The sequence below is a fragment of the Pistacia vera genome, unplaced genomic scaffold (assembly GCF_008641045.1).
Source record: "Pistacia vera cultivar Batoury unplaced genomic scaffold, PisVer_v2 Contig743, whole genome shotgun sequence".
NCBI classification, from domain to species: Eukaryota; Viridiplantae; Streptophyta; class Magnoliopsida; order Sapindales; family Anacardiaceae; genus Pistacia; species Pistacia vera.
This window is the reverse complement of record NW_022196605.1, coordinates 1-140,239: the sequence shown is the minus strand read 5'-3', so window position 1 is coordinate 140,239 and position 140,239 is coordinate 1. Positions and strand designations below refer to the sequence as shown.

The 140,239-nt window shown below is 35.5% G+C and overlaps 10 protein-coding genes, 2 long non-coding RNA genes and 2 pseudogenes across 14 annotated transcripts; 9 read left to right on the top strand and 5 right to left on the bottom strand.

Moving 5' to 3' along the window:
- Window positions 1-3,839: 3,839 nt before the first annotated feature.
- Window positions 3,840-5,138, bottom strand: LOC116115493 (RING-H2 finger protein ATL54-like). Its single transcript, XM_031401643.1, has one exon. It carries the CDS (start codon window positions 4,995-4,997, stop codon window positions 3,840-3,842), a length of 1,158 nt encoding a protein of 385 aa, XP_031257503.1. The 5' UTR covers window positions 4,998-5,138.
- Window positions 5,139-35,045: 29,907 nt separating this feature from the next.
- Window positions 35,046-37,454, top strand: LOC116115499. Its single transcript, XM_031401648.1, has 6 exons — window positions 35,046-35,307; window positions 35,393-35,665; window positions 36,322-36,479; window positions 36,656-36,761; window positions 36,844-36,969; window positions 37,065-37,454. The coding sequence occupies exons 1-6, from the start codon at window positions 35,116-35,118 to the stop codon at window positions 37,200-37,202; spliced, it is 993 nt and encodes a 330-aa protein (XP_031257508.1). The 5' UTR covers window positions 35,046-35,115; the 3' UTR covers window positions 37,203-37,454.
- A 437-nt stretch (window positions 37,455-37,891) lies between these two features.
- LOC116115486 (28 kDa ribonucleoprotein, chloroplastic) lies at window positions 37,892-42,546 on the top strand. Of its 3 annotated transcripts, none has more exons than XM_031401638.1 (5): window positions 37,892-38,404; window positions 38,501-38,599; window positions 38,960-39,244; window positions 39,396-39,557; window positions 41,701-42,546. In XM_031401638.1, exons 1-4 carry the CDS (start codon window positions 38,012-38,014, stop codon window positions 39,513-39,515), a joined length of 897 nt encoding a protein of 298 aa, XP_031257498.1. In that variant the 5' UTR covers window positions 37,892-38,011; the 3' UTR covers window positions 39,516-39,557; window positions 41,701-42,546. The 3 variants fall into 3 exon arrangements, with proteins under 3 accessions (XP_031257498.1, XP_031257497.1, XP_031257496.1); XM_031401637.1 differs by lacking the exon at window positions 41,701-42,546 and adding an exon at window positions 40,755-41,075 and having other exon boundaries at window positions 39,396-39,558; XM_031401636.1 differs by lacking the exon at window positions 41,701-42,546 and having other exon boundaries at window positions 39,396-40,742.
- A 1,155-nt stretch (window positions 42,547-43,701) lies between these two features.
- On the top strand, window positions 43,702-44,532 carry LOC116115487 (blue copper protein-like). The gene is made up of 2 exons (XM_031401639.1): window positions 43,702-43,957; window positions 44,049-44,532. Exons 1-2 carry the CDS (start codon window positions 43,786-43,788, stop codon window positions 44,429-44,431), a joined length of 555 nt encoding a protein of 184 aa, XP_031257499.1. The 5' UTR covers window positions 43,702-43,785; the 3' UTR covers window positions 44,432-44,532.
- Window positions 44,533-46,946: 2,414 nt separating this feature from the next.
- Window positions 46,947-47,632, bottom strand: LOC116115489 (classical arabinogalactan protein 5). The gene has a single exon (XM_031401640.1). The coding sequence runs from the start codon at window positions 47,551-47,553 to the stop codon at window positions 47,134-47,136; it is 420 nt and encodes a 139-aa protein (XP_031257500.1). The 5' UTR covers window positions 47,554-47,632; the 3' UTR covers window positions 46,947-47,133.
- A 1,984-nt stretch (window positions 47,633-49,616) lies between these two features.
- LOC116115494 (isoamylase 3, chloroplastic) lies at window positions 49,617-61,770 on the bottom strand. Its single transcript, XM_031401644.1, has 24 exons — window positions 61,444-61,770; window positions 61,220-61,274; window positions 61,065-61,133; window positions 60,742-60,899; window positions 60,215-60,302; window positions 59,623-59,859; window positions 59,342-59,446; window positions 58,524-58,628; window positions 57,648-57,782; window positions 57,433-57,519; window positions 56,681-56,732; window positions 55,885-55,948; window positions 55,184-55,283; window positions 54,528-54,628; window positions 54,370-54,421; window positions 53,867-53,929; window positions 53,527-53,616; window positions 53,367-53,439; window positions 53,065-53,144; window positions 52,500-52,604; window positions 52,324-52,422; window positions 52,154-52,215; window positions 51,940-52,048; window positions 49,617-50,915 (listed from the first exon to the last, which is right to left on the bottom strand). The coding sequence occupies exons 1-24, from the start codon at window positions 61,581-61,583 to the stop codon at window positions 50,802-50,804; spliced, it is 2,343 nt and encodes a 780-aa protein (XP_031257504.1). The 5' UTR covers window positions 61,584-61,770; the 3' UTR covers window positions 49,617-50,801.
- A 1,050-nt stretch (window positions 61,771-62,820) lies between these two features.
- LOC116115492 (protein FAM91A1) lies at window positions 62,821-73,350 on the bottom strand. The gene is made up of 6 exons (XM_031401642.1): window positions 73,339-73,350; window positions 73,187-73,278; window positions 72,706-73,088; window positions 64,651-66,265; window positions 63,572-63,981; window positions 62,821-63,210 (listed from the first exon to the last, which is right to left on the bottom strand). The coding sequence occupies exons 1-5, from the start codon at window positions 73,348-73,350 to the stop codon at window positions 63,735-63,737; spliced, it is 2,349 nt and encodes a 782-aa protein (XP_031257502.1). The 3' UTR covers window positions 62,821-63,210; window positions 63,572-63,734.
- A 937-nt stretch (window positions 73,351-74,287) lies between these two features.
- On the top strand, window positions 74,288-76,210 carry LOC116115484. Its single transcript, XR_004125670.1, has 3 exons — window positions 74,288-74,422; window positions 74,721-75,149; window positions 76,122-76,210. It is a non-coding gene; the product is annotated as an uncharacterized LOC116115484 (long non-coding RNA).
- Window positions 76,211-79,035: 2,825 nt separating this feature from the next.
- LOC116115491 lies at window positions 79,036-86,731 on the top strand (annotated as a pseudogene).
- A 4,883-nt stretch (window positions 86,732-91,614) lies between these two features.
- LOC116115485 lies at window positions 91,615-92,938 on the top strand. The gene is made up of 2 exons (XR_004125671.1): window positions 91,615-91,680; window positions 92,655-92,938. It is a non-coding gene; the product is annotated as an uncharacterized LOC116115485 (long non-coding RNA).
- A 2,890-nt stretch (window positions 92,939-95,828) lies between these two features.
- On the bottom strand, window positions 95,829-96,749 carry LOC116115490 (annotated as a pseudogene).
- A 3,622-nt stretch (window positions 96,750-100,371) lies between these two features.
- LOC116115496 lies at window positions 100,372-101,354 on the top strand. The gene has a single exon (XM_031401646.1). It carries the CDS (start codon window positions 100,440-100,442, stop codon window positions 100,944-100,946), a length of 507 nt encoding a protein of 168 aa, XP_031257506.1. The 5' UTR covers window positions 100,372-100,439; the 3' UTR covers window positions 100,947-101,354.
- Window positions 101,355-106,648: 5,294 nt separating this feature from the next.
- Window positions 106,649-108,011, top strand: LOC116115497 (mitochondrial import inner membrane translocase subunit TIM14-1). Its single transcript, XM_031401647.1, has 3 exons — window positions 106,649-107,105; window positions 107,199-107,377; window positions 107,595-108,011. The coding sequence occupies exons 1-3, from the start codon at window positions 107,103-107,105 to the stop codon at window positions 107,749-107,751; spliced, it is 339 nt and encodes a 112-aa protein (XP_031257507.1). The 5' UTR covers window positions 106,649-107,102; the 3' UTR covers window positions 107,752-108,011.
- Window positions 108,012-110,802: 2,791 nt separating this feature from the next.
- LOC116115495 lies at window positions 110,803-115,714 on the top strand. The gene is made up of 6 exons (XM_031401645.1): window positions 110,803-112,502; window positions 112,831-113,248; window positions 113,620-113,764; window positions 114,454-114,569; window positions 114,665-114,743; window positions 115,223-115,714. The coding sequence occupies exons 1-6, from the start codon at window positions 111,299-111,301 to the stop codon at window positions 115,631-115,633; spliced, it is 2,373 nt and encodes a 790-aa protein (XP_031257505.1). The 5' UTR covers window positions 110,803-111,298; the 3' UTR covers window positions 115,634-115,714.
- Window positions 115,715-140,239: the final 24,525 nt, after the last annotated feature.

Below are 140,239 nucleotides of genomic sequence, written 5' to 3'. Positions count from 1 at the left end.
AACAAATATGATAATTTAACATTATTCAACAAATTCACATAACATTTTAGAATATTTTTTAACTTGAAATACTCAATCATTTAAGCAAAAATAATCTACCATTATAATTGTATAGTTTACAATCCTATTTTTATTACACAACTTAGTATAGGACTTAAAAACAGTTAAAGAGTATGTATATAAAATCTTTTTTTGGTGGAGTTATTAGGATTATTTATACATCCCGTGAAACCGACTAATATTAAATGCATCAATAATTATGATAAAATATCAAATATCTCTTATTAGAAGGTTTCTTTATAATACTTTATAGAGGCTTAATGAATTAATTTCCTCCATCTAATAAAGGTCGATAAATATTAAACGCTCAAACAATTTTAAAACATTAATAGTATATAAAATAGTTAATGACTTTTTTCAACCAAAATAATAGTTTAAAGACACTTTCCTACTCATAAACTTTTAAAATATCACTTTATTAATTAAATTTATATTCTGACGACGAACAGAGAGCAAACTCAGTCTAGGTTGTTGGGGTTTTTGAAGAGGGGAGACCGATGAGTCTTTTGGTGGTGAAAGATTGATTATAGTGGTTGGGATTGATTGAAATTTGACTTGAGAGGGACGGCTATATAAATCATAATCGTTCGATTACCTTCGATTGATGGGGTCGATAGGAGTAGGGTTTGAGGGGTTTTGATGAATGATGATCGGGGAAGAGAATTGTGGTGGTATGGGGTCACAATAATGCAGGAATTGAAAACGAAATATAAATATGAGCAATAAAATAGCAGTGTTCTGAAAACCGGACCGGACCGCCCGGTCAGACCGGTTCGACCGGCAATCGGCGGCAAATCTGGTTCGGTATATATAAAAAACCGCTATTTGAAGTTAAACTAGATTGGACCGCTAGAATAGTGCCGAATCACGGTCCAATCGCCACCGGATTCCGGCATCTTTCGACGAAGAAAACACCCTCATTCGACAGACGACATCTCCATGACCAAACCCATCCATTTTCAGTCGTCGTCGTCCAGCCTTCGTCGATCGCCGTCCACCTAAAGTTTACAGCTTTACGCGACGTCGGATTTCTTTCATTGATTCCGGCGAGTTTCGACGCCGATGAAACTCCGTCGCACCACCATTTGAGTCGCCGTCACCTGCACATCAAAAGCCCCAAGATTCCAGCTTCGATTGGCCGTCGATCGTCGCTGCCGCCACACTCACCAGAATCTTCGCGCAACATGGGTGTTTTAGATATATTTCAAACCTTAAGGGAGTATTATAGGGGTGTTTTTGATGAATTTTAAACCTTTAGGGACTAAATATAATTTTATAAATTATGGTCCAACCGACCGATCCAACTGGTCAAACCGGTCAAACCAAAAACCGGATCTTTGAACGGGTCATTGTTCGGTCCGGTTCTCAGAACATTGTAAAATAGTATTTTAAAAATTTATTGATGAAAAAAAAAAATTAGGTCATTATTTAGGTAGAAAAAAGTCGTTTACTCTATATAAAAACCATCCCTATGACTAACCTCATAGGGTATAAAATAAACCTGATTTTAAAAATCGAAAATGATTTTTTTTTAAATAATTATAGGAATAAACAATATTTTTCGATAAATAAATCAGAATTATAAAGAATATCCTATTATGTACCAATTTTTACGGACATGTAAGAACATTACAATAATGTAATTGTACCAAATCCATTAAATTGTTAACAATGATTAATGAAAGTCAATTAAATTTAACCGTAGGGGAAAAGATCAAAAGAGCAAAGGAGCCACGTGGATGAGATCATGACCGTTACTTGGGTAGAAGTTGAGCTGTAAGCATCGTGCTTAAACGTGGGAAGCGAATATAATAAGAGGGTTATGAACAATTTATTAAAGGTTAAAAAAATAAAAGAAAATCAGTAAAATAAAAAATAAAAATAAAAAGCACAATTCCCAAAGAGAAAAAAATTATTAAGAGCAGAGGAATCCGGCTGTAAACTTGGACACTAATGTACGAATCACAGAGACAAAACCTGCTCTTGTAGATCGATTCTTTTTGGGGTTGAATTTTCAATTTTCTTAATTTATTTCTTCATTTATTATTTAATTCTCAATAGTGCGATGCCGTTTGACCTTTTTATTTGCACCCTCTTCCATTTTTTTACCTGGTTCTGATTTGTGAATAATCATATAAATTTTATTAAATAATACCATATATACTAAGTTTTTAAACAAAGTAACTGTTGTGCAGACACTTCCATGTAGTTCAAAGCCTCACAGGCTACTGCAAAACTTACAAACAAAATTTGGAAATCAGGTGAGTCATGGATGAATTAGCTTTCCTCCTGGCGTAGCAAATTGTATCATCAGTCCTGACAAGTCCTTAACCACTCAGATCTTGCAAGTCATGGTGTGGTGAAAAAAAAAAAAAAAAAAAAAATTCCTACACCTGGGCAAAATTTAGGTAATATATCTGGTCTATGACCAGGAAGTGTATAATTAAATTGCATGCTAACTTGGTTTTCAATTTTCGGCCACTATTTTGAGGAAATGAAATCATTGTTGCCACTTAATAGAAGGTTAGCCATCAAATCAAATAGGTGGGCGTGCACAATCATCTTTAGAGTGAAGAAGAAGAGAAATAGTTGATTGGTTGGACTCCAAATAAAGAAGCTAGCAAGGGATGAAAACCAAACCAATAGAATTAGCTAACAAAGGTTTGGCTTGTTACAGAGCCTGATGCTTTGGTTGGTGCCACTAATTAAGAAATTAACCCTGCATTTGAAGCTCAACCAAACAATAGGAACTTATACAATTCTTTAAATAAAAGGATGTTACGTTTTGCTAAAAATGAGCCAGAGTTATGAACAGCTTAATTGCTCTCTATTATACGGATCTGCAATTAAAATCGAAATGAAAACATTATCTACCTGAAGAAAAAATCCTGAATACCAGAGGGTTGTCACATAATCCTAAAATGATATTTAATCTGGGGCGTCAAAAGCCCTGCTTATTAACCTCCAAAAGAAAGGATATTATACATCCTGGAAAGAAGAACGGCTGCATTACTACAATTCACTTGTTCCGACTAGCTATAAAGTTTGCGACAGAAATGTCAATGTTTTCCATTGTGCAAAGAAAACGTTAGTATCTGGTAAATATCTAGAAAGTAGAGAACTTGAAAGATGCAGTTCCAAACCAGTGTAAGGGCTGGAACATATGCAAAGATTGATTTTCACGATTTTTAAGTAAAAAATTGAACACCTATAGGTGATATTACCAAATGCATGAAAGGTTTGGAGAAAAAGAAACAGTCTTAGTCGAACCAATTGTTTCACCCGTGTAGAAACATTTCTTACATACACTACAAATTAATTAGGTTTTCTCTTTTAACCATTTGCTTACATAATCTGAGACACACCAAAAAAAAAAAAAAAAAAGGCATAAACCTGAAAAACAAAAATAAAGCATATTGATATGGTAGGTATCCGTAAGTGGAAATGTTACCTTTTCCTCAAAGGCAGTGGCTTATCTCCTCCTCTATATCACACATTCACACCAGTAAACAGAACTTATTCTAGTTCTACTTCAGAACTTATGTTGGAGCTTTTGTTTGAAATTTATTCTTCTGAAGTAGCTTCACCTTCTAAACGATCCACTACTATCCCCTAGCTCATTCTCTCAATACTTGGGTTATGTACTTGGTACAAAAAGCAGACTTAACTGGACTGCTTACACATAGATTGTGTATGAATCATCTTTGCCTTGCAAAAATAATGCCTCTATAACCAAATATACACCAGAGTGAGGTCGTTATATGGCAAGTAAACAATCTTCACAAGGGAAGAATTGCATTCAAGTTCCTATTTCGTCTAGATGACAGAAACCTTCCGCTACAAGAGAAAGATCTCTTCATAGACACGGGGCCTTTATGCAGACATTGCCCAATTGAAGAACTACCCGTCAGTCTAGACATGTTTGAATACGCACCATCTTGCTTCAAAACAATAGCTGAATAAGATTTCTCAGCATCGTTTGTTTGATCAAACGAACAATCTCCTGATTCAGCTGGGCAGAAATCAGACAAACCAAGACATATGATCTCAGCCAATGAAGAATCCAATGAAACAGACCTCCTAAATGCTTGTACATCATTCTTCACAACCTTAATATCGCCTCCTGAATTATCAACTGCTTCTAAAACACCATTCCCATTAAAATTCTCACCATCCTTCAATACTCCTTCAGCACCAAGGTGCAGTATCTCATCCTCCTCTGTTCCTGTCCTGTTTTCACGAACACCCTCACCGTTTCTCTCCCGATTCTCCCCCAACTCACAATCAATTTCTGAACTCTCAGCATGTGTAGACTCAATTAAATTAGAGTCACCCGAATTTTGGTCCACGGTAACCAAAGGAGAAGCACCAGTTTCAGAGACTATATAGGCACGACACATGGGACAATTAATATGAGAACTTAACCAAGTATCAATACAAGAAACATGGAAAGCATGATTGCACTTAGGCAATAGCCTAACAGTCTCATCTTCTTCAAACTCATTCAAGCAAACGGAGCACTCAGTTCCTTCAATCAACCCCTCACCTTTCTTGTACTTACAGACGGTAATCGAATTTATAATAGACTGTTGCAACCCCGCGGTGGTGATGAGCCATATGGGGTGATCAACTCTGTTTTCATCAAGAAACTCTTCATCTCCACCTGGCTGCTGAGTCCCATTATTTGCACGCTCACGACTCTTAACTATGACAGCATAGAAAAACATAAAAATGAAGAAGGTGGCCACTAAACAAATAAATATGATCAAATAAGGTGAAATTGTGAGTCTATGATGATGAGAAGGAGGTGGCGGCGGGGGATAGTAAATATCTGGAAAAGGTTCACAGTTATAACCGCAAGCAGGATCACAATAATATGTGCAATCTATAGAACTATTTGATGTTTCTGGGAAGAGTTTTCTGTGTTTCATTGCCATTAAAGTGGTTAAAGAGACTATGCAGGAAAGTGAGAGAGAAATGCAGGAAGATGATTGTGAGAAATGAGTTGTCTTGTTTGAATTGCAAGAGAAGAAATGAAGGAACTTAAGAAATGCTTTGAGTCAATTTCAAAGGTTAGTAAAAAGTAGAGACTGAAAATGTGTTTTTTCTGTTAGGCTTTGGCTTTAAATCTAGAAACTCCATTTCCATGTGGTCCTACGGTGACTGGGGGGATCCGCTTAATCACGTAATTATGTCATTTAAAGTACGTTTATTGGAGGGTGAGAGCGTTTACGTAAGAAGAATTTTTTAACATATACAAACAAGTACACCAAGGAATAGTTGTATTAAAAAAATAAAAATATGCTACATAAAATCTGTGCGTAGTGATAATCTATATAAAAATATAGTCTACATAATCATAAAAAATTTAATTCCCAATGAGACAGTTATAAATAGGAAAAACTTTACATTATAATAAGTTATAATTTTTCTAATTCTCGTCTTAAGAAAAATTATCTCCACATAGTAATAATTATCTGTATGTTGCAAAAAAATATATGATATGTTACATTAAAGGTTTAAGATAAAATAAAATCTTTATCTAAAGTTGTTTGAGATAATAATTTATGTTTTAGAATTGTTATTATATTTTTTAACTTGTAAGTAATTATTCGTTAGCATGAACATCTTCTTGTTGAAGCTAAATATTTCTAGTTCTCAAGTATGTTTAGAGCTTCTTAGTACAAAACTTTTTGTATTTCTGTACTATCATCCTCATGATTATTTCTTTTATCTTCTTGTCTAATTATAGTAATGAGTTCTTCTTTAGTTAAAGCATACATGACTTATTGCTTATTTGAATGATTAAGAAAGACATTAATATCCATTCAATTAGTGTGTGAAGTTATCGAATTTGATCACTAAATTCTACAATGACTCTCTGATTCTTCTCATCCATTTTATTTGTAACTTACAATTCACCGACATCATGGATCATAATTTGGTAATGATTAAAACAATTGGCAATAGTATGTGGCTTCACATCAATTTGCTGCATAATTTTGTAATGATCAAAACAATTGGCATTAATATGTGGCTTCACATCAATTTGCTGCATAATTTTGTAATGATTAAAACAATTGACAATAGTTTGTGACTTCACATCAATTTGGTCATGCAGCAGCTGCATTTACAATTTTATCAAGAATACTTATCTTTGTTGGTTTCAAGACACGATATTTTATCTATTTCAAAAGTAAACAATTGAAGCGTTGAATTGAAATCTTAATAATATTAAAATATAAATTAAAATCCTAATACTATATTACTAAAATATAAATTATAAAAAAAAATTTGTTATCATACCTCTATTAAATTATAACCTCTTTATAGTAATAAAATTAATTAATTCTACCATTATAACTATAAACACTGTTTTACCAATGTTACTCCATAAAGGCAGAGCCGATAAATAAAAAAGGCATTATCATGTAAACTTTGGTGAATTGTCGCTATCAGGATGTCTATCTCATACCTTAAAAGTTGGTGGGTTCAACATTGTCTCTTACGAGTTGCCGTGGAGTCAGAGTCTGGGTTGGTAATAGATTAATCTAACTGAAACAGACTTATTGCAATGATTCATCAGCGGTGGACCAAACCTAAATTATTATCTACTTATTCATTCATTTTGGGTGTGAACCTAATTGTATTTTCTTATACTATAATATTTGCCTACGCGACATTGACAAGATGAATTTTCATTGAAGCTGCAGTATAGCTGTACTGTATCTTGGAGTCACATCCAAATGCAATAAATTTACAATATGATTTGGATTGTGCATATATGCTGAGTGTCATCTTTTCTGCATAAACATACTACAAACAATTGTTTTAAAATGCATCTAATCCTTTTTTTTTTTCTTATAGAAATCACTAAAAATCTTCGTTTAAGTTAACTAAATAGTTCAACTAGGAACAGTCTATATTTTGTCAAAATACATTCAAACAGTCTATATTTTTCATGTTTTAATAATATTGAGTTATTGACCATTGTTGGAATTGGGAGTCGATAAATTGAAAAACACAGCATAAAAAACGTGATGAACTTTGAAGAAAACTAATTTTATTTCTTTTAATCTGAATGACTCAAAAATAAACATAAACTTTCCACCCTTTTTATAGTAAAAGAAAATAATTCTAAACCTATTTCAACTCAAAGAGAAATTCTTCCTAAATAAAAAATCTCCTAAAACAAATGTTCTAAAACAAGAATTTAAGAAAATCTAAACTTCCTAATTCATCTCACAATAACCGGAAAACAAATATTCCCAATCTCAAACTCCTACAACAGGACTTTCCTTAAAACTCAACTTCTGGAGTCAAAGCCGCGTTTGTGCCAGGGCATGCCACTTTCCTGTGCCATGTGTAACGAATCCCACATTGAAAGCGTATTGGAGAAGTCCTGAGCTTATAAATGGGTTGAGTCTCTCCACCTAATAGGTTAGTCTTTTGGGTGTGAAACTTCCGTGGTATCAGAACAGACTTGATCCGTCTTTCGATGTCTCACCAAGCACCCACACAGGGGTGTCCACGTGTGATTGTGAGTCTACAAGAGAGTGAGGTGGATGGGTAGACAAGGGGGCCCCACCTATAACGAGGGCGTCACAAGATTGGGTGGGGGAAAATGTAACCAATCCCACATCGAAAGTGTATTGGGGATGTCTTAGGCTTATAAATGGGAGAGTCCCTTCACTTAATAGGTTAACATTTTGGGTGTCAAACTCCCAGCCCGTGACACATGACATAGCGTGCTCTAGAGTTTTTCTAGAAATCGACACCCTTCTGTGCCGCGGCAAACTCTTCTTTGGCCACAAATCTGAAATCTTTCTCTTAACGCTGCATCCTTTGTTTCTTCAACTTGAGTCATGTTTGCATATGCACCAAAATAGGTTCAACTCTTAACAACCTTTCTAATTCTTGGACCCTGTTTTGGACATTTTTTTTAAATAGGTAACAGTGCTTTACAATATTCAATTGAAAGAAAAAAAAAAAAAAACATACCATGTTTAATCACGATATAAAGTACTAATTAAAAGTAGAGGGAATCAAATGTTAGACTTCGAGTTCACTTTGGATGCTTAATTCAACAATGAAGACGGCTTAGGAAAGAAGCTTAACATACAGTCCAATAATCATTATGTGAGGTACGACTTTCCCCAACAATTCCAAATCAAATTCTCTTTATCCATACCATAACCTTATAACCAATATTATAAACACATTTTTTTTGGTAGTGCTGTTTAAGCCAAGCTAATGAACTGGAACTGGCTTACCCCACCTCTTTTCTGGGGTTAGATACTTAGATCCTTATTTGAACTTTGTACTGTATTTATCTGAAAAGATAAAAGGATATATATATATGTAGAATTATAAAGAAAAACACTGTGCTTTCTGTCAAATTTTGTTTAGTATGAATAGATTTGAATTCAAGTGACCTACGAGGCATGGGATGGAGTTTAGAGAGAGGGAGCGTCGGTGTTGTATGGATTTGTTAAACGTAAATGAGGTATAAACGATTCAGGGAAGGAAACATCTGAGCTACCATTGAATTGCAGTAATTCATTAAAGCAAAGGGGTGAGAAAATGAAGAAAACAAGTGCTAAATGACTCACAAAATTTTTATTAACTAATCACTCTTTTATCTTTAAATTATAAATGGAGCCCTTAAGTGGGGTTTTGAAACTAAAAGCATTTTAGTTTTTTTAAAGGTTTTATGGATAGCAGACACAACCCCAGTCAAACATGACGATGAACATTTCCAGTCTTGAGTCCCTAATAAAAACCTGGCCCAGTGTTGAAATTAAAGGTCTGTTAAGCCTGTGCTAATATACCTCTAAAGGGGCCTGTTCTGTATCAGAAACCAAATATCATGAAAATGGGATGATTTAAAGTTGTGTAAATGACACACGTAACCCCATTTGAGAAATTTTATTGGACAAGCATATACCCCAAGGTCGGCCCCTAGCTGATCAGAAGATGTTGTATCATACCTATACCTAGATCATTTTCGATGTAATTTCCATCATTTGCATATTACAAGCAAGCTCATTGTGAGTTGCTTCTGACCTTAGGCACATATCCCAGCCAGCCACCTTTATATAGGTCAAAACCCAAGCTTCAAGCTTTTGAATACAAGTTAATGCTCCTATTTTCAAACTTTCCTTTGAATACTTTATAGCGTCTGCGTGTCTACTCAATCCACCCCTCTCAGGCCACTTTTTTTCCAATCCATTATCACAAAAGTTGAATTTGCAAGTTTTGGCCACCTAACACATCCGTGGCATGGCATTCTATATGTATCCAAGAACTTGTTTTTCCTCATAATTCATCCTAAGAAGGGAAGAGTGTTCACTCAACGAAGATAAAAGTGTGCACATATATAGGAAATTATATGACCATAACTATGTTTCTCACCTGACAATAATTCAGTTTCTTTCCAATCAAGTGCTTATTTCTGTTCATATACATAACACCTAACCATTTAGTTTAATGGAAACAATAAATTATTGCAATGAATTGTGCATACATTCAAAATCAGCAATGTACATTATTGTTTATATATAAATGGGAAATCTTTACTTCTGCCTGCTTAATTGGAAGGTCATATATAAATATGGTTGAAATATCAACCATGTGCGAGTTAACGACATGTTCCCACCCAAAAAATGTCTCATTAACAAATTCATACCCACCCACTTTTTAAATACCCTTTTTATACCCAAAGCATAATTTTATTAGTAATTTTCGCTGTGAGGAAGGGCAAAATGGTCAAAAGGCTATTATTAATAAGAGTAGACTGGTCAACAAACATTGGTAGTCGGAGAAGAAGAAAAGAACAAAGGGACAGTGCACGTTAGCAACATTCACAGCCGACGGTTTTTACCTTTTTTTGGTTGATCTCGGCGTTCAAAATCACTTCCGAGACCACCCATAGAATCCCCATCACCTCCTCTACAAAGCCCAAGCCTCCATTTGCCGTCATCACTCACCATTTCCCACCACCACTTCCATTCGGCACTGCCAACTCTTCAAGTCGGATTTCTGATCGATTTCTTTGCCATAAATTCCCCTAGACACTATCATCACACTCCCCACAACCCATTCTACAAAACACTTGTCTCTATCACTGTCCCTTGCTCGCCGATCGCCGGCCATGCACTGCACGACCTTTCAACTTCCAAGTCAATTTTCGGTCATTTTTGGTATCAAAAATTGTCCTTGCCACCACCAATCCACTCCCTGGATCTTTCTCGTCAAAAGCCCCAACATTCCCGATCTCATTTGCTCACCAATCGTCGGTGATTGAAGCTTCCCCACCTTAGGGTTTTTCAAGTTTTAATTGGATTAATTGGGTTTTATTTGTTCAATTTTTGTGTTTGTTGGGTTGAAATACAATTGAGGAATATTCGTTTGCAGTATTTTCTGGTCATCGACACTCCCCAATGCCGGTGGCAATTGCCGACAATAGAAGAGACTAAGAAGAGGGGTTTTTTTTTGTAAATCACTATTTTCCCACCCAAATAAGAGGGAAACATATTATTTGGGTAGTAAAAGAATGTTTTAAAAGTCTAAGGGTGGGAAAGTGTCAATGGACCATTTTTGAGTGGGAACATGTCGTTAAGTCACCATGTGCAAAGACTATTTATAACTATTTTTAATTGAGTTAACGACATGTTACCACCCAAAAAATGGCCCAGTGACATTTTCCCACCCTCAAACTTTTAAAACACCCTTTCACTACCCAAATATTCGGTTATCCTCTTATTTGGGTGGGAAACAAAGTGATTTACTAAAAAAAAACCCCACTCTTCTTTCTTCTCTTCTCAACCTTTTCCATTGCCGGCAATGGCCACCGGCATTGGAGAGTGTTGACGACCAGAAAATCAATAAACAAACATTCCTCAATTGTATTTCAACCCAATAAACACAAAAATGGTACGGATCAAACCCAATTAATCCAATTAAAACTAAAAAAACCCTAAGGTGGGGAACCTTTAATCGCTGATGATTGGTGAGCAAATAGGATCGAGAATGTTGGGGCTTTTGGAGAGGAAGATTCAGGAAGTCAATTGGTGGTGGCAGGAACGATTTTCGACACCAGAAATCAGCTTGGAAGTTGAAAGGTTGTGCGGTTTACGACTGACGATCAACATGCAAAGGACGGTGATGGAGGTAAGGGTTTTGTAGAGTGGGTTGTGGGGAGTGTGATGGTGGTGTCTGGGTGAATTTCTGGCAAAGAAATCATCTGAAAATCTGACTTGAAGAGTCAGCCATGCGAATGGAGGTGGTGGTGGGAAATGGTGAGTGATGACGGCAAATAGAGGCTTGTGCTTTGTAAAGGAGGTGATGGGGATTATCTGGGTGGTGTCGGAAGTGATTTTAAATGTCGAGATCAGGTGAAAAATGGCAAAAACTTGTCGAATTTGACGTTGCTAACGTGCATCGTTCTTCTTCTCCAATAGCCACTGTTTGGTGACTATTTTGCCCTCATTAATTATGAGTTTTTGACCATTTTACCCTTCATGACAATAAAAATTACTAATAAAATTATGTTTTGGGTATTAAAATGGCATTTAAAATGTGGGTGGGTATGAATCTGTTGGTGGGCTATTTTTTTGGTGGGAACATGTCGTTAACTCATTTTTAATTACCTATTCATGATCCGGTAATAATTATAACTTGATCAAGACATATGATGATTTTAAAGGCGAAAACGTCCAGCCCACTCAAGGAGACCCAGTCTCATTAAAATATTCCATCCAAAGAAAAGTGAAGACAAAGTACATAAATTGATGCGAAGAACAGTCGATATTTTGATTTTATGAGATTTCCGTGGTCAACTACCCACGTAGATGCATCATAAGCAGAGCCAATGCTCGTTATTACGACGTAATTTGTAATGTTTGTTTCGCAAGACAAAAGGAAAGAAATGGCATGAACATGAAGGAAACCGCAAGAATATTGGTGAAAAGTCAATAATTGAGATATGTAAGAGCAATAGACATTCATATTATTTATAAGATCTTATATTGAGATTAGATATAATTTGGAGCTAGTGACATCGGAATTTATGAAGGTAGGGTTATTAGTATTAGAATCTATTATGAGAAGGCCGATTATCTATTTTGGCGGAGGTGAACTGGACATGTGCATTACTATTCTATTTATTCTCGTTCTTCGAGTATATAGTTTATTTTCTCTGCACAATATTCATTTTAGACTGGTAAAATCTCCATGTGGTCAAATACACAGCAAACATTTGTTAATGATATATATATAAATATTAATTAATTTCATAGGTCTAATTCGTTAGTTCAAATCCTCTTCTGAAATTTCTACGAAACACTAAAATATATTGATAATTAAGGATTAAGTAACGTGTAGCACTAAATACAAGGATGGAAATATAAGAAAATTGACTTCAATAATTCTATAATATATCCACTTGATTCCTAATCCACTAATTAAACGTGTTCGGGAATTAAAAAAATATTTTGGTTCGACCTGTTCTCCAGGACTATCATCAGAATATATATATATTTTTTCAACAGGCACTTCTTTCTATAAGCAATTCATCAACATCAGAATACCATCTTATTGCAAGATTTCATTGATTTACAGCAAAAAAGGAGATTCAGAGGGTACAACACAAGCCATGTCAAGCATAGGATCAACTGCTCGTATCAAGTACTATACAGAAGGGCATATTCGGTCCTGCCAAGATTTTCGAACGTCTATCGTTTCCCATCCTGCTCATGTATCGGTCATCTCAAGATACAAGAATAAATATGATTTCCAGAGAAAGCAGAGCTTGCGATCTTTCAGTACTGTCAGGACTATGGTTGTCTACAGCAGTGTTCAACCAGGATCCTCGCCTCCTGATTCTTCTCCTGGTTCATGGTATGTAAAATCTACTATGCCATCAAATTAAATTTTGTGGTATGTTCTAGTTTGTTTTTCTTTTCGCAGATAGTTCAGTTTGATACTTATATATATATAGTTTGGGCAGGAAAATGTGGCTTCTAGGAATAGCAATATCAACGATTCTTCCCTTTTGGACAAACAAATGGGGGCCATTCAAAATATTCGAAAGTAAGCATTAAAAATCTAAATAATCTATAATTATGATCATCACATAGAAAATGATTCTATATCATATATGGTTAATGAATTGTATTTCTGGTTAATTATAATTTATTTTATAGAGCGAATAGAAGCAGTTGTGGAGAAAGTAGAAGATGTTGCAGAGTTTGTAGAAAAGGTTGCTGAGGAAGTAGAGAAGGTAGCGGAGGATATTTCCGATGATATGCCTGCAGGAAAACTCAAGGATGCTGTTGATTGTATTGAAAAAGTGGCCGAAACAACAGCAAAGGATGCTCATCTAGTTGATGAATTCATCGATAAGGTTTTTACCAAATACCTTGTTTGTTTCCTTGTCTTTACTTTATGGATATATAATTAACGTTAATATTTTTTTTAAACATAAATTTTAGTAGGATCTGTTGACCGACGGTTCTGCTTGTTTCTTGATTATTGCCATGCATATGACTTATAGTTTTTGCTAATTCTTGATTATTTCCGTGGCTTTGACTTACAGTTTAGATCTCCATCGTTGTAATTTGTGAAGAACATGTTGTTAGGTGGTGCGTCCAATTGGTTTCGTCTCACATGTTAATTACTATTATATAAACGAATTGGTTAAAACTAAACTTACTTTGTTATTAAATAAACAAATAGGTTGTTTTTAATCACCAGGTACAGAGCATCAAACTACAAACTTGCTCGTCTGTGGCATTTAACTATCTAGAGTGTTATTAACATTTGAGATGATATAAAGCAATTAATATTAAAATTCTGGATTTTTAAATGCAGGTGCAAGATGTAGAAAAACAGGTGGAAACAGCGATAGATGAGGCCATCGATGAAGCAGATGAAAAAACCAAAAAATGAAGTCAACAACACCACTTCCAATGCTTTCTATTTCTTTTGCAATTAGTGGATGAAGCTTGCTGAACTGTTGTTTATAATTTTGATTTAAATTAATATTTTAATTTTTTGGCTATTCTTCTTCTGGATAGAATGCTGATAGTTGTTTATTAACATTGAATGTGATAATAACAATATTCTTATTTAATTTAAATTTTGATAGCAAAATCTTTGTCATTTATCTATTATAATCCATCACTATCAGAGAGAAGCTAAAAGGTAAAACTGTTGAATAGTAATGGATGTATAACTATTAATCAGTATAACAATTTAAATTGAAATTACTTAACAAAACTAGTATGATACTAAAAGTTAAATGAATTAACAATTATATTACATAAACTAAATAAAAAATAAATGAAACCCCTCTGTTTGAAGAACAATATTTTGAACTAATTATCACGGATAACTGAAGTGGGATGGGCCTGTTGGGCCAGTGAGACCCAACATAAAGCCTAATGGACAACGATCCATCTGAACCAACTAAAAATTACATATGTAAAAGGCGTTATAACGGCTAGCGTATAGGCATAGGCCGCATAGCCCCTCCGTTTTCTTTCAAATTGAATTCAAACAATACACAGAAAATATTCACTTCCATTTGGCGTAATTGAACTGGACATGTGCATTACTAATCTATTTATTTCTGTTCTTCGAGTATATCGTTAATTTTCAGAGCAATATTCATGTTAGAATAATAAAACATTTGTTAATGATATGAATTCTTATTAATTTCATAGCTCTAATTCACTACTTCAAATCCTCTTCTGAAATTTCTGCCAAATATTAAATTACATGGATAAATCATTACGTAAAGTGTAGCACTGAATACAATATATGAGAATATTAGAAAATTGACTTGAGTAATTCTATAATACCCTCTGGATTCCTAACCCCCAACATATTTGGCTTCCATGAGGTTTGGCCGTTTGGACTTTGGCTTACGTAATTTTTGGTCTTGTAAAAATATTTTAGTAACATTTTGGTCCCTGTCATTAGTCATTAATAATTCTCAGGGTCCAAAAGAGGCTGAACGACTTATACATACCCAAGGTTTGGCGAAACGATAGATTGGTACCCAAAAGGTTTCAAAATAACAAACAGGTACCTTCCTTTAGTGAAAAGACTAGAATGCCCTTTGAGAAATATCAGTCTATTTTTTTAATTACTTTTAGACCCCTTAAGTTTATTAATTCCATCAAATACCCCCATAAAAAAGTTTAAAAATTAACAAAAACACCCCCACCCACCCATACTTGTCAGATTCCGATGGCCACCACCGTAAATGGCCAGTAATTCACCGATCTGACCTTTTTCGGCCAGATCTACAGTTGATCTGGCCGGAAAAGGCCAGATCTGACGTGAAAATGCCAGATCTGGCCGGAAAGTGACGGCTAAAGAAATGGCCATCGTTGACAGACAACGACGGCCACATCTTTGGTCATCGCTGATGGCCAAAGATGGAGTGTTGCGGCCGTTGACGACCAGATCTGGCCTTTTCCGGCCATATCCGTGGTGGATCTGGCCGGAAAAGGCCATATCGGTGAACTACCGGCCATTTTTGGTGGTGGCGTAGACCGTTGTGACAGATTCCGGCTACCACCAGCGATGGCCGCCGGAATTTGGCAAGTATGGGTGGGTGGGGGTGTTTTTATTAATTTTTAAACTTTTTTCTGGGGGTATTTGATGGAATTAATAAACCTAAGGGGTCTAAAAGTAATTAAAAAAATAGACTAATATTTCTCAAAGGGCATTCTAGTCTTTTCACTAACAGAAGTTACCTGTTTGTCTTTTTGAAACCTTTTGGGTACCAATCTGTCGTTTCGCCCAACCTTGGGTAGGTGTAAGTCGTTTCCCCTCCAAAAGATTATTAAAAAATTATATAAGACTAAAATATTTAAGCCAAACATCAAGGATGATATTGTTATATTTCCAAAATATTTTGGTTCCAGTAGTTCTACAAGGAGAGAAATACATGCTCACCCTTGTGGTTACCGTCAATTCTTTCTAGGTCCAACTAGTACAAATACTAGGATAGACCCCCCGAATTTAACGGTAGCTGAGGGCTCTATTAACCTATAGGATAAATTTCATGTAAATACCATAACACCCTTTGATCATTTGTTTGAATAAAATAATAATTAGTTAAAATATGGTACAATGGAATTCCACACTTCCAAGGCCCCTTTGGTTCATTATTTTTACCCTATCCTATTCCACTATCCTATCAAATCCTATCTAAATACACATTTGTTTCAATATTCAAAATTCTCTTCAAAATACAATACCATTTTATTCAACTCAAAATATTTATATTATTTTAACCCCCTAAGTTTTTTAATTTAACTAAACACCCCCAACAATAAAAGTTTATAAATTAAAAAAAAAAAACATCCCCACCCACCCACATTTGCTAGATTCCGGCCACCTTCCAGCAGTGGTGGCCGAAATCTGGCAAATGTGGGTGGGTGGGGGTGTTTTTATCATTTTATAAACTTTTATTGTTGGGAGTGTTTAGTTAAATTAACAAACCTAGGGGGTTACAAATAATCTAAATATTTTCAGAAAATGCTATTAAAAAATGTTCAAAAAAACTTCTCATAATACTACTAAACTTAACTTTTTTTCAAACAATAATGCTACAGACACCGATGCTTTGCACCAAAATGTTAAATCGAACTACGTGTCACTTGAGTCAGATGAGCCACATAGCACGTTAAGAAATATTTTGCTAATGAACGGTTGTCCAAAATGGACTCTCGTCCATGCGAAAATGACAATGGACTCCTGTCCATATTATATGGATGGGAGTCCATTTACTATGGATGGGAGTCCACCTATAACAACACCCATCCATAGTTTAAATTAAAAAAAAAAATTGATATAAAAAATTATGGACACCCGTCCCTACTTAATGGATGGGCATCCATATTAGATGGACGTCCGTCTATTGTTTAAATTAAAAAAATATTTAAAAACAAAAGTAATGGATGCCTGTCCATATATTATGGACGGGCGTCCCTATTTAATGGATGAAAATTTGATAATAAAATCATGGACGCTCATCCATATATTAAGGACAGACATCCCTATTAGATGGACGCTCGTCCATTGTTTAAATTTAAAAAAAAAAAATTAAACTCAAAAGTAATGGACGCTCGTCCATATATTATGGACGGGCATCCCTATTACCAAAAAAAAAAAAATATCTTCTCTTCAAACTCTTATTCCTCATCCAGCTCTTCAATGTCATCCATGCTTTCAGTTTGGTTATTGTTTTTAGTAATCCAAACAGCAAAAAAAAAAAAAAAAAAAAAAGAGATGAGCTACCCGGATGAAGCCTTTGAAGCGAGTTGGGTTGGTCCAACTAAGAAAGTTAGGGGAGAAAGGTGAAGATGCACAAACGCGAAAGGAAAAAGGCTGTTCAATTGAGTTTGGAGTTGTTGCTGTCTGGTTCATAAACTTTTTGTAATATAATAATGGACGCCCATCCATATAATACGGACAGGCGTCCATACACAATTTTTTTTTTTTTTTAATTTATATACTTTTTTTCTATTTGTAAAAACGATTAGCTTGTCTAATACGCTTCTCCAAAATAAGCGCCAAAATTTTTACACAAAAAAAAAAAAAAAAAAAATTCATTGTTAAACCCATTACCTTTTGCTTCATCGTTCTCATGTTTTCTTCTCGTCTGCGTGTTCTAGTCTTCTACCAATTTCTTCCTCAATAGCCATAACCGGTTTCTTCCTTAACAGCCAACAAGCAGCTACCGTGACAAGAAAGAAAGCCACCAATTTTTCATGAAACAATCGTTTAGGGTGGAAAGGGAGTTATGGAGATCAATATTTTTTGAGATTAGAAAGATTTGTTGAGGTAATTAAAAGAGTTTTTTTTTATTTAATTTAGCATTTATTTAGTTTTGTATTCTATTTTGGATTGAATATATGTTACAATAGAAAATAACTGATAACAATATTTGTTGGTGATTGTTGTAAACCAGATTCTTGAATGCGAAAACTAGTATTGGTTTTGCATGAAATTACGAAATATGGAAGAGTCCAGTTTGCCTCATTTTAATGATGTTGAGGTAAATTGTGTTCGAAATCTTAGCTTTTTTATTAACATGATTTTAAATTTGTTGTATCGTATTGTTTCTTATGATGTGTTGTATTAGTACATTCTAATTTTTTCCATTATAAAACTATTAAATTATCAGGAAAATGAACGTGATGAATTAGAAGACATGAGATGTGCGGAGGAAGAAGTGGAGTCTCATATTGGAATGGTGTTTGATTTAGTTGATAGTCTGGTGAAGTATTTACAAATGGTATGGTAACAAAATGGGTTTTGAAGCAATGATACATACGTCAAAGAAAGGCGATGATGGGGAGATTAGATATGTGACAATGATATGTTCTTGTTCTAGGAAGGAGAGATGTAAATCCAGAATTACCTTAAAAAAGAAACCTGTTGCTAAAATAGATTGTAAGAGTCAGATTAGTGCAACTTTGAATGGTGAATTGATAAGAGCTTGAATGTTTATATTTTGTTAGTGATTTAATTGGTTTATTTATGGAAAAATATGTTTAAAGTGTGGAATTTGAATTATTTCTTTCATAAATACCATTTATGGGATCACGGGTGCATGTTGAGTGTTTTCAGGCTTAAACAGGTTGTTGAAGGGAAAAGAATGATGTCGATAGGATTCACGACGCGTAGGAACAAACGGTACAAGAATCAGGGTCGAAATGAGGGAGTTGTGGCACGTCGAAGATGTTACGGAAAATCTGAAAATTCTTCATCATGAGTATGCCTCGATGTTTCTGTCATAACTTGAGCTGTAGAAGTTGGAATTTGACGATTCTAGCGGCGTTGGAAAGCTTGTTCAGAGAGCTACAATGTTCATGTTGATGACTTCATCTAATTCTTGGGGCACCTTTAGGGACCTAGTACGCACGACTTGCCGTTATTGAGTGAGATGCCCCTACCGTCGTAGCTTCAGATTGCCAACCTAACTTGAGCCCTTAGACAGTAAAAATGCGCTGCCCCACCGAGGCTTCTTCAGTGGATTCGACAGATTCAGATTGGGATTGCACTTCCACTTCCAATGTCCCAACTACTGGTGTCAATTGTCCAACCACTGACACAGGCTCATTAGAAGTAGATCTTCCTCATCGATCCCCTCTTCTGCCCTTACCTGATGAGTGAGGCCTTGTCGCAGGGACTATTCACCCAGAAGTTCCACCACTCACTCTGAAGCAACCACTGTGAGTGGCACCACTTGCTACTCTCCACCACCGAGTGCTTCACGGGAATCAGTGCATGAAGGGACTGTCAGAGCAGAGGCGTGAATTTTACAGATACTTTGGATAAAAGGAACGATCGCCGCTACAACCATTCTTACCGCCACGGTGATGGGTCACGGGTTTGTGTTAATTCATTACCCTAATCCAAATCTGAATGGGCTAAGTTTTCTAATCTTTTTCCTAAGCATGACCAAGAACCCCAGGGATATAAAAGAGAGTTTTTAAGAAATTAAAAAGGACTTTTGGAGGAGGAAGAAGATGGCCATCAAGTTGGAGATCGGGATCCTGAGAGCTCTCGTTCACCGATTAGAGAAGTTTTTATTTTTTCCTTTCTTGAACTGATGTCATTGAATAGAATGATGGATTGTGTTACTTTCATTATGAACTAATTTTCTTTTCTAGGGCTAAGATGTAGCCCAATTTATGAATATGTGTTGACTTGGATTGTTGTTAATTCTTATTGAGCTTTTAATTCTAAGTTTTATTATTGTGCATAATGCTTTCAATTCTCAAGGGCTCGAGAGTTGAATGATGTCATGGGTTAGGTTGAGATCGAGAGATGAAACCTGATTTGTCTTAGGTAATAAAACTATAGATTGAGCGAACGCTAGAGATAGGTTACCGCGATCTGTGAGGCTCCGGTAAATTCCATAGAGCTTAATGATCTCTTAGCTCCTAAATCCAACTTAGAGATATCTTGGGTTGTTGCTTAAGGGTTAATTTGTTAATTGCTCGAGAGAGAGTTAGTGGAATAATAGGGGATTTGACTTTTAGAATACGCTTGATTAGGTTAACAATAGATGTCAATGCATAGGATTAAATTGGTGTGAAATCTATGCCTTAGGTTTAGTCATATTGATTTTTACTGCAAAGTGTTTACAAATTCTGCCTTTGTTTAGTGCTTAGTTTTTAGTTTATTATTTTATTTCATTAAAGTCAGTCTTAAGGTTCTGTTTTATCAAATAGCAATAGAATATACTAGTTTGGTACTTGGTAGGTAATTCCCTTGGGATTCAACACTCGTTTACTCGAGCTTTATTACTTACACGATTTCATACACTTGCGAATAGCCTGTCATGAATGCAAATGGGAAATTAAATCAGTTGTACTTGAACATAACCATGATCTTACAAGTCCAACGAAAAGAAGATATTTCAAGGTTAACCGAACGATACAACTTTATGTGAAAAGAAGGCTTGAAGCTAATGATGTGGCGGGGATTAGACCGTGTAAAAATTTTCAATCATGTTCAGTTGAGGCAGGAGGTGTAGAGAATTTGACGTTTCTACAAAAAGATTGTAGTAACTAAATTGAAAAAGTGAGAAGGCTATGACTTGGATTTGGAGATGCTTCGGCAGTACTCAAGTATTTTATGAAAATGCAAAAGGAAAAGAAAAATTTCTGGTATATAATTGATGTAGATTAAGAGAATCGATTACAAAAATGTGTTATTGGTTGATGCTAGATGTAGGGCTGCATATAAAGAATTCAGTGATGTTATGACCTTCGACACAACGTATTTGACGAAAAAGTATAATATGCCATTTACTGCTTTTGTGGGGGTTGATCATCATGGACATATGACATTGTTAAGTTGTGGGTTAATTTCCCATAAGGATACTGAGACATTTGTATGACTATTTCGTTCTTGGCTTGAATGCATGGATTTTGCTCCTAATGGAATTATCACTGATCAAGATAAGGCCATGCAAAATGCAATTGAGATTGTCTTCCCTGGTACAAGACATAGGTGGTGTTTGTGGCATATAATGAAGAAATTGCTTGAAAATTTAAGAGGGTATAAGGAATATGAAACTATAAAGTTTAAGTTACACATTTTCTTGTATGATTCCTTTACACGTGAAGAGATCAAAGAACAGTGGAGCCAATTTGTTGATGTACACAACCTTCACGAGAATGAATGGTTATGTGGATTGTACAAAGAAAGAGTACGGTGGGTGCCTGCATTTCTTAAATATACTTTCTGAGCAGGTATGTCTACAACCTAACGTAGTAAAAGTATGCATGCATTTTTTTATGGATATGTAAATTCCAAAACTACATTGAAACAATTTGTGAAACAATATGATAATGCATTGCGAGATAAAGTGGAAAAAAAAAAAATGGAGGCTGATTTTAGATCTTTTAAATCTTGGATACCATGCATAACTAATTACCCCATTGAGAAACAATTTCAAAGTGCATACACAACTGCAAAGTTTAAAGAGTTTCAAGAAGAGATTGTGGGGAATATTTATTGTGAATTATCTTTTCTGAAAAAGTGTGATTCATACAAGGAGTATCAAGTTTTAAAAGATGTTTGGTTTGAAGATAGTAATCGACGTGTTCCCTTTGTGGTATACTTTGAAGAAGGTTCGTGTGATATTTGTTGTACTTGTCATTTGTTTGAGTTCAAAGGGATTTTATGCAGACATGTCATTATTGTGTTGATTCATAAAAGGGTTTCACACGTTCCGGAAAAGTACATTTTACGGCGTTGGAGGAAAAATATAAACAGATGTCATACGAAAATTAACGTAAGTTATAATAGGTGAAGCACCAACATTGAAGGACAACGTTTTGATAAGTTGTCTAATATAATGCTGACAGTTGCCAATATGGCATCAAACAATGAGGAAGATTGTAATATATTGATGGAATTTATGATTGACTGAGAAAAAAGTTGGAGCAAAAGGAAAGTGAGGGAAGGCTTTGTTGAAAAGTAAACATCTCTTCCATAACTGATTTGAGTAGTAAAGATGGGGATAGTCCTCCGAAAGAGGGGAATAGTCTAATTATTAGTCCACAGGTGGTTCGTAGCAAAGGTCGTCCTCCATGCAGAAGAAAGCAATCGAAGATTGAAGAAATTGTACGTAGCATTAAAAATAAAAAATTACGATTGATATGAGTTATACACCTATTCTTACATGATATTTATTTTCGAAACATTATTTACTTATTTAAAGTTATAATAATATCGACTTGATTATTAATGTGTCATGCTACTTTTTAAGAAAATGATCATCAACAGAGCGAGAAAAGGAATAGTTTCTTTCATCTACTTCTGTGGTCGTTGCCCTTCCATATGATTACGTCAACATTGTTGAAAGTATACCAGAAACTCAAGTGTTGTCAAATGATGTTATTGCTACCCAAATATGTGTTATGTATGTTGTATAATTGTAACTGGCTTAAGTTTTCTATAACATGTGCTAAATTGTGGTTGTTAAACATTGACAGTTGTCCACTGGTTCGGTTCAGAATCTCACAGGAAAAAGTAATTTATGTACTGGGCAAGAGTCTGTAAATGATGAATATGTTTCGTTGGGAGAGATTTGATGTTGTTGACAGGTTGAAGCATATAGAATTGTATTTGGTAGAAATTATTCGTGCTTTGGTTAATTTCTGATGAATGTAGTTGAGTTGTATGCTGATTCAGTTGTTTTGTTTTTATTATTTCGGTCATTGGCTTTATATGAGTAGGTTGTCTGCTATAGGGTTGTGAATTCATGATAATGACCTTAATGTAACTTATTATGAATGTTTTTAGTATATATTATTGTCACATTGCATGCTATTTGTTAACTAGTTGTAGATGAAATTTTGTATATGCATTTCATTTGAGATTTGAATTTTGATATCTTTTGGTATGTTTAGTATTACATATACATATACATTCAAAAGAGTAGTTAAGATATGTATAAATAAAAGACAAATATATTTATAAACAAAAGGCAATCTTTATCAAGAACATCTTGTGAAATCAATCTTTAACCATTATTATATTTATAAACAAAAGGCAACAGGGCGGATCCAGAGTTGCCCACCCTCAATTTAAAAAAAAAAAAATTAAATATGTTATTCTATTTGGTTTGACTTTGGCCCACCCCTAATTTTTATTTTCAAATATTAAAAAATGTGGCCCACTCTCAATTTTAGTACTAAAAGTCTTGGCCCACTCTCCATTTTAATACTAAAAAACTTAGCCCACCGCCCACCTTCAATTTTTTATTAAGACTTGTAAAAGTAAACCTTCCTCTGCAGTTACAATTTGCAAACCCTCAGTCCATAGTCGCTCACATCTTCCACAACTCCTCTACTGCTCTCCCTAATTCTTCATAGTTTACACTTCAACAAAATTCTATCAGCTATTTTCTCTGTGGTTAGTACTTTTTTTTTCTTTTTTTTGTGTATAATGCTTTTCTTTTATTTGTGTGTATTAGCATAATAGCATTGTGCATTGAATTTTTTTATTGAGAAAACTTTTAGGAAAAAAGGGGAAATTTTTAGGCTCCGTTTGGTTGGTTTTTGGGAATACTATTATTAGTATTCCCAAAAAAGTTAAACAGTAAAATGCCCAAAAACTCACAATAGTATCCAATATTATTCAACTTTTTTTAAACCCCTTAAATTTGTTAATTTAATTAAATACCCCTAAATATTTTTTTTTTAAATTGCAAAAACACCCCTAAACCCACATTATACCAGATTCCGACCACCATTGCTGAAAGTTGGCCGGAATCTGATATAATGTCAGTAGTGCGCCGGTCTAGCCTTTTCCGGCCAGATCTTTGGTCGTAATCAGACGTCAACGACGACCGTATCTTTGACTGTCATTGACGAGCAAATATGGCCAGATCTGGCCGTCAATGGCTAGATCTAACCGTAGATCTGACCTTTGCAGGCCAGATCCACCGTGGATCTGGTCGGCAAAGGCCATATTGGCGCACGACCGGCAAGATCCAGCCTGTCATGCGTCGATACGACGACTCTGGCCACCCTCCGACTGTGGTGGCCGGCTGTGATTATTCAATGGGTGGGTTGGGGGTATTTTTGTTAACTTTCAAAGTTTTATTATAGGGGTGTTTAGTAAATAAACAAATATAGGGGGTATTTTTATTAATTTCTAAATCCTACATCATAATACCCGCCCAATTCAACTTTTTTTAACTTTTTTCAAAAAACTTTTCTAAAAAATGCAAAAATGTGAACCAAACGGAGCCTTAGAGTCCAATATTTTGTGATAGGTAAATGATTGTTTTGTGGTCCCAAAATTTGGAAGAAAAATAATATATAGATAATAGAAATAGAAATATAGATAGAATCAAGGCGGCTTTTATTTATATGTATTGTTTAAGACTTTAAGTTGATGATTAAAAGACTTTAAGTTGGAAAAATTAGAATTTCTATAGTTATTATAGAATTCAATTCGTGAGTTAATTTATTTCTTTGTATTTATATAATTTTATTTCTTTGTATTTAGATATGGAAAAATATTTTAAAAGAAAGTCAATTGCTGAGACATCTCAACTTTGTTCTGGTGTCAATGATAATGAAAACCAACATTCTTCAAAGAAAAATTGCTTCGAAGTTGACTTGGAAAATCTTCCTTTTGATCCTAGATGTTAACGAAGAATTACGTTTTATCATCCTAATGTTCGAGACCAAGTCAGAATGCGTTATCTACAAAAGGGTCATTGTCAACCTCATAACCATAAGTTTCCCAAATCAAAATCTGGTGATCATGAATGGAGTTTCCAACGTTCTTGGTTTGACAAATATCCTTACTGGTTGGAATATAGTGTTGAGAATGATGCTGCATATTGTTTATGTTGTTATCTTTTCAAACCAGATAAAGGTGAGCAAAGTGGCGGTTATTCTTTTGTTCTTGATGGGTTTCGCAATTGGAAGAGACTTGAAAATTTTAAATATCATATTGAAGGTCTTAACAGCTATCATAACCAAGCTTTGAAAAATTGTCAAGTTTTGATGAACCAAAAGTAGCATGTGAGTACAATTATTAATAAGAAATCTGACCAATAGCGAGAAGATTATCGTATTCGGTTGAAAGGATCAATTTCTGCTAGTTGGCTTCTTCTTCGGCAAGGATTGCCTTTTCGTGGCCATGATGAGTCTAATAATTCAATGAATCGGGGAAACTTTCTTGAACTTTTACGCTATACAGCTGAGTAAAATGAAGAATATAAATTAGTAGCATTGGAGAATGCTCCTGTACATGATAAATTGATTACTTCTAGTATCCAAAAAGACATAATCAATGCATTTGTAGTTGAAACCATCAACAAACTAATTAGTGATCTTGGAGATGTTTTTTTTCTATATTAGTTGATGAAGCTCGTGATGGATCCAATAAATAGCAGATGACAATTATCTTACATTATGTAAATAAAAGAGGATGTGTTGTTGAGTGTCTATTGAGCATTATGCATGTCACGGATATGACTGCTTTGTCACTAAAGATAAGAATCGAAACATTGTTCTCTAAATACAATTTGAGCATATCAAGATTACGTGGAGAAAGTTATGATGGCGCGAGTAATATGTGAGGTCAGTTTAATGCGTTAAAAGCACTTGTATTGAAAGATAATGAATATGTCTTCTATGTTTATTGTTTTGCTCACCAACTTCAACTAGCACTTGTAGCTGTGGCAAAAAATGATACAAATATTGAGAGACTTTTTTTGAAAGTTTCTTGTGTGACAAATATTGTTGGATGGTCACCATAGGGATCTTCTTAATGAGAAACAAGCTTTGAAGGTGAAAAAAACTATTGAAAGTGGTGAGCTTTCAATAGTGCAAGGCCTTAATCAAGATACTAGTCTTAAGCGGCCGGGACGGTGGGGTTCACATTATGGGACTTTATTGAGCTTGATTAATTTGTTTTCATCTGTTATTGAAGTGCTTGAGGATCTTACTGAAAATTCTGATAATAGAGTTGAAGCAAGTGATTTGGTGGATTATATGACTTCTTTTGATTTTACTTTTAACTTGCACATGATGAAAAACATTTTGGGAATCACATTTGAACTTTCACAAGCATTGCAAAGGAAGGATCAAGATATTATAAATGCTATGTCTTTGGTTCACTTGTTGAAAAGAAGATTATTGTTGATAAGAAATAATGGATGGGATAATCTATTTGATGAAGCTTCTCATTTTTGCATTGCTCATAATATAAATGTGCCAAATATGGAAGAGAAATTTGTTGCAGGAGGGAGATTGCGACGTAATGTTCAAGATATGACAAATTTATTTCATTATCATGTCGAGTTGTTCTATGCCATAATAGATTTGCAACTATTAGAGCTTAACAATCGTTTTAATGAAGGTAATACATAATTACTTATTTGCATGGCCTCCCTAAATCCAAGTGATTGATTTCAAGCATATGATAAGGGAAAATTAGTTCGTTTTGCTCAATTTTATCCACTTGAATTTTCTTTTGTTGATCTTATGGCACTTGAACTTCAACTTGATAATTACATTCATGATATGCGCTCGGATAGTGATTTTTCATAACTAAGTGATATTACTAGTTTTGCTTAGAAAATGGTTGAAAAGAAAAAGCATCTTATTTACTCATTGGTATATTTGTTCATCACATTGACTTTAACCTTACTAGTTGCAACAGCAAGTGTAGAAAGGGCATTTTCTGCTATGAAAATTGTGAAGACTCATTTACACAATCGGATGGGAGATCAATTCTTGAATGATAGTCTAATTTCATATGTTGAGAAAGATATATTTGACAATGTTGACAAGAAGATGGTCATGCAACGATTCCTTAATATGAAGCCCCGCCAAGGACAATAGTAAATGTAATTTTTTTTTTTTTCTTTTTGTGACAATATTGACTAGAAAAACAGAATATGAATGTTATATACAATTAGTTTTTATTTAGCCTACCCTAATAGAAATTTCTGGATCCGCCATTGAAAGGCAAATATAATCTTCGTACATAAAGCTTAGTATTTGAACCACACATAATGACAATTAACATTCATAGTGCATTCCCCAAGGATGTTGAGGAGGGGGCTATTGAGAAATTCTTCATCATGGTGTAAGGGATGAAGGTTGACTGGAGGAAAAGGAAGCTGTTGAGAAATTCTTCTATCATGTTGAAAATTTCTGTCATGCATTCCCCAAGGATGTCAACCATTTATTCTATTCTTGATGCGAATGAGTTGAAATCACTTTGCAACTGATCCTGTTGTTCCTATATTTTCCTCTCAATACGTGAAAAACACTTCTCTCGAAACTTTTCGATTCATTCAAATCTGCTTACTATTTCGTCTAAAGTATGAGAAGACATATCTTGTACATTATGAGATGATCCAAGTTCAATACTCGTTCTTCTTCTTTTGAGCACATAGAGTTATCATTCATTTACTCCTTATGAAACACTGACAACTTCCTGAACCGTTGCATCTCCTTCCATTTCATCCCTAATCACAAACCATTCTCTGTCCTTATTCTTTTTAATCAAGCCCATTTTACACAGTGTCACATCCCCCAACAAATTATTTGCAAAAAACTTAATCTTATTTGCTTCATCATTAGGGGTGATCTAACTACACAACTTCTCACATATTAACGTAACAAGCATCCCCCAATATATTTCTCATTTTTCTGCTTGAACCTCTCTCAACTTCTTAATCAATAACTTTGCTGAATTTACTTGCCTCCCTACTATTGCTACTTCTATGAACATTAAATCCTTAACCGTCATATTTCTATTTGTCTCTTTCCTGCCATTAAATATGTAAGTTAGATGTGAAATACTCTCATAGCAGGATTCTTTAACTTTATAGATTTACACCTATGTGGATGGTAAATCTCTATCCCAGAAACATCAATCCAAGCTTGTTTGGAATCCCATGTTCTAGATACATTATCCAAACCTTCAAAATCAAATCCTATCCAGGTTGCTAAATCTTGTGGTCTTATTATAAAGTTCTGATTCTTTAATCTAAAAAACATTGTATACGCCAGAAACTCATCAGTATCTGTCTCCACAACTTCCAAACTACTAAAAAATTTATATATCAAATGCTTATATCCATCATATCTAATACTCACCAACTGGTCTCATTTCAAATTACGGATCCAACCATTAATTTCATTAAATAAACGTAAACTTGTTATAAGTCCTAAATCCAAACTTTTTCCAAGGCAAATATCTCTTTTCGACACCTCCTCGTATTGCTTTTTATGTCGCAAGTCTCGAAATTGGACTCCAGATGACGATGTGCCTTCATGAGGAATGATTATATTTTTTGCTCTTACCATTTTCTGTTTTCTTCAAAAACCTGTATATATAAAAAATTCAAACAAGAGAGACTTTTAATCACAGCCAAAAACAAAAGGCAACTTTACACAATCTACAAGTGTAAAACACGCAGGCCAATTGGATACACAAAAAAGAGAGCCAAGTCTACAAAAAGCCCAAGCAAAATGACCAGCATTATAAAACAAGCAAGCCACCAGGACAGATAACAAGAAGAGAAAAAAATCTGCACATCATAAATCCAAAAGCCAGCCACCAACACGCAGGTTTTCATAGATATTGATAATTTATTCCAAGGTTCAGATGCAAGCAAGAAAGAGGAGAAAAGGAAACTATATATTAATATAAAGGAATACCAGAATCAAAGAAGCCAGAAAGGAAATGACAACAGAATCAAAGATCAAAAGTATAATTTGCATATATTATATTGTTGCCACAAGATTATATTACAACCACCAGAAGATAGCCTCTCAGAAACCAAACATAAAGAGCGGACAAAAGCTAAGCAGCAAAAAGGTATTCATACAGCAATATGTTTCATCATGCTAGAGACGTATTTCACATTGTGCACAATGTTTGAAGTCACTTTTGATCATCTTTGTCGAGAGAAATCACAAGTTCACAATTTGACATTCTCCATTGATGTTGGTAGATATGCAAGCACAATGGTTCACAATTTTCTTTAGAGAAATCTACAAGTACTTTCACCAGACTTAAGATCAAGAAATTAACTAAAGACACATATAGCAAGAGTTGGCATTAATACAAAAATTTGATCAGCTTAAATGTTCTATTAAGCATTTAAAGCCTTCTGAGAAAGCACTTTCATAGTTGCCTGTCTGTTGCTGCCTCATAAGTTTTCAGTCAGCATAAAACTTAACTCATTGTCGCTGGAACTTTCATTCTTATAAATAGAATGAGCAGTCATCCAGGTGTATAATGAACAAGTATTGCCTCTTAACTACATGAATGCTAATTGCAGAAATCAACGGCAAAGATTCTCACCTAGTCAACCACAAATTCAGACTAATGAAAAAGATAGTTCAATTTATTAAGTTTACAAGTCAAATACAAGATACAAACCAAATAAATGGGAATGCAGCAAGGAAAAAAACAATGAAATTGATCGATTATAGCTATTCTGAAGAACATCATGATGTAGTAGAGACTCTACTTGTTAACATGATGTCAATAAAACCCGACATAGGCAAAAACATGATAATGACAATAAGAAGTCAGGGCCAAATAATTTAGCAAGATTTTGCAAGTATTATGGGCATGATCACAGAGACAACCATTCACATGACATACAAGTTTCACAGAATAAATTTGATTACAATTTACTTTAACAATCTAGTTCACATAGACAGCCCAGCAAAGAGCAACTCCAACTCCTTGTCTTGTGAAGTAGTTCTCTAACATATAAAGACAAGTATGCATCAAATTCTCTTTCACTTAAACAACAAATAACAAAGCTTTCAAAGGCTAATGAAACAATATAACGCCACTCATTGTTGCATACCTGAAGCGATATCAGTTGAAGAATCTTGTTGAGAACACGTATGCGATTACTAACACAATTGCCATAACAATGGAGACCCTATGACTTGATTTCCAAAACTTTCTCATTGCTTGATATTCAACTTCATTGATTAAAAGTGGGCATATCACTAATTGTGAAGACAGAAAAAAACCCATATCCAGAAGCTGGCATTGAATCAATTCCTTCGTATGAAAGTTTAGAATTATGGCAGCAATCTATAGTTTAAATTTCACTTTTTCCTAGCATCTCATTGAGTTCTTTACAGCTCAATCAACCTCAATCATCAATCAAAACCAATTAAAAATGATGAATAGAAGCCAAATTAACTCAATAACTTACAATAACAATGGCAGATGGTATTGACGAAGACGAAGAGCGGCAGACGAAGAACGAAGACGAAGAAGAAGAGCAGCAGATATGATCCTATGTTTTTTAAAATGTTTTTGGGACCAAAATGTTTAGACCTAATTTGTATTTTTAATCATAGTATAGAAATGGATGCGCGTCCTCTAAGAGGGATGTCCGTCCATAATACTTTTTGAGTTAATTTTTTTTTTTTAATTTAAACAATAGTTAGACGTCCAGGATTTCCTTCCATTAAGGAGGGACGTCTGTCTATAATATATGAAAGTTTAATATTTTTGTTTTTAAATATTTTTTTAATTTAAACAATGAATATCCGTTCATATATTATAAACAAGTATCATAATTTTTAATATTAATTTTTTTAATTTAAACTATAAACGAGTGTCTTTATAGATGGACTCCCGTCTATAATAAATGAACTCTTGTTTATTCCTATCCATATAATATAGATAGGAGTTCATTATCATTTTTGTATGGACAAAAATCTATTTCAAATGATATTTGATGAACAATTATTCATTAACAAAATGTTTTTTAACATGCTATGTGACTCATTTGACTTAGATGACACTCGTTTGGTTTAACGATGCAAAGCGTCACTGTACCTAACATTAGTTTTTCAAAAGACTATTCTAAAAGCTTCCAAAATAATGAACCAAAACAAAGCCCCAGTCTTTAGAAACCCAGAATTCCCAGGTATCAACCACTTTTCACCTACAATCCCTCAGAAAATTCAGCTATACATCTACACTAAAATTACCTGCATGGCTGCACATTCCAACAAAAACCTATCTTCTTCCAAGCTACACACAAAAACCAACAAAACTGCTCAAAACCCATCTAAGAATTCTAAATAATTCAAGGAAATAAAATCATAAAAGTCTAATCCAGGTGTAGATTGTCACATAAATGAGATCCCCATAACAAACAAAGCACTCCATGTAACTCACGCAATGAAAGAAGTTTTGTTTCTTTGTTTTCAGACTATAAGCGGAGGAAGTCTTCTGAGAACAAAAAAAATATCAAGCTGTGACCCAAACGCCGAGAAAGAGAAAAGAGGTATATTGACGAAAAAGTCAGTCACATAATGGCTCCGTTTGGTAAATAGTTTGGGTAAAGTTAAAAAAAAAAATTTGTGTTTGGTTCACTTATTATCAAAATATTATTATAAATTATATAATTTATTTTAAACCCCTTAAATTTGTTAATTTAATTAAACAGTTCTAATTTTTTTTTAAAAATTAACAAAAACATCCCAGCAACCCATATTTACCAGATTCCGACCACCATTATCGAAAATTGGCCGGAATCTAGTGTAATGACGCACTACCGGCTGAATCTGGTCGATAGTGCATGAATCTAGCATTTTTCGGCCAGATCCAAGGTGGATCTGGCTGAAAAAAGCCAGATCTATGGTAGTAGACAATCGTCAACGACGGCCGTATCTTTGGCCATCATTAATGACCAAATGCGGCCAGATCTGGTCGTTAATGGCTAGATCTAGTCGTAGATCTGGTCGTTAATGGCTAGATCTAGTCATAGATCTGGCTGGAAAAGCCCATATCGGTGCACGACTGGCAAGATCCAGCCGGTCATGCACCAATACAGCAACTCCGGCGGTGGTGGTTGGTTGTCCGTATTTAATGAGTGGGTTAGGGGTGTTTTTGTTAACTTTGAATATTTTATTATGGAGGTGTTTAGTAAATAAACAAACATAAAGGGTATTTTTGTTAATTTTTAAATTCTACATCGTAATACCCGCCCAATTTAACTTTTTTTAAAAATATTATTCTAAAAACTATAAGAACCCAATCTTGAGTGCGCAATACTTGTATTACCCTTTCACAGTTAAGTACTCTTAACTTCTGTTAGAATTATGTATGTCCCAGTATTATTCGACGGGCAGTTCTTTGTATAAGTAACTTGTGATTCATCAACATCAGAATCCCATCTTATTGCAAGGTTTCATTGATTGACAGCAAAAAGAGGAAATTTAGAGGATATGGTACAGGCCTTGTCGAGAATAGGATCAACTGCTCAAAGCAAGTGCTATACAGAAGGACATATTCGGTCTTGCCAACTATTTCAAACGTTTATCATTTCCCATCCTGCTCATGTTTCGGTCATCCCAATATACAAGAATAAATATGATTTACCGAGAAAGCAGAGCTTGCGATCTTTCAATAATGTCAGGAAAATGGTGGTCTACAGCGGTGTGCAACCAGGATCCTCGCCTCCTGATCCTTCTCCTGGTTCATGGTATGTAAAATCTACATTTTTCAGGTGGATGTTCTAGTTTGTTTGTATCTGTTCTCTAATAATTCACTTTGATACGTTACATGTAGTTTGCGCAGAAAAATGTTCCTTCTAGGAATAGTAATATCAACAATTCTACCCTTTTGGACGAACAACTGGGGGCCATTCGAAATAATCGGAAGTAAGCATTAAAAACTAGATATGAAAATATTTAAAATGCATATTTGCTGGCTTGAGTTATGATAATTACATTTGAAATGATTCTATATCAATTCATGGTTAATGAGTTCTATTTCTGATTTATATTATAGAGCAAGTTCAAACAGTTGTGGAGACAGTAGAAGATGTTGCAGAGTTTGTAGAAAAGGTTGCTGACGGAGTGGAGAAGGTAGCGGAAGATGTAGCCGATGATCTACCTGAAGGAGGGAAACTCAAGGATGCTGTTATTTATGTCGAAAAGGTAGCCGAAACAGCAGCTAAGAATGCTCGTCTAGTTGAAGAATTCATCGATAAGGTTTTTACCTGATACCAATTGTTTCCTTGTCGTAGTTAATTAATGGATTAACATTAATCTTAGGTGGGTTTGTTGATCACTGACAGTTTTGTTAGTTTCTTGATGATTGCCATGCATTTGATTTGATTTAATAGTTTTGCTCTTGATTGTTGTACCTAGTGAAGCTCGGGTTATTACTTATTAGGTTGTGCGTCTCATTCATATAGTCTCTTACGTTAACTATTATTATACAAACGAATTCCCACCCACTTGTTTGACAAATTAGTTTTCTATGTTAAAAGAATAATGTACTACAATTTGAAACACAGTACAGTATCTTATCTCTTCTTAAAATTGTACTGTACTGTACTGTGTTTGAAACACACGTACAGTACAGTATGTTATCTCTTAATAAAATTGTACTGTACTGTGTTTCAAATTGTAGTACATTTTTCTTTTTCTAATTTCTTTTACGTCCTGCTATCACGTTGGAGTGCCTTTGTTATCGGCGGCCTCCGGTAGCTTACATTTTGTAAGCATATTAGATCATATATATAGTAATTAATTAATGCTAACATTTTGAATTTATAAAAGCAGGTGGAAGAGGTGGAAAGACAGGTCAAATCACTCATAGATCCCAATCCCATCGATCAAGCCAATGGAACAAACCTATGAAGCGATCCTTCAGACAAGAACACCACTCCAAGGCTTTCTATTTCTTTTGCAATATGTAAAACACATATTAATGGATGAAGCTTGATTAATTGTTGTATACAAATTTTATTTTAATTAATAATTTAAATTTTTATCTGACATCACCTTACACCATGTAATAACCACAACTCAGTAGAACTCATCTTAAAAAAAAAAAAAAAACTGATTTGTAAGGAAAGGGTGTTCCCATAATTTATTAACTTGTTTGGTATTTTATTTTTTTAAGAAGAAATGACAGTCGATTGGATAATGGAGTCGTGGTTCTGTGGGTATGAGAGGCTGCTCGATGTTTCTTTTTCGGAGATGTTGGTGGAGCCTGTTACTGAGATGGCGGTGAACTGTCAATGGTGGTGATATTTTAGTGTAGTTCAACTGCTCAACGAGGTGGGGGTTGTGGTGAGGTTTGGATTTTTATTTTTATCTTCCTTTAAACTTTTATTCATATAATATATATCATTATTTTAAAATTTAGTTTATAATTGTAAGGTTGATTTTATTTAAATTGTAAAGACTAAAGAGAAGAGTGTAATTAAATGACAATGGTTAATGGTGTCGTTACACCGTCTAATATTTGTAACGGTAGTCATTTGATAGGGACTACAATGACATTTTTTGATTTTACTGGACCATAGTTATTTTCTCCTGATCTCAAGACGAAAATGTTATTAACTCAAGTACTGAATTGCAATGAAAGTATACTTAGATGACATTACTCTAGTAATCTCACTTAACCCCCAACCAAACGCCCCTTTAGGGTTTTGCCACAATACATGTCCGTACACAATGCATCGTAGATTTTGTAAACTTATAACGTAAGACTTATAAACTAAAAATGTAAAACTTGTGATATTTACTTTTACGTATATGTATTATAGCCAAAACCAACTATTAGATAGTGTGGGCAAATTTAAATTGAAATAACTTGATTATACAATGAATTAAAAATTAAATTAGATAAACCAAAACACAAAAAAATGAAAATCCTATAATATATCAGAAATGCTTATATTAACAATTTTTTTTTTTTAAAAAATCCAATTTAAAAATCAATATTTTGAACTAATTATCACTGATAACTGAAGTGGAATGGGCTGTGTTGGGCCAATGAGACTCAACGCAAAGCCTCATGGAACGTGGGCCATCCAAACCAAGCCATGCCACGTTTCCTCAAACTAAAAGATTACATTTAAAAACGCGCTATAACGGCTAGCAAATAGCCCCTCTGTTTTCTTTCAAATCGAATTCAAACAATACACAGAAAATATTCACTTCCAAAGCGAATCTAGGGTTCTCATTTCCAATGGAACTCCCTCAAGGAATCGATAATTACATAAAAGAATCCATTGACAACACTCTAGGTCTCCCAATTTCCCAAGAAAATCTCCAATTAAAGCTTTTGGCCTCTCAAGAATCGCTTCAACGACTTCGGAATCAGTACTCTCTTTTACTCTCCAAAGTAAAAGAAAAGGATCAAACTATTGATCTTGCTAGGGTTCGTAGATCCTTCAATCTAAATTTTTGTATATGACGTATTATTTGCGACTGCTATTAAATTTCTTTTTTGGTGATTTTGTTAGGCGGAGGCGAGTATGAACGCGCAGGCTGTGAAGAGGTTTGTGGAGGAGAACCAGAGGCTTGCGGAGGAGTGTAAGAGATTGTTGAGTGAGTGCAGTAGGTGGGAGAAAGAATGTTCGCTGTACGATCATGATCGAGAGGCTTTGATGGATTTTGGAAACGAAGCGGATGAGAGGGCTAAAGAGGCTGAAACTAGGGTTCATGATTTGGAGGTCCAGTTGGCTCAGCTGTTGGATGAATTAGAATTTTACAAGCACCAGTATGAAATTCGTGGGGTAATATCTCTCGCGTTAATAATTGTTTTACATGGCACTCAGTCTTAACAATTCAGAAATATAAATATAGAAAACTATCTGAGATTTTAATTGCATTTAAATTCATTAACTGTAGTTTGTCAATATATTATGAATTTATAGAATTTTCTATTTTCATGAATCTTATTATCTTCCCTTTCCCATGAATTTTACTTGTTTGTGGCAGTGAATTATGTTCATTTAATTGCATACTTGTTTGTTATTCTGAAAGTTCAACGCTAATTTATTGCTGATATGTCAACTTATCCGACAGTTAAGAGTATTATCATTTTTTGTGACACTTAATTATATGGACCTAATAGCTTATAGGAATGAAGCTATTTTTTGTAACATGAATGAAGGTTTTCACCCCCTGTAAAAGAATATATACGTAATAATAGCACAGGAACAGGTTTTCGTTAGACTTGCTTTAGTTGATACTGTGCGTTGCTGAGTAACTGTTAATTAGAGACTTTTGTGAGTTATTTTTTTGTTTGCGATTGGTTGAGAACATATACTATTGGACTCTAGTTCTCCTTTATGTTCTTCGTTACTTTTTCTAGTTTTATATGAAAATATGAGATGGTTCAATTCCATGGAGTAAAGTTTGACGAGTGTATAATATTTTCCATTAAAAGGATGATTCTTCTGCTGAGGACACTGCCGTGGAAGAAAATTTACTCGAGTCTGTTTTAGCAACATTAGTCAGTAAAGATGATCTTATGTCTGGTCATGCATTCTTGGAGGCAAATAGTGGACATGAACCATGTCAATCATTGCTGAAAATGTGGAAAAGGTGAGGAGCTTCTGCCCATTTTTTGTTGTTGCCATTATTTGGTTGTCTAGGTTAATGAGATTTTGGTATTCAATTGTTGAAACTTTTAAGTAAACTCGCATTAAGTCAAACTGTACAACAGATATAAGAAACATCTTTTAATTTGTTTTCTGAAATATTTTCTTTTGCGGTGGCAGCTTGAAGCCATCAACTCAAAAGGTTCTATCACTAGGTGCTGTAGTTAAGACACTTGAGAAGGATAAAGAACATCTTAGGGTGAACCTTGATAGAGCTGAAGAGGAGGTGAGCATTATTATTATTATCTAATGTGTATTTGCTTGACTTCACATCCTCAGTGTGACTTACTTTGATCTGAAACATATAGGTGAAATTGCTGTATGAAGAAAACAAAATATTGAATGCGGAGAGCAAGAAGTTATTGAGGCAACTCCATAGAGAAAGGAACCTTAATGATTCTGGTGGAAAGCATACTAGCAGTGCATCTGCCAAGGTAAGCAGAGAGGCAGAACTATGTGCGTGTGTTATTACATTTGATAAACAACAGCCATTAGTTATATAATGTTTGAGATGCTTCCTTTTTGACAGTCAAACAAGCGAAAATCAAGTCCTAAAATGAGTAGCCCGGTGGAGAAGAAGATTGACTTTGATCTGGATCTAGCTGCAAGACAACCTCTGTCACCATTGATATATAACTCTCCAGACTCAAGAATGCATAAGAAGTAATAGCAAAGATTCGTAATAGTGTCCTAATTTCTTTACTTCCTCCTGGAAGTTGATTATGTTCAGGATGGTGTTAGAATTGGATTCAAAGGTAGCTTTTCTGGAGCCACAAAATTTGTACCTTTTGTAAGATGTCTCAAACTAATTTGCTGAGTGTAAGGATTTTTCCTTCACCATTTTCTTTTTAGTCTTTTATAGAATTGTCCAGATTACTCTTGACTTTATGTAAAACAAAACAGTTTCAACCAATGCAGTGATCAGATTGTTCAATGTCCCAAGATCTCAGTATTATTATTGGAACTATATTAACCTAGAGAATCCGCACAGAAAGAAAATTCATTTTTTTTTTTTTTCATTTTTGGAACCTGAAATTGATGACCAATAAGCATTCGATACTAAAAACTATTGTCTTATCTATGGGTTTTGGTACCAGCTTGGATACTTAATGTTGATAACGATGTGCATCATCTCTAATCCTTACAGAACATGGGGTGATTTGAATTTTGCCTTTTGGGATGCATCTCAATGGATTAGTTATCCCAGAACAATGAAGCACTCAACCCTTCTTAGGCTGTGTTTGAATTGTCAATTAAAAAGACATCTAGACGTCTGAAGCAAATGAAAGATATAAATGTTTTGAAACGACGTCGTTCACTCGGTTTATTTCACTCCAAAATGACTACTATTGTTACTAGTTAGTGTCAACTGTCCAGTGTCTCTGACTCTGGATATTTTTGGCCCCCAAAAATCTCCTAAACCTCCTTATCCAAATTCACACGTTGCTCTTGCTCCCTCTCTGAAATCAAACTGGTATGGCACTTCTTCGTCTTCACTGTTTCCCTTCAACCACTTACATCTCCACTGAACACCTACAACACCAGTTGCATGTAGCCTCTCTTTTCCCTCTGCATAAACCACAAAATCAATTTAATATCAATTATCTCTCTCTTTCTTGGTCTCCTTCTCAAGCTCACTCATTTCTCATTAAGCCCAAAAAAGTGAGTCATTTTGCTGTCCATTTCTCTGCCACCACTCAAAACTCAGTTGTTGATTCTTCACTTAATGTCTCCACTGAAACTACAAATACCGAACAAGAAGAAGAATATTCCAAAACCAGATTGCTTGCCCAGAATGTACCTTGGACTGCTACCGTTGAAGACATTCGTTCTTTGTTTGAGAAGCACGGAAAAGTCCTTGATGTTGAGGTCTTTATTCTTCTTTTTGTACTTTGTTGTGGGAAATAATGTTGCTTTTCTGACATGGGTTTTGGTTTTTGTGTTGTCTTGCTCTTGTGGTTTTAGCTTTCGATGCATAACAAGACCAGGAACAGAGGTTTGGCTTTTGTTACTATGGGTTCTCCTGAGGAGGCTGTTGCTGCTCTCAATAATCTTGAATCATATGTACGCATATAAAAGCTTTCTTCGTTTATGACTTTATCCGTGAAATTCTAATTTTCCTTGTATTTGTTTTTTAAAAAGACGTGGAAATTAGACTGAATTGAAGTTCTAATCAATTGACTTTCATCAGCTGAGACATAGGGAAATAAGGAAACTGCGTGCGTAATCAAGTTTATGTGTATATTTCTCACTTATCTGTGTTTTATGCACTTGATTACACCAAAATTTATATGATTTAAGACAAATTTACCTTACCTGCCTTTATTTTCTTAGCAAATATATAATGTGTATGCATGGTGTTTTTTCGTTTTTTGCCATTTTGTCCGCTAAGAGATGTTTATATTATGATGAGTTTTCTTATAGGAATTTGAGGGTCGTACTTTGAAAATGAATTATGCAAAGGCAAAAAAGAAGCCTGCGCCACCTGTGCATCCCAAGCCAGTCCCAACGTTTAATTTGTTTATAGCAAATCTGTCATATGAAGCCAGGGCTAAAGATCTTAAGGAGTTCTTTAATTCAGAAGGCTGGGAAATCGTTTCTGCTGAAGTTATTTTTCATGATAATCCAAGAAGGTCCTCTGGGTATGGATTTGCCTCCTTTAAAACCAAGAAAGAAGCTGAGGCGGCCCTGTCTACTTTGCAAGGGAAGGTAATAGATGTTAATTGCACCGAGTTATTCGTATTTCTAATGTGTAGGTTCTTGTTTGGGGACATTTGTTTTTCTTTACTGTATTATGTTATTCAAATCATAACAGACTGCATTGAAGTGAAGAACGTTCTTAGAAGTCATTTTCTTGCAGACATTTATGAGAAGACCACTTCGAATAGCACCTAGTAGACAGTTTGTTAAACTAAAAACTAAAGAGGCCTTACAGTCTAATGATACATCGGTGGAGTTGAACTCTGGTGCAGAGCAATAAGAAACATCCAATGAAAACGGAGAATGAAAAAATTTGAGGGCAGTTAAGTTTCTCCTTTTTCTTCCATTTGTAATTTTTAAGGTAAAGTTCCATAAAATCAATGCAGCTCAAACAATAATTTTTTTTTTTTCATATGCCTGTTTCAACCACCTGGTTGGCATTCTGTGATATATTCTTCTTATTAATTGATACTGTATGGCATTTGAGTGAAATGGAGCACTTTTGTGATATAGTTTCAAACCTTATCTCTTCTACCATTGTTACATTAATTTCCGGCAGTAACCACTGTTGTATGCATCTTGTTTTGACGGTGGATTTAAATCACTTTATTTAACTACAATAGCTCTCTGATTTTTTTTTTTTTTTAAAAACAAATTGCCTTGGTGCTTGTCCATTATATGCTCATGATACAGTGGAACCAAGTCTTCTTATGGACATGAATGTCTGTCCCTAGTGGAATGCTGGCCATAAACATATGGTGATCATGCTGGGCTTCCACTGTGCCCTCTGAACTGCTAAAGTGACTATCAGCTGGGCTTACTTATGATTTAGCTGTGGCAAAACACTGGCCTCAAGAACATTTTTGGTTCTTTTTCTTCTCACAGATCTTGTATTAAATATATTGCAGCTTCATTCCCTTGTTTAATCCCATTGTTTGACTTGACCAGCTGATTTATTACTGTTAACAGTCTGTTATACAAGGAAGATATTTCTAAATTTTTTCGTATGTGTAAGAGTTTTTTATTGGTAAATTTAAATCTTAGAAACGCACCAAGTGGTTTAAAACTTTTTTCTATTGAACTTGCAAGGGTTATGATTAGTAACGTGAGCTACTCATTTCTTCATTTCATGCATACTTGAGTGTGATCCTCATGTTTGTAATACTTTGTGAACCGGATAGTAGAGGCTATTCAGTAATAGAAGCCATAAATTCTGTTTGTGATGACTGATATTTCTCAATTTTGTAGCCATAGTTAAATTGGATAATTGAGCATTGTCCATTTGCCAAATCTTGAAATCAATAACTTCAGCTGTTTTTGTTTTCATATTTCTCTGTTTTCGACATTCACCTTCTTACTTGATAAATTGTCTGGAAAAAGGATCTTAGCAACAATCACAGAAACTAACCTATTTATTTTCCATTCATATTAAAAGAAATTGCTTCAAGGAAACAAAACATACAAAACAGTAGATATGAAACTGAGGATTTACTGGTTCTACTCTAAATTTATCCTGCAGGTTGACAACCTGAAAAAGCTCAATGGCCGATCATTTCAAATCCCTGAGTATTAGCCCAAGTTTTAGAATGTTGGATCGAGGTTGGGCTAAATTTTAGGTTTTGAGAAAAACAAAATCTCACACCAAACTTTGCGTTGAAGATATGTTGAGTAGAAATCAAGCATGCTTTAGGAGTAGTATTGTTGAACCACAACTATCAAACAGTGAACCAAAAATTGTTATCATGTGATACAAATTTCCCAATAGTGTAAGCTGTAAAAAAAGGATACAAAATTTTATACTTTTATCAGTCATCTTGTAACATTTCACACATGCATTTGCATTTGCTCTTAGCTCTTAAACCTATAATCTTTTATAAGAAACTCTTTTTTTTTCTGGATAATTCCACTCAAGTCAGCTTCTATTATTTTATGGAATGACTCTGCATGACTCCATAGATGTGCTTCAATTTCTAAAAGAGCTTTCATTTAGTAAATTGGAAGCCTTGCAGGGGTATATAACATTAAAAATTGCAGATAAGAACATGAGAGGTGTTCTTAGTCTGTTCTTTTCTGGATAATTCCACCCAAGTCAGCTTCTATTATTTTATGGAATGACTGCATGACTCCATAGATGTGCTTCAATTTTTTAACACCCTGTGTCACTCACTAAGAACACCTCTCATGTTCTTATCTGCAATTTTTAATGTTATATACCCCTCTAAGGCTTCTTATTTACCCAATGAAAGCTCTTTTAGAAATTGGGCTGCTTTCACATGGAGGCTTGACCTTTCTCGTTTGCGAATAGCCGACTACTTGTTTGTGTTGTGGCTTTTGCTCCTAACTGATATCCATGGTCTGTGTACTATGTAATACAATAACCAACCGTAGATTCTGATGAAGGTTCAGTCGAGAGAATGAAACTGGGAATTTAACTTCACTCATTTTTTTTTTTTTTTTGTTTCTAGTCAGAAGCTGAATGATAGGGATTTCAGATTTTGATTGTTGAGGCTTCAGAAAATCCAATTGATGTTGAAATTCTACCAAACTGTTAGGTATGCTTTGAAAATGTTGTAGTCCTTCAGTTTGGACTTGATGTGTGCGTGCATCAGGCTTCGGTCACATATCTAATTATCTATCTCTGACGTGAGGGATTTCAAGACACTTACCTAATTACTTAGCCCAGGAGAATGTGACGTCTTATACTAGGAACTGCCCTCACAGATTTCCATGATATTATCATTTATATGAGGAATTGACAGCATTTGTGTGTTATGAATATGCTGTACACTAAGAGGCTCAGGATCCCCAGAAACTTGCAATTGTTGCTGAACTTGACTAGCAAAAGGTGGTTGCTTTTCTAATAATCTTTATTGTCATCTTTAGTTGAACATTATATTCCTGCTATTTGAATGCAACCCACTATGTCCCCTCAAGCCAAATTCACTTTCTTCATTTTTATTGTTGCATATTTACAAATTGTTTCTAAGATCCTCTAGGTGCACTTACCGAAAATTATTAGAGCTCTTTTCTTTTTCTTTTCTAGATATCTTTTCGAATTACCTGTATTCTCTAGATTAGAAGTAGCATTGGCTTGGCAATGGATGGACCTGAACAGGCGATAGAATATATACTTGCCGAAAAGTAAATAAAGCATACAAATTGGGGCCCTTTTAAGAACAAGATAACAAATACAAGAGTAGTTGAACAGAACCAATTGGCCCAACTACACCAAATGATTTATGGCTTTGTTGAGCTTTGTCATGTGATGGTTAGGACCCACCTAATCGTTTTATCTCGGTAATTATGGAACGGTTTAAAGTTGGTCCTTTTTGGTTTTTTTTTTTTCAAAGTTGTGAGGATTTCATCACCACCTGCTCTAAAATCATGGCCTTGAAGACCTTTTAATCCCTTGTTAGTTGGTGAGTTTTGGATCTTAATTACGACGTCTCATCCTACTTCACACCTAATTTTCACTATATCAGTATATTGACCTCACTTCTAATCAATTAGCATTTCAAGCTAAAACATATTATCATCTATTACTATGTCGGCAGATTTTTGTTTAAGTACTTGAGCTTAAGGTTTGCTTAAAAGGGATCTCTTATATACGTGAAAAGTTCAACCATAGATATCAGGCGTATTGCGCCAAAACTAATAAATAAATATATGTTCTTAATTATGTTTCTTCCTCTTATTAATATCAAGATTTTGCATGTGGATTTATAAGAAAAAATCCCAAACATGATAAGCTTCTTCTTCTTCTTCACCCTTTGTTAGTTCTCATCTGTTTTCACCTGAACTGGGCGTAGATTAACATTTGGAAAGGAGGCCAATTTTCCTTTATTCTAACACCTCACCTTCGTATTGACTTGTAGTATACATTAAGTAGGCTTTAAGCGTGTAATGTATTCTATTTCCACATATTTAGGTAATATAATCGTGCTTCTAAGTTGTGATTTTCGCGAGTTCCTACTTTCTACATCAGTTAGACAAAATTTTAAGCCCTTAATCAATTAAAAACTATGTCTCCAACATCATGCATATGTAAAACTAGTATCAAATTAAGTTGAAAGTGAAGTTTAACTCTATACTAATAAAAAATGCTAATATCTTCATTTACAATTCATGTTTGAAAGACAGAAAAAGGGGAGATTAAAGGCATATATAATGAGATATACCTTTTTGGTACACCTTTATGCTTATATGAACTGGCACATTATCTGCTATATCAATTTACATCGTCACTAAATTACAGGGAAGGACTCATTCCTAACAACCATTTCTAATACTAACTGAAGCAACTTCAATAAAACCATTCAGTATGGACCCACTTTCCCTTGCATTAGGTATGGAGTTTGGCTCAAGTAATCTTCATGGATAAATCCCTTTCACAGTTTCAGAGATGAGTGGAATTTAAGTGGACCAAACTCTACTTATTTCATTTGCTTTATTATCATTATATAAACAACCCCCCCACTGCTCTCTCAACAACTATCCGCATACCATTTTCCCCATCTTTCTTCTTTATTTTAGCATCTCTCTCTAATTTTATGAAAATGGCAGGAGTTGGTGCTCCAGTTGTTTGTGTAGCTTTAGTCATTTGTATGGTGGTGCCGAGCTTGGCCACAGTTTACACTGTAGGAGACTCCAGTGGCTGGACCATGGGCGCTGACTATAGCACATGGACCAGTGGCAAAACCTTTAAAGTTGGTGATAGCCTTGGTGAGTAATACGTTCTCTCTTTTCATAAATTTATGTATTTTTCATTAATGTTAATTCGAATTGATCCATATACTTTTTTATCTGATGATAGTGTTCAACTATGGAAGTGGGCACACTGTCGATGAAGTGAGCGCCAGTGACTACAACACATGCACAACGGGGAATGCACTCACCACAGACAGTAGCGGCGCCACAACTATCGCTCTAAAGACCGCCGGGACTCATTACTTTATTTGTGGTGTGATTGGTCATTGTGGCAATGGTATGAAGATTGCTGTGACTGTGACAGCAGGATCACCCACTGCCCCATCAGGATCAACATCTTCTGGCAACCCAACCACTTCTGGTCATAACACAACCACAACCAACACACCTTCTTCTAACGTTACTGAATCATCTTCTGGGGGTGCCTTCTCCCCATTGGTCACTTTAGTTATTACTTTTGTTGCATTTTTTTTGTTGATTCTGTCATAATAAGTGACCAGGATAGAGGCAGTGCTTTCTTTCTCTCTTTTACTCCGTATCTTGTTTTGTATTCATGAGTTATCTATGAGTAGGTTTGTTTTCTTAAAAAATCATGGCGCATCATTGAAATTATCCTACTCAAATACACACAAATTCAATCCCTCAAAGGTTAGTTCGACAAAATTGATTCGTAATAAAATTAAATCCTATAAGTAAATGAATTTCATATTATATATCTTCTTTGTAACGAAGGAAGGTGATAAAGTAATTATAAGAATGGTTTGGTTTAATGATAGGTTGTAACAGGGAGTTGGGGACATCATATGAGTCGGTGTTTATCACTAAAACTTGGATGTGTTGTAAAGCTGAAAGAGGACGTATGGGCTTAATGATAAGGGACTAAAGGTATAATCACTAAAGGATCCTTTTATCACTTTTTTTAGGTGATAAAATAGTAATGAATAAATGTTTGAAGAGTAACATTTTTTTTTGGATAACCGAGGTGTGCTGAGGTTTATTGAACATCCTATAAGCTTAAAGGATCAAGTAAACATTATAGTAGGTGACGCAAGATTTGAACTCATAAACTCAAAGAATTGAACAAACCTCCTTAAGGTCAACCCCCTGGGATTTTAAAGAGTGACATTATCGTTCCACTAGATGAATTACTTCACATGTCAATACCTTTCTTCCTCAAAAAATCTCCTGTATCTCTTAATTTCTAAATAATTGCTACCATGCTCTAAAAGGTTTTTCTCAATTTAGGAAATTAACTTATTTGACCAACTTTTAGGGGTTAAGGCTATTTACCCTTATCTTTAACTCTTCTTCTTCAAGCCCTTCTACACGAGCAACCCTCAAGATATTATTTGTAAGCTCACCTTGTAATGTTAGAAAACTCATGGGATGTTGTTAAACATGTATTTTGCAAAAGAGAAATGTGAATTCAAAAAGGGTTGAAAAGTCAATTTTTGGATGTTTTAAAAGGTATATAAAAAACAGGAATCTATACAACTTATGAAGAAAAAGGTCCTCTACAGTTCGGTGGTCTGATGAAAACTATATGTACAGTTACAAATTAGATCGAAACCAAGAGACAATACGTTAGCTAACGTTAATTGCAGAATCGAATTGAGAAATGGTTATTTGATTTTTTTGAATTATTGAAGTTGTAAATGAAGGGTTTTGGGGGGAAAGTAAATTGTTTGAGTGGTCGAAATAAATGACCCAAAAAATATGGCTAAAAGTTGGTCAAATATTTCAATTTTCCTTTTTATGTTTTCCAGTTGTCGGGCTAGGTTAGGGGCATGCCAGTCAAAGAGGAAAAATCAAAAGCCATTTGTGTACGGGTAGACCGACTGGTCATGAGAGCCACCAGGTCGAATATAGCTGTGGCCAGGAGAGTTGGTCACAAAGGAAGATCATCTTTGTAGGACACAGAGATGTTCGTACTTTTCTTCACTCAAATTTAAGTCATTTACTTCATCTGTTTAAACCAAATTTACATCCATTTCTAATCAGTAAGTACCATATGTTAACCTGTGATTAAACCCAAAAATAAATTTGTTTCAGACGCCTTAAAATATGCACAAATCTTCTATAGGAAAGTAATTAATTTCATGAATGTTAATAAAATCCAGAACACCATTTCTCATTTTATGATTCTTGTACGCTTCTTGTTTCATACTGACGATTGAAATTTAAAATCAAACCACAGCCACGACAAAATGAAATGATAAGACACTGGTGTCAGTGATGGGCTCATTTTTACTCCCCTGTTTTGGTACATAAGCAGTGACTTGAGTCTGTTTTATTAATACAATTGTTTTGACTGATTAAGACAAATGCTCTAGTTGCTGAATATGGTTTTTTTTTTTTTTTACACTTGAAATGGCTAGTAGACAACATATAATGACACAAATTAATAGCCAAGTTTCCAGAACATTCTGCATACCCCAACTTGATCTCTATCGAATTTATTCTTTTGACAGGTGGAAGAGAGACCCATTGTGCTCTTCAACAACTCAAAAAAAAAAAAAAGAAATGGCATCATATGATTCCAAAAGAGTCTCAATAAGAATTGGTTAATTAAAGTAAGCGATTTATTATTGACTAGCCTTTTAAACTAAAGAGTCTCAATCTTAACAGTCTGTTTCGTGTCTGTCAACGATGAAAATGCACATGGGTAGCTCTGTCAAAACCAACAGCTGTTACCACGTGACACCTGTTCTAAAAGCAAACGTGACCTTACTTTTCTCACCACTAACAACAAAGCCTAAACCATCACTACTCATACTTCAAAACGAAAACATAAAAACAAATAAAATTTCAAATATCAAAAGATAAAAGATAAAAGTAGCACAACACAACACATCACTCCCTCCCTCCCTCACAAAACGACAACACACCGCTCTCCAGAAACTACCCCTTCCACTTTTATCTCTTCACTAACACTAAAACTCACAATCAAGCATCAGTTCAATTTCGTTGAGTAAACCATCTAAACAACATCAAGTTAAAATCATAGAATAATATCAGAAAAATTCCATAACTAGAAATAATAATCAACCATCAAACTACCAATAAACCATATCAAACGTCCATCACCGTCAATAGTAAAAATTAAAAAAACCACTGAACAAAATAAGAATAAAAATAAAATCAAAAAAAATCCTAGACAAAGCAACCTATCGTCACGATCATCTATAGATCTAGATAAACAAAGCAACAGTAGCGACGACTCCGCCCAAATATCCGGCAACAGCAACTCTGTTCAAAGCAGCGCTGTTTGCAGAAGACCCTGGAGATTCACCGGGAGCAGAACCACCACCGGGAGAATTGGCACCAGGAGCAGGAGCAGGTGGAGAAGATGTTGGAGAAGATGCTGGTGAAGGAGATGAAGGGGTAGGAGGTGAGGCCGTTGGAGGAGAAGTCGGAGCCGGAGTTGCGGGAGTTGGTGGAGTAGCCGGAGTTGGAGCGGAAGCCTTGGGCGCTGGAGAGACGGTCGGTGAAGGTGGCGAGCTAGTCGGTGAAGGTGGCGAGCGACTCGGTGCCGGTGCAGGTGCCTGAGCGAAGGCTGAAGTAGCCACAAGAGCCAAAAGCATGAAGAAGAAGAAGGCTGAAGAGGCCATCGTTGAGAAGGCAAAGAGACAAAAGAGAGAAAAATAAAGAGAGATTTGTTTTGTATTGTGAGGAAAAGAAAGAGAGGCAGAGGGTATTTATATAGTGGAGGGTTTGAGGCAATTTCTTGTTCCCTTCCTTCTCTTTCATGAAACGTTCGGTTTCACCGTAATTACCATTTAGTCCTTATAATAGGTTAACTTTAATATGTTTCGTTTATTTAATTAAATATAGAAGTAAGGAGTTTAATGTTTCAGAATTTGTGATCTACTCTAATTAATTATTTATGCCTTTTTGAGGATGTTTTTATTTACTATTTCTCAAAATTGTTACATAAATCAAGAGAAATCCTTGATAATATTTGGGAATTTTTGTATGTAATGGTTGGAAATTGGAATACAAGGAAATGTCAACACAATTTCTTTCCTAAAATACCAACACGTGTTATATCATGGATCCAAATTAATTTCAACTTTTTCCTTGTACAGTGCGTACCAATTTGGTTAATGACTAAACACGGTAACTTTCGTAAACTTTTTTTTACAATTTTAACATGTTAACTTGTAATTGGTTAATTTATAATAGATCTTATATAAATTTTATTAATTAATTATAAATTAACTAATTCCATATTAACAGAATTATGAAAAAAATAATAAAAAAGATTGTTGATGTATCATTATTATAAATAATTATATATTTACAAATCACCTCCTACTATGTAATGGAATAGAAAACAATCTCAGCCGTCGAATGCGTGACAACTGGAAACGAGAACGTGTTGATTGGACTTTGTTGGGAATCCAAGCAGTTTATAATTTATAATGAACAAAAATTCCACTTACCGTTATGATTGTCACGTTCTAAGTTTAATATTTATTTATATTATATAGTGGACTATCAATTTTCAATGTAGAAAAAAATATCAAGCTGTATAAAATAATAGTAGTCTATGCACTTTGGATCCTAATGACAAAATGTTTATGATTAATTAATTAATTAATTCAACAAAGGGCCGTTAGATATACTGACTAATTAAGACTAATCAAGTCATGGCTAACGTAATATGTAAGTAAACAATTTAGCATTAGAATAACATATAAGACGAGGACTCAATATTCATCCATCTTTCTTAAAATGCAGAAAAGTCTATTGCTTCCATGTCAGCAAATTACGCTTTGAGCTGTTAAGAAATTGGAAATTGGAAATTTTCTATCTTGGGATGCCGTGTTGATCTGTTAATTTCTAGTCATTGTCCAGCTCTTAAATGCAAATGGGAGGCGAGACTTGCTGAGAACAATTTACCTTTCCTGTCACGTTATTGACATGCAAAATTGTAAATTGAATTAACCAAAGTATATGATTACACATCCAGATTGCATATATANGAGACAGACTTGTGGGAATCCAAGCAGTTTATAATTTATAATGAACAAAAATTCCACTTACCGTTATGATCGTCACGTTCTAAGTTCAATATTTATTTATATTGTATAGTGGACTATCAATTTTCAATGTAGAAAAAACACATCGAGCTGATAAAATAATAGTAGTCTATGCACTTTGGATCCTAATGACAAAATGATTATGATTAATTAATTAATTAATTCAACAAAGGGCCGTTAGATATACTGACTAATTAAGACTAATCAAGTCATGGCTAACGTAATATGTAAGTAAACAATTTAGCATTAGAATAACATATAAGACGAGGACTCAATATTCATCCATCTTTCTTAAAATGCAGAAAAGTCTATTGCTTCCATGTCAGCAAATTACGCTTTGAGCTGTTAAGAAATTGGAAATTGGAAATTTTCTATCTTGGGATGCCGTGTTGATCTGTTAATTTCTAGTCATTGTCCAGCTCTTAAATGCAAATGGGAGGCGAGACTTGCTGAGAACAATTTACCTTTCCTGTCACGTTATTGACATGCAAAATTGTAAATTGAATTAACCAAAGTATATGATTACACATCCAGATTGCATATTTAAGCTGAATTTAAATGAGATTCGATGTTTCTGGGAAAATAATAATTATGTGAAAATTAATATAGCGACTATTCAAAAAACTAAACATTGAATAGAAAGACTCAGCAAATTATGATACAACCCAAAATCAAGAATGTAATTAATAACATTTACTTGCATTTATGGTAATGATGTTTGAAAGAGTGGAATTGATCGTGTGGTGAACAGAAGCGCGTACAAAGTCCGAGTCAGCTCAAAGTGAAGGAGAAGGCGTAAAGTGAAGCACAATCTGTGTCAGGTTGTATTCAATTGTGAACTATGACTTGACTTGTCCTATTGTATACCACTTTTTGGGCTTCCTGATGACAACGCATTCATACACCTGTCATTTGCTTGAAGAACTTAACACCGAAGCCATTAGCATTTTCTAAAGCAACCTTTCCACACGCGCACACTCTACCGAGTCTCCCACTAATTAATTAACAAATAGATCCACAAAGTTTTATGGCTATAATAGCATAATATGAACATGACTTTGAAGATTAACTACCGTTGAATGATGTGATTGTAAATGAGAAAAAAGACTTAATATCATCTCTCAAATTAGAATCTTAGTGATAAAAGAGTAAGGTGGAAAATTTAACATGGTATCTAAAAAAAGATGATTTAATAACATCTTCCAAATTCGAGTCCTCTTAAGAATAAAAGAATAAGAAAAGAATCTAACATGACCTCTTTAATTCGAGTCCTCATGACTGTTAATAAGAGTGAACTAATAAAAGTAATCTCTGGAACCCATATTTGGCCAATAGTTCTAAAAGCCTAAAAGATTAATTGATGTGTGCATAAACTGGTCTAGACATCCCACTTATAAAAAATAAATAAATAATTTGAAGATTTAACAGTAACAGAACACAAGGTATGATCTAAGCGTTACGTACTGTCTACCCTCTTTGGTCTTTATTGAATATGTAACTAACAGAGATACCAAATTACATCCTATTGCATTGCTCGTAGTTGGAAATTCTGATTATTCTTCCCTCATGTTCCGAACTACACTATTTTATTTTGTCTTTTATGTTTACCTGGAAATAGTTTTATAGTTTCATTACACTTTACAGGTCATAAGAGAATCGGATTCCACCATGTATTTGATTAGAGTAGTGATAAGGTCCTCAAGTTTCTAACCACTTTTTGGACGCTTGAACATTTCTCCAAAACAAATACTAGCAACCCACATCAGAATTTACCCATTTGGAATGTTCATCTGCATGTAGCTTGAAAGGCCATCTCATGATTTAGCTTCAAGAAGAATACAAGAGTATGGGGCCACATTATATGTGCTTCCAATGCCTGGTACACCTTCAACAACAAAGTCATTTGGAGAACTGAGATTCGTGTCCACCTGAAATTAAACAACTCTGACCTTAGGGTTGGAGGATTTCACCAAGTGATATTTGCAAAAGATGAATCAGTTACGAAATTAAACTACAATGACTATCACATTATTCATTGGAAGAGCTGATTAACTTTAGTGAATGAAAAAAAAAAAAAAAAAAAAAAAAAAAATCTTATGTTACTCGGGCCATGCTATAATTGTTAAGAAGGAAGCACAAAAAGAGATTCTTTGAAGTGAGAAACGAGAAAGATAGGTTAGATGTTACTCGGGCCATGCTATAATTGTTAAGAAGGAAGCACAAAAAGAGATTCTTTGAAGTGAGAAACGAGAAAGATAGGTTAGATGTTGCATTAGATGAATAAACATATGGCAGATGCTGCTGCTTCTTTTCTCTCCTCTTTTTATTTTTAATTTATTACTTAAATTTTATTTTTGAACCAAATCGATAAAAGTCATATCATATCACTTATCAATTGGTATCATGCAATATTATATATTTACAAGAAAGCAGATAAACACAATTCCTGGGAATTGGAAGATTCATACAATCAATTAAACAATGGAGAGAACCAAGTGCAAGACATATTGGTTCCATGGGTGAATAATTGCAGGTACAAGTAATAACATTTAGAAGGAACTCATATTAAGTAGCAGAAAGCTAAGGAAAATAGTATCAAAACAACAATTTCACATATGTTGTAATTCATCAGCATCATGGTTCAGTGTACTGAGCAGTTACTCTAATGATTTCAAACATGAAAGCTCAGATAAGCAAATGAAAGAATATGACACATTTTTAATTAGTCAGTAAAAGCCATAGTATCAATTAAAATATTGTCTCCATATGCAATTAATTTACTGAAACTAAAAGACAGCAGAGACTTCAATCAGGAAAGGCATGCATATTTTACTTCAGCAAACAAATAAGCAAAATCCCTACTGCATTCATGAGCACTGTACTGAAAAAATTCAGGTTCAGCAAACACAATCAGTAAACTTCACCAGATGAATAATAAAAAGAAAAACTAACCACACGAAACCAATGCCTCTTTGGTGGTGCTGGGGCTATTGAAACCTTAACAAAGAAATTGTGGGCATTAAATGCCAAATAGATATCTGCTCCATCATTATCATGAAGCCTGCAAAACAAATATCTCAAATCATGTTGTGGGCATTAACATGTCTGGCATTGATTGTCAGCTGTGAAAAAATCATTAACCACTAAGAAAGTTTTTAGCTCTTACGTAAATGCAAGGAATTTGCTTTCATAGTTGTCCCAGTTATCCTCATGCCATGTTACATCATTCTGCACAAGTTAGTATTTCATGAGCTTATCTAGAACTGATTGCCTGGATTGTAAAAATTTAAAAAATAACATTCTTCAATTAAAATACACAAGCAAAAGCATATTTACTTTTTCAAGAAAATTTTCATGACGAAATACTCCATGGGATCGCCGAAATTTTATCATCTCTGAGAAAAACCTGAAGTGACTATTCTTCCGTGCATCCAACTGTAATAGTGAATGGTTAAGTCATTTAGGCATTATGGATTAAACCTATCAAAAAATAGGATGAACTGAAATGTTACCTGCCCCCACTGGAAATTGTTAATAGCAGTATCATGTCCATAACTGTTGTTATTTCCATAACGAGTATGGCCATACTCATCCCCCATTAGCATCATTGGGGTTCCCTGGTCATTTCACTTGCAAAGGTTTATATTTCCACGGATTCACAGGGAGTGTAAGCAAACAATTGAAATTTCACAGATGAGGCCATCAATGCAAAACATTATACTTAGTCAAAAAGTGGTACAGGGGGCTGTTAAAGCTAGAAATTGCGTCTCAGCAATAGGAAGAAGTATGAGATGACTAACCCAAACATATACAAGAAACAAAAATGCTCCAACTGTGAGCCATTCAACCTACTATATTATCTATTCTAGGAATGTGGACAGTCAAAGTTGAAAATGATATCATTTCCAAACAGAACAAAGGACGTGGAATTATTATGTTGAATATGAAAACTGAAAACTGAAACCATTTTCGAAATGAACATAGTCTCATTCTCATTTTATGAACAGCAGTAGGTAAAAATAAAGGTTTGGTTCCAAAAATCTATTAAAAGTTAAAATGGATATCAAAAACTTCTACCTGAGATACCATTAACGTCAAATGGAAGTTTTTCATCTGGCGGGAGCGCAAAGCTTTAATACTAGCATCGCTAGTTTCCCCTGTCCAATAAAAATATTGATTAACATCAGATGGTCCATCAAAAAGGAAATTTTTAGTTCAATCTTCTCGCATTATTTATTTATTTTGAATTGAGATTTATTTATACAGTATCCTGACTAACCGAATCAAGCCACCAATAACTAAAAAGTTGTGCTGACACTAACAGAAAATGAAGAAACATGCATAACCATAGTAGCAATTAAGGAAAAAAGAAAAATCACCTTCAAAACCACAATTCCAGCTAAAATTATCATTACTTCCATCGTTTCCGTTCTCTCCATTAGCTTCATTGTGCTACAAAACCAATAATTTCAGGAAACTGAAGCCATATCCCATAGGATAATATTGAAAGTAAATGGATGGCTAGAAATTTTAGAGTACCTTGTTATTATATGAAACAAGATCATAGAGTGTGAACCCATCATGTGCAATGATAAAATTAATACTATGATAGGGCTTGCGATTATTTACCTGTATGATGAGCAAAATTGATAAGCAAATGCACATAAGTTGATTATTTACATCAGTAATACAAATTTTTCCACGGAAAAAGGTTAAGTTGATGCACAATTTCACCTAACTCATTACCTTTCAGAAGAAAAATTGACAATTCAAGCTTAGTGTATACCCTTAATAACAAAAGTTTGCAGTTCCAAAACACTTTAACAAGTTGCCAACCCTAATTAACAACATCAGAGGACATGACGTCGATGACACTTACTCTGTAAAGGTCAGCAGATCCAGAGACACGAGTAGCCAAACTCCCCTTCATGCCAGGGTCACCCTGTAACATGCAAATTCAGAAAAATAAAATAAGTGATTAAGAAATAGAAATAGATGATCATCTTTTCTACCTGAGAACAGTATCAGATAAAAAAAGGTAAAACTAAGAAGTTATTAATGACATGAAATGCATGACTTTCACCAGGAAAAGAAAGCAAAAATAAAAATAAGTAAAGAGCAGAGGATAAGATCTTCACCTTGATAAAATAAATTAACAAAACCTAAGGTTCAAAATAACCAAACTTTTGAACTAAAAGAATAACTTTCAAATTTTAATACAAGTTTAGAATCCATCACCACATAAATCACAATCATGTTTATGTTGAGATGTTGATTTCTATATTATAGCATTACACAAGCCATTTCTAAATCACAGTTAACTCAACTATTATCCCCCATTTAAGCACATCAGCCCACTTTAGTACTAGCAAATTTAGGTACCTTTATAAATTTTCTTAAGTCATCACGGTACTTCCCATTCCACTCAGCCCACCTGCATAAAGGGAGCTCATAAGTGAAGGAGGTAGGTGACCATACTTCCACAAGTTGTTAGTTGTATTCCAAACAAGAGAAATCAAAATAAATGAAAGATAATTTACCGGTCCCAATTTGGAAAACTTCCAACAAGATAAAGGCCTCCACAGTCCCAAGGTTCTGAAATAACTTTACACCTAGATAGGGTAGCATCTTTGGCAATTGCCTGGCATATTAATAAAAATATATATAAGTTACCTAGATCAAACTTCTCACCTCAACACGTTATTGAACTACCTAATTACATATTTGTATGAAACAAACAATACCTTTTTAATACCATATTGAATATAATACATTTATTTAAAATTCACAACATGCATAAATTTCAAATTTTGTTAGTTGCCAAATTGACGAACAGTTGAAATAATCCAGCAACTTAAAAAAGTTATGTGCTCCCGCAGAGTAAGTGCCGTTTTGTGATTATCAGACCAAAAACAAAAATACATGATAGCCTCTTAAAGCTATATCTGAAAAATATTAACTAGCATCTCACCTAACGTCAACTAACAATGATATTAGAAAACTTTTTCTTACTTTTCCCACTAAATAGCAAAAAAAAAAAAAAAAAAAATGGGAGGAAACTATGAAGTTCACATTTGCAAAAATAATATAAGTCACTTCCAACCATACATTTATTTCCACTAATCAAAGAAAGCTGCATTACCACGAATTATGTTTATAGCAATCATAAAATATAAGATGCATACAAATCCCTTACTCTAATAAGTGGTGGAGCACTAAGTGGAGAACCATCTGATCCTCGACAAAGTACACTAGCAAGGTCAAATCGGAATCCATCCACATGATACTCAACAACCCTGAAATGAATTAGAGAATAAAGAGAAAGAAGAGAATAACAAATAGTAATTAAAATGTATATAACACCAAAAAGTAACATAAGCCTTTTAAATTAGCATTAAATTGTATTATCTTCAGATAAAGTCCCAGAATTATCTCTGTAGAAACAACAGTTACACAGCAATCACATCCATAGTCTAATAATATTTAAAAAATAGTACAAAGGGTCAATTCTACTCAAAATATTATACAAGAAAATATTTTTGGGTTTTCATCCAAATAATATATTAATTGACTTAAATCCAAATGATCAAAGACCTTTCATTAAATGGGTCAATATTGTTAACTAATGGGTAAATTGAACCAAAAAGATTCTTAAAGCAAACTAGTTTGAATATTTTTTCTGATATCTAGTTAACATCAATAAGTAGAAGCATGAATATTCCGATATGTTGAATGATTATTAACCTGGTTCTGGTTGAATTGTCAAGAAAGAGCTGACGTATTAATTCAACAAAAATAGCACACTATATGTTTGATTTTTTATCGAGGATGGTGTATATTCTTTTACTTCTTCGCAATGATGTTACCCTTCAGTTTCTGGATGAATTATATCCTTACCAGTGTCTTAAGCTGTCCAGGATGAGCTCCATGACCACAGGATGATTACAGTTTAATGTGTTTCCTGAAAATGACAAGATGCTGCATCTGAGAAACCTTTAGATGTTCATAATAATTACTTTTCCAAGGAAAATAAATTCAACAAACATGCTCAAATGCTCTCTTACTTTCAGCTCAATACTCAGCTAAACTATAATCCCGGACCTCATTAATATCAACATAGAAGATCTATAGTAGTAAATGATGATATCACGACATCGCTGATTCCTTGACCAGGGCACCTTCTAAAAGTCAGCTTCATATCAAGAGTAAGAGGTCAGGACTAAGAATTAGTAATTGACTTCAACATGGTCATGACTAACTCATGGCAATGTTATTTGGTTAGTTGGGAAAAGATGAGGCCATGCATCCAAACTGGAAGAAGTTGAGTGAGTGTTGAGCATTAACACTATCCATGAGATGTTTAAAGCTCTTATTTATAGCATATGTAATTCCCCGGTTGGAGATCCTTAAAGGAAGAATTATTAATTAATTTAATGTAGTTAAGAATGTAGTTAACTATTGCCTATACAAGCAGAAAGCGAGTGGTTGTTAAGTAGCCATTGAAAAAGCCCACAAGCTAATGTAATTTACAAAGCTTCTATAGTAACACTAAAAGGGCCAACAGTATGTAGAAGAAACATTTTAAGGTAGCCCTAATATGACAAGAATATTATAAGTTCCTCAACACACATGTACAAGTAAAAAATCTGGGGAAAAGTAACAAGAAAACAATTGAGAAGGACACAAGAATTACCACAGCCAGAGAAATTGAGCAACTGGCCATTGCTGTCCACCATGTAATAAACCTGCAGAAGGATTTGAAGGATGCTATGACTGAGATACGTAAAATAGAATGCATATGGTGAAAATAAAGTGTTCTGAAAGTGACAAATTATTCAAACCACTGATACAACCACCTGCAGATTCAATCAAATACACCCAACCAACAGTAATTCTCACACAAATCAACCAACACACAATCAATCACAACTCAAGACACAATTGCAAGTCCTGCACTACTTGTATTAAACAGAAGAAATGAATGCAAAAAGAACAGATGAGATGATTGGAATTATCCCAACACCCTGGCGTTTCGAGGAGCCAGGAACCTCCACTGTTTTATCAACCCAAATTCAAAAGATAAAAGACCTACTACAACTCTGCTGAATATATACTAATTCCCTTTTTCCACAATTACCCTTACTCACACAATTTGTATTCTCCAAAACAGAATCCACCCCAATGACACCTGTACTTTGTGGTCCCTCTCCCTTAACAACCTTTCTAATGCTTTTTACGCCCCTTAAGGGTGTAGACTTTATGCACTGCTGGCTTATCAACCACACATAAACTTTATTTGAAGACTTCCCCTTATTTCTCATTCAACTGATGAAATATTCTTATCTAAATCATATCTAAAACATTCAGCCAATTAAGTGTCCAGACAGAGAATATGGTCCTGCATGACTTACATGATCTAACATAACAACAAAGTGCCAAAATCACCTTATTATCAATGCCACGAAATGAGGTGGTATAAGGGTAGTTATCATCTGCCTCATTAGTATGATTATAGACAACGTCCAAAATGACCTGTTGAAAATTAAGCTTCAGGGCACTTACAAAAAAATTCAGATATTTAGCAAGAAAAATTGCGAAAGGAAATACTAGCAACTGATAAAATGCATTCCTAACCCCAAGGTTGTAAATATATGATTCACCTCTATGCCAGCTCCATGCAAGGCTTTAACCATTTCTTTGAACTCCCACAAAGCCTTAAGAGGTCCTCCACCTCCACTAGCATAGCGACTCATTGGAGAAAAGAAATTTATTGTTGAGTAGCCCCATGTATTGACCTTTCAAAATATAAAATAAAAAGCTCATTTTAACTTAATGAACATATAAAGCCACAAAAAACACATGGAAGAGGAAGAAATTATCTGATAGATTACTTCAGCTAACATAAACAATTCCAACTTATTTTCAAAAGGTATACACAGAGTATGCACAGGCAAACAACTAGCTTGCCCTTGCGGATTGACTAGGGTTAAGTTGGCACACAGGAAAAAAGAAAAAAACAGAGGAAAATTTTAGAACTTATATTGTTTATTTTTAGATTCCATAGTCAAATTTCTCACATATAGAAATCCAAAGTGAGCCTACTATCCACGGAATCATCAACTATGTTTACAGATGAACAACATATGGTATTCACGTTCAACAAATAAAACATTGCATGAGGCAATTAAGTAACTTAAAGGAGGATACTAATATTTCAAATGAAAAATAGAAGTTTAAAAATGAATCACATAAGAGTTCTACAGCTTCAATGATTCAGCAAGCTAAAATATTGAGAGCTTCCAATAGGAAATATTTGTGTTTTAGAGCAAGTAATAGAGATATTTATCATATAAGACTCTACAACTCCGATGATCCAAATAGTCAAGAAAGTTTATTGCAAGAAGGAACAGATACAGAGAATAAGTTATGAAAGAAAAATTTATGTTGCAAAAGCTTTCTGAAAATTTCACAATAACAGGTACATGAAAAGTTGAAGGCAAGCGACAATACACACCAAAGGAAACTGTCAGCTTTACCATGTGATCTCTAGGGTTTGGGCGCCTTTGAAACTCAAACTCATCAAATTCAAAGACAGGCAGCAACTCCACAGCATTGACACCGAGCTCTAAAAGATGTGGAATCTTCAAAAAAATTCAGAAAGACATAAGATATTTCAGGAATATATGAAAATGCAGTAATCATGGACTTCTGCAGTTACTGATGTATAAATAGATAGATAAGTTTCGCAAGCAAAGCTTTTGTAACAGATATCACTTCCATACATATCGCCAGGAAAAGAACATCAGCAATTGAAAATTTTGATGCTCAGTGGTTACTTGAACCCTCTACCAGCTTCATTACTCAAGCAAAAATCTTTCTGCTTTGCAAAATTTGATTCCTTTCGTTCAGTGACAGTTTAAAACCAGATGTCATCCAGATAGGAGTTTTAAAGTCTTGGAAACTTGTAACCTTCCAGTCCAGAACTCACATCATTGCAGGATCAAGTTCCCATCTACTTCCATTCTCATAACCCATTTCTTTTTTTTTTTTTGGTAAGTACTCATAACCCATTTCAGTTAATTGTTTGTATTTAGTCACTGAACTAAATCCTATTTCCACAATTAACACCACACCCATGCTTGTGCCATCATTATATACCCATTAGAATTTCAAAGGTAAACCTGCTGATTAAATATCTATTGGATGTTGCTTAACTTATTGGGATTTGATGAAAGAATTAGGAGATACAGAGTTGCCATAAGATTCTAAAACAGCATTCTTTAGGTACATAATGGATGAAGTGCACAAAGGTCACCAATTGGAAACTGATTGGTTTGATACGCAAAAGTATTACCTTCTCTATCAAACCTAGGTAGCTGCCACGTATGTCTGGATCCAACCCACTAGATTTGTCAGCTGTAAACGCGCGAACATTCATTTCATATACAACAAGATCTGTCTGAAAATAATTTGAAATGTGTACCACTATCAGCTCACCATCAGAACACATATATGAGAAACAGAGAGAGAGGGAGACAGGTTTGCATTTTCAAATTTTAATCTCATAGAAAAAAATTGTCAAAAGAAAAAAGAAACTTTACACGACTCAAGACCTATGTAATTGACCCAGAGTACCTCTGGTATATTTGGAAGCTTGTAATTTTCTCCCCAGTCAAAAGGCAAGGTATCAAAATCATAAGTTCCAAGAAACTTTGATAATTTTTCACTGCTATCTCCAAAATATCTACGGCCCTCAACTAGCTTTGCATAAGGATCGATAAGCACAGTGTTTTTGTCAAATCGATGTCCTTGATTCCAACCTTGAGGACCATCAATGCGATAACCATAGAGAACATTGCTCCGAGGAAGATCCTACATTAATAGAAGTATGTCAATAGCATTAACAATAATCCTGTAAAATAGGTGTTTGTAATTTAAACAAAAATGGTTCTTGCCAATTAAACTAAAGTTGGCTCTTAGAATTTTCTTGATCAAGTAACCTTTTGACAGTTGTATCCCTTTTCAAACTTTATTACAAATCTTAGAATATTGCAAACTCAATCCATGATATTGCAATGAGCTGAAAGGTATAAATGCTAATAAAAATTAATATAGCTGAAATCTAATCATTTTTCATGGGCATGAAAAACATTTGAACATTAAAAAGCAAGATTAACATAACCCATACACATAGATAGAGATATAAGAAACCCAACAGCAAGACTACCTTGATATGCATGTGCCAGATGTCTCCGGTTTTATTTACATGGGGATCCAAAGGTAGCTCAATCATTCCACCACCCAAACTGTCTCCTCTGAAAAATTATTTCACCAAACAGCAATATGTAACACTTTAGAACTTCATGTCCACTAAGAAAAGATCAAATGGTTTCATTAACTATTCGATCAGAGCAATCCACCACAACTATCAAGACAATATTAAAGTAGAAAAGAGATTGCCTATGCATTCATCAGAAATCCTAATAGTTATGAAAGAACTCTCAACCCATTTACAGCCTTTCTCCTTATTTTGTTACATTCATGTAAAATAGGATTCCATATATTTCATTCACTGTCAACAGAAGAAAACCACCAAATAGTTGCACTACCAAAGTTTACATGTGCATATATGCTTATTTCACAGAAGGCAAATCCATGTCAAAGGCGATAAATAATTACAAAATATTGTTTCAGAGGTATACATAAACCACTTTCACAGTGTGACCAATAAATCAAAAAGGAAAAGGATTTCACCTAATGGGAAGTGATAAACAAAGCGTGACTGCTGTAGCGTGCTGAGAAAAAATAGCAAAATTGATCCCATTGTCCACTTCAGACACCCCGAGAGGAGATGCCTGGCCTTGGGAAGTTTTCAATGACGGGGTTGTTTCTGTTATTTGAGGGGCTTCTTCCTATATAGCATGCAGAAACGATAAAGATTAATTGAATGCTTCTAAAATCAACTATATCTCTAAGGAAGCACGTAATAGCGCAATGCAATATTAGCAAAAAGAGCAATTCATTGCACAATGTAATACATAAATATCATGTACTTGCAAATGGTAATTGCTAAATACCTCAAGTACACGTCCTTGAGCTCGCTGATCATAAGCATTAGATGTCTTATGACTGACACTGCCCCTTGTCTAACAAAAACCAAAATTTCAATCACATTTTTAGCTAAAATTGAAAAACTCATATATTAAAAAACACTGTATAGAGCTAGACATGCCTTACTGAAGCGCCCTGGATTGCTGCTGCTAGATGCTTTCTTACACAATTTCAATCTAAATCACAAAGAAAAGAAAACCAATTAAGCAAGTAATACAATTAGTTGACCGTTATCAACAAAACTTATAAAATGCACTCGCTTTCATCAATGAAGAAACACTCACGTAAGATTATGAAATTAAACCACATTAAAAAAGAAAAGAAAAAAGAGAGAAATAAATATACCCCATCTCATGAGCAGGAGAAGGATCAAAAGTGTGTGACAAAGCGGAAGCATAGATATGGAATTTAGAAGAATTGGAATAGAAGGGAAGTGGATGGTGGAGCATCTTTGTTCCTTTTGGAGATAAATGAAATGTGTTCATGAAGAAGTAGAAAGAAAAGATTCAAAGAGATTGAAAGGAAATGCAAAGTTTGATAAAGAGAAATGGCTTTTAGTTCCGGAAGATTTGAGTAAGCTAGATACTCCCACGGAAAGTAGACTTTTTCTGTTAGCATTTGGAGTGATTATTGAACTTTCGAGTGCGGCATCGAAACGGGACGGTCTGTTTTGTGTCTGCCACGTGAACGGATACGCTGAGTTTAGACTCCAAAAGACACGTGTACCTAAAATATCAAGATTTAATTTTTGTGATAATATCTCGATGAAGTTCAGGGCCCCGAATCTGTTTTCTCTTGTTTTGGTTGCTATTGGAGAGCACTATATGGTTGAAAAAGCGAGATTGAATAGAGAGTTGTTTTAGAGTCATGTCACTGGGACTGAGAGTTACGGTGTGTCGTTTTTATTTAATTCCAGGTTCACTTATTATCAATATTTCATTTAATGCTAAACTTATCCACGCAAACGAGATGCCTGTAGAACAATATGATCACAGAATTTTCATCAATTTCTTTGATTCTTGTGACATTTGAGAGACTGGCTTTCTATCAAATTCAAGTAATGTATCTGGTGAGGTGAATAAGGTCGCTTTAGTCTTACTTCTCTTTCATCATGTGATCAAGCAGCATAAGAAAATGGAACTGGTTTGGTGGACACGAGACCACAGAGCGCCAACTGTTGGGAAGCCGTTCTTCTATTACTCTTGTCTCTTCTACCATCCTCACATTCATGAATCTTTTAAATTGTAGATTAAGAGTAAAAAATTGATTGGATCTCAGGTGTAATGTAAACCTATTAGTTTTAATCATTCACACCAAACGCAAAGGCAAAGCAACAACATGCGAGTTGCTGATTTGATCGACCTGACAATGAAAAGTTTATTTCTTGATTCATCATTAAATTACCAATTGAAATGAAATCTCCGAGCCCTAGTCTAGAATGAATAGTGACATTTGATGAAGCCACACGGCCCACACCTAAACTTAGACTCATCACACCAATACAAACATCGGACAACCAGATAATCGAATTCGAAACTTCGCATCAAGAACGAGGGACTAGCATACATACTGTGCATACCAAGGAGGAAGATTCTACAGGAATGTAGGGCAGACACCACTCTAGAGTTCCCAGTCCAAACCGAGTGTAAGCTGACCGTCTATAGTCCTCGAAAGCACAAGACAAGTATAATTTGGGTTTCGGTCGGAGATGCAATGGCCCAAAGCCATCTAAACTGAAATTTATCAATATAATAATCAATTTTTCACAAGGCACCTTCTTGATAGATGTGGCATGAAAAAATGCTGATTTCTTTTATCGTATAAAAGATACACACCTAAAAATACATACCTTTTATCCAACTAAAACAAAAGCGGAGAGAAATAGCATATAAAAACCAAACCAAAAAGTTACATGAAGTTTCTTAGACTGCATCATGTCCGGACGTTTTTGCAAAAATGAATATGATCCCTTGCCTCCATACACCATATCCAACATTGATATCTATCCACAAGCTATTATTTCTCTTCTTCCATTACGCATTCCTAGTGGAGAGAAAGCTTGATCAGACAGCCATGAATCATTTTACAGCAAGAAAGATTGCGAGAACTGACCTGAATCAGAAATGGCTAATCTATCAGTCTAGGAAAATTATTATGCAAGTCAAAGAAAGGAAGCAAAATTAGGCTTCTGCATCTCAAAAACATTACAAGTGACAGCATTCAACATTTACGTGTTTTTTAGTTGAGAATCCAAAACAAAGGTTTCTTAAATGTATATGTAACTACCCCGAGTGAAACTTAAACAACGTTTTGGCCTTAGCACAAGGCTTTGAGCAATCTTTCCATGGCTGAACTTTTTCCTTCTCAGTTGTCGATCTCATGGAGAGATTTGGTTTTGATCTTTTGAAATAAGAAACTGATTTTCAAATTGGTGGCAAATTTTCTAATACACACTAAAAATCTCAGCACTTACCTTGAGACAAGCCCGAGCTCATGGACAGCAGCCAACTCCAAAGATAATGCAGAACCACCAAATTTGAGTAGAAGTGGCAGGAAGAATATGATAAGTTGGTGATTGCCTTTTGTTAGATAGGATAAATTCTTCTATACACATCCAAGCAAAGACTGAAAGAGTCCTATTTAGTAGCAGCAGATGCAGAGGCTGCAGCAGCCTCTGCTATTAAGGAAATTGGTTGGCGAGCCTGTAGGCAAGCACCTATGTCAAAGGGGTGCAACTCTGCACCATCGAAAAGAAGATTAACACCAGGTAATGTTACTTCTTGTCTGTCAGCTTCATCAGCTTCAGTTTTTACCATACTCACTGACGATGTTTCTTCAACAGGCCTCGTGGCAGCTTCATACACAGGAGTCAGAGCATAAGATCTGCAAACAAAATTAAATAATAATGGTTCAGCAGTGCTTTAAAAAGAAAAAAAATGTGTAGTCTTAAGAATTTCAGTTTCTGAAAGCACGTCACAACAGAAACATATATTACTGAAATAATATAGATGTAAACATAAAGAAGTTTTTCAGCTCTGGCCCCACCTAGTTTGACTGACATTTCAGTTTGGAACTCCCACTTTCATATTATATAATCAACTCTCCCAAAAATTCCTAATTAATCACACATCATTAGAGCAGAATTTTTTTCAGAAGTAGATGCCTATATGACCATCTTACGCATCTTTTGACAATATTGCATAAGACTTAATATTTGAAAATCCAGTACTAAGCCAAAAGAATCCCAAATCAAGAAAGTTTTTATAGGAGGGTGTTCATGTCACTGAGTTGAAACTTGGGTCAATGAAGGTAGGAGGTGAGGTGATTAAGTATAATTTACACAGAAACTCCCTCAGTCCACCAGAAAGTTCTAGCTAGTGCTCAATGACCAACTGATGGTTATATAGTATAATCCATGGAAAGAAGTATCATAATCAAGAGTTTATAGAACAAGTATTTTATGGGGAAGCACTGATATTTGGAAAAGAAAAACAATATGTTGAAGGAAGCCACCTACAAAAGAAAAAATATAGCATATTAATTAAGACACACCTCAAAATGCTACCATCAAAGCTCAAGACTTCAGTCCGACAACGCTGTCGACTAGCAAGTTTTAATCTCTGATACTCGCTCGTGGCTCCAGAGATTGGAGAAGAAGGGTCTACAAGTGGATTCCATCTTCCACTAGCATAGTTCATAAGTTGTTGAGATGAATCCTTTGATTGCTCTTTCTGGTATAGAAGTTTTGCGGCAGGACCTGTTGCCTGGTATTCAGCACAAACATCACGTAACCTTTTCCTAAGGCCTTGCATTGCATCATGATGCTCAGTGAGAGAATCTGCCTGAAGTAATTGTGATGACACAACCCTTTTGCAAATATTGTTGCATAATTTTGGACTAAAAAGCGGAATCCCAAATTCCACACTTAATGGGACCCAATCATACTTCTCATCATCAGGTGAAAAGTGGTCTGATTCTCTTTCTTTGAAAAGTTTTAATAGGCGAATATAACCAACCGTCCACAATTCTATCATATTTGCCAAATCAGTTAACAGAGTATTCAGTTTCAAACTTTCCTCTTCACCAAGTCCCAATTCATTTCCTATATGACCAATTGAACCATCCGAGTTCTTCAGGGGCAATGGTACATCCACAGTAACAACTCTTCCAGAATCATCAAGGTCATACCTACTTAGGGGCTGCACTATGACAGCTGAATACTTGAGAAGAGAGTTTAAACAGTGTAAGAGTATACCTCCCTTCACTAAATTTCCTTCAAACTTGCCTCCCAACCCTCCAATTGTAGAACCATCCCACGACCATATAAGGGCTTTCTCACAACCAGCCAATGGGGCAGGAAGCATGCGTAGACATTGTCCTTTCATGAGAACAACAGATACAGGGCCACTAGCCACAGTTGAATAGAGTACCAATTTCATCCATGGTGTCATAGATGAATGAGAGGGGGGACCAAAATGAATAGGACCTCTTGGTCCAGGAAAAACAGATGAATGAGGAAGAGGAATCATGGACACAACAATATCATAGTCACGAAGAAACAAGCGATCTAAAGTTGCTGGGGCCAGAGAAGCCAGGCTTTCACATCGCAAAATATCCACTCGATATTTCTTTTTCTTTCTTGAGGCTTCTTTTCCAACATCAGACTCTTCAATGGGTATCAGCTTCTCATCACTCTGGAAAGTTGGGTCGGATTTAGAGACTTCACTTAATGAACTATTGTCTTCTGATAAAGTAGCTGAAGATATCTCATCACCAGTTCCTCCAGGAACAGAATCATCCAAACCAGATTCATCATGAGGCCTAGAATTTATGGAATTATCAATACTGAGTCCAGCTTCATTTCTACCAAGGTATTCTGATTTGTCAGTCAATGTGAAATCAGCTATTAGAGCAGTAGCCTCATCAGTGTTTGAAGTTAACAGGCCCATCTTGTCACAATTTTCCTCTGTTCTGGCATCAGTGGAAACTCCACCTGACAGAAGGCATTCCAAGACACAACGAAGGCTGAATGCATGATTTGCAAATTCTTGCAATTCACCCTCAAATTTTGTTCCCTCTAACGTACTGAGATCCTTGCACAGATCTGCAATGCTACCATGACCTAATTTTCCAGCTTCGTATAATGTTACCGCATGAGATTTCAAGCCTGAAAAGGTAAAATGGACATAACAAACTATTCAGACAATAAAATAGAGATACACATGCATAAACAACATAGGTTCAGATGAAGTGGATAAAGAACCACATGACTTGCACATAAGCTGAAATGTTAAAGAGCTTAAACACTATTGTTCAGTACCAGCTTAAGCTCTTAGGTTGTTAGGTAACTTAATATTAAAGGTTCATAACATACAATTTATACCAAGTATATAACAAACCCAGAGTTACAGCTCTTGTTTACACTTATACGTTCTATATTAACTCTCTGAAGTCATTAAAATCTCACATTCTAGTCACACGACTGTTTGCGGTGAAATGGCTAAAATGGCTGATAGAATACACACCAACACAAGGCCAATGAGATAAAGCTAAAAAATTAGATAAAATACGACTAGACTCCTTTTTAACTACTGCCAGGTACAAATGGACTGGTGGACCAGCTTGACCCTGGATTGACTCTTGGATCCTCTTGCTTCAAGAGGTTGTTAGACCCCCCATACATAAGGTCTATAAATCCAAGGGCAGGGAAAGGAATAGGGATAAAGGGACACGTTAAGTGTGTGTTTGTTACAAGATGGTGAGGTGTGCAATAAGGGTTGTTAGGATTGATGAGTTTGTTAGGAGGTTAGACACATGGCTGTCAAAAGGGTTACAGAATGGAAGAATTAGCTTATAAAAGGGAGAGAGTGTGGGAGAGTAGGGTGTCAAGTAATATATTCTGGAATTGTTTGGAAGGTCCCCAGCTCCTCGAACTGCTGGGAACTATCTGTCATTTCATTTGTTCTGTTTCATGTTTACTCAGTATCCATCAATATAATCTGCTATTGCCTATTATTTGTGCATATTGTTTGTTCTGTGTATGTGTTGTTGGCTGTGAAACTCTGCATTGCAGGAGGTTCCCAACAGATTGGTATCAGAGCTAGAAAGAAAGACAACACACAAAAGGTCTCACACGAGGAATGGTCAAATCGAAGATGGAAGGTAGGATGGAAAATATGGAAAAGGAGATGAAGTCTGTGCAAGAGGATATGAGTTCAGTAAAAACAGATGTGGGAAGCCTCAAGGAGTACTTGACTGAGACGAGGGAATTGATGAGATTAAGAGCGGATAGGGATGAGAAACGATACCACGAAAAAGAAAAGTCTCCCTCAAATTCCGAGAATACAGAATCTGGGAATGACTGAGACCAGGGATAAGAAACAAGCAGGGAAAATGGGAAAGAAGAGAAGAAAGGCTGAAAACTGGAACTTCTGATTTTCAGTGGAGAAGACCCCTTTGGATGGACTTTTCGCGCCGATCGCTACTTCACTATCAACAAATTTGGGTCGTCGGAGATGGTTGAGGCCGCAGCAGTTTGCATGGAGGGTAGGGCATTGAACTGGTACCAGTGGATGGAAGGGAGAGAACCTTTCAAATCGTGGGATGAGTTCAAGGCTGCTCTAATCGCCAGATTCCGGCCATCCTTCCAAGGTTCTACGCATGAGGCACTGGTGGCGCTGAAACAACACTCCACCATGACTGAATATAGAGAGGATTTTGAATCCCATACGGCGTCGTTGAAGGACTTAGGTGAAGAGATATTGATGGGAGTCTTTATTAATGGGCTTAGAGAGGAAATAAGGGTTGAGTTGAGAGTGTTAAGGCCCAGCTCCTTGCAAGAAGTAATTGAGCAGGCCCATCGCGTAGAGGAAAAAAACTGGGTCATGGATAAGTGTCGGCCCAAAACATTCAAAGCCCAGGGTTCCAGGGAGAGCTACTCAAGGGCTTCTAGTAGCCCAGAACCAAATCGGCCCACATGGTGGTTCAACCCAGCACCGACACCGACCCGACCCGACCTAGTGGCCCGACTCATCAAAACCACCAGATCCAAGCTAGATTGCGTCTTCGCGCACATCCGCTAAGAAAGAGAGGACACCGGAAAATGCAAGCGCAAGTTTCCTAGGGGGATCAGGAGGAACCTTCCGACGTTTGTCCGAAGCTGATATCCAATACAAGAGAGAAAGAGGGCTTTGCTTCCGATGTGACGAAAAGTTTGGCCCCAATCACCGCTGTCGGAGCAAATCATTGCAGATCTTGTTGGTGTTGGATGAAGATGAATCTGAGAAGAGTGAAACTCCATCGGAAGTTGACGAAAATCACAACCAAGAGGGAAACGACTTAGCTCTATCCATGAACTCCATCGTGGGCATAACGTCAGACAAAACATTGAAGGTAAAGGGTCAGATTAAGGGTTTAGACGTAGTGGTGTTGGTAGACAGTGGCGCGTCACATAATTTCATTTCTCTGGAGTTGGTCGAGAGGCTTGGTATTGCAGTAGAAAAAGGGAAAATGTTTGGGGTGATGGTGGGAAACGAAGTCACTGTGAAAGGAGAAGCGATGTGTCGACAGGTCACTCTGGATGTGCAAGGGATTAAAATCAGGCAAGATTTCTTTCCCTTTGAGCTCGGGGGAGCTGACATTGTTCTGGGTATCACTTGGTTGAGTTCATTAGGGGATGTTTGTGCTAACTGGAAAAAGTTGACTATGAGCTTTGAGCTGGATGGAGGCAGAGTCAATTTACAAGGGGACCCTTCTCTGGTGAAGTCAGTTATCTCACTGAAATCAATGTTACGGACCATCAACAACAACGGGGGAGGATTCCTGGTGGAATGTTGCTCGCTGGAGGATAAATTCATGAATCCAGGGCAAAAAATCAGTCCACAAATTCAGGCAATACTAGATCAGTATCAACACCTTTTTTACCAACCTTCCAAACTCCCTCCGCACCGTACCCATGACCACGCCATAAACCTTAAAGAAGGCGCACCAGCCCCTAACATCCGACCCTATAGGTATCCTTATTTTCAAAAAAATGAATTGAAAAATTAGTGGAAGAAATGCTAGCTGCCCGTATTATCCAGACTAGTACCAGTCCGTTTGCCAGCCCGATATTGTTAGTCAAGAAAAACGATGGAAATAGGAGATTTTGCGTCGATTACAGGGGCCCTCAACGACATAACAATTCCCGACAAATTTCCAATCCCTACCATCGAAGAGCTGTTGGATGAATTGGCCGGGGCTACTATCTTCTCTAAACTCAATCTTCGGTTCGGATACCATCAGATCAGAATAAAGGATGAAGACGTCCCCAAAATAGCCTTTCGAACACATGACGGGCATTACGAGTTCTTGGTTATGCCGTTTGGCTTGAGCAATGCCCCCTCGACATTTCAGTCTTTGATGAACAGCATTTTTAAACCAGTTCTACATAAGTTTATGCTTGTTTTTTTTGACAATATTCTGATTTACAGTCTCGACTTGGAATCCCACATCAGCCACCTACAGCAAGCTCTTATGATTCTGGACGACAACGAATTGGTTGGGAATTTTAAAAAATGTTTATTCGGGCAGCAGAGGCTGGAATATCTGGGGCATCTAATTTCGGCCAATGGGGTTGAGGCCGATCCGCAGAAAATTGCTGCTATGGTTTCTTGGCCCACACCCACTAATGTGAAGAGTCTTCGCGGTTTTTTGGGATTAACGGGGTACTATCGCAAGTTTGTAAAGGGGTACGGCAGCATAGCCCAGCCACTCACAAGACTATTGAAGAAAAATTCTTTTAGTTAGGACCAAGAGGCGCAACAGGCCTTTCATGCCCTAAAAGAAGCCATGACTTCAGTCCCTGTTTTGGCAGCTCCGGATTTCAACTCTCCATTCGAGATTCACACAGACGCATCAGGCCAAGGTATGGGGGCTGTATTAGTTCAGAAAAGACGACCCATTGCTTGTTTAAGTAAGGCCTTCTCCCCTCAAGCTAAACAAAAATCAGTGTATGAGAGAGAGTTAATGGCTGTTGCGTTCGCGGTACACAAATGGAGTCCGTACTTATTGGGTAGGAAGTTCATCATTCGAACAGACCAGCGAAACCTCCAATTCCTCAAGGATCAGCGGATTAAAACCCCGGAACAGCAGAAATGGGTGTCCAAATTAATGGGGTTTTCGTTTGATATTCACTATTAGCCGGGAACCACTAATACGGTCGTTGATGCTTTATCTCGGCGAGAAGAGGAACCAGAATTATCATCTTTGACAGTGAGACAGTTTACGGAGTATGAGGATATGGCAACTGAGGCCCATCAGGACCCCAAGCTTCGACAGCTGATTCAAGATTTGGTTTTGGCACCCAACAGCAGACCACACTACAAACTTCGCCATGGCTGCTTGCTGTATAAGGACAGGTTGGTTCTACCCAAAGGTTCTCGATTCATTTAGAAATTATTAGCCGAATTTCACTCCAGCCCAACTGGTGGTCATTTCGGTTTCTTCAGGAGGTATAAAAGGGTAGCCAATGTAGTTTATTGGGTAGGCATGAAGAAAGATATCCAGAACTTTGTTCAAACCTGCACCATATGTCAAGTTAATAAACATTCAGCCTTGAAGTCGGCTGGACTACTTCGGCCACTTCCTATACCAACTCAGACATTCGAAGACTTGACAATGGACTTCATTGAAGGACTTCCAAGGGCCAAGGGGTTCGACACCATTCTTGTTGTAGTGGACCGATTAACTAAATATGGCCATTTTCTGCTCTTGTCGCACCCTTATACCGCCAAGGAGGTGGCCTTAATATTCATAAAAGAGATAGTGAAGCTTCACGGGTTCCCTCAATCCATCATTGCCGACAGAGACAGACTTTTCATGAGTCATTTTTGGCAAGAGATTTTCAGGGTATCCGGAACAGCTTTGAAATTTAGTTCCGCTTACCATCCACAAACGGATGACCAATCCGAAGTGGTAAACAGGTGCTTGGAGGCATACCTTCGTTGCTTTTGTAGCTCACAACCCCGTCAATGGCCGAATTGGCTGCCATGGGCTGAATTTTGGTACAACACAACATATCATCGATCCACCAAGATGACACCTTTCAAAGCCTTGTACGGCCGTGACCCCTCGATTCTCCTAAAGTTCACAGACTACCCTTCTCAGGTCGATGAAGTCAACCATCAGATCCGTGAGCGAAATGCCATCCTTCAGGACCTTAAACACAACTTGGAAGCAGCACAAGTTCACATGAAAACACAAGCAGATCGTCATCGACGGGAAGTTCAATTTTCTCCAAGAGAGTATGTGTATCTTCGACTACAGCCTTACAAATTTAAATCTCTGGCCACACGGTTGAATGAGAAACTGAGTCCTAGATTTTATGGGCCTTTCCGGGTCTCGGAGAAAATCGGCCAAGTAGCATACAAGTTAGAACTGCCCCAGCAACCCGTAATTCACCCTATTTTTCACGTATCCCAGTTGAAGCACAGCTTGCATAGCTCAGTTTCAGTACAGCCTCTGCCTTCCTGTCTCACCGATGACCTGGAACTGTAGGTTGAGCCTGCCAAGGTAATGGATGTGAGGTCTCTTATAGATGGCTCCACTGAGGTTCTCATTCGCTGGCACGATCTGCCTATTTTCAATGCCACGTGGGAGTCCTTTGATGTCATCAATGGCCAATTTCCTCAATTTCACCTTGAGGACAATGTGGCACTTCGAGGGGGCGGGTATTGTTAGACCTCCCATACATAAGGTCTATAAATCCAAGGGCAAGGGAAGGAACAGGGATAAAGGGACACGTTAAGTGCGTGTTTGTTACAAGATGGTGAGGTGTGCAATAAGGGTTGTTAGGATTGATGAGTTTGTTAGGAGGTTAGACACGTGGCTGTCAAAAGGGTTACAGAATGGAAGAATTAGCTTATAAAAGGGAGAGAGTGTGGGAGAGTAGGGTATCAAGTAATATATTCTGGAATTGTTTGGGAGGTCCCCAGCTCCTCGAATTGTTGGGAACTATCTGTCATTTCATTTGTTCTGTTTCATGTTTACTCAGTATCCATCAATATAATCTGTTATTGCCTATTATTTGTGCATATTGTTTGTTCTGTGTATGTGTTGTTGGCTGTGAAACTCTGGATCGCAGGAGGTTTCCAACAGTGTGAAACCAAATATGAAAGAAAATCTAAGAGAACCATCAAGAGAGCTCCCAGAAGAATGGATATAAACGCCTTTTTCAAGAGTAGCTGCTAGACCTTCTGGTTATTTTATCCTTTCCAGTGGGGAACTTTATCCACTTAACACTCCTCTTTCATAATAACATATCCAAGAGAGAAGATTGGCTAATCAAGTGATTCTTAGCTCAGAGAAAAATACCTCTCTGTCTGCTCATTCAAATACAAACAATAGTATATTAAAAGACTCTTAACCCATATCTATTTCCTCATGTATCATGAATCATGAATCCTAAAGCTTTAGATTTCAGCCGAGTGGCTGGAAGGTACCACATTCTATATTACATCAATAGCTGACACTGTAAAGTAGAAAACAGTACAACACATATTCACAACAGGAAAATGTAGAAATCTGACATTTGAAAGTAAAAAGGAACAGAAAAGGAAGGAGAAAAACCTGGTGAAACAGAACCCATCATAAGATATGATGTTATATTAGCATCAACAACAAAAGCTACGCGGACAAGGCCAGAAAGTGGTCCATAGCTTTCCGTTCCTGTAACATCTCCTTGTTGACCAATATCACCATCAGCAGAAATGCTTGCTGCGCCCATACTAGCAAGAGAAGCCTCATCATCATCACTGAGAGTGACTCTTGGAGTGTTAGGTACACTTGTATCCTGAAGAATGGATGCTGGGTCAATTACCTTTACTGCCCATCCCAATCGGCATGCAAAAGATGCAGCGGCTTGCAGCTGAGAAAGATCAGCCTGTAATGTTGTTGCCAGTTCAGCAACAGTGGCATTCTCGCTTGAAACAACAAAAACTGCATACAGTAACCTGAATAATGCATTTAATAGTAGTGGGATCTTAGTTTAAAATTAAGTTAACAATATTCCAATGATGAATAATATCATGTACTGAAATATCTCCCTTACTCCTCAATGGGGTCCTCATAAGACTGCTCCCTGTTGGAAACAAACCCTTCAAGCCTGGAAACTGAATCATCATAAATATTAAAATTTAACCTCTGAAGTCAAATTGCAAAAGCAGAGCTAAAAAACAAACTCCTCTTAGTTTATTATTAAACCTGTCCTGTCATTTCATCATACTAGTTAAAAACAATAAAAATTAAAAAACTCCACCCACCTAAACTCAAGCACAAAAATAAATTTTATTAAATCTCCATCAAGGCTGGTGTTGAGGATTAAAGGAATAATCCCTTGACTTCTTGCTCCAAAGCAATAAGTGTTGCCAACTAGGCTATTGCCTTAGGACAATTTAAAATAAAGTTTAAAAAATAAAAATACTTCCAAAGCATTTTTCAGTCTAACACCAGAGTAAGGAAGAAAGGGAAAGTAACAGTAACTCATGATATTTTTATTTATCTTTTAAAATTTAANACTAATTCGACAATTTCTATAGAATTGAGAAAGAGAGGACTCTAACAAAATAAATTTTATCAAAAATTAGATGACATAATAATGTTGAAGAATAGATTCGAGTGGAGAGAGTGGATCAAACCTGAAAGAGCAAAAGAGTAGATCGAGAAGCCTGATATCGGTACAGTGGTTAGGGTTTAAATCAGCTACGAGATCTAGTAGATGAAGAACTATAAATGGACCATTTCATTACTTACTTCATTGTTCTCGCAGTAGTTGGACCCATAAGAGTTACCAAACCCGTCACTTAGATGACCCAGATCCACCAATTTTACTTTTTTTTAATTTTATTTTATATCTCTATGACAATTCTTTTATCATAATTTATAAATAAAATTAATTACTGTCTTAATTACCATTTGTAATCTCTTCGTTTCAATATATCATAGATAGATATTCTCTGAACCTCTGTCAGTACTCAGCAACAAGTACTACCAAGTAACAACCGACAAGTCGGGCTAAGGTGTACTTTAGTGGAAGCACCAGAGTGGGCTTGACCCATATATAAAAGCCCAATTTACTTCAGTGGAAGCACCAGAGTGGGCTTGATCCATATGTAAGAAGCCCATGTTAAGTTTGGAGGTTCGAAAGCGCGGATAGGAAAGAACAAAAAGACCGCGTGCCGGCGCCCAGAGCCACACAGCACACTACACAGCCTCCAAAGGAGACCAAGACTTGGTGTCTCCATATTCTTTTCCTGTTTGCAGCTTCTTCTTCCCTCCGGTATCCTAAGTACAGTCCTTTCTCTGCTTTTCTGTATGTTCTATATCAATCCTCTATCTGTATCCTTTTTATTTTATTTTTTATTTTTTTGGTTTGGTTATTAATCTCTGACACCGTAACTTAGTGCGCTTTCATCTCTATAGTTAGTTTGGCCTCGCTGCTGGGCCAAAGCTTGCAAGCAGTAATTAACTAATGATCTCTGTGCTATTTTCATATAGATTAGTTTCATTTTAGCTGTTGAAAGATTGATACGAAATTGATTTTGATTTGATATAAGCTAATTAAAGCGGTTGATTTGGGTGAATAGGGGGGGAGAAAATGGCTTTGGGACTTATATTAGGGATAGGGAGAGCAATGCGAAGGAAAAGTACATCATCACTTGACATTCGCTCGTCGAAACGCGGCCCGCGAGATTATTACAAGGGAAAGAATTGCGAGCCAACTGGTTTCCATACTCGCAAAGGTTCGATTGTTTTTACTTCCATTTGCAATTTCTCCATTCCAGCTTAAATGTGTTTGTTTGATAATCCAGGGATTTAGAAGAGTGATGATAATTGTTTGAGTTCAATGAAATGTACTGAAAAGTTATTAGAATTCATGAAAACTTATAATTTTACATGCTCACCGCGTTTATAGTTTTCGTCTGCTTTGATTTAACTGGACAATTAATGCAGGTGGTACGTTGTGGTGCAAGTGAAACGCCCAACTTTTGGTTCCTGATTTGACTGACTTCGATGTGAGATTCTATTCTATTTCTTTCTTTTATTTATTTTCCTGTTCATTAGATTTGTATGCGTTAGGTGCAAATATCGGTTGTTGTTGGGAATTATCGATGTTTCATTATAAGTTTTCATACAAGATTTAGGGATTGTTATCCTCTTCATTGTCTATTTGCCTACAAGAATTTTAAAACCTTCCTCAATTTTTTTTATGTTGTCTTAGGGTTGAGATGCTGAGCATGAGCTTTGCCATAGGCCTTGTACCTTCAATTTAGTTTTAGAGCAAGAAATACTTTGCAAAGGATGGTGTTAGTTTTCTTCAGTAGTTCATAGCGTTAGGGTTCAATTTCGTTAAAGCTTGTGTTTTGTAATCAAGAGTTCATGTCTCACACATGAGGTTTACCTCAAGTTTTGAATTAGGTATGGAATCTTTGTGACGCCAGTATTGAGGGTTTGGACTTCTGATCGCATGAACACACTAGGGATTTTCCCTCCCCTGGATTCCTTAAAAGATGGTGCCAATGATTGTTCTGTCTCAGCTGTCAAATAGGATTTTTGTGCCATCAGTTCAACTCCTAGACTTCATTTTCTTGAACTTTGAGCATTATCAACAACCAAAGGCATCCTCCTCCACACATATGCAGTCTGCAAATTAGTTGCTGTGTTTATTAGGGAACTCCAATCCGCACACGTGGAGCAATTACCTGCCTCTCTCTTGATTAGGTTTCTGAGGGAGGATCTAATATGACTAACATTACCTATTTTTGAAAGGATAATTGGACATCTAAATCTGACCTAGTTCTGAATGGACCTCTATTCTAAGAATGGCCTAGAAAAGGTAGTTGCATATTTGACACTGCTACCTTTAGAAATGGCTATTTTTGTTTCCGGCAAAAGATTTGAGCTCTCATGTTAATTAGCTATTGAATATTTACTTTGATGAAGTCTTTTCATGTATGGTTGATACGAATTGCTCTTCGTGCATGCAGCTCAAGCCACATTGTCACAGTGCCTGATGGAAGTCAAAGCAGCTGAGACTGCTGAATCAGGAATATAGTTTAATAAAGCGAGAAAGGGCGTCTGACCTTTTCCAACTGCTGTATTCCTCTGCAATGTATTCAATTAGCAAATGACTCTGTGACTTGAAACTATAGAGTCACTTGGTAGTTTCCATGCTTCTCTTCTTGTTCTAAAATGTGACCGTTGTCAGTTATTTGTCAATTATGATTGTTTAAGAACGTCCTATAATGGAAACAATTTACAGAAACTTGTTGAGATTGTATGGTTAGTCGGATAAAACTAATATGCTACATTGGTGTGGTCATACATTAGATCAAAGGTAGATTGCAACTGCTAGTCTCATTAACATTAAAACTCAGTGATGCTGTTATTTCTGCTTACATCGAAGTCAAATGTATGTTTTTTTGAATATGTTTCAAAATGTTACTAGATTCTCTGCGCTGAAATTCTGGATTAATATAAGATCCTGTAATTTTGTCAGGCAGGTTCAGCGTATCACATTTGGAAATATATCTAAAGTGCCTTGGTTTTTCTCAAGGGATAAGCATAGAATACTCAGGCCAACGACTCAATCCCAAACAATTTCTGTATCCTCCTTTGTGATTAACAAATCCATATTTTACACATGCAATTTCTACAAATGGGTCTAATGACGCCATGAGATAAGTAGTGTGTAGGGTTGGGAGGTCATTTTCTACAAGTGTGGATGGAGAAATATCTACGATTTGGGTAAGAGAGGGTGAGTGAGACGGCCCTCGTTACAGATGGAGTATGGGCATGGGGATGGCCGGAGGGGGATGGGGGTTGTGGCAGGGGCGCATTTAATGAATGACGTCCACTCAATTTTTTTAAAATTTCGGATTTTATATTTATATTATATTTATTTAAATTTTACCCCTATAATAAACTTTGAGATTTCCCACTCAATTTATGCATTACACGCACCGCCAGGGTTTTTTTCGTAGTAACGCATCTGTCTTCATAATATTCACCTTCTTTGCATACTTTGCGAGCAAACACTTATTCCACGGAGTCTCTTCTTAATGCAATGTTCAATGATCCTGCATGATGTTCAAAAATTAGGAAAGCAGCAATGTCAACGATAAATAAAGCTTCATCAAGAGTTTTAAATTGTTTCAGCTATCCGGAGCTGACTTACAATGAAACATGCATTAAAAAACTCAATTTGACTTTCTAAGATCAAGTACTATGCTAATGAAATGAAACAAACAAGTAAAAGCCACTTCTAACCTTCTGTGCCACTCTTCTTTAGAAGTAAGAGTGGCTTGAAGTCTTTTTGGGAGATTCTCCCACGACATTCTTCATTGATAGCTTTCAAAATCAACTGTTCCTCAATTGTATTTGGAATGCGCTGCATTTTCACCAATCAGTTGATCCACTCCCTGCGCATAGATCACTAACCATTGTAACTAATAAGTTGCTGTTTTCGAGACAACTCCAACAGTAACTACGAGCGTTTCAACGTTTAAGTCAAATTTAAGATTAAAAAAAGCACTAATTCGACATTTCTATGAATTGAGAAGGAAGGATTCTAACAAAATAAATTTTACCAAAATTAGATGACATAATATGTTGAAGATAATTCGAGTGGAGAGATGGATCAAACCTGAAAGAGCAAAAGTAGAGTCGAGAAGCCTGATATCGGTACAGTGGTTAGGGTTTAAATCAGCTTCGAGATCTAGTAATGAAGAACTATAAATGGTGAATTGCATGCATGACTGTATATATGTATTATTACACCCTCAGCCACAGGCCTGACCATTTCATTACGACTTCCTTGTTCTCGCAGTAGTTGAACCGTAAGAGTTACAAACCCTCACTTAGATCAGTAGATGACCCAGATCCACCAATTTTATCCTTTTTTTTTTTTTTTTTTTTTTTTTTCTCTACGAAAATTATTTTGTCATAATTTAGAAATAAAATTAATTACTGTCTTAATTACCATACGTAATCTCTTAGTTTCAATATTCTAGGGTGTTTCAAAAGAACCGATTGAAACTAGAATCGACGGGTACTTGGGGTTTGGTTTCGGTTCCTACCAACCGTCATCAATGGGTAGGTTTCGATTCCAAATTTTTGGAACCGTTACTGTGCGATTCCAATTCCAGTTTCTATAGTTAGGAACCGAAACCAAACCGGGAACCAAGACTAATATAAAATAAAATAAAGAGTAGGGGGGTTATAAAAACTTTTGTAGAAAAAGTGATGTATACATTTATATTTATATTTCATACATTTAAAATAAGTTGATTTGACTTCTGAGAACCTATCTTTACAAAGTAATAGAGTTTTTAATTTTAATTTATTATTTGTATTTTATTTTTGTTAACAAGTTCCAAGTGGGGTGTTATTGTAAGTTTTTATGGGTTTTTTTGCTATTTTAAAAACTTTTGAGAGTCACGAATTTTACAGGGTACCCAGAATCAAAACCGAAACTATTGTTACAGGTTTGGTTCTAGGTACCTAGACTGAAACTATTGGCTTCGTGTTTGGATTCCGATTTTAAATTTTAAATAACTGTCGATTTTGGTTCCTTAAAAAATACAGAGTATTGGGAACCGAACACTCCTAAATATATCATAGATAAGTATTCTCTGAACCTCTCAGTAACAGTACTATCAAGTAAACACGCCAAGTCGGGTTAAGGTAACTTTAGGGGAAGCACCAGAGTGGGCTGACCCATATGTAAAAACCCAATTTACTACAGTGGCCAACAGAGGGCTTGATTCACATGTAAGAAGCCCAAGTTAAGTTTGCAGGTTCGAAAGCGCGGATAGGAAGAACAAAAACTGCGTGCCGGCGCCCAGAGCTACACAATAACACAACGCACTACACAGCCTCCAAAGGAGACCAAGACTTGGTGTCTCCATATTCTTTTCCTCTTTGCAGCTTCTTCTTCCCTCCGGTATCCTAATACAGTCCTTTCTCTGCTTTTCTGTATGTTCTTATCAATCCTCATCTGTATTCTTTTATTTTATTTTTTATTTTTGGTTTGGTTATTAATCTCTGACACCTTAACTTAGTGCGCTTTCATCTTTATGACAGGATTTACGCATAGACTGTGGAAACAGAACTTTGTAATGGCTCTTAGTTTTGAGGTAGAGCGTGAATTTTTGCTGTTCCCTTTTTCTTTTTTTTTACTAGATGACACGCATATACAAACACAAGTAGTTCATATTAAGAACGTTTGTGTGGATATGGCATTGTTGACAATTATTGTTATGGGAAAATGAGAGGAAGCCAGATATATGCATTATCCGAATGGAAGTTTGTTCTGGTTGCTCTACTCATTCTCTAGCATTATATGATTTTAATTTCACTCTCGTGCTTTTTGTGAATGTTAGCATGGTCATGTGACAAAACTCTAGGAGATATTCAGATTGTCAAAATTAATGTAATATCATCAAGTTTGTTTTCTATTTTTCTGGATAGATAATGTAATTAAGCCATGATCATTTGTTGATAGATGATATTTGGGAGGAAATAATTTATTTTTATGGTGAGAAATGTTTTCCTCCTTCTCTTATTTTTTGTACACACCTTCATTGCTCACAATTTGAACTGAGGCGCGATTGTTTTGTTGTGGTTAATTGTTTTTATTTTGTTGCTGATTTTTGGAATTTTTTTGACTTTTTCGTTTTAGGTTCTGGGAAGGTTTAATCGTGCCCGTGCAGCTCAATTGACTCTCCCTCATTTTGTTTGCCAAACCCCTCTGTTTATGCCTGTGGGGAACACAGTTAGAGTTTCATTTATCATTTATAAGTCAGCATATGTCTCTATTACTCGAGAATATTGTTCTTGGAACTTTATCATCATTATTTTAGTTTAGTCTAAAGAAGAGAGGATATGTATCTTAAATGGAAATACATTTCTATGAAAATAAAGTTTTAGAAATCTTTCTCATTGCTGTCATTTACATATTGTAAGAAGTATGCCAAAGAACACCAGACTTATAACATCATATGTATCTTCATCATTTGGTCTTCCTGGTCAAGGCATAAGGGGTTTGACACTAATCAGCTTGAGGAGATTGGCTGTCAAATAATTCTTGGGAATACATATCATGGCACTTCGTCCTACATCTGAGGCTATTGATGAATGGGTGGTCTCACAAATTTATGAATTGGCCTAGAGCACTGCTTACTGATTCGGTGCTTTCATGATGTTTATCTTATATTTTAATACTGTTATATCATCTTTAATTAATTGTATGCTTGTTGTTTATCCTGATTTCTGCTTAGGTGAAGTTGCTTGTATTTAATATATTTATACCTTGACAGCATGGCCTTTTATCGTAGAGTGAGTCAGTAAGGTTGGTATTCATCCCCTCACTCTAGGTTTATACTTCACTACTTATAGGTTTATAAGTTTCTGCTTTGCATTCCCATATTCTACTATATTTATTGTCTGCATACCAATTGTATGCAAACTATGTTTTTTTCGCCTAATTTAATGTCATACATCCTGTCATATCTCTTTTTTTCTCCAAATGATGAGTATCTAGCTTTTCATTTTCATAGTCTTTAGGTATTCTCAATAATATTCCTAACAACTTATGTTTTAAAGTTTACATAAAGATGTTCTCAATAGAGATAATCATGATCCTAAGGAATCTCTTAATGCCATATGTGCACTTCTGTAAATCTTTGTGCTGCAGAAAATATTCAGGTTTAATGAATCGGTGGTTAACACTTATTGCTTTATTTCAGGTTTCTCTTCTGCATTTAGCTGACATCACTGAAAAGGTTGTAACGTTTCAGTAATTGTTCATTTTTGTTTAAGGAGTGACTCAAAAATTATGAATGTGGTTAGCAGACTCTAATGGATTATCTATGAGAGCTAGCATTGTTTCGATTTAATTACTAATTTTTTCTATGGGGCATCTTGAAGAAAACTGGAACGATAAGCTTGATTTAGATGCATATGTATAGGTAATCCACGATAGTTTTCGGTTGATCTCTCTCTTTTTGTTCTTACACATGAGAACTCTTCCGCATAGATCTAAAATTACCATGTAGATTCAACTTGTTTCCTTTATAACATCATTTCATTTTTTAGTTGATTGGGTTTCGTGCCAATGTAGTACAGTATACTTTCATGCGAATGCTTAATTACTTTGCTAGTTTCTTTATTGATGCTTTTCCTCTTTAATTTATTCTGCTCCAAGCTTTTCGAAGAATTGGATTATGTTGCTAATTCATGTTTTAAATTGTTACTTCTTTCTTAATTCAGTCGCCGGTTGACGGAAAGCCATGCTCTTAACACCTGAGGAATCAATTCAATTCAAGTAGTACATCTGTTTTATGTGGTTTTGCTTGTTTTGCAACTTTTTTAATGTAATCTGAAATTTTTCTATTGTGCATCTCTTGTTATCTGAATTCAACTACTGTTTTGTCGCCAGTTGACAGAAAGCCAATGGTTTTGCAACTTTTATATATATTGGTGGTATCAAAATGGTACTCCATCATATTAATTTTAGTATCGTTTATAATCACTAATATATGGTCTTGCAATTCTATCATTTACAATGAGTCCTCCATTTTGATACCACCAATATAGGCACTCCTTGAGATCTAATTTCTTAACTTGGAGTATTTTGTTATCATCCATTAATTAAACATCATTTTGCTGTAAAAAGAAAAAAAGTATAGATGTCAAGTTCGACATTTTGAAGATGCCTTAATTTGTTGCTGTCATTGATTTTGTTCTTATATATACAATTGCCCTCTCTGTGGAACATGGTTCTTGCACAATAAGCCTTCTTTGAATAAGCTGTCTATGCTCTCTTCTGTTTTTCTAAAGTAGCTTTTTCTTCCAATCCTTTGCTGTATGGCATCAAGTGAAATTTGAAATAAGGTGCAACTGTTATTCTCATGGGATAAATATTACAAAAGTTTACATGCAGTCAACTTTTTTCTTCTTAAGTGTTTATTGCATGTGTCTTCTCTTCCCTTATGATCCTGAGAACAGAATTGGAGCAGATATAATATGGCTCTTGATGATGTATAAAACTACCATTACTGGTCCACGAATTGAGGAGGCCATGTATCGCACCCTTCGCTGGATTGACAGATGTATAGCAGGTGATTTGTATATTATTTATGTCACTCATGTTTATTACAAAAATAGATCAAAATACAAACAAGAAGTTATAAACTGATAGAACAACCTGCAAATCAATTCACACACAGCCAAAATACAAGAACTGAAGCTGAAACAAACATTCTGATAATCCTCAATCTGTATATTAATCAACAATCTGGAAATCACAATGAAGAAAATGAAATAAGAGCAGTAGCCGGATAGTCCTAGCATTTTGGAGCTAGGACCTCCATTGTTTACTCTTAAAAGAACGCTTAACTCTCTCGTTAAATCTCAACAATATATACTAAGTTTTTCCTGTAACTACTACCCTCACACAATTCTCACACCCATATCACGCATACACCACGTGGACTATAACCCCTTAACCAACAATCCTCAATGTCTATTATGTCCCTTAATTGAGTACACCTTATGCACAGCAGACCTATCATAAACTTACAGGAAAAAATTTTGTAGTTGATCCAAGTTTTAGTGGTGCAGTGTTCCTGTTGCACCACTTATAACTGGTCCAGTCTTTTTGGTCTATAATCGTTCTTAGTCTTAGGAGCTTAGGCTTTCTGTACTGGGTTGAGTTAGTTGACTAGTATATGGAATTCATACTAATGCTTGATGTCATTTATTGATAACATTCATGCTCTGTCTTTCATCCATTCAATTGATTCCTTCTACTTTTCATTTATTAACCAACTATGTTTCTTACATATGCATATACCATGTTGAATAAGTTGGTTAGTGTAGCGAATTGAAATTTCCAGTTTTCCTCTCTTTCTATCTGCAATCATACCTCACTATTAATGTTTTGATGGAGTTGCTTAAACTTTTTGCTGGATTGACATGTGGACAGCTCACAAGAGACCACATGAACAGAACTTATTTGGTATTGTACAAGGTGGTTTAGATCCTGTGCTAAGGTGAGTCTCACTAATTGTTATCTTGCTGCTGTTAATTTACTGGGCAATGCATACTTCTTTCCTTTATTAGTAGGCACTTCCTGTACTAATACTTGTTTGTTGTCACAACTTTTTGTAATCAGGGATATATGTGTTAGAGGCTTGGTGGATCGGAATTTACCTGGGTATGTGTACTTTCCTTCAATGAATAGTGTTCAGGTCCAAGGCCAGAAGTAATCAACTATGGACTTTTCTTTGCTCATTTTAAGACAAGAAAAATAAACATCTCCATGGAATACTTCTTCAAATTATTTTATGCTCTCCCTTGTGCAGTGTGATAGGGTTAAACAGTATACAACCTTTTAGGATGTAAGATAATTTGCAATTGTGCACAATATTGAAATTAGCAACTTAAAGCTTTCCCCTTTTGCTTTTTGATAATCGTTCTTTGTTTACTTTCAGGCTAACGGTCAATTAAGTTCTCAGTTTCCAGTTCAAAATTCATTTTACAGTGGTCTTAAGATATATTCCTTACTTCATTTTTGGCGTTGGCTTGACATTGTAGCATTGTGTTTCTTTGATCAAGGAGTTGATTGACCAGTCTTACTTCTGTGACAGCTATGCTATTGGTGGTCTTGCAGGCGGTGAAGATAAGGATTCCTTTTGGCGTGTTGTCGCCCAATGTACTGCTGCATTGCCTGAGGATAAACCAAGATATGTTATGGTACAAATGACAGTTTGTTATTTTATCCTTACTTCATTCAAACTATCTGAGACTCTAATAAAAATCACTTGATTTACCTATATAATGGTACTTTTACATGTGATATTTCAGGGAGTTGGGTATCCGCTGGATATTGTAGTTTGCAGTGCTTTGGGTGCTGACATGTACGACTGTGTCTATCCAACTCGCACTGCTCGTTTTGGCACTGCTCTCGTACCTGAGGTGAGGGATTCATCTTTGATATTTAGTTAAAATATGTTAACGGCCTTCCTTTACAGTGGGGGACATTGAATCCTGAGGACTATTTTGTGTACTTTGAATATATATACAAATGGTATTTTCCCGCAATCATGTCCATTTTGTATTGCTTGAAGACACGGCTGCAGTGGAACTGGTTACTTCTTAATATTTTCAACAAGGAGACCAAGACACCGGGTGTTCCATACTTCTTTTCCTCTTTGGCAGCTTTCTCTTCCCGGTATCATAAGTTACAGATCCTTTCTCTGCTTTTCTGTATGTTCTATATCCCTCTATCTGTATTCTTTTTATTTATTTTTTATTTTTGTGTTGGGTAGTTATCTCTGACACCGTAACTTAGGGCGCTTTCATCTTTATTGACAGGATTTACGCATAGACTGTGGAAACAGAACTTTGTAATGGTCCTTAGTTTTGAGGTAGAGCGTGAATTTTTGCTGTTTCCTTTTTCTTTTTTTTTACTTAGATGACACGCATATACAACAAACAAGTAGTTCATATTAAGAACGTTGTGTGGATTATGGATGTTGACAATTTATGTGGTAGGGATATGAGAGGAAGCCAAGATATATGCATTATCCGAATGGAAGTTTGTTCTTGGTTGCTCTACGTCATTTCTAGACATTATATGATTTTAATTTCACTCTCGGCTTTTGTGAATGTTAGCATGGTCATGTGACAAAACTCTAGGAAGATATTAGATTGTCAAAAATTAATGTAATATCATCAAAGTTTGTTTCTATTTTTCTGGATGATAATGTAATTAAGCCATGATCATTTGTTGATGATGTATTTGGGAGGAAATAATAATTTATTTTATGGTGAGAAAATGTTTCCTTCTTTATTTTTTGTAACAACCTCATTGCTCACAATTTGAACGAGGCCGATTGTTTTGTTGTGGTTAATTGTTTGTATTTTGTTGCTGATTTTTGGAATTTTTTTGACTTTTCGTTTTAGGTGGGGAAGGTTTAATCGTGCCCGTGCAGCTCAATTGACTCTCCCTCATTTTGTTTGCCAACACCTCTGTTTATGCCTGTGGGAACACAGGTTAGAGTTTCATTTATCATTTATAAGTCAGCATATGTCATCTATTACTCGAGAATATTGTTCTTGGAACTTTATCATTCATTATTTTAGTTTAGTCTAAAGAAGAGAGGATATGTATCTTAAATGGAAATACATTTCTATGAAAATAAATGTTTTAGAGAAATCTTTCTCATTGCTGTCATTTACATATGTAAGAAAGTAGCACAAAGAAACGACTTATAACTCTATGTATCTTCAATCATTTGGTCTTCCTGGTCACAGGGACAATAAAGGGTTTGACAACTAATCAGCTTGAGGAGATTGGCTGTCAAATAATTTGGGAATACATATCATTGGCACTTCGTCCTACATCTGAGTTATGTGAATTGGGTGGCTTCACAAATTTATGAATGGCTAGAGCACTGCTTACGATTCTGGTGGCTTTCAGATGGTTATCTTAATATTTAATTACTGTTATATCATTCTTTTAATAATGTATGTTGTTGTTTATCCTGATTTCTGCTTGAGGGTGAAGTTGCTTGTATTTAATATATTTATATACCTTGACAGCATGGCCTTTTATCGTAGAGTGAGTCAGTAGGTTGGTATTCATTCACCCTCACTCTAGGTTTATACTTCACTACTTATTAGGTTTATAAGTTTCTGCTTTGCACTCCCTATCTACTATATTTATTGTCTGCATACCAATGTATGCAAACTATGTTTTTTTCGCCTAATTTATATGTCATACATCCTGTCATTATCTCTTTTTTCTCCAAATGATGAGTATCTAGCTTTTCATTTTCATAGTCTTTAGGTATTCTCAATAATATTCCTAACACACTATGTTTTATAAGTTTACATAAAGATGTTCTCAATAGAGATATCATGATCCTAAGGAATCTCTTAATGCCATTAGGTTGCACTCTTGTAAATCTTTGTGCTGCAGAAAATATTCAGGTTTAATGATACGTGTGGTTAACATTTATTGCTTATTTCAGGTTTCTCTTCTGCATTTAGCTGACATCACTGAAAAGGGTGTAACGTTTCAGGTAATTGTTCATTTTTGGTTTAAGGAGTGAGTCAAAAAGTTTAGAATGTGGTTAGCAGACTCTAATGATTATCTATGACGAGAGCATTGTTTCGATTTAATTATACTTTTTTGCTATGGGCATCTTGAGAAAACTGGAACGATAAGCTTGATTTAGATGCATATGTATAGGTAATCCACGAGTTTTCTGTTGATCTCTCTCTTTTTTGTTCTTACACATGAGAACACTTCCGCATAGATCTAAAATTACCATGTAGATTCAACTTGTTTCCTTTTAAACATCATCTTTCATTTTTTTAGTTGTTTAGGTTTCTGTCCAATGTAGTACAGTATACTCATGTCTGCGAATGCTTAATTACTTTGCTAGTTTCTTTATTGATGCTTTTCCTCTTTAATTTATTCTTGCTCCCAGCTTTTCGAAGAATTGGATTATGTTGCTAATTCATGTTTAAATTGATACTTTCTTTCTTAATTCAGTCGCCGTTGACGGAAAGCCAATGCTCTTAACACCTGAGGAATCAATTCAAATTCAAGTAGGTACATCTGTTTATGTGTGTTTGCTTGTTTTGCAACTTTTTTAATGTAAATCTGAATTTTTCTATTGTGCATCTCTTGTTATCTGAATTCAACTATACTGTTTTGTCGCCAGTTGACAGAAAGCCATGGTTTTGCAACTTTTTTATATATATTGGTGGTATCAAAATGGAGTACTCTCATATAATTTTAAGTATCGTTTAAATCACTATATATGGTCTTGCAGATCTTATCATTACAATGGAGTACTCCATTTTGATACCACCAATATAGGCACTCCTTGAATCTAATTTCTAACTTGGAGTATTTTGTTACATCCCATTAATTAAACATCATTTTGCTGTAAAAAGAAAAAAAGTATAGATGTACCAAGTTCGACCATTTTGAAGATGCCTTAATTTGTTGCTTGTCATTGATTTTTGTTCTTATATATACAATTGCCCTCTCTGTGAACATGGTTCTGCACAAAAGTCTTTTGAATACACTGTCTATGCTCTCTTCTGTTTTCTAAAGTAGCTTTTCTTCCAATCCTTGCTGTATGGCATCAAGTGAAATTTGAAAAAGGTGCAACTGTTATTCTCATGGGATAAATATTACAAAAGTTTACATGCAGTCAACTTTTTTCTCTTAAGTGTTTATGCGTGTGTCTTCTCTTCTCCTATGATCCTGCAGACAGAAATTGGAGCAGATATAATTAATGGCTCTTGATGATGTATAAAACTACCATTACTGGTCCACGAATTGAGGAGGCCATGTATCGCACCCTTCGTGGATTGACAGATGTATAGCAGGTGATTTGTAATATTATATGTCACTCATGTTTATTACAAAAATAGATCAAAAATACAAAAAAGAAGTTATAAACTGATAGAACAACTGCAAATCAATTCAACACACAGCCAAATACAAGAACTGAAGCTGAAACAAACAATTCTGATAATCCTCACATCGTATAAATCAAACAATCTGGAAATCACAATTGAAAGAAAATGAAAAAGAGCAGTAGCCGGATAGTCCTAGCATTTTGAGGAGCTAGGACCTCCATTGTTTACTCTTAAAAACGCTTAACTCTCCTCGTTAAATCTCAACAATATATACTAATTTTTCCTGTAACTACCCCTCACACACAATTCTCACCCATATCACGCATACACCACGTGGACTATAACCCCTTAACAAACATCCTCAAGCATTACTTTCAATTTGACTTTCTAAGATCAAGTACTATGCTAATGAAATGAAACAAACTAACAAGTAAAAGCCACTTTCTAACCTTCTGTGCCACTCTTCTTTAGAAGTAAGAGTGGCTTGAAGTCTTTTTGGGAGATTCTCCCACGGACATTCTTCATTGATAGCTTTCAAAATCAACTGTTCCTCAATTGTATTTGGAATGCGCTGCATTTTCACCAATCAGTTGATCCACTCCCTGCGCATAGATCACTAACCATTGTAACTAATAAGTTGCTGTTTTCGAGACAACTCCAAACAGTAACTACGAGCGTTTCAACGTTTAAGTCAAAATTTAAGATTAAAAAAAGCACTAATTCGACAATTTCTATAGAATTGAGAAGGAGAGGATTCTAACAAAATAAATTTTACCAAAAATTAGATGACATAATAATGTTGAAGAATAGATTCGAGTGGAGAGAGTGGATCAAACCTGAAAGAGCAAAAGAGTAGATCGAGAAGCCTGATATCGGTACAGTGGTTAGGGTTTAAATCAGCTACGAGATCTAGTAAATGAAGAACTATAAATGGTGAATTGCATGCATGACTGTATTATATGTATTATTACACCCTTACAGCCTACAGGCCTGACCATTTCATTACTGACTTCCTTGTTCTCGCAGTAGTTGGACCCGTAAGAGTTACCAAACCCGTCACTTAGATGACCCAGATCCACCAATTTTATCCTTTTTTTTTTTTTTTTTCTCTACGAAAATTATTTTGTCATAATTTAGAAATAAAATTAATTACTGTCTTAATTACCATACGTAATCTCTTAGTTTCAATATATCTAGGGGTGTTCAAAAGAACCGATTGAAACTAGAATCGACGGGTACTTGGGGTTTGGTTTCGGTTCCTACCCGGAACCGGTCATCAATGGGTAGGTTTCGATTCCAAATTTTTGGAACCGTTACTGTGCGATTCCAATTCCAGTTTCTATAGTTAGGAACCGAAACCAGAACCGGGAACCAAGACTAATATAAAATAAAATTAAAGAGTAGGGGGGTTAATAAAAACTTTTGTAGAAAAAGTGATGTGAATACATTTATATTTATATTTCATAACATTTAAAATAAGTTGATTTGACTTCTGAGAACCTATCTTTACAAAGTAATAGAGTTTTTAATTTTTAATTTATAATTTGTAATTTTATTTTTGTTAACAAGTTCCAAGTGGGGTGTTATTTGTAAGTTTTTATGGGTTTTTTTGCTATTTTAAAAACTTTTGAGAGTCACGAATTTTACAGGGTACCCAGAATCAAAACCGAAACTATTGTTACAGGTTATGGTTCTAGGTACCTAGGAACTGAAACTATTGGCTTCGGTTTTGATTCCGATTTTAAATTTTAAATAACTGTCGATTTTGGTTCCTTAAAAAAATACAGAGTATTGGGAACCGAACACTCCTAAATATATCATAGATAAGTATTCTCTGAACCTCTGTCAGTAACAAGTACTATCAAGTAACAACCGACAAGTCGGGTTAAGGTATACTTTAGGGGAAGCACCAGAGTGGGCTTGACCCATATGTAAAAGCCCAATTTACTACAGTGGAGCCAACAGAGGGCTTGATTCACATGTAAGAAGCCCAAGTTAAGTTTGCAGGTTCGAAAGCGCGGATAGGAAAGAACAAAAAGACTGCGTGCCGGCGCCCAGAGCTACACAAGTAACACAACGCACTACACAGCCTCCAAAGGANTATTCTAAACGACTGTTACAATACGTAGGGTTCCAATAATGCTTCCTGCAATTATTTTAACCTATAAATTTTAGGCCAAACGACTTGCGCATACCCAAGATTTGCTATAATGATAAGTTGGTACTTGAAAGTTTTGAAACTACAAATAGGTATCTTCCGTCATATGCTGTTAGTGATTTCTGTTTGTTAATAGTGAAAAGACTAAAATGCCCTTGAAAGTTTGATATTTTAGTTTTTTTATAAATTTTTAAAAACCCCCTAGGTTTGCTAATTTAATAAACACCCCCATATATAAAAAGTTTGTTAAATGGCAAAAACACCCCCACCAATTGCAGTACCAGATTCTGCCACCACCGCCGGAATCAGGCAGGAAATTGCGTTACGACACAAACCTTGTCGGATCTGTGTCGTAACGCATTGATCTGGTATTTTTTACCAGATCCGTGGTTGATCTGGCTGGAAAAGACCAGATCTACGGCCAGATCTGGCCATTGACGCAGCAGATGAAGTTTTACGGCCACGACAGCCAGATCTAGCCGTAGATCTGGCCTTTTTCGACCAGAACCGTGGCTGATCTGGCTGGAAAAGGCCAGATCTATGGCCAGATCTGGCCCTCGACACCGCAGAAGAAGTTTTGTGGCCACGACTGCCAGATCTAGCTGTAGATCTGGCATTTTCCCGCCATATCAGCCACAGATCTGGCCGAAAAATGCCAGATCTGGCCGTCGAGGCCGCAAAACTCCATCTACTGCCTTTTCCGGCCAGATCGACATGTTACGACACAGATCCGATGGATCTGTGTTGTAAGGCAATTTCCCGGCCAGTTTCCGACGGTGGTGGCGGGAATCTGGCACTGAGGGTGGTGGGGGTGTTTTTGTCATTTAACAAACTTTTTATATATGAGGGTGTTTAGTTAAATTAGCAAACCTATGGGGGTTTTTTAGAAATTTTTAAATTTATAAAAAATAATATATCAAATTTTCAAGGGCATTTTAGTCTTTTCACTATGAACAAACATAAATCACTAACAGCACATGACGGAAGGTATATGTTTGTCATTTCAAAATCTTCTAGGTATCAACTTATTGTTTCGACAAACCTTGGGTATGCGTAAGTCAGCCTAAATTTTATAATGTTTACTGTTTTAGTGTTACTTTGAAAAGCATCACAATAGATTTTGCGCCACAAAAGCCCACCACTACTAGGCTTTGCTGGTCATGAATTATTTTTGTAATGGGCTCTGCACCAGAAAAAGTAGAGCAGAAACTAGATATAGAAGTCCAATATTGTTGGGCTTTCTTGGGTCATGAATTATTGTTTTCTGGGTTTCCAATTCCACTGGGGAAGGAGAACAGAAACTGGAAAACCCTTGAACTCTCTTACCTCTGAGCGGCGCTATAGTTAGTTTGGCTTCGCTGCTGTGCCAAAGCTTGCAAGCAGTAATTAACTAATGATCTCTTTGCTATTTTCATATAGATTAGTTTCATTTTAGCTGTTGAAAGATTGATACGAAATTGATTTTGATTTGATATAAGCTAATTAAAGCGGTTGATTTGGGTGAATAGGGGGGGAGAAAATGGCTTTGGGACTTATATTAGGGATAGGGAGAGCAATGCGAAGGAAAAGTACATCATCACTTGACATTCGCTCGTCGAAACGCGGCCCGCGAGATTATTACAAGGGAAAGAATTGCGAGCCAACTGGTTTCCATACTCGCAAAGGTTCGATTGTTTTTACTTCCATTTGCAATTTCTCCATTCCAGCTTAAATGTGTTTGTTTGATAATCCAGGGATTTAGAAGAGTGATGATAATTGTTTGAGTTCAATGAAATGTACTGAAAAGTTATTAGAATTCATGAAAACTTATAATTTTACATGCTCACCGCGTTTATAGTTTTCGTCTGCTTTGATTTAACTGGACAATTAATGCAGTGGCACTGTTGTGGTGCAAGTGAAACTGCCCAAACTATTTGGTTCCTGATTTGACTGACTTCGATGTGAGATTCTATTCTGTTCTTTCTTTTTATTTATTTTCCTGTTGCATTAAGATTTGTATGCGATATAGGTGCAAAATCGGTTGTTGGTGGAATTATCGGATGTTTCATTATATTTTTCATACAAGATTTAGAGGATTGAGTTATCCTCTTCATTTCTATTTGCCTACAAGAATTTAAGAACTTCCTCAATTTTTTTATGTGGTCTTAGGGTTGGAGATGCATGACAGGAGCTTTTCCATAGGCCTTGTAACTTCAATTTGTTTTAGAGCAAGAAATGCTTTGCAAGGATGGGTAGTTTTCTTCAGTAGTTCATAGCGTTAGAGGTTCAATTTCTAAAGCTTGTGTTTTGCATCAAGAGGTTCATGTCTCACACATTGAGGTTTACCTCAAGTTTTGAATTAGGTATGGAATCTTTGAACGCCATATTGAGGGTTTGGACTCTGATCGCATGAAACACTAGGGATTTCCCTCCCCTGAAATTCCTTAAATGATTGTGCCAATGATTGTTCTATCTCAGCTGTCAAATGGATTTTTGTGCCATCAGTTCAACTCCTAGACTTCATTTTCTTGAAACTTTGAGCAATTATCAAACCAACCAAAGGCATCCTCCTCCACATAATGCAGTCTGCAAATTAGTTGCTGTGTTATTAGGGAACTCCAATCCGCACACGTGGAGCAATTACCTGCCTCTCTCTTGAATTAGGTTTCTGAGGGAGGATCTAATATGCTAACATTACCTATTTTGAAAGGATAATTGGACATCTAAATCTGACCTAGTTCTGAATGGACCTCTATTCTAAGAATGGCCTAGAAAAGGTAGTTGCATATTTGACACTGCTACCTTTAGAAATGGCTATTTTGTTTCCAGCAAATGATTTGAGCTCTCATGTTAATAGCTATTGAATATTTACTTTGATGAAAGTTTATTTTCATTTCATGTAATGGTTGATACGAATTGCTCTTCGTGCATGCAGCTCAAGCCACATGTGTCACAGTGCCTGATGGAAGTCAAAGCAGCTGAGACTGCTGAATCAGGAATATAGTTTAATAAAGCGAGAAAGGGCGTCTGACCTTTTCCAAACTGCTGTATTCCTCTGCAATGTATTCAAGTTAGCAAATGACTCTGTGACTTGAAACTATAAGAGTCACTTGGTAGTTTCCATGCTTCTCTTCTTGTTCCAGAAATCTGACCGTTGTCAGTTATTTGTTCAATTATGATTGTTTAAGAACGTCCTATAATGGAAACAATTTACAGAAACTTGTTGAGATTGTATGGTTAGTCAGATAAAAACTAATATGCTACATTGGTGTGGTCATACATTAGATCAAAGGGTAGCTTGCAACTGCTAATCTCATTAATATTAAAACTCAGTGATGCTGTGTATTTCTGCTTACATCGAAGCCAAATGTATGTTTTTGTGGATATGTTTCAAAATGTTACTAGATTCTCTTGCGCTGAAATATCTGGATTAATATAAGAATCCTGTAATTTTGTCAGGCAGGTTCAGCGTATCACATTTGGAAATATGTCTAAAGTGCCTTGGTTTTATCTAAAGGGCTAAGGCATAACAATACACCAGGCCAACGACTCAATCCCAAACAATTTCTGTATCTCCTTTGTGATTAACAAATCCATATTTTACACATGCAATTTCTAATAATGGGTCTAATGACGACATGAGATAAGTAGTGTGTAGGGTTGGGAGGTCATTTTCTACAAGTGTGGATGGAGAAATATCTACGACTTGGATAAGAGAGGGTGAGGGTGACAGTGAGACGGAGCCCTCGTTACAGATGGAGATATGGGGATGGGGGTTGTGGCAGGCAGGGGCGCATTTAATGAATGACGCGCACTCAATTTTTTTAAAATTTCGGATTTTATTTTTATATTTATATTTATTTAAATTTTACTACTATAAAACTTTGAGATTTTGACAGTCCGGACTCCCACGGTGAGTTTGGATTTTGTTTTTGTAAAACCTAGTTTTTAATCCTAATATATCTATTACATATTCTTTGTGATTTTTTTTTTTTTTTTTTTAAGAAGATCTGTTAGTTTTTAAAAGTTTTATTAAAAGTGAAAATGAAAGGAATAAGAGTTGTTGGGTTTGCACGTAACTGAAAAGAGAAATCTGGACATTTTTACAATAGAAAACTTATCAACTTAATCATTTTGTTCTCCTATGTGGGTGATGTGCTTGAGATTATTAAAGAAGATGGTTTAAATCCTAAACAAAGGGGTGAAGCATGTAATCTATTAGATTTAATCTATTCCTTTGATTTTGCATTTAGCTTGCATATGATGAAAGGTATATTGACAATTACTAATGAGTTCTCACAAACATTATAAAGAAAAGATCAAAACATTGTAAATATTATGGCCCTAGTCAAAGCCTCCAAACAACGATCACAATTGTTAAGAGATGAAAGATGAGAATCTTTGTTGAATGAAGTTTCTTTATTTTGCCAAAAGCATGATATTGCCATTTTGAATATAAATTATATGTTTGCAATTCGAAGGCGGCTACAATAAATAGTTGAGCACATGACAAATTTGCATCATTATCGAGTTGAATTGTTTTATACAGTGATAGATATGCAACTTAAAAAACTTAACGCTCGTTTCACCGAGGTTAGTATTGAGCTGCTTCTTTATATGACATGTTTAGATCCAAGAAATTCATTCTCTGCTTTTGATAAGCATAAGTTGATCCGTTTTACCTAGTTTTATCCATATAATTTTTCTGCACTTGTGTTGATGGTACTTGAGAACCAGACTGAGAATTATGTTATTGACATGCATTCTTGTAATGAATTTGCTGAGTTACAAGGAATTGGTGATTTGGTTAAAAATTTAGTTCGGTTTAAAAAAGATATTTTGCATTTGTTGGTGTATAAGCTTGTGAGACTGCGACCATTGAAATGGCTTTTTTAGCAATGAATCTTGTGAAAAGTCAGCTACGCAAACGAATGGGAGATTAATAGATAAACGATTGCTTGGTCACATATACTGAGAAATATGTATTTGATACAATTATAAATATGAAAACTCATTGAGCACAATTATAGAAAAAATTGTTTTATTTTTACAAAAATTGTGTTTTTTGAAGATATTTATTTGTATTTTATAACTTTTTATTGATATCTATTGTTTAAAAATATATATATATATATTATATATATATATATACTAATATACTATATATATATATATATATATATATATATAATTGGGTTTTTATTGTTATTTTTTTACCATCTGAGTGAAATTTCTGTATCTGCCATGGTGGCACGGAAGGAAAAGAATGGACTATGGGAGTGTGATGAGGCAGTTTTGCGTGTTTTAATACAGGCTGAACGACATACACCCATCCAAGGTTTGAAAATAAAGACAAGTGATACCCAAATAGTTTGGAAAAGGCAAACAAATTCTTTCCGTCATTCACTGTAAAAATTTCTGTCTATTAAAGGTAATATGTAATTATACGTAGAGCAGTCAAATTTGAAATTTTAATTATCTTTCTCGATTAATGGAAGAAGCTTCTTTTGGAATATTCATTGGGAGCTGGAATGTGTCCTTAACAATTAACATTGAATAAAAAAGAAGAATAAAAGAAAAGTCTATTGGCTTTTCGTTGTCGTGGCTTTGTGTTTTGTTAGAGTTTGAGGGCTTTGAGCAACTGAACGGCAAACTATCAACGACGACCTAAACGAAACCATCGACGACAACCAGTGAAACATGAACCGGCGACAAGGGAGGACGATTGTAAGCGACGACCATGACGGAGTTATGAAAACTGTTTGCGACGAGTGAAGGGAAAATACATTCACAAACCAACATGCTGACGGTGTAAACCCAATGAGTAACATACTTCTGTTCTTTTTGCTTCATGCTTCGGTGGCAAGGAGATGAGCTGTGAGTGGCTCTTGCAGAAGAGATATTCTCTGGTTCGCGATTTGAAACCTGTGTTGTCTCTTGAAGACCCTTGTTTGGGTTAATAGTAAAAGTGACCTCCTTAAGACAACAAAGCGTGCCTTCTTAGAGTTGAAAACTTAGCTTTTTCTGTGCCGGCTAAGAATTCGGAAAGAACACCATGTCTCCTCAATATCTCACTCATTGCACCAGCCTATTCAAAACTCACACCACACTAGTTAGGAGCTGAAAATTTGGTAACAGTTGCCTGTCGGCAAAGAATTTGTATCATCCTCCACAAACCTATAATAAGAAAAAAAATAATTAGCAGAGGCAAGGCACCTTTCTACCCAAAAAGAAACTGAAAAGAATAGTAGATAGAAAAGCCAACCACCGTGGGCACGACATACTAGGTCCAAATCATGCTTTTTCAAGAATTCTGACACCTTGTCAACTCCGAAGGTGTATGAAATACTCTGTCATTCATCCCCATCCTTAAACATCTCTTCCAGGATCCGACCAGAGCAAATCACAAAGTAAACCATTTGTCAAGAACAGCAGTTAGCGAGTAAGGTTTCTAATTTGCCAAGATTGACAGGTCAGGAGAAAGACCACCATGCATGCACAATATTTTTCATCTAAAGAGCTGCCACAGAAGGCAGGTGAAACAGTCAGTAAAGGCTTTCCAAAGTCTCACATTAAAACGCCGTTTGCACTCATCGTAAAACATCATATATCCTATTAATAGAAGCACATTCATGGTTTCCTCGTAGAAGAAAAAAGTTCTCCGGATACTTAATCTTATATGCAATTAAAGACTATTGTTTCCAAACTCGTGCTCACGATCCACATAGTCCCCTAAAAACAAATAATTGGCTTTAGGAGGAAAGCCTCAGATACCCTGTCACCATCATAAACATTCCTCTTCTCCAAAGGGATGGCATTTCGTTTGTGTGCTTTTCAAATCAGAACCTGTAGCCTCTCTTCCATTCAAAAGCCAAGGACAAGATGATCACTCCCTCCACGAGTAGATATTTTTTATACAGAATGAGGCAAGAAAGAAAGATGTGTGTATATAGAGTTAGTCTGCCTCTCTTATTAATGCACGGTTGAGGAGAAGTCTGTGGCTTAATTGAATAATCTCTTTCAAACCCATCTGTCTTGCCTTCTTCTTTGGTGTGGTCACTCACACTTTTTCTGGCAAAGCCACAGCTTCTCTCTCAGCACGTCGTCTCTCACCACACTGCTTCTCTCTCCCTGTTATCAGTCTTTCACCAAATGCAACAAACATCCAAACAAAGAGTAAGGAAAAAAGAAAACAAAAGAAAAAACAAAAATGGCAGGAAGAGGAAAGGGAGGCAAGGGATTGGGAAAAGAGGGGAGCGAAAAAGAGATAACATTTGGGGGTCAAGAAGCCAGCGATTCAGCATCTGGTGAGGGGTGACGACGTTCGGCGAGGGGTGACAGCGTCAACAATGAGTTCGGCAATGGCGGGGTGTCGGACTCCTGTATGGTTTCGGTGGTTAGTTTTAGGGTTTGTTTGTCGGCTTTTTATGGATTTGTAATGAAATTTATCGATTAATGAAGATTTCAGAACAGGGAGGGGAAGAAGGAAAAAAGAAAAAGAGCAATTTTGACAATCTATTTCATCAAACAGAGACCAATGGAGAAGAAAAAAAGAATGATGGAGAAGAAGAAATGGAAAACCAGAACGACCAAGAAGAAAAAAAAAATTATTAATTGCCATGGCAAAATTTTAAGGGGTATTCAGTCTTTAAGCAGTATTACCTCTTAGTAGACGGAAATCCTAATAGAGAATGGCAGAAAATACTTGTTTGTCTTTTCAAAACTATCTGGGTACCACATTGTCTTTTACCTTAAACCTTGGGTGGGTGCATGTTCGTTCGCCCTTTAATAAAACTTATGTTATGGCAGCTCTTTAATATTTTTATACGTAGCTATGTTTACTTAGTCTTGCAGAGGAAAACGTTGCGCACTTGTTCCTTTCTTGTGCCATACAAGTTACCTTTTTGGATTTGGCAACATGGAATTCTTTTCTGTTAATCCACTTAAAATTGCAATGTTATTTTGATACGTAATTATTATTTTAAAGTAAGTTATGCAATTCGAATATCCAATTTTTAATCATTTATCTATCATTTACAGGTCAAAGTAATATACTGTAATTTTTAAATGTTTCTCACGTTATTCTTCTCTTCTTTTATTACAAACTTTAAAATATAACCGTGGTTTGCACACGGGATAATTTTCATTTTATTCACGGTTGTGATTTAGGTTCTGGAACTACTTCACTTTTCCTTAAGAAGTATGGGTTGGAGAGTCAATGTTAAATTCATGTCCACATAAATCACAGAAAAAAGGAGATTTTGCTAATTGGAAATTTAAAATGAGGGGCGATATAGTTAAGAGGTAAACAAACATATCCCACCCAAGGTTTGACGAAATCTCAAATTGGTACCCCAAGTTCCATTATTCCAGATTCCCACCTTAAAGTAACGAAAATGTAGGAATCTAGATATAACGGTTCAGGGGTAAATTGGTTATTTTACAGAGGAGGTGCACATTAGCAGATTGTCGCCTCTAACAAAGCTCCAGCGCACGTTAGCCAACATCACCGTCGACGTTTTTCGCCCTTTTTCGATGATTCTTCCACCCAAAATCACCCTTGTCACCACCATTTGAACCCTCATCCTCCCATTTACAAAACCTCACCCTTTACAACCCCTCATCACTCTCCGATCGCTAGCCACGACAACTGCCACATGCGACTGATTTTCGTTAGTCTCCACCGGCGAATGGCCACTAAAGGGTAGCTGGGGACATAGGGGTTTTGTAGATTTAGAGACGCTGGTTGCAGTGGTGATGCCCAATTGGATTTTCATCATCGGAATCGACCAGAATCCAGCGAAGAACAACGAAAACCTAAGCCTGACGGCACCAACGATTAGAAGGGCCAATGAGTCGGGAACCATAGGGGTTTTGGACAATGGACTATGGGGAAGGTGATGGAGGTGGTCAGGGGGTTCAACGCCAACAGAAACAGCCCATATCCTGTGAAAACCGAGAGGGTGCGCAGTCACTAAGGGTGTAATTGAAGTAATTTGAAAATAAGATGGTTAATTTTATAATTTTAGTAATTTAGGGGTTAAAACATAGTTTATTAATTTAAGGTTAAGGGCATTATGATAATTGCACCCTCACTACCCTAAAATTATTAATAATGTTATTTTGAGGGTGGGAATCTGGAATAAATAGAACTTGAGGTACCAATTTGGGATTTTGTCAAACCTTGGGTGGGAATATGTTGTTTACTCAAGATTAAAATTCTTTTACTAATACCCTCCAGCAAGCCACTGCGTGATGGGTGGCCTTCATCAATGTTCAAAATCCTTTGAAACGTTCTACACATGCACACTTCTTCTCTGCCATAATATTTTGCATTTAAATTTCGAATTCTATTGTTTAGTAAGCTTCAAACAATGTTTCATTTCAGATAATCCCATCCTATCATTTCATATGGATCAGAATGAATTATATTGTGATTTGAATTCACAAAATTACAGCTTCATTTGGTTCAAAATTAGGAATACTATTCTTAGTATTTCCAAAAAAGTTAAACAGTAAAATACCCAAAAACTCTCATTTTTGGGAATATTACTTTCAATATTATTCATTTTTTTTAAACCCTCTAAATTTGTTAATTTAATTAAATACTCCTAAATATTTTTTTTAAAATTACAAAAACACCCTAACAATCCACATTTACCAGATTCCGGCCACCATCGCCGGAAAATGGACGGAATCTGGTAGGATGGCGCACTACCGGCTGAATCTGGTCGGTAGTGCACTGATCTAGCCTTTTTAGGCCAGATCCACGGTGGATCTGGCCGGAAAAGGCCAGATCTTTTCGTTGACCATCAATGATGACCGTTTGTTAGCCGTCGTTGAGAGCAAATACGGCCAGATATGGCCGTAGATCTGGCCTTTGCAGGCCAGATCGGCGCATGACCGGCAAGATCCAGTCGGTCATGCATCGATAAGGCGACTCCGGCCACCTCCGATGGTGGTGGCCGGCTGGGGATATTTGAGGGTGGGTTAGAGGTGTTTTTGTTAACTTTTAATGTTTTATTATAGGGGATATTTTGTAAAAAAATAAACATAAGTGGTATTTTATTCCTACATCGTAATACCTGCCCAATTTAATTTTTTTTTAACTTTTTTTAAAAAACTTTTCTCAAAACCCCCAAATTTTGAACCAAACGAAGCTTCCATGTTCAGAACTGAGAAAGGATTAAATTGAACATTTTTTAAGAGGTAACTACGTGGCAAAATATTATTGGTTTCACCGAAAGAAACAGCGCATGCACTTTGTTTGGACGACATACACCTTATTACCAGAGCTTTTGTTTTGCCATGAACCGACGTCCCGTTTTATACGTTTCCAACATGCTCTTTACCCAAACGCTGTCGTTTCCAAGTCTTTACAGTGTCCACGCCTACCCTATTTTCTGTGTGAATGCTTGATTTTCCACGCCGCCCAACATAAAGTTTTGGTCCCATGCTCCCCCAATCCACACTTCACAACTTACTTAAACCATCATACCCACCAACTTAATCTTAAAATGTGCCCCACACAACTCTGTTTCCAATCTCAACCGTTCAATTAATCTTTCCAACAAACTTTTCAAACTTTTACTCAAACCGTCAAAAAACCTATTTTAAGGAAAACCCAAAGAAGCTCCCATGAACTATCATGGAAATGAACCGCTTCCTCACCTATATATACTAAAACACTACACACCAACCAAGCCAAAAGAATTCCAAAATGGCTAGCCTTATGAAGAAATCATCAAAGGATTTTATTGGCAAATCCAAGTCTGATATAATTCGCTGCAAAAAGCACCCCAAACACCGGCAATCACCTGGAGTTTGCTCGCTTTGTTTAAGAGAAAAGCTCTCTAAGCTATCAACTTCAAGCTCATCTCGTGTTTATAGTTCTACAATGGAGTCATCGTCTTCTTCTTCGTTATCGTCTTACTATTCCTCTTCAGAAGCTTCTTCTTGTGCTTCTCCAATGCATCGGTATCGCTTCACTACTGAGGGGAAGAATAATATTTCTTTGTTCAGTTTGTCGTTCGTTAGCAAGAACGGTTTGACAAAGAGTAGATCGTTGGCTTTTTTTCCTAGAACGAGAGGTAAAGAGGGTGATGATCATGATAACAAGAAGAAGAAAGGTGGGTTCTTGTCCAAGTTACTTCGGCCAAGAAGTAAGAAGATTGAGGCAGGATTGATGCATTCTAGGAGTACAATAGAGATCGCTGTTACCAGCTAATTAATGGACGAGTAGTGATCTCATTAAGGAGTTCTCTTGTTTTCTTGTTCTTCGTTTATCATTCATATTTTTATCTTGCTAGATTAGAATGTAGTTATAAACCAAACTTGTACAACAAAGAAAAAAGAAGAGTATGTACTGAATTGATAGAATAATATAAAGCATGCACAAAAAGAAGAATTATGTCTGGTGTATACGTGTACGTACTGACCTCTTGTGGGAATATGAAGAAAGGTACATTCGCAGTTTCTGTTTCTCTGTTAAGTGTTTGCTTGTATCTAGCTCACAATAACAATATTGTACTTGAGAAAATGATACACGACCATTTTGCCTTAGCTTATTTATTTGTTTTTTTTTTTTTTAATAGTCTTTGTTGTTTTGCATATATTTATATAAAGAGCTGTTTAAGTTTGTCAGTGCATAATGATAAGACAAAAATTCCACATGTACCAGCGAATAACATTCTGTCAAATGGGCTGGTAGCGCATGAGTCGTGGCAGGCTAATGGCCCTGACCCCCGATCCGAGAAACTTCTTTATTTGAGATTAACATTATAAGTTTCTAACTTTGAACTTTGAACCAGTCTACTTTGATTATCTTGCACTCTTAAGAGTTAAGACTGACTTATTAAACTTGAAAAAGCCTATATGGGACAGCTGGTTAATTACCCAGCATGCAGGATCCAAATTCTTAGCAACTTCCTGATGAGAGCTTTAAGGCTAACTGTACAAGCTGGCACAAGAAATTTGAAAAATCTATTCACAGCTGGCAAATTTTCCTACATTTTTATATAACATTATTATAATAACTAGTTATGTTCAAACAACTAGGATTAAATGAAAAAAAAAAAATTGAAAGATTCAACAAGTTCACAAGAATAATTATCTTTGAATGATCCGATAATTCGATAGAGATTCTTTATTGTATTATTCAAGAGGTCTTGAGTTTGGATCTCTTCTTAATTACTAATAACCACAAAAGCTCTTATCGGTCGATAATTCTAGAATCTCGAGAGATTTATTGAGGTACGTGTAAACTGATCTAAACACTTTAATTAATTTAAAAAAAAAAAAAAAAAGTTCACATGACATCCGATGCTTGTACGGTTGTACCATGTAGCATGTGCAAGTCTTTTAAATGATGAGATCACAAGGAGGCTTCATGGATACTTCATGCCATTAATTTGTTATTGTTTCTAAGTAATTAATTTCAACCATAACATGATTACAAGAAAATATGGAGTCGGTGATCTAACCATAACTATTTCTTTATATTGCTGTGCTTTGGCCCAAGATTGAAAGCAAAATAGGATAAACCCATCCCCAGATGATGAGATAGATTATACATTATATTTAATATATATAGTTGCTCCATGCCTCCATCTCATCATAAAGTAACATTTACGTAGCACTCAATAAATTTTTGTCTAAAACCTCATTTTCTTGACTTTGTAAAATCCTCAATCTCTCTTCTGGCTGGCTAATATAATGAAATAAGTCCAACCTTAAATTAAAGAAATAATAAAATTAGCGTAGCGAACAGACTTTAAACTTTATTTTCTCTTTACTGAAATTAATCAGTAGTCAGTAGGTGCCAGAGTGCAAAGCTGCAGTTAGCCTGTCATACGCGTTAAACAAGCTAGAGTATCATCAAAAAGGCAGCGATGAAATTCATCTTACGAACTTTTAATATATTTTTTTTCAATAATCAAACTATAGGAAGGATAAGTTGATATATACAATCTGCCAGACGATACGGGACAAACCTATTATCAAATACAAATTGAAGCTACCACAACATGTTCCCCACCTAATCAACCAAACTCCATATTTACTTAAAAGAAGTGTGTATAATCGTATTATTAATTTTGAAGACAATATAGATATACCATATATTATGCTGTGTTTCTTTCTTAACGTTATAATGAAAATGCCGGTAGAAGAGGCATCACGCTCAAGCTTAACCATAGATGTTGTTAAGATCTTGATCGTCGGTAGCGAAAGGTTCATTTCATGAAATCACTATATATTCTATTAATTAATGGTTGCCTTTCTGTGGTCCGCCAACTACTACATACCGTATCGCTCCTAAACCTATAATATTAAATCAATTGTAACAATTAAATTTGCAAGAGAATAAAAACTACTTATTTGTTTTTTATGTCTCGGCTCTGGCTTCCAACACGTGATTCTCTTTTCCCTTCTCTCATATATATATAGCCCATTGGAATTTGGAATTTTTCTTTCATGACTCATCACAACTGAGCGATTGTCAACGTTTCCGCCCCCCCCTATACAACTAAATGACTAATTAACATATTTTATGGGAAACTAAAAATAAAAGGACAAAACTATTTTAGATGGTTGATGATAAAAGAGTAAAAAGAGAATGTAATATAATTTTTATAGTTTGAGTTCTCTTTAGATTAAAAAAAGTAAAAGAATGATCTAATATGGTTTTTCAAGAGGAGGGTTTAAAATAGTTTCTCAAGTTTCAATCTTTTTGAGACTAAAAGAGCAAGAGAAAGATTTAAGATGGTTTTTCAAGTTCAAGTCTCCACGGTTACTAATAGGGGTGACCATTGAAACTCTTTTATGGGAAACTAAAAATAAAAGGACAAAACTATTTTAGATGGTTGATGATAAAAGAGTAAAAAGAGAATGTAATATAATCTTTATAGTTTGAGTTCTCTTTAGACTAAAAAAAGTAAAAGAATGATCTAATATGGTTTTTCAAGAGGAGGGTTTAAAATAGTTTCTCAAGTTCCAATCTTTTTGAGACTAAAAGAGCAAGAGAAAGATTTAAGATGGTTTTTCAAGTTCAAGTCTCCACGGTTACTAATAGGGGTGACCATTGAAACTCTTTTCTAGTGGATAATTTCAGAGTCTTGAAAGATTAATTAAAGTATGTGTAAACTGACTTGGATACTTTATTTAAAAAAAAAAAAAAAAAAAAGACAGGTAGAAAAATCCAGCTGGGCAGGTGGAAAGAAGAACCACATAATCGTGAAAAATTCGGGCCTGATGTGGGTAAAGCCCAATTCAGGGAAGCAAAATTTGAAACTTTAAGCAGCGTTAGGCCCGGAGAGTTTGTATTTCTAATACCATATTGATTGCCACGATCAGTACTTAGAACTTAGTTGCGTAGTTGTATTCTATTGGCATGTATTATTGATATAGACCACACAACAAACGGGCTATTTCATCCCTGTCCAGAGTCTATTGTAAAATTATCTTGACAGATTGAGATTGAGCATCCGATGCAATATTGGTATCAAGACGTTGAGGCTACACCTTCCGAATTTAAAACATGCTTTGTTCAGCTGGCTAGCCTAGCCTTGGATATTCCCCATTAAGTAGTCAACACTATGAGTTGTACTTCACTGGTTCATTTAAGCCACACACCTTATTCTGCATATGGTTCTTCGCCAATCGTTTCTTTCCTCTTCCCAATTGTTTATTTGTTTTGAATTTTATGCTTTTATCTATTCTGTCGTATGCTTAAGGTTAGGTGAGGTTAGGCTATGGCCACTCTAAGTTCACTTTATGATTCTGAGTTTGTCAATAAGAAATAAAAGTTGCTGTTCCACTTTCACATTCTTGTTGGTTGTAATGTAATCATAAACAACCAGTAACTTGTATGCAGTTCACTTCCCACTTTAAGCCATAAAAGTTATCCGTCACTGAATTTTATGGGTTAACGGTTTACTTTTTTACAGTAATGAGTTTAATTATACGCTCTCACGTATCATTCACAAATTTTTGTATTTTATCAGTCCAATCATATTATTTATGAACTATATGCCTCAAATATTTTATTCGAAAATTATTTTCGTATTTAAAATTTTTACAAATGTATTTTTTAATATTTACCGTATTATACTTGTAAAATTCTCGTACCCTTTTTTTGTTGTACCTGTATTTACTAACTAGGGTGAGTTTCTGTTATAGACTATAATTTGAATCATGGTTGTATTATTTATTTATTTTATTTGTTTGGAGTTCTAGTTCGACTTTAAATTTTAGTTTTGTTATTTGTTTGATTTGAGATTATAATTTAATTTTGGCTATATATTGTGTTTGATTATGGAGACTATAAATTGAAATTTTGAATTTCAATTATATATTGTGTTATATTATTAGGTCTTATGTTATTGGTTAATTAAATACTTTGCATTTGAAATGCTATATTGATTTTAATCGGATGGTCCATGAAAATTGTTAAAACCAAGATTGATATTGTCTTATTTTTCAAAACGTATTATTGATAATGTGCCGTATTAAACCCATACCATATTTTTCTCGTATCCGAATTTTATGGCTGAATTTTTATAAATATATTTTTTACTATTTACCATATCATACTAATAAAATTTATGTACCCTCTTTTTGCTACCATATGCCTTCATTCCACAAAGTGGAATTGAATGATTTTAAATTATAATGGTTCTGGATAAATTTACCTAAAATTATCTTAGCACCTAGTGGACAGATTGAGACTGAGCATCCGATGCAATATAGGTATCAAGACGTTGAGGCTGCAGTTTCCAAATTTATAACATGCTTTTTTCAGCTGGCAAGCCTAGCCTTTGTATATTCCTTATTAAGCAGTCAACATTATGAGTTGTATACTTCACTGGCTCACTTAAGATCGAAAAGAAAAGAAAAAAGAGGAAATATTTATAATAATGTTATGTGACATTGTAATTTATTTAAGAGCTAACAACAAGCCACCATTTTAGTAGCTTTACACAGACCCGACTAATAAGTCAAGCTCAATAACCGTCATTAATATTCAACTAATAAAAGGTGATTGAACGAAACATCTACTACTTGCGGAAAAAATAATGAGCTTATGACATGCTACAACCATTAAAATGGCCCGTTAATAAGTTATAAGTCCTTTCTCAAATCTCAATCAGGGCAACTAATAATGAGTAGATGCTGCACTGTGATGAAAATGGAATTAAACAACCACATCTCCAGTCAGAAGCCCCACACCTTATTTTGATTTTTTCATATGGTTCTTCGCCTTTCCTCTTCCCAATTTTTTATTTGTTTTGAATTTTATGCTTTTATCTATTCTGTGGTATGCTTAAGGTTAGGCTATGGCCACTCTAAGTTCCCTCTATGATTCTAAGTTTGTCAATAAGAAATAAAAAATTGCTGTTCCACTACCACATTCTTGGTGGTTGTAATGTATGTTTAATGGGCTACTTAATAGCCTTTCTCTTCCACTAGTTTTCGACAACCCATAACTTGTATGCAGTTGACTTGCCACTTTAAGCCAATAAAAAGTTACCCATCACTGAATTTTATGGGTTAACAGTTAACTTTTTATACAGTAATGAGTTTCAATATCCATGGTATTACACGGTTACGAATGCTATACTGGTTCTGGATAAATGTACCTAGAATTTTCTTGGCTGAATGGGAATTTGTGACAAGTCACTAATACCATAGTTTAGAAGTAATATTCTTACGAATTTATAGGTACCTAAAAGTTAGTGGTATGGANTATTTGCTTGATCTTCGAAATATTATGTAATTATTTACTGTGATTTTTTTTAGGTGATTGCTGGAATTTTATTTTTTTAATTTCTAATTTTTGTAGGAGGCTATGAGCTCAGTTTGGAATTTGGATAAACTATATATATGTTAGGGTTTTGGCCCTTTTGGAGGGTTTTTTTATTTTTTCATTAGAAAATATTATGTGAAATAATCTTTTGTTATTAAATGCCTTTTTCTTGTGTTATTTTAATCAATAGTATTGGTACTATGATGAAGAGACCCCATTCAGAATTTCATTCTTATTTTGATTTCTATAAAATCAGATGAAAAAATATGGATATTGTTCTAGAGCTTTTGTTAGTTGAGTTTCATGCGAATTAAATCCTCCAGGCGAATGCCTTGTACGCCTCATGAAATTTTGGTTGCCATCAAATGGAAATAAATTTTCAATTTTTCAGAATCTGTTTTCTTAGTGGAGTGGGAATTAAAGCTTATTTTGCTTTTTTTGGGTTTTTGAAACGTTTGGTCGTGCTGGTTGATGAGATAATCAAAGCTGTTTTTCTATAATTCGTGGTTTGCTTGAGGTCAAACGAACTCAGGATGGACCTGAGTTTGAGTTTTGCTCTTGAACTATTAACTTGATGATATGGTACTGTGATTAGCCCATTCTCATCTTTCTATGATGAACCTTAGTCTTCATTTACAATAATCTCAGAATAATATAATTTTCTATGCCCATCAGGCTACACCATTTTTGGCTGGACTTGCAGTTGCTGCGGCTGCGCTTGCTGGCAGATATGGACTCCAGGCTTGGCAAGCATTCAAGGCCCGGCCACCAAAACCTAAAATACGCAAGTTCTACGAGGGTGGTTTCCAGCCTACGATGACAAAGAGGGAAGCTGCTCTTATCCTTGGTCTTAGGTAACCATGACGCTTTCGTTGAAATGTTCAACATAGATTTAAATTAAACAATGATATGAACACATCACTTTAGTTTGCATAAATTAAAGCGACTTTTGGTGAAGCACAGATTTCTGGGGCATGCATGAATCATGATCATCATCGATTTACTTATAGATTACTTTCTGTTCTTCATGCATCCAAAGTTTATTGTTTCTCCGGTCACATGATTTGACAGGGAGAATGCAACTCCGGACAAAGTCAGGGAAGCGCATAGGAAAGTAATGGTTGCAAACCATCCTGATGCAGGGGGCAGTCATTATCTTGCCTCTAAAGTTAATGAAGCTAAAGATGTAATGCTCGGCAAGACAAAGGGCGGCGGGTCTCCATTCTGATAACATTTCATTTGCATAAGTTTAGGCAAACTGTGTACAGAAGTAACAATGAGTGTCCGATCCTTTTAAGGTATTTCATTTATATTATGCGATGTTTGCCAATGTGTTGAAGTTTCTTTATCAAATTGGGCAAAGAATTTGAGTTGCCAACGGTTGTTTGGACCTTGCAAAGTTGGCCTATTGACAACTGACCGAACAACCCCTGCCGCCGCAGATAAATGTGAGATAATTGTTTTAGCAAATTTACGAGTTATGGTTGTGTGGGGATGATAAGAGGGAGTCCTTGGAACCTATTTACCCAAGCCATAGCTTTATTTTATTATTTACAATACCCAGCATTTGGTTCAGAAAATATTGTATTACAAAAAAGATAGGATTATCAGTGAGATAAATTACTTTGGAGATTAAGGGGAATGTTATATTATTAATTAATATGCTTGATTGGAAAAAATAAAAGAATTGTGGGAGACCTTTTACTAAATTGCATTTTTTTTAATATTATTATTATTATTTAGATTATTACTTCTAACCCCTTAGTGTTTGAGAATTTAGCTAAAACACCTTGTCACAATAAAAGTTTAAAATTCTATAAAATACTCACAATCACCCAAGACAACAGGTGGCCACGACTGCGGGTCGCTATCAGAAGTGGCCTGAACGGTGCATGATCGGTTGGATATGATCGACCATGCACTGATCTGGTCGTTTCCGGCTAGAGTGTTAAATTTTAAACTTTTATTGTGCTTTAAGTGTTTTAGCAGATTCTCAAATATAGGAGGTCATAGAAGCCATCTTGTAAAGTTAGGCTAATTGTTATTTGACAGACATACGAGGGCATTTGTGTTTGGAATGTTAATTAATTAAGGGTAAAATGGGAACACAAATTGGATTACTCAAATAATCTTAAAATAACATTTTTTTTAGGTAATTAGATTACCTCTAATATCACATTCAGTAATCACTATTGGTATGAAAAGATTATCAGAATGTTTTATTACAAACAACCAAACATGGTATATTTATATTTTATGATAGGTTACCGAAATAATCTTTTATTATCGCTAACCAAACAACCCTTACATGTTTTTTTTTTTTTTTTTTTTTTTTTTGGAAATAATAATACGCATAAATGCCTCATTAATGCATGAAGATAATTTGTGAGTTCAGTATGTGTTTTGGATATAAAACCATATGCCATCAATTATATAACATTAAGAAAAAGAAAAATGCTAGAGGTACAAAGACTCTTACAAAGTGATGTGGCAGTTGCTACACCACTAGTTTGATATCAATCTTCTCTTTCTTTTTATAAACTAGTGGTATGACAACTGTCACGTCACTTTGTACAAAGACTCTTTATCTTATACATATAGCATTTCTCTTATGAAAAATTAAGATTTTGTGAATTGGTAAAACAAACTCTCATTGTGATCCAAGTTGGTGAATTGGGAGCCAGAGAGAAGAACATGCTGACTCCATGAAAGTATGTAGTTACCAAAATAAATAAATAGTTTTGGTAATTAAATTAATTATTTTATAAAAATAAATAATATAAGAAATTTCCATTTCCATTTTCGATATACTTGATTTAAAAACCGAATAAAAAAATCATATGAAGCCAAAGCGTTAGCATTCACCAACAATTAAGCAAATCATATAATGCCACGAAGGATCATAAAGATTGTGCGTTGCTGGATAAAGCTAATGGGGCCTTTAACACGTGTCAAAAAATTACTAGTCCATAATACACATGTCAACCTCATGGTTGCCGCCAAGCAAAACTCGTGGATCCATTATTTTTCAAATTTTTATTCCGTCGGTTTTGTTCCGACCAATTATTTTTTGGATATTTTTTTATTAATAACCTAATTATTTTGATTTATTTTCTCCCATATTTTATTGTGGAGGAAAAAAAAAATCCTTTTAATTTATGTAAATGTATGACAATTCTCCCAAAGACATTTCAATAATAATTTGAAACTAATTATATGATTATGAACAAATTGAATTATTCATATACAAAGTCAACTGTTAAAAATATATATTAAAGTTCAATTATTTTCTTTTATATTCAATGGAAGAATAATTTTAATTTTTTTTTCCGTTGACATTAGAAAAAGAAAAAAAAAAGTACCACTCTTGATTTTATTAAACATCGAAGATAAGATCAGAATTAGAGAAGGTTCACTATGATTTCTTTGCCTCTTAAATCAATATATTATCCTTCTTATATATTTAATCAAAATATGGATATATTTTTTTATGATCTAGGTATCCAAATCACTTTATGCGTATCTCAGTTAATCTCTCAAGACGTTAAAAAATACCAGTCAGGTAAGAGCTCTAATGACTGTTTCTATTAGTAATCAAGAAGAGACTAAAACTCAAATAATCCATTGGGATCCCGAAACTATTTATCGGTAAGAGTTCTAATGGTTACACCTATTAACAACTAAAATGGGACTCAAACTCAACTAATCTTTCGAAACCTTGGAACTACCAGCAGGTAAGAGTTTCAATGGCTATCTCTATTAGCAATCAAGGAAGGATTCAAACTTAAAATCTCTTAAGTAATTTATCAAAGGATTTTTATCGAATCATTCAACTACCTAGAGACAATTAATTTTTTATTTTTTCTATCTTAATTATTTTTAAAACCATGAGATTTACCCATATTTTTGAATAATGTAATCTTTTATTTTCATTCTAATATTATTAAGATTCAGTAACCATACAAAGTTGAGATCTTAACTATACAATCAATAATGTATTAATAAAATAAACTTTACACGCTTAACATTATCGTCTAAATAGGTATTTAAATATCTTAAACATAAGATTTTCCTTACACTAACAAGGTAGTGACACGTAACCGCCGTTTAGACTCTTAAAAACGCCGAAGAGGTGCACCCTCCTACTAGACCTTACGTCAGCTTCTACTTCTATCCGTCCACCATCCTCCATTATCCAAACATTTATTTATTTATTTATTTTATTTTACTTCAAAAACTATTTATTTCTTATAATTATTCCATTTATAATTTGAAAAAAAAAAAAAAAACAACACTAAGGGCTCATTCTTATTCTGTTATTCATCTTCTTCCCTCACCATATATTTCACACTCAAACCATAAACTGTCCAATTTTATTTTATTTTTCATTTTTCCGCAAATTTCAGGATCATGCTAAGCTTCACAGCTTCTCATTCTCAATAACACGGGAGTTAAAGAGAGAAAATGGATTGATTTGTTTTTGATTGAGCCAAAAACGAAATGAGATGAACATGAACTCGATGCTATTGACTTCCTGTTCCTACGGTTAGGGTTTTATCATTCAGATTCGGATTCAATTGCGGCACCGCTTTCTCGTCGGCTTCTACTTATCGCAGTCACTTGTAATTTTGTTCTTTTAACTGGCTTACTAGCTTTTTGATGATTTGTATGGACATGTTTAGTACGTTTTGTGAATCTGTGCAGAAATCTTGTTGAATTGTTTGTGAGGTTTTTGAGATACTGAGGAGTTATTGTTGTGGTTGTTGATTGTAGTAATGTTGAGTGCGAATGATCCAGTTGAGTCGTTTTTTAATTCGATTCAACATTTGAAAGATGCAATTTCGCCGCTCGAATTAGGTATTAGAAAAGCGGCCAAAGATCTTGAGAGTTGTATGGCAGTTCATAAGAGGAATGGAAACAATCTTGAATTGAATGGAATTGGAAAGAGCAGTAGCAAAATACAGATCTCTTCTGTGAAGAAGAAAAGTAATGGTATTAATAATAATAGTATTAATAATAGAGATGCTAATAGCGGTGGGCAGTGTGTGGTTAGTGAAGAGAAGAAGAAAGGATTGTTGTCAATTAAGTCGCCAATGAAGACATTTTTAGGACTGTTTTCACCAAATTTAGGGAATGGGAAAGTTGGGGTGGTTTCAAAGAAAGGAGTGAAAGAGAGGGATTTGGATAAGGGTGATGGGTCTTGTATGAACTGCTTGCAGTTTGCGGTTACTTGGTCTTTGTTGGTTAATGGTTTTGTTCAGGCTTTGCCGAGTCCGTTTAAAGGGGGCAAGAAACGGATTCAGAAAGTTGGGGATGAAGATAAAGGGCATTTGAGTTCACGTGCATATGGTCTGAAATCTAAGGTTTTTTGTGAGTTTAAGCAAAGGGAAGCCAAGAGTCAGTCTGTAAATGTGTATAAGAATGAGAGCGTAGCACATGAGGGGAAACATGTATCGCTTGAGTGCTTTATTGGGTTTATATTTGATAGTTTGATTCAAAACCTACAAAAATTTGATCAGCTTATGCAGGAAAGTGATCAAAAGGGTTGTGATTATTTGGAACCAGCCTCGACCTTGCCTCCGTCTTCTTCTCAGTTTGATCATTGGAAGGCAGTTATAAGTATTTGGGAATGTAGAAAATCTGATGTTAATGGATTTTTGGGGAACTTGAAGTTCGCGAGAGTGGGAGGTCTGCCTTCTAGTATAGTTGGGGTAACTTCTTCGGTCAATGAAGAGGGTGAAGATGGTGTTAGTACAGCCAGTGGGGAAGAAACAGGGGGTAATTCACCGCAGAAGCTGGCCGGTGGGATACTTAGTATTCCTCTATCAAACGTGGAGCGTTTGAGATCCACATTATCTACTGTTTCATTGACAGAACTGATTGAGCTTTTACCACAATTGGGGCGATCTTCTAAAGACCATCCAGACAAGAGGAAGCTATTCTCTGTCCAGGATTTCTTCAGATACACAGAGACTGAAGGTATGGTTTCTCATGCAGCTTGGTAGTTTATTCAATGTTGCTTTATGTTTTGTTTCTAATGTTTTACTGGGAACATACTAAACATCGAAACCTGTGAAGAAGTCGTGAAACTATACCATGGTAGAGTTTCATTGCTTGAACTGAAGGGTGCTGGGTGTTTAATACATAGCATAGGCTTATTTTTCTTAGGATTTAATAACTTTGTTTCATTTATAGAACCTATAGTATTTCTGGTTGTTTGTTCTTTGATTGAGATGAAAATTTAAGTCTTTGTCTATACAATCATCTACAGTGATAACTTATTTTTTAACCCTTATATTTCCAACAGGAAGGAGGTTCTTTGAGGAACTGGATAGAGATGGTGATGGCCAAGTGACATTAGAAGATCTTGAAATTGCAATGAGAAAGAGAAAATTGCCACGAAGATATGCTCGGGAATTCATGCGCCGTACCAAAAGACATCTATTTTCAAAATCATTTGGTTGGAAACAATTTTTGTCGTTGATGGAACAGAAAGAACCAACCATCCTCCGTGCATACACTTCTCTATGTTTAAGCAAGTCTGGTACACTGCAAAAGAGTGAAATATTGGCATCACTAAAAAATGCAGGACTTCCAGCAAATGAAGACAATGCTGTTGCTATGATGCGATTTCTGAATGCGGATACAGAAGAGTCTATCTCATATGGACATTTTCGGAATTTTATGCTTTTGCTACCTTCTGAACGGCTGCGAGATGATCCTCGGTAAGATGGATTTGCCTTTTTGAAAGAGCTATTCACTAAATTTCAGCTTGTGCTCGAAACATGATTTCTCTCTGACTTCTGATTTTGTTGCTTGAAGTATGTTTTTATATTGAAATCTGTAGTTCGGCTATGGATCTGAGTATAGGTTGTTTGATTTATGGTTTTCATTTATGGATCTTCAGTGCTTGTCTGAATAGGATGGCGACAGTTTCCCTGTTTCTTGGAATCTATGTACAGGTTGAAAAGAACAAGCTTTTTGCTATGAAAGAAGGGACAACGAAGAATCTTTTGTAGTCTTAAGAGACATGATGGTTGTACAAATTACTAGGTTACTCCTATCTGCTTATAACATCTGTTTGTTATACATACAGGAGTATCTGGTTTGAAGCTGCGACTGTTGTTGCTGTTCCTCCACCTGTGGAAATACCTGCTGGAAGTGTTCTAAAAGCTGCATTGGCAGGCGGCCTTTCATGTGCACTTTCCACAGCATTAATGCACCCTGTTGATTCTATAAAGGCAATTATTTCAGCATAACCTTATGTACTTTTGTACTGGCATTTGGCTAATATTAGTGAAACCTTTTCAATAATTGCTCTATTTGATATTAAAATCTATGAAATTTTTGAATTACTGGCATACCATTTCTAATTGTAGTCCTAGGAGGCTGCTCTGCTAGCCTTATGTGTTAGTCATGTGTTAATTATTTTCGAAATGAGTGTTCTGAAAGAATCAGGAACATCTTACTTATGAGGTCGGAGTCTTGCTTTTCTTTGTTATTTAAGTGCAATAAGGATCTTTGTACTGATTGGCTTGGTTTTTTCTCTCTTTTGCCACATGGTGGAGTGCCATAATCTTAACTGTATGAGGAATTTTGGCTAGCATAGGCATCTTCTTATGGCTGTTTTTTAACCTTCCCTATGGGCTAGGCAATTCATCAAAACAAGGGAAACAAAAAAAATCCTTGAATCGACTTTAGAAAAATGTAATGTTTCTGGCTTGATGCATCCTCCACAAGAATGTACATCTTTAAGTACACAAGTTTCAGTGAAAAGAGAAGTGTATTCATCTTTATGATTGTTACATAAAGACAGCATATAACTGTTCTGGATGGTTGACATTGTTTGTACTGTTTTGTGATTTACTGTTTGTACTTTGTAGTGCTTTGTTGTGATCAAGGTTTCTTGATTTTTCTTTGTTTTAATCAGACTCGAGTGCAAGCTTCAACTCTTACCTTTCCAGAAATCATCTCAAATCTTCCACAAATTGGAGTACAGGCATTATATAGGGGTTCAATCCCTGCAATTCTTGGACAGTTTTCAAGGTTTTTATTGTTACTGTTGTTGCCCTTGATCCCTTTTTTGATTTTGCTTAATAACATTGACTGGTCTTCTGTCTGTTTTTCTCTTGACTTCACAGCCATGGCCTGCGAACTGGAATATTTGAAGCAAGTAAGCTCCTGCTACTAAATGTTGCCCCAACACTGCCTGAACTCCAGGTAGTTTTTCCACCTATAGCATTTGATTGGTTGTCAAACAGTTTGACTTGATGCTGTTTGATAAAGTAAATATCTTTTAGAAACAGATTTCAGTGGTATGTTTTTATTGCTGGGGATTAGCAACATGCTGCCTGCCCGGAACCATTCTGTCATGATAACGACAATAATATCTATCTTATGATTGGACATAAAACTTTAGCTGTAACTTTTTTCCTGATGTCTCAATTTAGAGTCATAGATTCCATCAATACCTTGTCATTTACCTGTTATTACCTGCCCAGTGACATAAAAAAAGATATTGTCATTCTTTTAATGTCTTGAGCATGTTTATTTATCTTGTGTTTACTCTTAATTCATGTTAACATGCTTGTCTTGGTTGAGCTGTCTTTCATGAGCTTCCTATTTTGCCCTATAATTATGGTGTTTGTAGCTTAGCTGGTGATCTCTTGTGAGTTTAGTTTTGTTGCCATGATATGCAGGTTCAATCTATTTCATCATTGTGTAGCACATTTTTGGGGACAGCAGTGCGGATCCCGTGTGAAGTATTAAAGCAGCGGTTACAGGCTGGTATTTTCAACAATGTGGGAGAGGCCATTGTTGGAACTTGGCATCAAGATGGTCTCAAGGGTTTTTTTCGTGGGACTGGTGCCACTCTTTTCCGAGAGGTTCCATTCTATGTTATTGGCACAGGACTTTATTCTGAATCGAAGAAGGTAGAGATTTTACTGTCTATAAACATTAAATCCATTTTCTTATCCCACATGGTGTTTGCTTGTAACTCATTTTTTACTTGTGCAAACCTAATGCGCATTCCTATGAGAATCGCATACTTGTTTCCTAATTTTTCCTTTACAATAAGATTGATAGATTTAATTTTCAAGGTAAAGTGATAGTGTTGGGATTGTGGTGGCTGAGTGTTGAAAAATGAAATAAAGGGAATTCAGTTTTGTTTCATTTATTTCCACACATGATAAAGTAGAATTAGGTAAAAAGAAATTTGCTTTCGAAGTTGTCTTCNTTTTTTTTCTTTTTAGTTCATTATCCTCTATTTATGGCATAAATAACATGCAATTTCAGCTTTTTTATTTTGTTCTTTCATCTTGATTTAGTAAAAAGTTTTAGCCTTATTCTCTTATAGTTTATCTTCTTGTTTGTCAAATTCATATTTGATATTTTTTCTTCTCGCAATAATGCACCACTGTTGGTTATCATTTGTCCGCTCCATTTTTACACTTCACTTTAACTTTGACTTATAACATGGTTTTCATTCGTGTCAAATGACGAATGTATAGTTTCAATAGAAGAAAATTGAGATTTGACATTCTTTTAAGGAATTTAGATTTTTATGATCAACATTTTATTGCCACAATGATTAACACCCTATATATAAGTTTGGTATTATAACATATTTATTTACTTAAGAATGTGATAAATTATAAATAAGATGTGGTGTAAAAGAAAATATAATCGGAATACTATAAAGTATTTTTGTAACTTTTTTCAATGGTCACCTCAACAAAATCCTTTGAGTTTGTTTGTTTTATGACTTTATATAATATATTTTTATAGTTTTATTTGTATGATATACTCATATCATATACAAGGCAGAAAGCGAAGACATCAAAGCTGACTTTTAAGATAAGATCTGATTTAATTTCATAATTAATTATTGTTCAGGTCCGCCCATCATCATCTTCTATAATATTTAGTTTGTTATCCTTTATTTCCCTTTTTTTTATTTTATGTATCAAAGTTTATCTACAATAAGAACAACTAAATCTTCACACTTGACTTTCCAAACTCAACCCATTTTTTTTTTTTTTTTTTTTTTTAATGAACCACATATATCTTCAAGTGGGCTAGCCGGTCCAACTTCCATAATGTCACGTTTGGCCCAAATTCAAGTATATACGGGACTCAATATCCCATTCAAGACTCAAGAGAATTGACACAAACCTGACCCAGGAGTATCAAAAAATATGTCAGGTAATCTATTAAAAAAACTCCTGAAATGTTCATTTACCAAAAAGGCAGCAAAATAAGATTATAATTCTATTACTTATACATTTAATCATACTCATCCATCTTAATAGATATATACGGATTTAGACCATCATATCTACTTATAAACTCCAATATAACATTAACGCTAGTTAGTCTTAACTTATTTTTATTCAAATATTGTATTCATTTGATGGCAACACAATGGAGTTTTCTTCATAATCTCTATTATTCGTATTCTTATTATTTATTTAAGAGTTTGTGGGTTTATTGTCAAATCTATTGTTTGCGCACACATTCCAGGCCCAAATAGGGGTGGGCTTAGTTATATTATATGGAGTCTTAAATTAACATGATTTTATCATTGAGCAAANAAAAAACTCCTGAAATGTTCATTTACCAAAAAGGCAGCAAAATAAGATTATAATTCTATTACTTATACATTTAATCATGTACTCATCCATCTTAATAGTATATACGGATTTAGACCGTCATATCTACTTATAAACTCCTATATAACATTAACATTGGTTAGTCTTAACTTATTTTTATTCAAATATTGTATTCATGTGATGGCAACACAATAGAGTTTTCTTCATAATCTCTATTATTATTATTTTTTTGGAATGGTAAGAATTTTATAAAAGAGACAGAAAATGTACAAAAACGAGGGGTATACCCCAAGAGAAAGACTGATAAAACTCAGTCAGGAAAACACATGGAAGAAAACCACAAAGCCACAAATTGGCATAAAAGAGCACGCAGGCTCCCCACAAAACAAATCAGGAAGATGTCATAAACCACAAAGCCACAAACCGGCATAAAGAGCACGCAGGCTCCCCACAAAGCTAATCAGGAAGATGCCAAATCGCACGGAGCTGGGCCAAGATCTCATACTTGGGTGCTAAACCCAATATCTTGGCCTGGACTAAATCACAAATAGTTAAGACTGTATCTCTGCGAGAGCTACAGTGCTGACGAAACACACGGTTATTCCGTTCAAGCCATAGAAAATAAACTGTAACTGAAAGGACTAACCGAGAAAGAAGGTGCCTGAAGTCCCCTTTACGTCTAAGATGCAAGCTAGCCCACTAGAGCAAAGGGAGCCAAGAGAGAGTAGGCCATGTAGAGAGTGTCCTGGTAGTGACCTCCCGCCAGACATAACTAGAGAAGTCACAGCTGAAAAAAAAATGGTCATGGGTCTATGTAGCCGACCTGCACAAAACACACAAGGAGGATGTAATGACACCATAAGAGCTGAGCCGATCCATAGTGCGAAGCTGACCGAGTGAAGCAAGCCACATAATGAAAGAGTGGCATGGAACATGCCCTGGAAACCACAAGAGATGATGAATCGAGTTCACAACCCGTTTGTCCCGCAACACATTCCAGGATGAATCAATAGAGAATCGTCCAGATGAGTGACCCTTCCACACAAGATGATCAGGACGACCCACTGAAGTTTGCACTGTAATATAGTCCCAGATATGCTGAAGATCTGCACTACTCGAAGGAAAATCCCACGAACCATCTCAAATAATATCCGAAACCCAAGCATCCCATGGTAAACCAGTAGAAGTCAAAATCCTAAGACGGAGCAAGTCACACAAAGGTCCTTGCGATAGCCAGTGATCTCGTCATAACAAGGTGTCCCTACCATCACCAATACAAGTCACAATAAGACCCCGACACCAATCCCTGCTGAGTAAGATCTTCCTTCAAGCCCATGAAGCCCTAGATGTAACTCGAATATGCCAAAAAGACCGGCCACGAAGGAGAACTAAACGGGCTCAAGAGAACCATACAGAAGACCTATCATTAAGCAGTCTCCAGACGTGCTTAAGAATAGCTTCTCTATTCCAATCTTGGATCCTCTTAATCCTCAGACCACCCTTTCTCAATGGATAGCAAACAGAAGACCATGCAACTTTGGCACCTGAAGGGGACAAAGAAGTACCCTTCTAGAGAAATGAGGCCAAAATACTCTCAATCCGTCTAACTGTAGCTGTCGGCAAAAGAAACATGGATGACCAATAGACTTGTATGGAGAAAAGCACCGACTTGATTAGCTGAAGTCAGCCTGTATAGGTCAAAGATGCCGACGTCCATAGCCTGATCCGAGACAGAATTCGCTCTAACAGAAGCCTACAATCAGAATGCCGAAGCCGGGTAAAGATCAGAGGAACCCCTAGATATCTGACCGGTAACACCCCTAACTGGAAACCCAAAATAGACTGCAAACGAACTTGCTCCTCATCTATAACTCCGGAAAGAAACAACTGGCTCTTCTTTACGTTAGTCACTAACCTAGAAACCTTGGCAAAAGAATCCAAGGCCGATTTTATTAGGCTAACAGAGGAAGCATCTATTCTACAAAACACCATCAGATCATCCGCAAAACACAAATGAGTAATAGCTGCCTGCCTACACCTCCAATGATAATGAAATCCCGGGCTTTGAGAGGTTTCTTGAAGGATACCAGCTAACCCCTCCATAGCCAACACGAATAAATAAGGAGAAAGAGGGTCCCTCTGCCGAACACCCAGGGAGGACTTAAAAAAACCATGAAGCTCTCCGTTCAGGGCAACAGAGAAATACGGTGTAGAAATACACGTCATGATCCACCTCACCATACGCTCGGGAATCCCAACGGTATGCAGCCCCAAGAGGATGAAATCCCAACTCACAGTATCAAAATCTTTCCAAATATCAACTTTTAGGGGACATCGAGGTGAAGTACCCCCAAGATGATAACTTCGCAAAAGCTCCTGAGTCAGCAGAATATTATCAGAAATCCTTCGACCCAGGACAAAAGCCAACTGAGAACTCCTAATAACATCTGGAAGCACTACTTTAAACCGATTCACTATCACCTTAGTAATGCACTTGTATAGTACATTACAACAAGATATCGGTCTAAAGTCAGTCATACGACTCGGGTTCTCCACCTTAGGGACCAAAGCAATCCTGGTAGCATTAAAACATCTTGGCATTTCATTAGTAACAAAGAAATATCTCACCGCATCTCTGAGATATGTACTAATAATCTCCCATGCCCGCTTAAAAAATAAAGAAGTGTATCCATTCGGACCAAGTGCTTTATCATCCAGGATAGAGAATAAAGCAGTCCTAATCTCATCATCAATGATAGGAGCAGTCAAGGGAGAAATCATATCAGAAGGAATGTGCCCAGAAAAATACCTGGAAGCCTCTGCGATCCGAGGTTAAATAGGGGCAGCATGAAGATCCTGAAAAAAACCCACTGTCAAGCGCCCTAAACCCTGACTGTCAGTAATATGAGTGCCATTCCCATCAGTCAAACTGTGGATGTGGTTCCGAACCTGCCTATAGATCAACGACTTATGAAAGAACTTAGTATTCTGATCCCCAAAATTCAGCCACTGAACACGAGATCACTGCTTAAAAAAAGCCTCCTTATCTCGACAAAGACTGAAATACCGATTGGCAAGGTTCTTCTCCTAAGAGATACACTCAGTAGAAAGGGGGTCCTGGTCCAAATTTGCTTGGGCTGTCGCCCACTGAGCATGAGCCTCAATCACCCTGCTGGAGATATGGTTGGAATCCCTAACATGTAGAGATTTGAGCTTCCGTTTCAATAGCCCCAATTTCTGCATAAGACGGAACATCGGATTGCCTACAATAGGCTCATCCCAAACTGTCTGAACAATATCCATAAAATCTGCACGATCAGCCCAAAAATTCAGAAATTTAAAAGGGGATGGTACCTTGCCACGACGAGAGTCAAACCGGACAACCATAGAGCTATGATTTGAGACATCCCGAGGTCGAAACTCTGAAACTATGGTCGACCGATCAATGAACCAAGAAAGCGACGCAAAGACCCAATCGAGCTTCCGTAGAATAATCCCATCGCCCTACTGATTGTTATGCCAAGTATACCGAAGCCTAGTAAAAGGAACTCCAATCAACTCAGTATCATGAATACAGTGACTAAAATCATCCATATAATCATACCACGCAGAATCACCACCCACTCTATCAGAGGCTCCCAAAATGGCATTAAAATCACCCAACACAAGCCATGGTAACCCCTCTGAATCAAACTCCGCCGCCTGATCCCTAAGGAAATCCCACAGGTTGCGGCGATTCTCAGGGTCATTAGAACCATACACAAAGGTAATCCCAAAGGAGAACCCCTTTGAAACATGAGTAACCCTGATCTGAAGAGAGGAATGAAGGCTATCTACAACGTAAAGAGAAGCCAACATACTAGAATTCGGCAGGCAATAGAGTCTGTCACATTTGACAAAAACTGCCACGAAGGACACACTATCGAGACCACCGACTGTAGATGAGACTGTTGAACCTTAGTTTCTAACAAACCAATCAAACCCAAGGACGAATCAGAAATCCAATTCCTCACCGCACGTTGTTTCGAGGAGATGTTAAGGCCTTTAATATTTCAACTCCCTATCATTGGAACTGGGATAGAAACAAGCCATACAATCACTTGGGCCTAGGCCCCCTCTTTCCCCGGCCCTTCCCCTTTTTCAAGGGTGGTAGGGAAACTGATCTAGATAAAATGGCATCTGGCGTCTAAATATCATCACTATGTAGAACAAGCGAGAAAAACCTGTTGGAGGAAGTAGATTGCCTGCTCCCAAAACTCATAAGGGAAGCCTGAGTGTTTCCCGTGCAGTTTGTGAAGCCCACAATGCGGTCCTGCTAAACTTCGATAGGAAAAGACGTATCAAGATCCGACCTAGAATCAGAGTTGGAGAATTCACCTCTACTGGCACGAACAGTCTGCTGATATGGCATCAAATCCAAAGAAACATCCCCAACTGTAGCTGCACTATAATGCATGGTAGTAGCCCCATCCGAAACTGAAACCCCAACTGGTGCTGAAACATCCCTCTGCTGCTCCCTCTCCCTAATAGGATCAGTAGTAGTTGATTATCTCAAAGGCTCGTGGTCCTCATATTGCACTACAATACCACTCCCCGATGCCTTTTGGAAGCTAATAATTGTCTTACTCTTATCCTAAGCCATAGGTGCAGTAGCCACTTCTGGTTGGTGACAAACATGGCCAAAAACACAGTATTTGGGGCATCGCTTGGGGGTCCACTCATATTCCACTGTAATCTGAATGGGTTCAGTAGATAACCGGCATTGAAATTCAAATTGGCGCTTGAGAGGCTTGGCTACATCTATCTTAACACATACCCGTGCATAATCTAAACAGGTCCGTTTAGAAGTAGTCTTATCACTCGACAACGGCCGACTCAACATAGAAGAAACCATGCAAAGTCCTTTGTGAGACCATAAAGGATAAGGCAACCCATGCAAACGAGCCCATACCGAAACCTTGCAGATGCGGCTCTTATCAAAGGAAAACTGAGCATGCCATTGTTATAGAACAATCGACTTGCCCCCAAACATCCACGGCCCTCTCTCTAGGATTTGATGCACCACATCCTCTTTCCTAAATCTGAAGATAAAGAAACCAGTACCAGTAGACATAACATCCTCCAAACCCGCAGCTTCCCATGCACAGAAAGCAATTGAGCGGGCAATATGAAATGGCATAGAATACCCCGGGAAATAACCCACAATATAGCGAAGCCACTTAACATCATTGTCATGAATAACATCATCTGGGATATGTAAGATTGCATCCTTAATATCAAGGTCCACAGCTTCAAGGGTGAAATGGGACCCGACCTCTGTCACTCTAACCTTATCCGCCCAAGAGGAAGACACTTCTGGTGTGCTCTTACCCGCACTTTTCTTTTCTAAAACTGGCTTAGAAACTGCCTTTTTTTCCCAGGGCTCTGAAGACACCCAATTGAGCTTGAAAATCTTCTTAGACTTCGACATTTTTAAGCCATTAAAAATTCGTATTCTTATTATTTATTTAAGAGTTTGTGGGTTTATTGTCAAATCTGTTGTTTGCGCACACATTGCAGGCCCAAATAGGGGTGGGCTTAGTTATATTATATGGAGTCTTAAATTAACATGATTTTATCATTGAGCAAATGACATGTTCCCACCCCAAGTTTACCAAAATCCTAAGTTCATAGATATCAACCCTTAATCTAACACCGTTTCTTTTATTTTAAAAGTTGAAGGGTAAAAGCATCAAAACCCCATTTCTCTCACCTCACCACCATTGAATGCCTTCTCATCTTCTTCTTCGTCTCTCCTCCATTCTAACACAAGAACTCCATTTAACACTTTTTTTTTTACCCATTCTTCCTCTTCTTCTACTTCTCCTCTTTTCCTTCTCTCTTCCAGATTCTTCCTCTTTTCCATCTCTCTTTCTTCTTCTTTTCTCTCTACCAACTGCCCTTTGCCATCCCCACCAAAACCCCAACGCCATCTAGTCGCGCCGCTCGTCGTCGTCACTCAATAGTCTTCTAGGTTTACCTCAACAATTTTTTCTTTTTATTTTATAATATATATAACTAAAAAAAGTTTATTATTATAGGGTGAAAATGATTTGTGTACAAACATAATACTCGGATCATTGATCAATTATCATGTTTGTGTTGAGAATTTTTCATTTCACTTTTTTTTTTTTTTTAAGATGCACATGTCTTTAATATTTTCTTGTGTTTTCTTTAATTTTCGAGAACAAACGAGGAGAAAAATGGTCGAGGTTTTGGTGGGGATGGCGAAGGGAAGCAGCTGGTGGAGAGAAGAGAAGAAGAATCTGGTGGAGAGAAAAGAAGAAGAAAAAGAGGAAGAATCTGGAAGAGAGAAGAGAAGAAGAAAGAGAAAGGGAAAAAAGGAGAAGAATAGGAAGAATGGGTATTAAAAAAAAAGTGTAAAATGGAGTTCCTATGTCAGAATGGAAGAGAGACAAAGAAGAAGGAGATACGAGGGCAATCAATGGTGGTGAGTTAAGAGAAATGAGGCTTTGACGCTCTTACCTTTCAACTTTTAAAAATAACAGCAATGCTATAGACACCGAAAATTGGTACCAAAAATTTACACCGAAATACGTGACCCTTGACTCGAACGTCACCATGTAGGACACGATAGAAGATTTCCATAAATGGACGGCCGTCCATACTTTGTGGACGTCCATTCATTCAGGAATGGACAACGGTCCATAAAAATATTTAAAAATAAACTAAAAATCAATGGACCACCGTCCAAATACTAGGGACGAACGTCCTTTTAACATAAACAACCATCCAAATTATATGGATGACCATCCAAATAAGCACACTAGATGGACGCTTGTCCATCTAATGTGGACGACCATCCCTATAAAAGGGACGACCGTCCACAATAGATGGACTAGCGTCCATTTCATGTTAAAATTATTTTTACAAAAAATAAAAACAAAACATTAGATGGACGCCAGTCCATCTATTGTGGACAGCCGTCCCTTTTATATGGACGGTCGTCCACATGAGATGGACTAGCATCCATATTATGTTAAAATTTTAAAAATTTCAAAAACAATTTCATTTTTTTTTCCAAGAAATTTAGGGATTCTATTCCAAAACTTGCATAAAAATTGCCGAACAGCAGAAACACCATTTCTGCCGCTATTGAAGCCACACTATTTGTCGCTGTTGAAGCCATATTATCTGCCGCCGTTATTCACTTCTTCGTCTTCATCATTTGGACTCCGGCTGTGAGTATTTTTTTGTTTTTTTTTTTTTTGAACAAAGTTGAAAACTGTGATATGGAGGCTTGTTCTTTAACTTTCATTTGTTGTGTGCAATTTAGAGATTTACACAATGTCTAATTGTTTGTTCCTTAATGATTTTTCTGTTACTTTCTAAAAATTGATAGTAGAAGTTAAGGGAGCCAATTGTGTGAATTGGGCATAAACTTAACATTTTAGATATCATTTCTGCTTTAAATTATGGGTTAAATGGATAATTGTAGCTATTAGTTTGCAAGTCTTTGCTCTATATTAAGTTTTGAAGAAATGCAAAGCTAAAACAAGTCATTAAAAATTAATAGTTGGCGATGATTGCAATAAGTTGAGTTTGGCAGAGTTAGGAATTTGAGAATTGTATTATTTGTTGCTGAGCTCATACTCGAACTTGCATGATTATTATTGTCGGTGCAATTGGTCTTATTGATGTGGACGCTGAACCATTCGAAAGGGTGAATGTGGATGATGGACTGATGTTGAGTTTGGGAGTTTTGATGTTGCTCACTTCTACATCGTTTGGGTGGTGCAGCACCCCTACCTTTAACTAATTATTCTGTAGGTATGGATTTATTGTAGTTATCTGGGCAAAAAGGGTTGGGTGATGGTCGATGAACTGATGATGGTCAACTGCAGGCAAGACCTGTGATTGCGCAGGCTATAGAAGAGCACTTTGTATCTTAGTTGCGCAGGCTGTAGTATATACTATGCAACTGAGATAAGACCACATTAACCCCTTCAAATGGTTCAACGACCACATCAATAAGACCTATTGCCAGAAATGATTGGGCATTACCTGGCTGAATTTTCTATTTCATACAAGCTTGTGAAGCACGCTAGACTTGGTATTAGTGCTACCCATTCTTCAAGGTCCATTCCTCTGAAGTGAGATTATGCCAGTTACCTGGATACTTAGTTTATTGTTTTAATTTGGAAAGACATCTGTGCTAATCAAATTTTTGTTTGTGCCCCTTTCAACTTCTAGACAATATATTAATGTTTGATTTGTCAATTTAGATGATGGAACTTCAGAATCTAGTTTAAAGGAGCTGGTTTGTTTTATGGTTTCTTCACATTCTATGGTAGTATAAGTTTTTGGTTTTTGTTTGTTAAAATTAAATTATTTTCAACACCATTAGTTAAATGTAATAGTTATGCATGTATCTGTTTTTCTTTCGTATCTACATTCTGCTCTTTTCCCTGTTGACGGATGGTAGCTTGCATCATTCTTCACGAACTTGCATCATTATTGCTGTTAAAGTCCAATTACCAAGGAGGCTCGAAATTGATTTCAGGCTCAGCCAAATGAACCTGCTCAGACCACACCTTATCTTGGAGTTTCACAACAGCATCATAACTCTTTTCATCAACTTACCTGTGTGTCTCAATATGCCATTCCTTCCTTGACAAACACCAGCTCCCTAGTATTTGGACTTTAGCAGCAAGTTGTTTGTGTTTGTTGTCATTATATTGAAAGACACAGCACAAACACTTGAAATTGTAGACTCTGAAGAAGCAAACAAATATAAACTTCAAACATGATTTTTCATTATAGTTCTCTTTTTTTAATATCTGCAGAATTACTTATGGATATGTTTTTTCCAGGAAGTTGCTGGTTTTAGAAGAAACCAGAAAATGGTAAGAGCAAAAATTACAATCATTCCTCATGGAGGCACATTGTCATCTGGAGTCCAATTTCAAGACGTGTAACATAAAAAGCAATACAAAGAGATGGCAAAAAGAGATATTTGTCTTGGAAGAAGTTTGGATTTAGGATTTATAGCAAGCTTGGGTTTGGGTAATGAGATTAATGGTTGGATCAGTAATTTGAACTGAGACCAGTTGGTGAGTATTAGATATGACGGATATAAGCATTTAATTTATGAGTTTTTTAGTAGTTTGGAAGTAGTTGAGACAGGTACTAATGATTTCTTGGCGTATACAATGTTTTTTAGATTAAAGAATCAGAACTGTGTACTGAGGCCACGAGATTTAGCAATCTGAATAGGGTTTGATTTTGAAGGTTTGGATAACGTATCCAGAACGTGGGATTCCAAACAAGCTTGGACGGATGTATCTGGAATAGGGGTTTACCATCCACATAGGTGTAAATCTACAAAGTTAAAGAATCCTGGCATGAGAGTTTTTCACAGATTTATGACTTTTACATTTAATAGCAGAAAAAAGACAAATGGAAATGTGACAGTCAAGGATTTATTGTTGATGGAAGCAGCAATAACAGGGAAGCAAGTAAATTCAGCAAAGTTATTGATTAAGAAGTTGAGAGAGATTAAAGCAGAAAAGGGAGAAATTTATTAAGGAATGTTTGTTACACTAATATGTGAGAAGTTGGGTTTAGATATCACCCATTCTGATGAAGCCAATAAGATAACATTTTCTGCAAATAATTTGTTAGGGGATGTCACATTGTGTAAAATGGGTTTGATTAAAAAGAATGTGTTAGGAGAATGGTTTATGATTAGGGATGAAATGGAGGAAGAGGCAACTGTTCAGGAATGTGTCCCTATTCTAGAAGGGTAAAATCAAGGACGAGTCTATGTGCGCAAAAGAAGAAGAATGAGTATTGAACCTGGATCTTCTTAGAATGTACAAGAAATGTCTTCTCATACCTTAGACGAAATAGTAAGTAGCTTTGAGCGGATTGAAAGGTTTCAAGATGAGAGTTTTTCACGTATTGAGAGGAAAATCTAGGAACAACAGGATCAGTTGCAAAGTGATTTCAACTTATTCGCATCAAGAATAGAAGAAACAGCTGACATTCTTGGGGAACGCATGACAGAAATATCCAGCATGATGAAGAAATTGTCAACAGCCTCCTCGTCATCCAGTCAGCCTCCACCCCCTACACTATGATGAAGAACTTCTCAACAACCTCCACCTTCTCAACATCCTTGGGGAACGCACTATGAATGTTAATTGTCATTATGTGTAGTTCAAATACTAAATTGTATGTACGCAAATATGTTAATTAATAAAGTTTGATTTCACAAGATGTTCTCAATTAGCTGAACTTTTCCAATATCATATGAATGTTAATTCTCAGTATGAATGTTATGTACGAAGACTATATTTGCCACAATATCATATCATTAATTATTGTTCAATACATATCTGAATGCATATGTATATGCAATATTAGACATACCAAAAGACATATCAAAATTAAAATCTCAAATGAAATGTAGAAAAATATATACTGAAATGTGATGATAATATATACTGAAAACATTCAGAATAAGAATAGGATACATTTACATTATTATTATGAATTCAGAACCCTACAACCAACAACCTACTCTTACCCAACCAACAACAAAAATAATAAAAACAAAACAACTAAATCAGCATACAGCTCAACTACATTCGTCAGAAATTAACCACAACACGAATAATTTCTACCGAATACAACTTTATATGCTTCAACCGATTAACAATATCAAATCTCTCCCAACGACACATGTTCATCATTTACATCCTCCTGTCCAGTACATAAATTACTTTTTCCTGCGAGATTCTAAATCAGACCAGTGGACAATTGTCAATGTTTAATAACCACAATTTAGCACATGTTATAGAAAACTTAAGGTTTTTACAATTATACAACATACATAACACATACATGAGTAGCAACAACATCATTTGACAACACTTGAGTTCCCGGTACACTTTCAGCAATGTTGTCTCGCTCTGCTGATGATTCTTTCCCTATAAAGTAGTATAACACATTAATAATCAAGTAAATATTTTATAAACTTCAAATAAGTAAATAATGTTTTAAAAACAAATATAATGTAAGAATAGGTATATAACTCATACCAATTCTTTGTTTTCCCAATTTTTTATTTTTAGTCCTACGTACAATTTCGTCAACATTCAATTGCTTTCTTTTGCATGGAGGATGACCTTTGCTGCGAACTACTTGTGGACTAATAATTAGACTATTTCCCTCTTTGGGAAGACTGTCCCCCTCTTTACTACCAAGTCCTCCCTCACTTTCCTTCTACTCCAACTTTTTTCTCATGCCAATCATAAATTCCATGAATATGTTACAGTCTTCTTCATTGTTTGATGCCATATCGGCTACTGTCAGCATTATATTAGACAACTTCTCAAAATGTTGTCATTCAATGTTGGTGCTCCACCTATTATAACTTACCTTGATTTTCGTATGACATCTATTTATGTTTTTCCTCCAACGTCGTGGAATGTACTTATTCGGAATGTGTGAAACCCTTTTATGAATCAACATAATAATGGCATGTCTGCATAAAATCCCTCTAAACTCAAACAAATGACAATTACAACGAATATTACATGAACTTTCTTCAAAGTATACCAGAAAGGGAACACGCCGATTACTATCTCCAAACCAAACATCTTCTAAAACTTGATACTCCTCATACGAATCAGACTTTTTCAGAAAAGATAATTCACAATAAATCTTCCCCACAATCTCTTCTTGAAACTCTTTAAATTTTGCAGTTGTGTATGCATTTTGAAATTGTTTCTAAATAGGGTAATTAGTTATGCAAGGTATCCAAGACTTGAAAGATCTAAAATCAGCCTCCCTTTCCTTTTCCACTTTATCTCGCAATGCATTATCATATTGTTCCACAAATAGTTTCAATGTTGTTTTGGAATTTACATATCCATCGAAAAATGCATGCATACTTTCACTACGTTGGGTAGTAGACATACCAGCTAGAAAGTATCTTTAAGAAATGCAGGCACCTAATGTACTCTTTCTTTGTACAATCCACATAACCATTCATTCTCTTGAAGGTTATACACATCAATGAATTTGTTCCACCGTTCTTCGAACTCTTCACGTGTCAACGAATCATACACAATATTTTGTAACATAAACTTTATAGTTTCATATTTCTTATACCCTCTTAACTTCTCAAGCAGTTTCTTCATTATATGCCACAAACACCACATATGTCTTGTACTGGGGAAAACAATCTCAATTGCATTTTGCATGACCTTATCTTGATCAATGATAACTCTATTAGGAGCAAAATCCATGCATTCAAGCCAAGAACGAAATAGTCATACAAATATCTCAATGTCCTCATGGGAAATTAACCCACAACCTAACAATGTCAATGTCCATTATGATCAACCCCCACAAAAGTAGCAAATGGCATATCATACTTGTTCGTCAGATACGTTGTGTCGAAGGTCACAACTTTAGCGAAATCTTTATATGCGGCCGTACATCTAGCATCAACCCATAGCACATTTTTTAATCGACTCTCTTCATCTACATCAATCATGTACCAAAAATTTGAATTCTCCTTTTGCATTTTCATAAAATACTCTAGTATTGTCGAAGCATCTCTAACTCCAAGTCGCAGCCTTCTAACTTTTTCAATCTAGTTCCTACAATATTTTTGTAAAAACGTCAAATTCTCTACGCCTCCTGCCTCAACTGAACATGACTGAAAATTTTTACACGATCTAATCCTAGCCTGATCATTAACTTCAAGCCTCCTTTTTATAAAAGGTTATATCGTTCGGTTTACCTTGAAATATCTTCTTTTCGTCGGACTTGTAAGATCATGGTTATGTTCAAGCACAACTTATTTAATTTCCCATTTGTATTCACCATTCGAAGTTGCACTAATCCGACTCTTACAATATGTTTTTGCAACAGGTTGTTTTTTCAAGATATTTCTGGATTTACTTCTCTCCTTCCCAAAACAAGAACACGCCACTGTCACGCATCTCATCTCCCCATCATATCCTTTCTTTGACGAACGTATCAATGCTTCAAAACCCATTTTATTCTCATACCTTCTGTAATACTTCACCAAACTATCAACTGAATCAAACACCATTCCACTATGAGGCTCCACTTCTTCCTCTGCACATCCTGTATCTTCTAATTCATCACATTCATTTTCTTGATTCAATGGTTTTATAATAAACAAAATTAGAATGTACTAATACAACACATCATAATAAACAATACAATACAACCTATTTAAAATAGTTTCAAACACAATTTACCTCAACATCATTGAAACGAGGCAAACTGGACTCTTCCATATTCCATAATTTCATGCACAACTAATACCAATTTATGTGTTCACGAATCTAGTTCACAATAGTCGCCAACAAATATTATCTATCAATTATTTTGTATTGTAACATATTTTCTCCAAAATAGAATATGAAACTAAATGAATATATAAAATAAGTCAAAAATTCTTTACCTTAACAAATATTTTGGAGCTTTAAAATGTTTGATATTCTTATTTTCGTTTCTACGCTAAACGGTTATCTCTATAAAAAGAGGTGTTGTTGTTGCTTGGCTGTTGAGGAAGAAACCGGTGTCGAAGTAAGGAGAACACAACACGCAGACGAACGAGAAGAGAAGAAAGCCAAACAACGCAGACAAACGAGAAGAGAAGAAAAACAAATAAAAATGAAAGTTTTTTTTTTTCCCTTATTATTTAACATAAAATTTTGGCGCTTATTCGTAAAGCATATTAGACAAACTATTGATTTTTATAACAAAAAAAAAAAAATTAAAAGTATGGACGTCAGTCCATGTAATGCAAACGATCATCCATATACAAGGAACGGTCGTCCACACTAGATGGATTGACGTCCATATTGTGTGCATTTTATTTTAAATTTTTTTTTTTTTTTTAAATTTCACAATGGATGGACGCTAGTCCATCTCATGAGGATCGTCGTCCCTGTTATATTAACAAGACGCCCGTCCCTAGACGGGAGTCCATTGTTTATTTATTTATTTTTAAATACTTTTTATGGACCCCGTCCATTCCACAATGAATGGTCGTCCAGGAAGTATGAACGGCCATCCATTTACAGAAGTGTTCTATCGTCCTACGTGGCGACGTTCGAGTCAATTGTCACGTATTTCAATGCAAATTTTCAGTACCATCTTTTGGTGTATATAGCATTTTTTGTAAAAATAAAAGAACTGGCATACTTTTAAAATAAAAGAAATGGTGTTAGATTAAGAGTGGGTAGCTGGAAAAAATGTAACCACGGGTATGAATTTAGGATTTCGGTAAACCTCGGGTGTAACATGTCGTTTGCTCTTTTATCATTTGAAATGCAATTTTTATAATCATTATTTTAATTGATGTATAATCCAAATTACGGAATAAAAACCCCATAAATTTACTATAATTTATGTAGTATCTAATTAAAATAAATTTTAAATATATATTTTTTTATTTTAAGCTGTTTGATTGTAATTTGATAAGAGTTTATTAAAAATTCAGTCTCATTATTTCGTAAAATAAAATATTTTGTACACTTTCTTGGAAACTTATAACTGAAAAAGGGCATTTTACACAGCTAAATGAAACTACTAAATCAAAAAGAGCTTTTAATTATTTTTTCTTTAGGGCCATTTAATTGCAATAAAAACTCGATAAATAATTTTATTAGGAAATCAGTCATTTATGAAAGCTCTGTTCTTCGTAAATTTAATTTAAAGTTAGAAAGTTATAAATGGGACGTAGGTCAGCTGTCACAATATTTGATAGATTCACGAATTATCCCAAAGAAGAGAACATGAAAATGACCTCTTCCAATAAAATTGATTTTATTTAAATTATAATAATAATAATATATCTGATGTTTCGATTATAATATTTATATTCGAAGTAATACGCAAAAAAATAGAGGTAAATTATGTGAATATATTATTTAAGATAACTAGTGGTAAAAAGATAGTTGAGCCCAAGTCAAAGATCCAGAGACATTTGGTGATGGTAGGAAGTTGGGTGTTGACAAACTTTCTAATTTTCTTCTGGTTTGGTCCATTTTGGGCCAAGAATATTGATTCTGGTTTCAAAATTTCTAACTTCCAATCATGGAAATATAGATGGGTTTATTACAATATTCCTCCTTAAGTATCCTAAATAACAATTTACAACCTTTTGTTCGTATATTGTTAAAGTTTTATTGTATAATTTTAACGAATTTATTTTTGAAATGTATTAGTTAAATAACAAAAATATATACTAATGGAACAATGATGGTAAGAGGTAATAGGGTAAATTCTTATTTCAAATACTTGAGGAGGACTTTGTTATTTCATGATATCTCAGGGGGGAAACTATGACTCACTAGTTATCTGGAAAGTTAAAATTAGTTATCGAGGTTGACATAATAATGAAAAGATAAATAAACGGATAATATGGTTAACCTGTCATATTTTGTAGGTAATGAAATATAAAAAAAAAAAAAAAATCAAATAATATTCTCCTGGAAATTCTACATCTTAAATAGTGTAAATTTCATACAAATAATCACATAAGAAGATAAATAACGTAACGACTTTTAATTACAGTCACATCACTTGAGAACGGTGACACAAAATCTATAATAAAGCAAATCCCATTTGATGATGATTGATGAGCGATGACGAACAGCTTTTGAATTTATGTAATCTGACTTTTCCCCACCCAAATAATGGTTTAATGTTTTCATCCACAAAGTTTTAAAATACTACTTTATTATCAAAATTTATATTCTCTTTTTTATTTCGACATCATTACGATTTTATACTATCAATATTCTCTTCTCCAATCATCACTCACCAAAACCCTTTAAACCCTACTCCTATCGATCTTGCCAATCGTTGGCAATCAAGCGATTAAGGTTTACATAATCACCTCTCCCAAGTCAAATTTCAATCAATCTCAACCAAAAAAATTCAACCTTCAACTACGAAAAGACTCATCGACCTCTTCTATTTAAAAACCCTAACAGTTTGAACTGAGTTTGCTCTTTGTTCGTCATTGGATAATAAAATGATATTTTAAAAGTCTGTAGATGAAAAACTATCATTAACTCTTTATGTAAAAGGTAATTTGATTCCACTAACAAAAATCAGAACAACACGGACCAATTTAAGAAAGAAAATCGGATCAACCACTACATAAATATGAAATTAGCAAAAATTATATCTCTAAGTTTTCCCTAATCCATCGATTTGACAGCTTTCAAAAAGGAAATCTACATATTGCGTACCTACCACAGCAAGTCAGCAATATTGGAAAATGGCTTGTAGAAAAAGCACTTTGCAAAAAAGCACATTGAGAAGGCAACATCTAATATGGGAAACCTAATTTGCTTTTTCTATAATGGTCTATGTTGTAATTTATTAGGCTACCAAATAATTTGACCAGAAGTTAGTGCTATAGTCGAAAGCACTCATAGTTATGATTTTTTTAGATGTGGCATGTGCCTTTATTTCTTACATTTTACAAATAGATTGTTTCAATTAGAGGGGCCTTTATGGAGTTTGATTACGTTAATCGTGATTAGTCAAATCATAATTAGCTTGTAACATAATAAAAAGTAAGATTAATATCAATGGAGAAGACTATCAAATAATGGGGAGCAAATAAATTTCATGGCTAATTATAAGGTTGGCGATCTTAAACATCGTTTATCATATAGAATATTGTATCAAACAATCATATAATCTCATTATGTTGATATAATGAGAATGTCAAATAAAATATGTTAGATACATTTATTTTACCAAATCATTATTATTATTTATCAATATCATCTTTTAAACCACCACTGAGTGGTCTAATAGTAAAAAAGTAAAAGGATGTCCCATGAGTTGTTGAGTTTGAACCCCCCAAGACACTAATAAGGATGGTTATTGTGGCTTTCATCCAGTCAACTATTCTAGGGCTCAAGAGATTAGTTGAAGTACGTGCAAACTAATCCAGACACCCCCGATAATAGAATATATATATCACCTTCAGTTGCTCATCAATAAATATGTTATGAATGACTTAAAAAACTAACAATATAGGTCATTATTTGTTTGAATAATTTTGTCACGCGAACAAGATGAGGTAATAAAACTATCCCGTATAATTATTATTTCTCTATTAATTAATACAATAAAAAGTTAATTAATGATATTAATTCGTGACAAAGTAGAATATTAACGAAAGCATTCAATTTTGGAATTATTACAAGGAGCATTCTTTGAGTTATATACGAAAAAACTCTCAGTTAAACTTTAGGACTTCGGAGGATTGGTCAAGATGTGTGCAAACTGGTCTGGACATACCCTGTAAAAAAAAAGAACCCTCAAACTAATCTTATTCATGTATGTTTAAAACAATTTTCTAAAAGATATTTTATGTATATCCTTTCTATGAAATTAGGGTAAAAATCTTATCTTTATTGGATGCACGAGAAGCCTCCGTAAATCTTAGTCATCCTGACCCCAGGAGGAATTTTGGCACCACTATAGACGCATAATAAAGGTTTAGAAGTTAGAAGTCAAGTCCAGGGGCACCAATATTAGAAAATGACGCAAGATACATAGTTGTAAAGTGGCACTAAGAATACCATGATGCATATTCTCAACATTTCCTTTTTACGTGTGTACAAAACTAGATGACTTGGGACACAACACAATAACTTTATTGTAGTGAAGAGGAAGCAATTGAATTGGAAAATATGGGTGACCAACTCATACTAATGATAATTCTAAGATGGACCATAATTTTTTTTGATAAGATGGTGACAAGTCAGCATTTGACAATGAAACAAAGATAAATTGATTAAAAAAAGAATTGAGAACAATAAAGTATGATCAAATGTTGCAATCATGTTTCACCACTATGGAAACAACCAAACTACAATTTGTGACCACTTTTCTCGGTTTCTGCGATATCTGATCCTCACAATCTGTTTTCTTAATTGTTTAATGCATATTTTATTGGGTTTAATCTCAATGAAGTTGACTAATTGTTGTATAAAATAACAAGGGGACACGAATACGATACAGAGTGAGCCAATGGAAAAATGGAAATTACAAAGTTCATGCTATGAATATAGTCTAGAAAAACCTATTAAGGTATTGTTATGTTTAAAATATCGTATTAATGTCAGCTAAACAAGTGTCTAAAAGATAAAGTGTACTAACTGTCAAGCTCATACCGCTTCAAAGATATTTTATACTAATCTTATCTCATTTTAAGATAATGATGAATGAGAGTTCTCTATGTGTTAAAACAACTTGCAAAAATACTTATTATATTAACTTCAAATGTGTATAAATGGACACCTCTCTTCGTAAAAGGAGAAGTTGGGCATATGGGCACATGAGAGCTTATTTTTTTCTATAAACAAAGTATTTCTCCATCTTTGTACGCCTTACAGGCAATATCATGTAAATAGTCAGAGAATAATAAAATAACAGTGGATGAAGGATTTGCTTTAAGCATCCGAACCACTATAAAAACCTATTTTGTCAATCCTTTATTTATGTTTCTGCAAACATATGTCATCTCAGCACCATAAACACTTCTCATGAATTCATCATGTGTAATTTCTAAGACTCTCTTAGCACTTTGCACGTGTAAGTCATTAGTATCAAAATCAAGCATCAACAGTTTGGTGGCCCATGTAGGTCTCGAACCTACGTCCAAGCTCCCCGATCGCGTGGCCATATTTCATATCACACGCATCAGAGCTCTCTGATCATGTGGCCAGATCTCAAATCGCACATATTAGAGCTCTCTGATCACGTGGCTAGATCTCAGATCACGCATCAGAGCTTTCCGATCGCGTGGCCAGATCTCAGATCGCACGCATAAGAACTCTCAAATCGCGTAGCCAGATCGTAGATCGCACATATCAGAGCTCTCAGATGGTGTGGTCAGATCGCAGAATGCACACATCAGAGCTTTTAGATTGCAGATTGCACGTATCAGAGCTCTCAGATCACGTGACCAGATTGTAGATTGCACACTTAGATAGCTCAGATCTTTAGCTCTCAGATGGCGTGATCAGATCGCACGCATCAGAGCTCTCGGATCTCGTGGCCAGATCTCAAATCGCACATATTAGAGCTCTCTGATCACGTGGCCAGATCTCAGATCACGCATCAGAGCTTTCCGATTGCGTGGCCAGATCGCAGATTGCACGCTTAGATCATCCAGATCGTGCATTCAAGATCGTTGAGATCACGCTAAGTGCATAGATCGCTAATCTCGAGTTCTCATATCAAGCTTCGCGCTTTCTGATTGAACTTCTTTTATTCTCAGATCAAGCTTCGCGCTTTCTGATCGAACTCATTGTGTTCTCAAATCAAGCTTCGCGCTTTCTGATCAAACCCCTTTTGTTCTTAGATCAAGCTTCGCGTTTTATGATCAAACTTCTTCTATTCTCAAATCAAGCTCCATGCTTTTTGATCGAACTTTTTGTGTTCTCAGATTAAGCTCCGCGCTTTCTAATCGAACTTCTTGTGATCTCATATCGAGCTCCTTATGAACTAAAATCGAGCTCCTTATGCACTCAAATCGAGCTCCTTAAGATCTCAGATCGAGCTCCTTAAGATCTCAGATCGAACTCTTTACGCTCTCTGATTGAGCTCGTAAGCTCGCTCGTTTGCTTGAGATCGTGTGCATTAGATCGTTCAGATCGCATGCCTCAGACTTTCAGGTGGAGCTCCTATCAGATCGCGATCAACTCCTAGCTCGCAAAACGTGATCAACTCTCAATCTGAGATTGTGAATAGCCTCAGGTCGTGTTCTCAGCTCTCAAATCGTGATTAGTTCTCAAATCAAGACCAACTGCCAGTGTCAGAAAAAATATGTAGAAAACTCAAAACAGCCCCAAAACATGCCGAAATGGAGGATTTTGGCCTCAAAAAATGGCCCCAACTAGGTTCCCCCATTATTGACGTAGAGCTCAAAACGAGCTTTCCGTGGATATCTTACGGGCTCCAAAACTCCTTCCGGATTAAAAGTTATGGTTGTTTTAAGTTGGCTTGTCCGTTTAAGGCCTCTAAGCCATGCGTTTGGGCTTCTAACGTCAGCAATTTATCTACAGTCACATTTTATGTCAGTTATTAGATCACGCTCAGCTTCGAATCGCTCCAAGCGCTCAGATCACAGTCCTAGCTCTTAGCACCCAATCGCGCCAGGCATAGTTCGAGCTCTTCAGTTTAAGACTGCAGCCTATAGTGCAACAGCCATTCAAATCTAAGACATGAGTTTTTAAAGCGCGATTACGCACTCAAAAAACTAGGGGGGTTCTGTTATGCCTAAAAAATCACACTAATGTCAGCTCAATAAGTGCCTAAAAGACAAAGTATACTAGTTGTCAAGCCCATACCGCCTCAAATATATTTTATACCAACCGCACTCATTACTTTGACCTCAAAGGTGTATAAATAAGCATATCTCTTCATAAAAGGAGAGGCTGGGCATATGAGAGTTAGGCACATGAGAGCTTATTTTTCTCTGTAAAAAAAGTATTTCTCCATCTTTGTATGTCTTACAAACAATATCATGGAAATAGTTAGAGAATAATAAAATAACAATAGATGTAGAATTTGTTTTAAGCATCCAAACCACTATAAAAACCTCTCTTATCAATTCTTTATTTATGTTTCTGCAAACATATATCATCTCAGCACCATAAACACTTCTCATGAATCCATCATGTGTAATTTATAAGACTATCTTAGCACTTTACATGTGCGAGTCGTTGGTGTCAAAATTAAGCATCAACAAGTATGTTTGGTTGGGGTAATTTCTCATTGGTAATGTTATTTTATATCATTGATATTACCATGTTTGATTGTCAAATAATAAAATATTTTGATAATTCTCAAATATAAATAGTAAATAAGTTATATAGGTGGTAATTTGAATATTATATTTTTCGTAAGTATTTTAAGATAACTTGGTAATTTTAATTTTATTATAATTTTATCCCTAATTAATAAATTTTTTAGATAGCAATGCCCTTGTTCTGAAAACAATTAAATTTTTTTCCCTTATACACAAGATTTTTAAAACATTATTACCTTTGTACTTTCACCAAATTACTCAATACCACAGCCAGACCTAGCCACCACCGCCCGTTGCCATCGTCAAAATGGTGCATGACTGGCCGCATTTGGCCAACCGTGCACCGTTCTGGCCGAATCCAGCTAGATCCATGGCCGTTTATTTGGCAAGAAAGAAATAGCCAAATCGGCATACAACTGACAATTGTTTTGGATGGTTGGGGTGTTTTGGCTAACTTTTATACTTTTATTATGACTGTGGTGTTTTAGTTTAATTCTTAAATGTAGAGGGTTAAAAAAATTCCAAATAATAATAAATAATATTAAAAGAGAAGGGCAATTAAATAAAAGGCTTCCCCTATAATTATTTTATTCCTTTCAATCAAACATATCAATATAACATACTCACTAATTTATTCTAATTTTGTCAAACATATTTAATATAATAATTTTAGTAATTTTTAAAATAATCTATCTTTTTATTAATATAATATTCTCAGTAATACAATATTTGTTTTATATATTTAGACTAGATTCATGATTACCAAACAATCCAATAATTTTTATGTAATGGACAATTGAGTTCTAGTTATAAAAAACTGTTAACGGGAGACAACAAGGAGCAGCCAGGAAATGATTTTACCTAGGTTTTAGTTTTGAAGAGGCTATATATTATGTTAATGTTGTAACATTTTGACCCCACACACTATTTTTTTGGGAAAATTAATTAAAATATAATTTTAAGTTTAGTATGAATTAAATAACCATAAAATTTGAAAATATTTAGTACAATTCGCTTAAACGATATAAGCTTATCTATCGCTTAAGCGACATAGACTTATATGTGTTAAAGTTTGGAATATATTAAATAGATATAAAGTTTGAAAATCTTTACCAATGACCATTCCCTTAAGTGATATAAGCTTATTTACCAATGACCATTCCCTTAAGTGATATAAGCTTATCGCTTAAGCGATATAGACTTATTTATAAGTTTATCTCTTAAGCGATATGGTGTTTTAAAGTCAGCTCCATATTTTCATGTATATGTTAAATTAGTATCCCTTTAACTTAACCATTATTGGGTGGTTGAGTCGTCAACTATAACTCTTGAGTATAACATTCAAGAGATCTTTAGTTCGATTCACCTTAACCTTTAATAAGGGTGGTCACTAGAGCTCTTATCCGCCGAATTAAGCTAATTCGAACACTCAGCCATAAAAAAAATAAAAATAAAATAATCCCTATTAACTTTAATTCCTGAGTCTGTCCTTGCGAGTGACTTTATTATTATTCATGAGCACGTATTTATAATGTAACATAATCTTTCCCGGAAGAGATGCAAAAACTTTTTTTTTTTTTTTTCATTCCTTTTTGATGGATTAGACAAGACTTTTACTGGAAATAGCAACGAGAGACAAAAGAGTAAAGAGAAATTTCTAAGAAACAAGCCAAGTCAAGCCTGCGGTAACAATTTCTCAAGTTAAATGAGTAAACAACATTTTCCCACCCATGGTTTGGCGAATCTACAGTTCCCACCCCTAGTTTCATAAATTGTAAATTCCCACCTTTATATTAACACTGTTACTTTTCTCTTAAAATAACCCCTACATCTCAAATAATCTTCAAAGGATCTCAGCCAAGCCAAGAATCTGACATGATTCTGGCATCATTGGACCTCCCTGACACCACCATCAGTATCCTCTTATCCTCCTCACCAAACCTCCTAACTTTTCCACCCAATTGCACCTCGGCGAGGTGCCGAAATTTGGCTGGAAAGGGGCAAAAAAACATGAAAACTTGAGGGAGAGGCGATGGTGATCGGCGGGCAATTGTAGTCGGCGATGTTGGAGGTTTTGGTGGGGGGAAGCCGGCGATGCTATTGGTAATTTTGGTGGTGATTTTCGGTGTCGGGACTTGTCAGAATTTGGATGAAACGTCAATAGATACTAAAAGCAATGATCGATGATTGGGGGGGGGGGGGGG

Coding starts and splice junctions, on each gene's coding strand:
- LOC116115487 (XM_031401639.1), top strand. CDS start 43,786: ATGAAAATGGCAGGAGTTGGTGCTCCAGTTGTTTGTGTAGCTTTAGTC. Junction 43,958..44,048: donor TAAAGTTGGTGATAGCCTTG/GTGAGTAATACG, acceptor ATCTGATGATAG/TGTTCAACTATGGAAGTGGG.
- LOC116115489 (XM_031401640.1), bottom strand. CDS start 47,553: ATGGCCTCTTCAGCCTTCTTCTTCTTCATGCTTTTGGCTCTTGTGGCT.
- LOC116115497 (XM_031401647.1), top strand. Junction 107,378..107,594: donor GCTCTTATCCTTGGTCTTAG/GTAACCATGACG, acceptor ATGATTTGACAG/GGAGAATGCAACTCCGGACA.
- LOC116115492 (XM_031401642.1), bottom strand. Junction 66,266..72,705: donor GATGGGTTCTGTTTCACCAG/GTTTTTCTCCTT, acceptor TTACCTTTTCAG/GCTTGAAATCTCATGCGGTA. Junction 63,982..64,650: donor TTTGATGGTAGCATTTTGAG/GTGTGTCTTAAT, acceptor TTTTGTTTGCAG/ATCTTATGCTCTGACTCCTG.
- LOC116115499 (XM_031401648.1), top strand. CDS start 35,116: ATGGAACTCCCTCAAGGAATCGATAATTACATAAAAGAATCCATTGAC. Junction 35,666..36,321: donor ACCAGTATGAAATTCGTGGG/GTAATATCTCTC, acceptor TTCCATTAAAAG/GATGATTCTTCTGCTGAGGA. Junction 36,970..37,064: donor CTAGCAGTGCATCTGCCAAG/GTAAGCAGAGAG, acceptor CCTTTTTGACAG/TCAAACAAGCGAAAATCAAG.
- LOC116115495 (XM_031401645.1), top strand. CDS start 111,299: ATGTTGAGTGCGAATGATCCAGTTGAGTCGTTTTTTAATTCGATTCAA. Junction 114,570..114,664: donor ATTCTTGGACAGTTTTCAAG/GTTTTTATTGTT, acceptor TTGACTTCACAG/CCATGGCCTGCGAACTGGAA. Junction 114,744..115,222: donor CAACACTGCCTGAACTCCAG/GTAGTTTTTCCA, acceptor CATGATATGCAG/GTTCAATCTATTTCATCATT.
- LOC116115486 (XM_031401638.1), top strand. CDS start 38,012: ATGGCACTTCTTCGTCTTCACTGTTTCCCTTCAACCACTTACATCTCC. Junction 38,405..38,500: donor GAAAAGTCCTTGATGTTGAG/GTCTTTATTCTT, acceptor TTGTGGTTTTAG/CTTTCGATGCATAACAAGAC. Junction 38,600..38,959: donor TCAATAATCTTGAATCATAT/GTACGCATATAA, acceptor GTTTTCTTATAG/GAATTTGAGGGTCGTACTTT.
- LOC116115494 (XM_031401644.1), bottom strand. CDS start 61,583: ATGAACACATTTCATTTATCTCCAAAAGGAACAAAGATGCTCCACCAT. Junction 61,134..61,219: donor ATCCAGGGCGCTTCAGTAAG/GCATGTCTAGCT, acceptor GGTTTTTGTTAG/ACAAGGGGCAGTGTCAGTCA. Junction 57,520..57,647: donor TGCATGGAGCTGGCATAGAG/GTGAATCATATA, acceptor AATTTTCAACAG/GTCATTTTGGACGTTGTCTA.
- LOC116115493 (XM_031401643.1), bottom strand. CDS start 4,997: ATGGCAATGAAACACAGAAAACTCTTCCCAGAAACATCAAATAGTTCT.
- LOC116115496 (XM_031401646.1), top strand. CDS start 100,440: ATGGCTAGCCTTATGAAGAAATCATCAAAGGATTTTATTGGCAAATCC.